This window comes from Schistocerca americana, chromosome 2 (genome assembly GCF_021461395.2).
Source record: "Schistocerca americana isolate TAMUIC-IGC-003095 chromosome 2, iqSchAmer2.1, whole genome shotgun sequence".
NCBI lineage: Eukaryota > Metazoa > Arthropoda > Insecta > Orthoptera > Acrididae > Schistocerca > Schistocerca americana.
The window spans coordinates 83,915,352-84,059,530 of NC_060120.1; the positions used below are offsets into that span (position 1 = coordinate 83,915,352).

Here is a 144,179-nt window from a genome sequence, read left to right on the forward strand (position 1 = left end):
GCAAACGCCCTCTCTTTCGCTGGCCTTGCACGCTTCATCCATACCACCAAAGACATTCTGTGAAGGCAAATCAGTCAATGATCCCAGCGGAAACCCCGAACCACCTGACATTGTTCACCTAAATGACTGAAATTACGTATAACCTACGTTACAGTCGTGTGATGGAGTATTGAACTACCTGTTATTTCCGCTTGGATAATTTGAGGAAATTAAATAGGAAATTAAAAACCTTCTGAGAGGAGTGACAGTTGATATGTCACTTTAAATTTTAACATTTTCATACTTTACGGGTCACAAATTGAGAAATCTGGAATAAGCTACTTGAAGAAAGGTCAGTTTCTTATTGCCCATCGCCTGGGAGAGAGCGTTTATCAAATGACGAAGGTATTCGTCTGTTTCGCCTATTAACAAGCTACTGTCGTGAGCAACTCTGTAAGTGCTTAAAGGACTTTGAAGCGTCAGCTGGGTGACAAGGTACGTCCCCCTTGTCACACAAGGCCGAGGTCAGAGACTTGTCCGCTGTGTAAGCCTTTGGTGGCAGCGTAGTGGATGAGGTAGTCAGTGGAGTCTATTATCAATCGATTATCGATTGTCGACTTGAAGAAGTTCTACAAAAGGCCTATTCCTAAGCGTTGAAATGGCGCTGCTACAGGTGGGATTACTACCAGATATTCTAAAGGTAACAGCGACCCGTGCTTCCGTCGATGCCATTCGATACAGTTGCTCACATAGTGACTGACGGTTCGCTAGATTCTGTCAAGAGCCTGCACCGAGCCCACGTAGTTGTTCACTGAAGAGAAATGAAACTGCGACGCAAAGAAGGAATTGTGCAACATAAATGAAAGTTGTAGGCATGTGTCTACTTCTGAAAGTGATGTCTTTTCAAATTTATCTCCGATCACAACGAGTGAAACTAGTAGCGCCACTATGATGATGCAAATCACGTTTCCTTTAAATATGCGCTGTAAAGGTCATGAGCGTTATCTACCTTGAACATCGGACGTGGCGAGTTAATGTTTGTCGACATTGCCTTTAAGACGACAAAGATTCCATTAGCGATAGCTCACTGAGTGTGATCGAGGTCGTATTATAGGGATACGAGAAGATTTGTTCCTTCTGCGATAGTGCAGAAAGAATTGACTGGAACATCATTGCTGGCAGAGGTGGTCACGAGAATGTACTGTGGTGCTCCCGAGGGATAAGACCATCATGTTCGGTATATGGCTCTGGCGCATCGTACTGCATCTCGAGCAGCAATCTGAGCAGAAACTGACACACACAACGAACTGTTACGAACCAGTTACTTCCAACGCAGCCACGCGCCATGTAGTGTGCATTCCACTAATCCAAAATCACCGCCATTTGCGACTTCAATGGTGTCAAGCGAGAGCTCGTTGGAGAGCAGGATGAAGGTCTTTTGTGTGTGTGATGAAAGGTGGTTCTGCCTCCGAGAGTTATGGCATTATGATGGTTAGTAGGAGGCCAGTTGAGGGCTTGCACACAATCCGTCGGCGTGGTAGACACATTGGACGTACACCTGGAATTATCGTCTGGGGTGGATTTCGTATGACAACATGAACAATGTTACTTATAATCCGTCTTGATTGAACCATGTTTATTCATATGACCGGTTTCGGTTCCTCTAGAACCATCATCTGCAATTTCGGTTACAAGAGTAACCCGTCCACACCCAGCGACCTTCAGATGCTGCGTCACATCGGCATGATAAGGTTGTTGTGTGTGGACGGGTTACTCCTGTAACCGACATTGCAGATCTGAAGATGGTTCTAGAGGAACCGAAACCGGTCATATGAATAAACATTTTGCAATCAAGACGGATTATAAGTAACATTGTAAAACCACTGATTGCGGTTATCCCAACAGACATTATGACTGTTTTTGCCAAACAACATGAACACTCTAATGGTTATACCATGCACGCTGACTGATGACTCGACTTGTGCTGCAATTCATTAACAACGTTCAAGGGGATGTTCTACAACAGGTTAACGGTCGCCCGCGTACAGTTGTTGTAATGCAACATGCTCTAAAGAGTGACGACATGTTGTCTTGGCTTCTCTATCATCAGATCTATCTTCTGTCGAGCACATATGGGACATCAGTGCAAAACAACTTCACGTCATCCACAACCGGAATGACCGTCCAAGTGCAACAGGAATGGAAGTCCGTCCCATAAACTGACATCCGGCACCTGTTCAACACAACACATGCACGTTTGCATGCTTAGATTCAAAATCTGGCAATTAAACCGGTTATTAATGTAGCAGCATTTCACTTATGCAATGCCTTACCTCGTGCTTGCAATGTTAATCACTTAAATATAATACCCAGACTAACGTATTCCCTAAATTTCATTATTGTACATTAATTATTTTTTGGTATTGTGTTTTTTCTCCGTCAGTGTATGTTTGAGAAGATATATCGCAGTAATTGTGACGATAAACGTTTAGAATAGTCGCCGCCGTGCGCTCGCGTACTGCGTGTACTGTTTTGAAGTTAAGAGTAGGCGCGGCCGAGCCTGCGCAAAAGTTTGACGGCCAGGAGAGCGTGGAGGTTGAATCCAATAAAACCTGAACCCAACTAGTGACAGAAAAGCCAGTAACGTGGTTAAAATAACAACATGAAGACGAGTCCTTGGGTGAAAACACACCCTCAATAGTGAAATTAGCTTTTACGTTATTTCACGTTGAATGTTTAAAGTATGTAACGAATTTTAAAAATTAATATCTCGGTATGGTCTTAACCGATCTTTACGAACTAAGTACCTACGAATGGGTCCCATGCCACACTATCGGACTACCGTAGTAGATTTTCTACGAACTTAGCTATTTTGAATTACAGATTGGAATGCATATTATGCATAGAAATCCGAACTTTCGCATAAGTAAGACATGAAACATTGAAAATGCTGGCAGCATAAGTACACGTAGGTATGTATAAGTGTACTTAGACTTAGTTGTTTATAATTATTAGTAACAGAATAACACAAAGTAGTGTTTTCAAAGACAAAATCATTATTTCTCAACAAATTGTATACGTTAGGGAAAAACTAAGAACAGCACTAGAAAGCCGTGAAAATTTGCGTGCAAGTTCATATACACTGATACTCCAAAACACGCCCATGCCTGGCGCTACGCTGAATGCCACTTGACGGCGTTGCAGGTACGTGAAGCGGTAACAAAGGTATGTAAGCGGGGGATAACCCGAGCAAGGATATCGGCTGCAAATGGGGAAATCCATTGAGATAACCAACTATGACAGAGGGCAGATTATTATTAAGCACAATCGGTCAATGGGTAGCTCGAAAGCGGCGAAACTGGTCGAATGTTCACATGATACTGTCGTGAGCATCTACGGAAATAGGTAGAAGGTCAGTGAAACTACACTACTTGCTAAATGGTTGGGCGCCCACGACTCTTCACAGAACGTGGGGTTCGAAGGCTTGTTGCTGTGTAAAGCAGGATAGATGGAGATCTTTGGCCTCTCTGCCGAAAGAGCACAATGTCGGTGCACACGCAAGTGTTTGGGAGCGCACCATTCATCATACATTGTTGAACATAGACTTCTGCAGCAGATTGGCCTTACGTGTTCACATCTTGACACAACGACATCGCCAATTACGACAGCAGTGGGCACGGGACCTTCGATTCACGGGAAAGTGTCGACTCTTCGGGTGAATCACAGTTTTGCTGCACTGGGTTTACGGTCGTCTCCACAAACGTCGTCATAGTGCTGAACGGCGACTCTAAACGTGCAGTGTGCCACGGACGCAGGCCGGTGGGGGCAGTATTACATCTACATATACATCTACAGCCTTACTCCGCAAACCACCTGACGGTGTGTGGCGGAGGGTACTCTGAGTACCTCTATCGATTCTCCCTTCTATTCCAGTCTCGTATTGTTTGTGGAAAGAAAGATTGTCGGTATGCCTCTGTGTAGGCTCTAATCTCTCTGATTTTATCCTCATGGTCTCTTCGCGAGATATACGGAGGAGGGAGCAACATATTGCTTGACACCTCGGTGAAGTTATGTTCTCGAAACTTCAACAAAAGCCCGTACCGACGTACTGAGCGTCTCTCCTGCAGAGTCATCCACTGCGGTTTATCTATCATCTCCGTAACGCTTTCGCGATTAGTAACTGATCCTGTAACGAAGCGCGCTGCTCTCCGTTGGATCTTCTCTATCTCTTCTATCAACCCTATCTGGTACGGACCCCACACTGCTGAGCAGTATTCAAGCAGTGGGTGAACAAGCGTACTGTAACCTAGTTCCTTTGTTTTCAGATTGCATTTCCTTAGAATTCTTCCAATGAATCTCACTCTGGCATCTGCCTTATCGACGATCAACCTTATATGATAATACCATTTTAAATCACTCCTAATGCCAACTACCAGGTTGTTGTTGTTGTTGTGGTCTTCAGTCCTGAGACTGGTTTGATGCAGCTCTCCATGCTACTCTATCCTGTGCAAGCTTCTTCATCTCCCAGTACGTACTGCAACCTTCATCCTTCTGAATCTGCTTAGTGTATTCATCCCATGGTCTCCCTTTACGATTTTTACCCTTCACTCTGCCCTCCAATACTAAATTGGTGATCCCTTGATGCCTCAGAACATGTCCTACCAACCGATTCCTTCTTCTAGTCAAGTTATGCCACAAACTCCTCTTCTCCCCAATCCTATTCAGTACCTCCTCATTAGTTATGTGATCTACCCATCTAATCTTCAGCATTCTTCTGTAGCACCACATATGGAAAGCTTCTATTCTCTTCTTGTCCAAACTATTTATCGTCCATGTTTCACTTCCATACATGGCTACACTCCATACAAATACTTTCAGAAACGACTTACTGACGCTTAAATCTATACTTGACGTTAACATATTTCTCTTCTTCAGAAACGCTTTCCTTGCCATTGCCAGTCTACATTTTTTATCCTCTCTACTTCGACCATCATCAGTTATTTTGCTCCCCAATTAGCAAAACTCCTTTACTACTTTAAGTGTCTCATTTCCTAATCTAATTTCCTCAGCATCACCCGACTTAGTTCGACTACATTCCATTATCCTTGTTTTGGTTTTGTTGTTGTTCATCTTGTATCCTCCTTTCAAGACACTGTCCGTTTCGTTCAAGAGATCTTCTAAGTCCTTTGCTGTCTCTGACAGATTTACAATGTCATCGGCGAACCTCAAAGTTTTTATTTCTTCTCCACGGATTTTAATACCTACTCCAAATTTTTCTTTTCGTTCCTTTATTGCTTGCTCAATATACAGATTGAATAAAATCTCACTCCCTTCCCAACCACTGTTTCCCTTTCATGCCCCTCGACTCTTATAACTGCCATCTGGTTTCTGTACAAATTGTAAATAGCCTTTCGCTCCCTGTATTTTACACCTGCCACCTTCAGAATTTGAAAGACAGTATTCTAGTGAACATTGTCAAAACCTTTCTCTAAGTCTACAAATGCTAGAAGCCTAGGTTCACCTTTTCTTAATCTAGCTTCTAAAATCAATCGTAGGGTCAGTATTGCCTCATGTGTTCCGATATTTCTACGGAATCCAAACTGATCTTCCCCGAGGTCGGCTTCTACTAGTTTTTCCATTCGTCTGTAAAGAATTCGCGTTAGTATTTTCCAGCTGTGGCTTATTAAACTGATTGTTCGGTAATTTTCACATCTGTCAACACCCGCTTTATTTGGGATTGGAATTATTATGTTCTTCTTGAAGTCTGAGGGTATTTCACCTGTCTCATACATCTAGCTCACCAGATGGTAGAGTTCCGTCAGGACTGGCTCTCCCAAGGCCGTCAGAAGTTCTAATGGAATGTTCTCTACTCCCGGGGCCTTGTTTCGACTCAGATCTTTCAGCGCTCTGTCAAACTCTTCACACAGTATCGTAACTCCCATTTCATCTTCATCTTCTCCCAGGTAATTTATGGAATTAGCTGCTACGAGTTGCTGACCTGTTATACTGTAGCTAAATTGTAAAGGATCTTTCTTTCTATGTATTCGCTCCATATTACACTTGTCTACACTGAGATTCAATTGCCATTCCATGCACCATGCGGCAATTCGTTGCAGATCCTCCTGTATTTCAGTACAATTTTCCATTGTTGGAACCTCTCTATATACTACAGCATTTGCAAAAAGCCTCAGTGAACCTTTGATGTTATCCAGAAGGTCGTTTATGTATATTGTGAATAGCAACGGTTCTACGACACTCCCTTGCGGCACACCTGAAATCACTCTACTTCGGAAGTCTTCTCTCCATTGAGAATGACAAGCTGCGTTCTGTTATATAGGAACTCTTCAATCCAATCACACAATTGGTCTGATAGTCCATATGCTCTTAGTTTGTTCATTAAACGACTGTGGGGAACTGAATCAAACGCCTTGCGGAAGTCAAGAAACACGGCATCTACCTGGGAACCCGTGTCTATGGCCCTCTGAGTCCCATGAACGAATAGCGAGAGCTGGGTTTCACACGATCGTCTTTTTCGAAACCCATGCTGATTCCTGCAGAGTAGATTTCTAGTCTCCAGAAAATTCATTATACTCGAACATAATACGTGTTCCAGAATTCTACAACTGATCGACGTTAGAGATATGGGTCTATAGTTCTGAACATCTGATCGACGTCCCTTCTTGAAAACGGGGATGACCTGTGCCCTTTTCCAATCCTTTGGAACGCTACGCTCTCCTAGAGACCTACGGTATACCGCTGCAAGAAGGGGGGCAAGTTCCTTCGCGTACTCCGTGTAAAATCGAACTGGTATCACATGAGGTCCAGCGGTCTTTCCTCTTTTGAGCTATTTTAATTGTTTCTCTATCCCTCTGTCGTCTATTTCGATATCTACAATTATGATTATTATATGCGAGACATTCCCCTGCGATGACATGCGATCTGTGGTAGTAATCGAAGGCATAGTGACAGCTGCGAACCATTATGCTTGATGTCTTCCCCGACGGCCATGTCATCTTTCAGCAGTATAATAGTCCGTGTCTCGGAGCTAGAACCGTGCTCCAGTGGATTGGGGAGCATTATAGAGGACGTCTCGGCTACCAGATTCGCTTGATGTAAATTCTATGGAACACATCGAAGTCCCTATCCGGCGCCATCACAGCGTACGCAAATCAGCAGCCTGTTATTTGCGTGAATTACGTGATCTGTACCTAGACATCTAATTCCATATATCTCCACAAACTTACCAACAAACTGTCGGATCCCTCATAAGCAGATCTCTGAAAAGAACTGTGACTGACACCCGAACAACAGGGAACTCACATGCATCGAGATTAGAAAATAGTCCATTGATGATGGCTAGGCACTAGGCGACATCTGAATCTGCGTAATAAACACTGCAGAGAAAAAAGGACGACTGATTTCTGCGCTCTGTAATTGATAAATCACCTAAGAGTCGCTAAGTGCCTCCTTTATTCCGGATCCGCGCGACGGCTACGGTCGCAGGTTCGATTCCTGCCTCGGGCATGGATGTGTGTGATGTCCTTAGGTTAGTTGGGTTTAAGTCGTTCTAAGTTCTAGAGGTCTGATGACCTCCGATGTTAAGTCTCATAGTGTTCACAGTCATTTGAACTGTTTTCGCTGAATACATCCACTTTCCTAATGGAAGGTGTTCTGATGAAGTAGATGAAGTATGATTATGTTAAGCAGTTAATGGAGCAAACTGAGAGGGATATGGCATACTACGATGGTCTTACAGAAACATTTGATAGGAATATAGAATCTGATGTTAATAGAAGAGTGTGTGTTCATATGCGAAATGTTAGTAGGGGGATAATAATAATACAGTAAGTAACCGTTCAGTTAGTTGAAAAGGGTATGAATATAACGACATTCAGAACATCTTGATTCACAATAATGGACAGTAAATGGGTGTTAGTGTGATGAATTAAATTCAGAATGGATGGAAAAATATGAAAACAACAATGAGGCCAGTGATTGGGTAGGTTTTGAAAAATATACTCAGAAAGTGGGTCCAAATATATGAGAGAAACAAAATTTTTATTTAGCCACTAAATTAGGGAGGTGGAGTGTAGAGAATGCTTAATTTTAAAATGCAATTGAGTTAATATTTGCAGAAGATGATGAGATACAACCATGTAACTGTGTAGGGGGAGGGGGTTTAAGTGTGTCTTACGGTGAAAGATGGTACACAGGAAGTGGAGGTGGACCTTTTTGCTGAGGACAGTCGTAAGGCATGAATAAACTGAAAAGGTGCAGCCAATACTTAATGTTAAAGTTGGAAAAGTAAGCAATGCTACTCTGGTAGACACTGGATGTTCAAATGGTTCAAATGGCTCTAAGCGCTATGGGTCTCAACATCAGAGGTCATTAGTCTCCTAGACTTAGAACTATTTAAACCTACCTAACCTAAAGACATCACACACATCCATGCCTGAGGCAGGATTTGAACCTTAAACCGTAGCAGCAGTGCGGTTCCGGACTGAAGAGCCTAGAACAACTCGGCCACAGCGGCCGGCACTGGCAGTTCCATTAGTGAATAGCAGAAGATTTTTTTAATCATATCAGAAATGATAAGGCAATTGAATTTCCAGTCACAGGGGTGAGTATTAAAAATGTCTTTGGGAATTATAGCAAACCAGTGAGGAAGGATGTGTATTAGATATAAACATTTGGGGAGCACTGTTTAATCAGGCATTTCTGGTGATTGGAAACTTGAGCTTAAATGTGGTGTTTGGCATTGATTTGTTAAGTAAACATGAGGCTAACATTAATTGTGAAGATTGAGTACCTGTGCTAAATGTTGGAAGGGGTAGGAAGAAAGCAAAATTTATAAATGCACTATCTGGGAAGGACCTTGTGGCCAGTATCCTGGACTTTATGTACACCCTGTACATAAAGTCCAAGAACAGTTTCAATTATTTATTGCACGAGAACCAAACATTGTACAGATATCATACATATGTCAGTTTGAAGGGAAACCCTGAAAGTTTTTTTTTAATGTATACCGCCACAGCGTAGTTTGGTAATTTGCCGACCGTCAGCGCTAGGCGCAAACATGGCGAACACGGAGCTGCCCCTATCGATGGATCGGTTGTGCTACAGAAGGGGACACCTGTTTCATGAAATGGCCTCCCCTATCACCAGATCTCACTCTGTGTGACTTTTTCCGTGGGGGCACATTAAAGATCTGGTGTATGTACTGCCTGTACCACGTGATGTAGCAGAGCTCCGGAAGAGAATACGGGAAGCGACTGCCACAGTCGACGATGCCATGCTGGGACGGGTATGGCAAGAATTCGATTACTGTATTGACGTCTTCCCGGTCACTCATGGTTCACATATCGAATGTTTGTAAAAAACGTTCAGAGTTTCTCTTCAAAATGCAATATGTATAACATCTGTACAATGTTTAGTTCTTGTGCAATAAATAATTGAAAGTGATCCCAAACTTTATATATATATATATATATATATATATATATATATATATATATATATTAGTAGGAAAAGGAAGAGAAGGAAACGTAAACGTAGTAGATGAGTACGGATTGGGGGAAAGAAATGAAAGAGGCAACCGCCTGGAAGAGTTTTGCACGGAGCATAACTTAATCATAGCTAACACTTGGTTCAAGTGTTGGTTGTATACAGTAGAAGAAGAATGGGTAGCTTTGAGGGATGAAGTAGTGAAGGCAGCAGAGGATCAAGTAGGTAAAAAGACGAGGGCTAGTAGGAATCCTTGGGTAACAAAAAAAATATTGAATTTAATTGATGAAAGGAGAAAATATAAAAATGCAATAAATGAACAAAAAGGAATACAAATGTCACAAAAATGAGATCGACAGGAAGTGCAAAATGGCTAAGCAGGGATGGCGAGAGAACAAATGTAAGAATGTAGAGGCTTATCTCACTTGGGGTAAGATAGATACTGCCTACAGGAAAATTAAAGAGACCGTTGGAGAAAAGACAACCACTTGTATGAATATCAAGAACTCAGATGGAAACCCAGTTCTAAGCAAAGAAGAGAAAGCAGAAAGGTGGAAGGAGTATATAGAGGGTCTATACAAGGGCGATGTACATGATGATGGAAATGAAAGGGGATGTAGATGAAGATGAAATGGGAGATATGATACTACGTGAAGAGTTTGACAGAGCACTGGAAGACCTGAGTCGAAACAAGGACCCGGGAGTAGACAACATTCCATTAGAGCTACTGACAGCTTTGGCAGACCCAGTCTTAACAAAACTCTACCATCTGGTGAGCAAGATGTATGAGACCGGCGAAATACTGTCAGACGTCAAGAAGAATATAATAATTCCAATCCCAAAGGAATCAGGTGTTGACAGATGTGAAAAGTACCGGACTATCAGTTTAATATGTCACAGCTGTAAAATACTAATGCGAATCCTTTACAGGCGAATGGAAAAACTGGTAGAAGCAAACCCCGGGGAAGATCAGTTTGGATTCCGTAGAAACATTGGAACTCGTGAGGCAATACTGACCTTACGACTCACGTTACAAGAAAGGTTAAGGAAAGGCAAACCTACGTTCCTAGTACTTGTAGACTTAGAGAAAGTTTCTGACAGTGTTCACTGGAAAAATCTCTTTCAAATTCTAAAGGTGGCAGGAGTAAAATACGGGGAACGAAAAGCTATATACAGTTTGTACAGAAACCAGATGGCAGTTATAAGAGTCGAGGGGCATGAAAGGGAAACAGTGGTTGGGAAGGGAGTGAGATTTTATTCAATCTGTATATTGAGCAAGCAATAAAGGAACGAAAAGAAAAATTTGGAGTAGGTATTAAAATCCATGGAGAAGAAATTAAAACTTTGAGGTTCGCCGATGACATTGTAAATCTGTCAGAGACAGCAAAGGACTTGGAAGATCTCTTGAACGGAACGGACAGTGTCTTGAAAGGAGGATACAAGATGAACAACAACAAAACCAAAACGAGGATAATGGAATGTAGTTGAGTAAAGTCTGGTGATGCTGAAGGAATTAGATTAGGAAATGAGACACTTAAAGTAGTAAAGGAGTTTTGCTATTTGGGGAGCAAAATAACTGATGATGGTCGAAGTAGAGAGGATATAAAATGTAGACTGGCAATGGCAAGGAAAGCGTTTCGGAAGAAGAGGAATATGTTAACATCGAGTATAAATCTAAGTGTCAGGAAGTCGTTTCTGAAAGTATTTGTACGTAGTGTAGCCATGTATCGAAGTGAAACGTGGACGATAAATAGTTTGGACAAGAAGAGAATAGAAGCTTTCCATATGTGGTGCTACAGAAGAATGCAGAAGATTAAGTGGGTAGATCGCATAACTAATGAAGAGGTATTGAATAGGATTGGGGAGAACTGGAGTTTGTGTCACAACTTGACTAGAAGAAGGGATCGGTTGGTAGGACATGTTCTGAGGCATCATGGGATCATCTATTTAGTATTGGAGGGCAGCGTGGAGGGTAAAAATCGTAGAGGGAGTCCAAGAGATGAGTACATTAAGCAGATTCAGAAGGATGTAGGTTGCAGTAGGTATTGGGAGATGAATTGCACAGGATAGAGTAGCATGGAGAGCTGCATCAAACCAGTCTTAGGATTTAAGACCAGAATAACATATATATATGATGTGTTTACGTTTAAGATCCTCTAGGGGTAATTTTGATGTTGGATGGATTTGTGTGGTGGTAAGGTTATTTTGCCGATCACAAGTAAGATTTTTTTTTTTTTTTTTTTTTTGGTGGGGAGCGCAGCTGACTCAGGGCAAATATGTGCAATGGTGCTTAAATCCTGTGTATGAGTTAAATGAGTGGCAGTTAAGTGGCAACCTAGCAATTAATAAGTAAATGATTTCAAACTGGAAGGAAGGGTGTTAACTGAAGTGTAAAGCGAATTTTTTGTTTTTATTTTGATAATTGGCATGTGCTTTAGCACACATTCATGTATAGAGATTTTGTTTTGGACACACACAAAATAATTTTTAATGCATCGAGGTTCAGCTGCTGGCCAATTTTCTAGTAGCTAATGAAGAGTAGATTACTTTAATAATAATTTTAAGTCATTGTTATGATACTTACATTTCTGCATGGGTTAATATTTTGGTTTGGATTTCTGTAAAGAAATGGTGTTTTATTGGCTGTATATTCAGCATTGATTGTTGCTGTGCATTAGCTCGTAATTTTGAAAATCTGGCAATAAAATTAAGGCGTTAATGGGACTTTGCCTTTTTATTCAGGAGGGGCTAGTTTGTTTGCTAATGCTATTCCATGACACATTATCATTCCATTTCGATGGGAGAAACCTTCTCTCACTGTAGTACAGTCGCAAGAACTTGGACCTTTCTGTTTTTCTATGGAAGAAATTTTTCTGACGGAAATGAAATGTCTCTACTTAGCATAATTTTCTTGAAAACACTAGAATCTGTTCACTTGTATCAAGCCTCGCTCTGAAATTTACTGTTTTTGTGTCAAGTCTGAATGGCAGTAGAGGGTTGGTTTCGATCCGACGAGCCCCTGGTGTTCGGACAATTATCAGTCACAGGAAGATGACTGGGTGACTTTTGTTTCTTACCAGTGTCATGTCAGTTGGGTGGAGGCGGGCTTTAAATGGCGCCGATGACCAGAACTGCATTATTGTAGCGACTCTGGGTGTCTCGTCAGCTGACGACGAAAGGTGTGTGCTTCGCCAACATGCAAAGGAAAGTCCATCGCCAAAAATAGTAATTTTTTTTACAGTTAAAATGGCTGGGAATAAATTAATAACATGGTAGTGGAACTATGTCCACGGGAGTTTTAATTTCAATTGCCTTTTGTTTATTGTGTTTGACAGGCAAAACTATACATCACATGCGTGCAGAACAACGCATATTAGAGTCATTATTTTTAGGACCTATTTAATTGTTAGGTTTTTCTTTATGATTCAAAGAAAAATGGTTCAAATGGCTCTGAGCACTATGGGACTTAACATCTGAGGTCATCAGTCCCCTAGAACTTAGAACTACTTAAACCTAACTAATTTAAGGACATCACACACATCCATGCCCGAGGCAGGATTCGAACCTGCGATCGTAACAGTCGGGCGGTTCCGGACTCCAGCGCCTAGAACCACTCGGCCACCGTGGCCGGCCTTTATGATTGGTACTTGTTTCTCATATGCATAGTAATACTGATATTTAAATATGTGGTTAGGTCACGTTTAGGGCAGTAAAAGATGTCCATCACATAGTTTTAAGTTTGCTTTATGAGTTGGGGAGATACCATGAGGAATTGATACTGTACTTAGTGGTAATTGCGGCACCCGTCACTGAGTGAACTGGGTCGCAAATGGCGGTTTTGTGACGGTACACCTCCCAGAAAAGCGCCTTACAAACTTCGAGAGTGGACGTGAGCTAGCGTGCCGAGTTAAATGTACTCTGTATGACGGTTGTCGTCGCCGGAGCTAGCGTTTCACAGGAGGAGTGGGAACAGCAGCGAGTCATGTGGAGGCCGAGCGTGGCCTCCCCCAGCGGCAACCGCTTTATAGTTTCTCCGCTAGATGTCGGCGTCCTTTGAGGTTGAAACTTCCCCTTTGAACAATTATACAAGACTGTGCTTAACCTGACACACAATATTAATTAGCGCAACGCAATCTGACTTTCAAAAAGTCCCTACGAAAGAATGGCGCTGACTAACATTAACCTATACGTTTCACAAATCACTTACCTCACAAAAATCTTCGCTACTCAAGCTACTGCAATACAGCGAGCGCCACTACTGCCAGCTTGATATCATCGTATATAAATATAGCAGTTCATGACAAATTTCAAAACTCCGCCATCTCTCTCCCCACATCCACCACTGCTGGCGGCTCACCTCCAACTGCGCAACGCTACGCGCTGTTCACAGCCAGCTGCCGCTGCCCAACACTACAATGGCAGACAGCAATGCAAACTAGCCACAGACTGCACACAGCACAGCCAGTGATTTTCATATTGAGCGCTACGTAACGTTGCCAATAAGAAAACATAAAGAGCCTACTTACATAGAGAAAACATAAACTGCCTACTTACATAGCCCCCATGCTCCCCACAAAAAATTTTACAAATCTTTTTTGGGCAGTGGCCAATAATGATTTGGTAAAATTTTTCATAATTACAATAACAAAGAAATCAAATGCACACACTTATTGATACAATGTTGGTCAAAAGCTCAAATTTTCTCACAGTCCATAAAGACAGTCTTGATCGTTCATTACGGTAAAATAGTAGTGTTTTTCTCAAAGTCTGAGCAGTAGAAGAAAATGCACACGGAAGTAGTGGATTTCCATGCAGTCTTGAAGAAGTAGTGTTGTCCTTCCAACGGAAAGACAGTGCTGACTCTTGACATGCATACAGGTAATGGGCCACAACAGAGCAAACCCACAGCAGAGTCAGTCGAAATTTTGAAGAGTATTGGTAGGTAGGTCATCACAGAGCAGACCCACTGTAGTCCTGGTAGAGATTACGGTATTGGTGGGCCACCAGAGGTGCAGACTCACTGTAGTCCTTGTAGAGACGGCCAGCAGCCATCTGTTGCGACTGTGCAGGTGCACAATCACCATTGAAGAGTCTTGCGGATAATACAGCAAGTCCATAACCACCACTTGTGCACTCACAAAGTTTTTGGAATTGTCCTTAGAACCAGCAATTCTGTTATCCCATCCCTTGCTGAATTATTAACACAAGTGCAAACACTAACAGTCCCTACTTCTCACATATTGTCCATATACTATGACCAACAGAAACGTGTGCAGTGAAATCTAACTTAATTTGAAGAACTGGTGTCTATACGATTATAAATTTACAACATAAGAATACAATTACAAAGGTACAAAATACATCATTAAAGAACATAACAATACAGATAACATTTGTAGTAACACAGGCTTTACAAAAGAATAGAAATAAACGTATACATCAGTTTTACAAAAATAATGACAGAACTACATACATAAAGATCAGAATAACTTTTGAAACATCACTTTCACATATGAGCATTAAAACAGAACAGATAAATAATGTCTCAAATCTTTACAAAGTAAATAACATAGTATTAGAAGAATTCTACAACATAGCTCCCATCAGCTAAACACATAAAGACAGGAAAAAGACAAATACACAATGGTACATACATACATAGCCAAATAATACAAAAGGAAAGGACAGGGTTTGTTTTACTGCAGTATTTTGCAAACAAAACTTTCTTAACTTCTTGGAGATCTCCCTTCATTCATCATTATTCCCAAAAAGTCCTATCTATACCTGCTTTCTGTATTCTATTCATATTTATTTCAAAATAATTATTTCTCAGTGTACAATATTCATTTTGGCCCAAATATTTTTCATATAACTTCTCAATGCATTTTTTCCCTATTGTCCATAGTCAGTTGCTTATGTAGTCTACCCCCTCTTAAGCTAACTTAAATCTACTGAGCTCAGATACTGAACTAAGGAACGAGGCAATGCAGCAGCACAAAACAATTAACACAAACAGCAATGATAAAGAAATGGAAATTTGCAAAGCAAGCTACAGTAAATCTAAATTACCAAGCAATTCACATTACAACTAATATGAGGCAATGCGCAGCAAACAAGAAAAATAAATCTGGCTTAGCAGAGTAACACAAATTCAAATTCAGCAACACTATGCCTGGCAAACAGCAGCAGAAAATGAAATAACTTATACCTAAACATGACAAAGCTCAAGCAGAAAAAATAGTACACTAAAAATAACAATGCAGATAAGGGAAATGTATAATCACATCTTAATGTCTAAGTAATTAAAGTGGTGCACCACAACAACTTATTGTAAAAAAAATATTACCATGTACTTGAAAAGAATATTATGTATGCAGTTACTGTTACTAGTCCCTTCTTATTGTTCTTTCCTTTCCAAGTGCTCCTTTTTTGAAGAATGTGGATCACAAAATTATTATTTAATAGATCTGTTGACAGAAAGTGTTCACATTAGCAAATGCATTTAATTTTATTTTATGAAACCAATGCTGCAACACAGCTGGAAAACAGATGTCAAATGAAATAAGCAATTACGCAAACCAAAGCATAAAAATATCATTCAATAGTCATGTGACATTTCATAAGTTAGTAGAAATTCTCTCAACTCTCGTAGAAAGACGCTTGTCGTAATCAGGTGTGCAGATGTAAAAATATTTCTCGTCATTTCATTAGGCAATACAGTAAATATCATAAATTACGAGCTCCACAGTATGCTTTCAACAAGGAAATGTCAATAGCGAGGATAATGGCCTCCCTTTTTTTTTCTACCTGTGCCGCTGAAAGGCTAATGGCTTTTTTTTCGGGCGGCTGTCGCCCAGGTGGGTGCCCGCGACGCATTACGTGCAGGTGGTCACTTAACTTTCTTACGGAAATATTTACGACAGCAGTTTCCGCTACAGTGACAGTCTCACATAAAAATATTTCACAGGTCAAGAATTAGCGTTGCAAATCTGTAGAAACAAAATCCTATAAATATAAGTGTCCAAAAAAAAAAAATTCGCTAGCATTGTGATACAGTCACGCATTTACGCACATTTCATAACTCTTAAAGTACGAGTCTTGGTTTCCAACATACTTCTTATTCCTCATATACGGTACCATCATCTTATTGATCATAAACATATCTCAACAGCATAGCACACATCGTCATCGTAATAGTATCATAACATCCCAGTCAATTCTCAAAATCGTCGTAGCTTCCTCCAATAATTTCAAAACCTAAAAAAAATTCTCTGCTCATTTCAATAGTGTCATCTACCTCAAACGTACTTTAAAATCATGCTCTCTTACCAAATATATCATTCAAAGCTCTCATAGTATCACAATGGTTCCGAGAAAATATGAGCATTTTACAAAGTACAGACAAAATACAATTTCATAAGTGTGAAGTTATCCAACTGTGTAATTGCGTAAACATCTGTCACTGATGTAATAAAAAAAAGTTTATCTCTCAGTTACATGATCAGATAGCTGTGTAATTTGTGTGTTAGAGAAATATGGTACCGATGTGTAAAGTTGTATAGGCAAATACCATATTAGCTAGGGTTCCTTGTGGTTGCCACACACATGGTACACAAAGTAAGCGTGTACCCCCCTGATACTAAGTCATCTTTAATCTCACAGAAAGTACTTTAAATCCCAAATGTATTTTCAAGTAAACCAAAATGTTGCATTAAAATCTCATTAGCAGTACTGGTAAATGTTCTAATCGTGCAACTAACAAGCAAGAATGTACACACACAATTACACTGTGTCATCTGTTCGCAATAACAATGCATTCGTAATTTCTGTTTAAATAAGTTCTCTTGGTTCTTGACTGGATATTTAACTTCAAACATTGTTGCATGGTAACAGTTTCTGAAGCATACTAGTAACGTGAAGTGAAACGTTTTATGGCAAAGACAAAGTTAAAAAGCAGATTATCTCTCAGTAAGCGGTTTTACATGTGAAGTGTGGTGCAATCCTTTACTCTTCATAGTACTCAGAGTTTGAACTTGAATGCAATTGTCAGGCGGTATACGTCAGTAAAGAATACTGGAATTTTTATCAAGGTTAGCGTCTATGTTATTTTTCTCTGAGCCACCTGGCGCACGCGGCTGCCTGCTGTGCAAGTCATTGTCTGTCTCTTTGTTGGCGCGCGTCGTTATTGGGATTAGGAGACCTAACTTCTACAAATTCGCCTTGCCGAGAGGGCCCAGCCGTGTTAGAATCCCGCCAGTTCTGATGAAATTGACGTCTGTCGTTATGATCATATCGTCTGTCGTCATTTCGGTAGATTCCGTAGTTTCTTCCTTGTCGGTCACGTGGTGGAGAATTTCTCCCTGAATCGTAACTCCGCGCTGAACTGTTGCATCTGAAGTTATTCTGTCTCCCCTGGTAATAATTGTTTTGGTTCCCATATTGTCTGTTTCTGTGGTTATCTCTGTCATATTCATTACTACGGAAATGCGATCTTTCTCTGTAACTATTATTACTCTGCCAGTGGTTGTCATATGGGTGGTGTCTGTTTTGGTCACGATTTGCGTTGTAAGAATAGCCTTGTCGTGTCCAGTTATTGTTTCTGTCGTCACGGAATTGTGACGTATGTGACCTGTAGTGATTGTTTTCCTGTTTTTGCATCTGGCGATTGTCAGTGTCAATTTCCAATTCTTGTAACAGTCCCTGAAAAGCTTCAATGTCGTCTTTGCAACGTCCTGCCAAAATAATGTGTCGTAAATGTTCAGGCAATTTGATTAAGCAAATGCGGATAAGTTCTGAGGGGCTGTATGGGTTTGAAAGATACTGATTCTTGTGCAACATGTCTTCAAAATATTTCACAAGACTGGAAAATTCAGATTGTTCGAAATGTTTCATCATTATGATGCTACGTTTTACTCGGTCTTGTGTGGCTTGAGACCAATATGCTGAGAGGAAGGCATGGTAAAACTCTCCTTCACTGTGGCAATCGTGAATGACCGATCGCATTCTTACAACTGGTTAATTCTCCAAGTAGCCACACATAAATTCTAATCTGTGTTCTAATGACCAGTTGGGAGGAAAGCAATGAGAGAATTGATAGAGTCACACTTGTGGATGAATGTCGTTGGCAGAATTCTTTAATGTTTTGAATTTACGTGTAGTAATGAACAGCTTATAGTCAAAGTCATCGTGTCGGCGAGTAGCATATCGGTCATAGTTACGTCGTGTCAGCGGTTCCATCTCAAAATTCGGTCCACCTTGCCAATTTCTTTCATAATTACCGAAATGCCCTGTGTTATTATTTTGTGGCTTTTCCGTATTTCTAAGTTCCTCTTCCCGTGTTGGAGTGCGAGTGTCCTCTGAAATACGTAATTCTTGTATCACCTGTGTCAACTGATCTTGTACTTCCCGGATTTCTCTTTTGTACTGTGTATTGATTTGATTTTGATTTTGTTTGAATTTTCTTATTTGTTCATACTCTTCTGCGTCAGTGAAGGCTATGGGTCTTGTGTCATTCAGATCATCATCTACCTTTGTAGATAAGTTAGTGACCTGATCCGAAAGTTCGGCTACTTTCTCCGATAGTGAACACATTTCCTGTTTTTCTGAACCAAGTTTCAGAGTGTCCATTTGTGTTGAGATCGAATCTACTGTGTCCTTTAAGTTTTCCTGAGTTTTTGCAAGTTGCGTAACCGAATCGGTAGATGCAACTGAGTCAATTTTAGCCTACAAGGTCTCATGATTTTCATGATCAATGGTTTGCAGTTCTTTTATGGCTGCTTCGTGGTTCTGTAATGCATTTTCATGCCGCGAAAAAATAGGTTGAAAATGCTCACAAATTTGTGTTTTTACGTCATTACAGACTTTTTGACATTTCGATTCAATGTTATGTAACTCAGTAGTTAAATCTTCACGTGTTTGTTCAAGCGTGGTGTGAATATTTTGTTCCATTGCGTCTAACTGTTGCTGTGTTTGTCTCTGGTGTTGTTCCATTGTGTCTAACTTTTGAAGATTTTGTTCCACTGTGTCCAACTTTTGCTGTGTTTGTCTCTGATTTTGTTCCATTTTGTCCCATTTGTTGCATTAATTGTAATAACAATTCACTGGTGTCTGAAACATGTTCCTCAGTGCTTTTCGGCAGTGAATTTGCACCGGCAACATTCACATTTTGACAAGCGGAAAATGTGTCTTGACTCATTTGAGAAAACGGTGAGGACGCAAAACCTGTATCTACAGTATTTGCAAAATTGTGTCCTGTCATTTCGGATTCCTGAGGCGAGCTGTTGCCGACCGATCGATCGATAATGCTTCCCTGTTCACTAATTGTCTCACTGTCTACACCATTGTTTGCAGCCCGCTCCATTTCCCTATGTACAATTACCAAATTACTACTTTGAACATCAGTTAATTCATTACTCGGTGGCGCTAACACACTGCTTTCATTTTCACTGTCATTTCTCAGTTTACTTTGGAGCCTAGTATTACGTTTTTCACACGCCATTATTGTCACAGTATTTCACACGACAACACAGAAAAGCACAATTTTAAGAGCAAAAATAAGAGAACACATTAACATAGAACTGAAAATAATATCTAGTTAATTGGAGCTGCGAAATACTTGGTGCAAATCTACATGCATGCCACAACTGTTTTACTGTGCAACAATGAAAAACCACAACTACCAAGGAGATTCTCTCTACAATTACGCAATAGCAATAAACAAAATCTACACTAATTACACAAACTACAAGAAAAAATCAGAAGATTTCAGTGAGGTATCCTCGGCTAAGGGTCGACATATGAAACTTCCCCTTTGAACAATTATACAAGACTGTGCTTAACCTGACACACAATATCTTTTAGCGCAACGCAATCTGACTTTCAAAAAATCCCTACGAAAGAATGGCCCTGACTAACATTATCTTATACGTTTCACAAATCACTTACCTCACAAAAATCGTCGCTACTCAAGCTACTGCAATACAGCGAGCGCCACTACTGCCAGCTTGATATCATCATATATAAATATAGCAGTTCATGACAAATTTCAAAACTCCGCCATCTCTCTCCCCACATCCACCACTGCTGGCGGCTCACCTCCAACTGCGAAACGCTACGCGCTGTTCACAGCCAGCTGCCGCTGCCCAACACTACAATGGCAGACAACAATGCAAACTAGCCACAGACTGCACACAGCACAGCCAGTGGTTTTCATATTGAGCGCTACGTAACGTTGCCAATAAGAAAACATAAAGAGCCTACTTACATAGAGAAAACATAAACAGCCTACTTACAAGGTCTACCATTGAAGCAGTCACCTTGTATGAGAAATTCTGATGCTTGCCCGCCGATAAAATTTGCTCTGAAAGCACGTGGTTACCTTTCCCAGTGTCGGGCCGCCTTTGGGGAGAGAAATGATGGAAAGGGCTGCCATGACAAATTAAAGGAACGTTTTAAAGACGGAAAATCGGGTATATTCTAATAAAATGTCCGTGCTGAAAAACCGAGAAATTTTGCTACAAAATTAATTTATATTGTAAAAACATAGCGGCAGCATTAAAGAATCACCATAGTTAGGCAAGCTGAAATAGGTTCATAATTAATTGTTTATACTTGTTTATACTTATTTACAATAACATCACCAAAGTAACGTTTTTCATGTTAAAAGTCTCGTATGCGAAAATCAATATGTATGCTCAAAAACTTTCATTTCAGCATTGAAAAGCTGATAAAATTTGGAAGCTATTTCATATACAGTATTTGCATATATCAATAAATTTATATTTTTACATGATCAGTAAGATTGCAATAAGAGAAGAACAATAAATGAGTAGCAATTGGGTGTACTTTGGCAACATCGGAAGACGCTACGAAGTGCGCTGATGACAGATTTTTTCACAACCGGTTTCCATTCAAATGGTTTGCATTCCGACCGGTTTTTCTCAAGACTATTTGTTTTTATTTCCTTAAACATGGAGGGGTTTTCTCGAGAGAAAGAAGTTTTATAGCAAATGTATGTCAAAAATATACATGTGACATTCTGTTAATCCAGGAAACACACAGGGGAAGTACTATAAACCGTCCAAGAATTGATGGTATGGAATTAATATTGGGAAGGCCTCACGACAAATTCGGCAGTGCCATCTTTGCCAGACCTAACTTGAATATCACATCAGCCTCACTGACTGAAGACGACAACATCGAGCTCCTCACAGTGCGAAGTCGTCTTGTGTGTAACATCAGTCTACAAACCACCCGATGCCAATTTCAGCATTAAAGCACTAGCCAACTTCAGCGATCAGGACGTGAACTTTGTCATATTCGATTTCAATTGCACAAACACATCATGAGGAAACCCAAATACCGACACAAACGAAACGAGTCTGGAAACATGGGCTGAGGCTCATGACCTACATCTGATCCATGATCCGATGCTCCCACCTTCTTTTAACAGTGGCAGGTAGAAAAGAGGGTACAACCCAAACAACGTCTTTGTTTTGTCAAAGGTAGCTGTACAATGTATGAAGACTGTAGGAGAGCCCATCCCCTGTACTCATCATAGACCTGTCATATGCACTGTGAATCCTGCAGTAGCTCCTGAAGAGCCATAACTTCAAGAAGGCTCACTGGCAGAAGTTCAGTGCAGAGCTTGATTCGAAAGTGATAAACATTCCACCGCAGCCTGAAATGTACGAAACCTCAAACAAATGCGTCCAACAAGTTTCGAGGAAAGCTATTCCGAGAAGATGCAGAACTCAGTATGTTCCAGGCATGTCCAGTGACGACAAACTGTTGTTAGGAAGACACCAAACTCTCTATGAAGAGGATCCATTTGCAGAAGAAACAATTCTAAATGGTGAAATATTGCTGCAAGCCATTCCAGCAACTCACAAGGCCAAGGGGAATAACCTGGTAGAGAACCTCGACATGAAGCTGAACAGTAGACAAGCCTGGAAACTGCTTACTAACCTGAGTGGCGACCCTGTAAAATCACAAGACAATTTTACGAATGTGACTCCTGATAAAGTGGCAACCGAGATCCTGCAGAACGGCAAAATAAAAGGAAAGATGCCCAAAGAAGCTGTTCAGTACGACCCAGTAACAGAGCATTATTTTATTATGGATCCCATCTCCATGGCTAAACCCGAAGCTGCCTTCTCCAGTTTGAAGATAAATAAGGCTGCAGGTGTCGATGACCCTAGAGTTGAACAGATAAAGAACTTAGACTGTAAAACGATGGAGTGACTACTAAACCTAATGAACATATGTCGCCAAGCTACACATTCCCGAAATATGGCGGAAGTCTCGAGTCATTGCAATACCAAACGATCCAAAAATTTTCGACCTATCCACATTTTATGCCACACTTTCAAGATATTAGAACGGCTGGTACTTAACCGAATCAGTACCACCCTCGAAGTGAAGTTTATCCCACAACAAGCAGGCTTTCGTGCCGGCAAATCGTGCTGTACTCAGACCTTGAAGTTAATCCCGCACATCGACGAAGGTTTTGAGCGCGGTGAGATTACTGGAGTCGCTTTTGTTGCTCAAGCACGTGCATACTACACTGTGTATCATAGGAAACTGTTGAAGAAAGTGTATGACCTTAATAAGGACTACCAACTAACATCCTTTATTAGCGTCTTTCTTCAGAACAGAAGATTCCAAATTTTATTACAGGGTAAGAGGAGTAGATGGCGAACGCACAAGAACGGTCTCCCCCACGGCAGTGTGCTTGCTCTAGCTCTGTACAATATCTACACAAATGATCAGCCAATACCAAGAAGTACTAGGCCCTTCATCTATGCCGATGACACAGCAGTAGTTGTTCAGGCGTCAACCTACAGAGGGAAAACTGTCTCTAGTTATGGATGAACTCTCGAAGTACTATGATGCCACCCCCTGAAGCTCAGTCCCAGTAAAACTCAAATGAGCGCCTTCAACTTACAAAACGGGGAAGTTCAGCAAACCCTGGACATAACAAACGCGAGGAGTGCAACTGAAACATTGTCCAACACCAGTCTACCTAGGTGTTACACTGGACAGGGCTCTAATGTCCAGGCAGCATTGTCTAAACGTGAAACAGAAAGCCATTGCTTACAATGGGATACTTAAGAAGCTGATTGGCAGCAGCTGGGGAGCCAACCCGCACCTCCTAAGGACTTCTGCTCTTGCGCTTTGTCTGTCACCAGCTGAGTGTGCTGCTCCTGTGTGGAATGCTTTAGCACATGGTGAGTAAGTCGATACTGCGGCCAACGATACTGCGAGGATCATCTCAAGATGCTTGAAGCCAACACCAGTGTAGTTCAGAAATTGTACCCGATTGTTGGAACAGCCCCACCCAATATTCGGAGGGCCACTGCAGCAGACAATGAGAGAACAAAGCAGAAGGATTACCGCCGACATCCTCCGTATGGTCATCAAGGAGCGAGATACCGCCTTAAATCCCGCAAGTTTCCTTGCTAGGACTGCGCCACTGGAGGGAGTACCAGAGGCAATTCGTCTTGCAACATGGAAGAGCTCACAGCCCGTAGACGCATCATCAAAGGAGAACTAGCTCCTGGCGCAAACCTACCATACCCTGTATGGAGGTCCCTTGATGCAAGACCAACCTGAGCAAATGGGGAATCCTTCCAGTGAGCGCAGACACCTCTTGCGACTGCGGGGCTGAAGAAGATCCAGGCCATCAACCTGTGTGCCCCTCCTGGAAAACCCCTGCACAATACAAGATGTTTATGAAGGAAATGACAAAGCTATCGCAGCTGCCATTTTTTGAAAATGCTGACCGGACACAGAAATGAAATGAATGATCAGGAAGCAAATATACTTGATTTGAGTCATGTGACCTATGCGAAAATATAACAACTATGCCGTCTTCTAGGCTCAGGCAGACTGGTTCAGGCAGTATTCGCGAGTAGTCTCTGTGTGAGTTGGATGGGCGGCAAGTCATTCACTTCGTGACAGCGTTTAGAGTTTTCTAAATGTCGAGCTGTGGACATTCACGTTTGCCAGTTGAAGGAAGACATCGACGCTATTCGGAGTTGGGCTGACAGATTTCTTACCAGCAGTTTCTAAAAACACACAAGTGTTATGGAGATGCTTTGGAAACTCAAATTGGAAGCCCAGGAGGGAAGGCTACGTCCTATCCAGCAACACTATTGAGAAAATAAAGCATCATGTCATCCAATTGTTGTATTTGGTGACTCAGAGGAAACCTTTCAGCCATTTCGCCGGGTGCTGACCAGTGTGCGCAGAAAACAATGAGGTCTGTCTGATGTGCAGTTGACTTACTGCTAATTTGGAATCCGCATGTCTCCTGAATACAGGGAAGGCAGGAATGATGTACTGTTTGTGTTCAGGTTCCTGTCTGTGTGGGTGACGGCTTGTACGTTACCTAAATGGTACCATGGTGATTCAGAAGTTTCGAAGTACCCGGCATCTCCACCAAACAATGTCTCATCGAATCCATAATCAAGTCCATATTCGAAGGCATAGGTCGTTAGTTAAGTACAACTCTTATAACTAAAAGCACTATTGTGACTGACACTAACAGCTAGACAAAACAGAACTGACCTCCTGCACGGATAGTGCGGCTGTTTGTAAAAACTTCAAAAATTCGACAATGTTTATATTTATACAGACACAGTGTATCCTATGTTATACTACCATTACAAATATCGGGTATATCTAGAACATTTCAGAACCGATAATTACTTAATAAAAAGTATTGTTGCTTTTCGGGTTTGAACTGGCGACGGTAGTCCGCCAGAACGCTATCTACATCTCACCACAACTGGCACCAGTATTAATAAAACTTCCTGGCAGATTAAAACTGTGTGCCCGACCGAGACTCGAACTCGGAACCTTTGCCTTTCGCGGGCAAGTGCTCTACCAACTGAGCTACCGAAGCACGACTCACGCCCGGTACTCACAGCTTTACTTCTGCCAGTACCTCGTCTCCTACCTTCCAAACTTTACAGAAGCTCTCCTGCGAACCTTGCTCTCCTGCGACTCATGCGTGAGTCGTGCTTCGGTAGCTCAGTTGGTAGAGCACTTGCCTGCGAAAGGCAAAGGTCCCGAGTTCGAGTCTCGGTCGGGCACACAGTTTTAATCTGCCAGGAAGTTTCATATCAGCGCACACTCCGCTGCAGAGTGAAAATCTCATTCTGGAAACAGTATTAATATTTTGCAAGCCTGGGGTAACATCGATACTTCTCTATAACTTGTGTAGTCAACTGCCTTTTCTATTTTAGATTTGATAATGCTTCTGAATTTTATGATGCGTTCTGGCATGGTTCCAATCTCGTAGCAGCCTTTTATTACTCTGAATAATTGGTCTTTCGTGCTGTTACCTACATTTTTCATCAATTTTGCACGAATGTTATTAACATCGGTTGCTCTTCTGTTCTTGAGACGCTGAAAGGCAAGTTAAAACTCACTTCTTATCATTGGAGGACTCTGCATTTCTGTTTCAAACTAGGTGATGACTTCAATCACATTATTTTCATTCTTGAGTACATATCATCGTACAGTTCTTGTGTGCATTCTTTCGAACGAGCGCATGTCTCATCACAGTCTGTCAGTAATATTCCCTCTACTAAGGTTTTACTTCCCGGGATTATCCTTATCCTGATTCAGGTTTAGTATATCTTTTGTCATTGAATATTTTTTCAGCTCCGCTTTCCTTTTTGGTGGAACCTCATTTCTTGCTTATCCCCATCTTTATATTATTGTAATGCATTGGCTCAGCGTCTCCAATAGCAATTGTATTGGATCCTACCTGTTATCTACATTCAGATGATTACTCTGCACTGCACAAGTAAGTGCCTTGCAGAGGGTTTATCGAACGACATTTAAGCTACTTCTCTATGGTTCCACTCTGAAATATTGCGCGGGAAACATCGATCACTTAAATCTAACCGTGTGAGTTCTGATTTTGCATATTTTACTATGATGATCACATCTCCCTATGTTGGTGAGCGCCAGCAAAATATTTTCACGCTCTGAGGAGGGAGTTGGTGATTGAAATATGATGAGAAGGTCCTACCGCAGCCATAAACGCCTTTGCTTTAATGACTGCCACCCCAGTTCCTGTACCATACCCGTGGTACACTCTCCATCATTTCACCATCTTCCTAAACGAGCAGCCCTTCTTTGAACTTTTTCGATGTCCTCCTCCAGTCCTATTAGTTGAGGATCCCACACCAGACGTAATACTCTGGATGTTGGCGGACAAGCGAAGTGTAAGCCATCACTTTCGTATATCTATTACATTTTCTAATTGTTTTGCCATTGTTTAAGTTATTCATAATTGTAATCCTTAAGTATGTAGCTCAATTTTCAGCCTTTAGATTGGCTTGATTTATCGTCTAACTGAAATTTAGAGGATTTCTTTAGTACTCGTGTGGATGACTTCACACTTTTCGGTATTCAGAATCAACTCCCACTTTTTGCAGCATACAAATATCTTGTCTACATAATATTGCAATTCGTTTTCATCACCTGATGACTTTCCAAGATGGTAAATGACAGCGTCTTGTGCACACAGTCTAAGAGGGCTGTTCAGATTGTCTCCTGAAGCGTTTATGTAGATTAGGAACAACAGAGGTCCTGCAAAACTTCTTTGCAGAACAACAGTTTTTACTTGTATTTTACTCTATGCCTTTCCGTCACTTATTATGAAGTGTGACCTTTCTGACAGGAAATCATGAATTCAGTCACACAATCAAGAATGGAACCGTCCAATAAGACATGTCGAAACTGTTCTGGCGTAACCACAAGCTCCAGAAGGAAGACGAAGAACGCAAGACTAGAGGAGGCGGTGATACGGCGTCGGTTAATGGTGTGCGGAATGGGGCCGCACCACGACAGGAGCGCCCTCAAGCCGAAGGGAATATAACCGCTGCTGCTGCCAGCCTCGGTGACCGGTTGACCGCTTGGTGTAACCAGTGGTTGCTCAAGGTCAATCCTTCCAACACCCAGGCAGTCATTGTAGGCAGAACCACCCCATCCTTCCGTCTCCTCGACATCAATCTCACCATTTATGGCCGTCCTATCGCCCTCACCCCCACCCTTAAGAACCTTGGTGTCACCCTTGACAGTCGCCTTTCCTGGACACCCCAGTCTCCGGACAATGCAAGCTAAGGCACGCTCCCGACTCCGTCTCCTCAAGCTCCTTTCTGGCTGCAGATGGGGTCTGGAACCGTCCACCATCCTCCACACCTACATGTCCCTTATCCGCCCTATCCTCTGCTATGCTCCTCCTGCCTGGATCTCCGCCTCTCCTACCTTTTACAAATCTCTTCAAATCCTAGAACGCCATGCGCTCCGCCTCACCTATCGCATCCATCTCCCCTCGCCCATGTGGATCCTCTATGACCTTATTATGCTCCCGCACCTCCTTCTTTTCCTCGAACGGGTACTGGTCCTCTACATACCCGCAAACTTCATCTCCCTCACCCACTTGTCTCTCCCACCCTCTCCAACCCCCGTCCGCTGCCGCGTGTGCATTCCCACATCCCACCTGCTCTCCATCTCTCCACTCTCCATACCCTCACCCAAGGTGGCTTCCACCAACTCCAACTCCCTGATGTTGCCCTCATCCCCTCCATCAACCCCTCCTACCAACTTTGATCCTCCTCTACCACACCCTGTGTTTTCTCCCAAGGGCACCCTTTCTCCCTTCTCTCCCTCCTCTCATCCTCCCTCCCTCCTCCCCCTGGGCTTACCATAGCCCCCTACCTTCTTTCCTCCCCCCTCCCATCTCCTCTGCCACTGGCATCTATATACTCCCCTCTTCCCCCTTTCCCCTCTTTTCCCCTTTTGGCAGGTCCCCGGACTCGCACACGTATAGTGAACTTTTGCGCGCCAGAGATCATCGCCTAGTGTTTGTGTGTGTCGTCGTGTTCGTGTCCAAGTGCTCCACTGTTACTGGTTTGTGCTCCACCGTTCGCGTGTGCCATCTGTCATCTCTGTGCATGTCCACTTGTCTGAACATTTTTATTTTGGACTCTGCGCCCATGAACGGCTCTGTGTGTTTTAATTTTGTATGTCCACGTTTGTATATCCACCCTGTCTGTTCTGCGATTGTCTTCTTTTGTATCATTAGTTTTATCTGTGGCCGAAGAGTGGCGTAATATGCCGCTGCTGGCCTACCTGTATCAGCTGTGAAATTAACAATAAAGGAAAAAAAAACGGCCTTGGTAGCTCAGATCGGTTCAGTATACAGACATTAGTGGAAAGTATTCGTGGAGTATTAGCACGGCCTAACAGAGAGTGATACGATATTAGGTTGCAGTCATCCATATCCATTGATAGTTTGAACATTGTGTATAGCAAGGACTCGGATTTATATTGCATGTCAAAGTTAAGTATTGGCAATTGCTTTATAGAAATAAAACTACTAATGTTATTTGCTGGAATTGTTATATAGCATTCCGAGAACGCAGCATCCCTTAGGCACCCTATACGAGACGGGTGGGCAAGAACCAACAGAAACCTACCCTGAAATTTTTTACACAGGAATAAGACAACGAAATAAATTTACTGCCAGACTTTTAGCTGCTAAGACGCACTGCTAGTATTTTATGATAAAATGTTGAAGTTAAACATTTTTGCCATCGAAGAACAGCTTATAACACGTGCGAATGAGCATTTACGGAAAATTCACAACCATTCGCTTGTATATGGTTAGAATCATTTATAGTAGACGGAACGAAAATAACACGATGTAGTGAACATTGACTATGAAAGCTGTGTTATTAATTTTTAGATTTTGGAGCTAATATTCGTCATACAGGATACTATTCCATTTTGCTGGTGCCACATTGCAAGACTTTGCTACTCAGTGAGGATTATTTTGCATGGTGAGCGCACTGTTCTTGACGGAGTATGCAGAATGGCGTAGGGGAGGAAGAATTTAAATGTCTCAATTTGTATGAAAGCATGACATGCGTGGAAATCGTGCAGTTTACACTGAATTGATTCTCCACCTCTCTTTAACACTGGTCCAAAATTTTCCTTGTAAGTAGGCTGCCATTTTTTTCCTGGCTTCTCAATACCATTAAGGGAAATTTATAAACAGAAGGCTAATTATCGACGTCGAGCATCATTTCAAGAGGTGACAGCCATCGTTTCCCCTACCCGTGTAAGGTCTAATGATCATATTGGTTATTGTTTTTTGATTTTTTTTCTAAAACCAAAATGGTCTAGTAGCAAAGCGTGCTCTTCGTGATCCAGAGAGCGTGGGATCATATCTGAGTCAGAGCACAACTTTTTCACTAAGCTTTTTCACCGAGAATTTACTTTCTTACAGATGTAGGAGTGGCCACGTAAAACATGGGTTCAGATTCCACGTTAAACTTCAGGTCTCCATTTTCCGATTAGGTAACTGGGGAAGGTTAGGGACACGTAAGTAGTTGCAGTGCCGTCCAGTTGAAAGACCCGCAAGTGGCCTACCGGCTACACCAGAGCAAATTCTCTTCTGCTAGTGCTTGTTAGCGTGTTTGCTCCGGTGAAAACCTGGCTGAAACTATACAAACATTCACTTGAATAACTTCATATAGACAGTTCAATTCTTGCACATGTAATTCTGGGAAAAGTGAATAGCAGCGGAAATAATATCATGGCAGTGTTTGATGTCACAGACGACTTCCATTAATGAGGGCTTGCAATGTGCTGAAATGAAATGTGCCTTGCACTACTACATTTGATAACAATCCCTGTAGGCCATTCCGTATAACAATGTTTGAATGTTGTACATTTGACTATCAGTGAAACAGTTCTTTGTTTATTTACTGCAGTTGTCACAAAAATGCGAAGTGTACATTGAAAGACAAAAACAAACATTTTTCCTGCACCAGGCACATAGGACAAAGGAAAAACTGACGCTGTCAGGCACTTCGCGGTAACCATTAGTTTTATTTAAACAGAACTGGGATGGAGTCAGAAATGGCCCCGGCCGTTCTTCTGAATATAGCGCTGCATACCGGGCATACTTAATTAAATTCGTAAAGCGTGGCGAAGAAAACTGGTAATGCACAAATGACTGGAGCTTAAGAATACTGTTCCGCTGATAAACGTGAAATGAGAGAGAGGTATCGGAAATTATATTGTCCTATAATTTCATGAGAAATGTTTTCGAATATCGAAAAAATTCTTTATCGAAATGTTGATTCGCAGTAGTAGTTCCAGGTGGAATCCACATTACATCTAAAGATTTTTTGTCGTCCTCCACAAAAACTGAGGCGTCGTTAGTCCAGATCATGAATCCAACAAAAGCAATAAATTAATTTCTGCAGCTGGTATGAACACGATTCGAACGAAACCTTGAAAATTATCCTTTCTCACTTTTCCAGATTTTTATGCGTCGATTACAAGATTATTGTAACTAAACAGCCCATTTTTTATTTTTGATGCTAATTGCCTTGCGGTTCTCGAAGACAGATATACAGCTACGGAAACAGAAAACCTTTCATACTTATCACTGGCATTATCGTGTGAGGATGTGTCACTGTATTCATTGATTGGGCAATCGACTCCGTCTTTTTTTTCACCCCGAAATGATAAAGTGCGGTGTGCAAGCAGTTCTTTCACGAAACCTGACTGATCTGCGCTATAAATAGCAGTTGCGGGGATAACAGGAACATTCATCTTTACGTCAGCTATGAACTTCTCTATAGCATTGTCTATCACTGGTAGCTGCTCTACACATTTACGTAACGTAAACTTGGTAATTTTGTAACTTCCTATTCTGTACGATGAAGCCAGGCGGACGAAGCCTGGAAATTAGCTACGTTCATGTCAGATACAATTCGGAGGGCCCAGTCTCGTAGATCTCCATCGATAACGGTGCGTAGCCTCCCAAGAGCAGTTTTTCATTCAGATGGTTTTAGATTTCCGTTTGGCGCATATATCTTACTTCACATAATTCATTCTTCCATTTGTACAGTTCATGCTCCGATTTTACGAAACGGAAACGCCTTTACACAGTGCGTAACTTCAAGCGTTTTTCCCCTCCTTTGTTTAACCAATATTTCACTGCCTTTTCTTTGCAGCTGAAAACTGTTACAGTACTTTTTTTTTTAAGTCTTCGAAGGTATTCTTCTTCAGAACTGTTACTGGCACAACCGACGTCATCCGTACTACAATTTATGGAATTGTTACAGTTAATTCCTATTTCTTCTAACGTATACACAATTTCAAACGAAATGTCGATATCATTCGAATGAAGGTAAAGGAAATAATGTAACAAATGATACACACGTAAGTCCTCAGGAGAAGTGGGTGGTTTCAACCGGAAACCATGTCCTTCATATTTCACCACCGCTCAATTGAGAACGTTGATAATTGGATTCCCTATTACTGTGGAACTGGAAGAAAAGAAAGGTAATTTAGCAGGCATGCCTAACGAAAGCACAATACATATTAATTCAGCTTTATCTGTATTGTTAGTACTTACGAATACCGCAAAAATCAATTGATAATTTGTAACAGATGTTACTTGAGTGGCTAACTGCCCACCAGGATAGCCGAGAGCGCTAATGCGCTGCTTCCTGGACTCGTGTAGGCGCACCGGCTTCGTTCGAATCCGCCCGGCAGATTAACATCGACGGCCGGTGTGCCAGCCAGCCTGGTTGTGGATTTTAGGCGGTTTTCCACATCCCCCTAGGTGAGTGCAGGGCTTGTCCCCACATCTCGCCTCAGTTTCACGGCTCGCAGACATTTGAACACTTTTGCACTATTCCATGGATTACCCTAGTCGCAGACAGTTGGGGTACACTAATTCCTCCCCGGCAGGTATGGGGTGGCGACAGGAAGGGCCTCTGGCCACACCTTCCACTAACATTGCCAAATCCGATCAACCATGCCAACCCATCCTAACTGCGGGAAAGGGCACAAGCGAAAGAAAGAAAGACGAAAGAAAGTTACTTGAGTGGCTAATTCGAGAGAACAGTAAATGTGTACTTTAGTGACAGAGAAAGTATCAACAAATGGTAACCTGAAACGTTCTTTACAAATTACGGTCGGGTGTGTCGTTGTAAGTAAGCTGTTTATGTTTTCTTATTGGCAACGTTACGTAGCGCTCTGTATGAAAATCACTGGCTGTGCTGTGTGCAGTCTGTGGCTAGTTTGCATTGTTGTCTGCCATTGTAGTGTTGGGCAGTTGGCTGTTAACAGCGCGTAGCGTGGTGCAGTTGGAGGTGAGCTGCCAGCAGTGGTGGATGTGGGGAGAGAGATGGCGGAGTTTTGAAATTTGTAAAATTGGATGTCATGTACTGCTATATATATTATGACTATTAAGGTAAATACATTGTTTGTTCTCTATTAAAATCTTTCATTTGCTAACTATGCCTATCAGTAGTTAGTGCCTTCCGTAGTTTGAATCTTTTATTTAGCTGGCAGTAGTGGCGCTCGCTGTATTGCAGTAGTTCGAGTAACGAAGATTTTTGTGAGGTAAGTGATTTGTGAAAGGTATAGGTTAATGTTAGTCAGGGCCATTCTCTTGTAGGGATTTTTGAAAGTCAGATTGCGTTGCGCTAAAAATACTGTGTGTCAGTTTAAGCCCAGTCTTGTATAATTTTTCTAAGGGGACATTTCATCGTATACAATGGTACCGTCGACCTCGGCTGTGTGTATGTGTGTGTGTGTATGTTTGTGTGTGTGTGTGTGTGTGTGTGTGCCTAGTTCCGCATGCGCAGTTGCTACAGCGCTAGTAGAACTGTACATTTCTACCGCTGCCTGGAGAGCTACGAATTTGCCAATTTTCGGCTTTTTTTAATACTTGCAGTGCCTCTTAGCAGCTAAAATTTTGATAGTGATTTTCTTCCGTTGTTTTCTTCTTGTGTTAAAAATTTCATGTTAGTTTTCGACATGTATTACTTGCGGCTATTCTTCACAGCATGCAGTTTAATTAGACGTTGCTTCCGAGGAACGTTGTCGAAATCCTTCGGGAAATCTAAAAACATGGAATCAATTTGACGTCCCCTGTCTACAGCATTCTTTACGTCGTGAGAATAAAGAGCTAGTAGTGTTTCAGAAGAACTATGTTTTCTGATAATGTACTGGCAATTTATCAAAGAAATCGTTTTCTTTGACGTGATTCACTTTCTTCAAACGCAGTATATGTTTCAAACTCCTACTGCTAATCAACGGTAATGATATAGATCTGTAATTCAGCGGATTACTCCCATTTCCTTTCTAGGATACTGGCGTGACCTATAAACATCCCAGTGTTTGAGTGCGGATCTTTCTACGAGAGTGCGGTTATAGAGGATTGTGAAGTATGGAGCTATTATATCAGCGTAGTCTCATTGGAATCTGTCTAGTATACAGTCGGGAATGGAAGACATGCCTCTCTTATGTGTTTGAATCCGCTTCGCTACACCGAGGCTGTCTACTTCTAAGTGTGCAGTTGTTCTGGATTCGAGTTCTGGAATATTTACTTCGCCTCCTCTTGTGAAGGAATTTCGCAAAACCGTGTTTAGTAACTCTGCTTTAGGGGCACGGTCGTCAATAAAGCAGCCGTTGTTGTCGCGCAGTGAGAGTATTGATTGCCTCTTGCCAAAAGAGCTCTTTCTCAAAAATCCGACGTCGTGGCTTTTTCTTTCAGTCTTTCATCTCTCTACGTAAAGGAAGTACACCTATTCACTTTCTATAGGCTTATTCGGCTGAATTTTTCAGTGGGCAGCGGATAACGAATTGAGACAGCATTCACTCGAAGAAGTCCGTGTTCCCTCGCATCAAACTCCCAATTTGACCTCTTGGAATTGGGGAAAACTAATTCTCGTGTAACTTGATTCGTTTATTTCAGTTTAAGTAAACTTTGCTTGGTTACTACATTGCTTTGTTATTTTAGGTTTGCTTAAAGCATGTTTGCTTATAGTCGCAAAATGTTACTTTTAAAATTTAAATACGGGGTTGCGCATATAAAACAATCTCATTTTCTTCTGAATTTTCTTTTTAGGTAGAATGGTTCATTGCGATCTAAATAAATTAAGTTGAATACTTTAATGTCTTCAATTTTCCGTGTTTTAATATGTTAATTCATTAAATCATGACATGTAAATAAAATTTTATGGAGTTCATTATTGAACGTTAAACCCTGTGTTATAGGCTTTTAATTAAAAAAATGACTTCACAATGGTTTTTTTACAGGTTATACTAGATTTATCCCCGGTAGCGCCGCACCAGATTCAGTCTCCGGATCTGTAGATCCTAATTATGGCCCTAATGACAGGTTCTTTAATAGAACACGTCAAAAGAAACCGGCAGTACACATTCTAGAGCATAAACCCTAAATAGTTCAAATTATCCTAAATGAAAAATTCGTACATACTTTTAAAGAAGAATATATCTACTTTTTTTTCTCTGGGTACTTTTGTTCGAGCATTACGACTACAAGAATATACGTGTTTTTCTCAAAAAATGTGTTTAGCTTTATTAAAGTAAAGCGTCATTACTGGTCTGTAATTAACAATATTTACAGTTTGATTCGTGATCGTGATCTAAAAACAGTTCTTTAACAAATTGTTGGCATTTACGTATGGTAATTCCTGCTTGGGTTTTCGCCTATATTTGGGAATGCCGTCTGCTAGCACACCTTCGGTTTCTTTCTTCGTTAGACACTGACAATCATGATGCCATTTTACGCTGCTTTGCAGAACTGTACATTATTCACCAATTAACGAAGCACAATTTGGCACACCACTGTTCAATGTTTATTTGTATACTTCTGTGTATTGTGTTTTGTAGTGTTGCCAACATTGCCATTAGTTTTTCTTTGATCTGTATTTCTTTCTTTCTCTGTGGGTCATTATACGTGTGCGATTCTGTTTAATTATGTCACTATGAATTTACGTGCTGTGTAAGAGAAATGAAGAAATATTGGTGGAGTTTTAGTTTTTTCCTGTTCTGAGTAGTGTGAGGAGGGAGGAGCAAATGTAAGTAGACATGAGCGCATAGTAGTGTAACAGAAAGCGAGTTGAAGGGAAAAGGTATGGAGCGAGAAGTGAAATGATATTCAATGATGGGGAGGGGGGGAGAGGGAAATTGAGCGAAAGAAGATGAAGAATGTAAAGGCCCTTTTCTGATTTCTTCACTTATTTTATATAGTGTCTGGTAACCAATATTTATTAGGTCACTGAGCAACAATTTTGTGCTAATGCTTTATGAATATGGCAATTTTCGTGGAAGGGAAGATGTCTGTCTTTTCAGATTTTTATGATATTCATATATTTCACAATAGAGCTTGCTCTGTGGTATTGCGGTTTTCTATGGTCTGCAAAATGTTGAATGTTTTGTACAGTATTTCGGTACCCTGATGCGTTCTTTACATCTTGCGTAAAATGTCCTGCCAGTCATCCCAGTGCATATTTTCTTCATAGTCTTCGGAACTGAGCAGAAAAAAAAATAGATGGTTGGCATTCCTCCGCTTTTGATTTCAGTTTTGAAATATGTTTTGTATTCAGTTGCTTTAATTTTAAACTGACGCTTATGTCTTGTTTGTTGAATACGTTACCTACTTTGTATGAATTTTTTATGGTAGGTCATTGTATGCAATTTTTTGTGGTTGTGCAGGTCGTATGTCTTCATATTGTTAGGTTAGTTTTTTCGTGATCGGTGCCTTTATTTGCCTGTTTAGTTTGTCTATCAGAGTTCCTTCGTTTGTGTTTTTAATGCTGTTTGTTTTATACTGGCCAGCTCCTTTTGATAGTCACAAGTGTTTAGGGAGAACCTGTTCAGTCTGTTTAACGTGTATCTTATTGCGGCCTGTTTATGATTCTGTGAGTCATTAGAGGTTGCATTTAAGACAGTGTTACTTGTTGTTGGTTTTCTGCAGTTGTCAAATGTGTGTTTGTGATTGACTTTTCTTATAATTATGTCTAGAACATTACATTTGTTTCCTTGTTCTTCTTCTATTCGAAACTTGATGTCCTTGTGTATAGTATTTATCTCTTTGGGCAGTTGTTATATTTTATTTTTAGATTAATGTACCAGATTAATGTATCAGTAGATCATTGTGTACCTTTTCGTTGTTATATGTCTTCAGATATTAGTGTTTCTATATGAGTCATTAAAATATTGATTAGTGTCCCTGAAATAGGGGAAATCGTGGGTAAACGTTCTTCTTATACATAGTATTCTTGATTGAATTGATAATACGTTTTTTAAGGAACACACCTCCATTTTACTGTGGTATTGTTTATTTATGTAAGGTTTCGGCCTTTTATGCCATTTTCAGGTATTTATTTTATGTCTTTAACGTATGTTGCAGGACAAGTAACATGTCGTCAAGCTGAAAGTTGGCCATAAATTAAGAAAAATATTGGCTCACCACAAAATGCCAGATGCAAAATACCATCCTGTAACAGATCAGTAAATAAAAATGGGAACACGTCATATTCAGTAAAAACAGGCTAACGTTGGTAAGTAAAAGACGAACACATGTGCTTGAAACGTACTTAAAGTGAAATCAGAAAGTTACAAGATGGCGACTTTAAATCTGACATTTGGTGGTGAGCCAATATTATTCTTAATTTATGGCCAACTTTGAGCTTGGCAACATGTTAAGAGTCCTGTAATATAAGTTTAAGTTATAAAATCAAATACTCGAAAATGGCATAGAATGCCGATACCTGGGTTGTACTTAAATAAACAATAAAACAGTCAAATGACGGTGCGTTCCTTTAAAAAATGTTGAATGACTGTTCAGCAACGTTAGAAAATAATTTTGTCGTGTTATTAAGTGAAAGAATTTTATGTTTCATCTGCATGCTCATGGGGTAGCTGGTTGTGTATCTTCAGGTTTTCTTCAATTAGTTTTATGGTTTAATTAACAGAGTTGCAACTGTACCTACTTTCTACATCAAAGAGGAGAGTGTTGCTGTGCGAGAGATTTTGATGTCTCTTATGTGTGCTGTTAGCTGACAGGTATTTCTTATTGTTCTAGAATTTTCAAGTTTATAGTATTGGGTGAACTGTGACTGTATTTGTTTCGCTAGCAGGGTCGTCGGAGCTGTTCTGAACTAACTGTTGGACAGACAAGGTTATTTTCTTTATGGACCTTTGGTTAGCACCTTTTTGTACAAGTCTCTGCATCTTTCTGCCAGTAAATATACACCTAATGTTTTGTGTGTATGACATGTATTGGAAATCTGTTGGTTGTGTTTGATATTTTCTTTGTGTTGCTTCCCGAGATGCATTCTTCTGTTCCTTCTTTGTATCGCCTTTCCTAGGTATTTATTTTGTCAGGTTTTGTTGTAATGGTATTTTGTGCTTGCAGGTTTTTCTTTAGATCTTAACGTTTCTCTTAGTCACAATTATTTTGGATTTTTATTGTTTTCTTTTTTAATCTACTATTTTTGTATGCAGCAAGACACAAAAATGAAATATTTACTCGTCTGCGTCCCCAATGAGGGTGTGGTTGACTCTGACGAAATTCTGATGTGTAGTGAAACATATTTCAATCCGCAGATGTAGAAAACCATATGACGAAATGGAATGTAAACATATACACACCAACATGAAATCTCTACTGTGAATACAGAGAGGAAGTTGCAACGCACGCCATGTTTTGATAATGTGACACAGTTCGTTGGCAGTGCACGTTGTTTGGACTCGTCCCTGTATGGCAGCGCGTAATAGAAGCGGACGCTGGCGAGATGGGCCGTGTGGAAGCGGGCTCGGACACGCCTGCGGGCTGCGGGCACTTTGCCGGCCGCAGGAGGCTCGCGTGCGGGAAAGAGCAGCGCGTGACATTTGTGACCACAGATGTCGATGGCATTTATCGCGTCGTAGCTCCTGCCACAAAGTTAACACCAAATGTCGGCTGAAATAATTCCGGATTTAATGTATGTCACATGTTAATTTCATACGTATGTGGTAACCCTTCTTGTAATGTCAGCTAATCTTGTCTGAGTTGCACTTGTGAGAAACATGTACCCAGGAAATTTCGAATGTTGCTCACAAATATTCTCTGAGCATTTTGGTACAAGGATGCGAGGGCCCGGTTGGCTAGTTACACAGTAATATGGTAATTATGATTCAATTCGTTCATTACTCCATTGATCTTAGTTTACGTGCAAATACTTTCCTAACAGTGATAAGGCATTTGTATGCATTCACAAAAATACAGGTACAAAATACTTAATTACCGAAAAAAATGCACTGTGATGTGGTTGCTGCCCTGCTCGAACAGGTCACAATAATATTGTTGTGCCACTCTTCCTCTGGATCCAGTGAGCACATACTCGATGTACGCATCGTCCATCTTTGTTAACGTACAAGTAACAGAGACAAAAGAAAGATAAAAAAATCCGAGATAGAACCGAGCAGTACTCAACTCAAGCTGCTCACACAAAGCATACCGTTGACACTTATACTGGAACTGCTAAGTTCAAAGGAAGGCAGCACGTTTTCTATTACCGCGAAATATGGGAGAGAGTGTTAAAGAAATTATACAGGATCAAGGTTGGACATCATTAAAAGAAAGGCGCTTTTCGTTGCGACGGAATCTTCTCACGAAATGCCAATCACCAACTTTGTCCTCCACATGGTCCGCAGCTCGTGGTCGTGCGGTAGCGTTCTCGCTTCCCACGCCCGGGTTCCTGGGTTCGATTTCCGGCGGGGTCAGGGATTTTCTCTGCCTCGTGATGACTGGGTGTTTTGTGATGTCCTTAGGTTAGTTAGGTTCAAGTAGCTCTAAGTTCTACGGGACTGATGACCATAGCTGTTAAGTCCCATAGTGCTCAGAGCCATTTGAACCATTCCTCCGAATGCGAAAATACTTTGTTGACACCGACGACATATGGAGGAACGATCACCACGAAAAATAAGGGAAATCAGAACTCGTACGGAAAGATACAGGTATTCGTTCTTTCCGCGCGCTACACGAGATTGGAATAATAGATAATTGTGAAGGTGGTTCGATGAACCCTCTGCGTGGCACTTGAATGTGATTTGCAGGGCATCCATGTAGATTTAGATGTACGCAAATATTTTCAGTGCAATACGTATTCAAAAATAAACGGAGTAATGAATCATACAGTATGACATCACCCAGTAATGAACCACTGGAGCCTGATAGTCTCTGAAACCAAAATACTCAGAAAACATCCTTGAACGAGCTCCTAAATTCTGTAGGTGGACTTCAAGATCACTCTGTATTTTATTACGAACTCTATCTAAAACGTGCCAATGTAACAAGACGTATGAGAGGCGTTCAGTAAGTTATGCAAACAAATTTTTTTTCCCGTCCAACTGCGGTTGATAAAAAGCGTAATTTTTTGTGCAACATCGTGGAATATTCCCTCTTCAGTTCGTGTAGTGGTACACGTGGTCTAGGGGGCCGGCATGGTAGCTCAACGTGTTCGGTCAGAGGGTTAGCTGCCCTCTGTAATAAAAAAAAAAACTGAGTTAATCGATCAACAACGAACTGAAACGGGTGTCTTAAGACGTCCGCCCTGAGCAGATGCAACGAACGAAAGCGAACAAAATGAGATTTTAAAAAAAAAGGGTAGCGTCTTTGATTCATTACCAAAAAACGTCTTCGGTCCCGGGTTCGATCCCCGCCACTGCCTAATTTTTGATAAATAATCAGCATTGGCGGCAGAAGACTTCCGGCATAAGAAGTCAGCCTCATTCTGCCAACGGCCTTGTCAAAGAGGGCGGAGGAGCGGATAGAGGTTCAGGGCACTCTCTTGTCCTAGGGGTGGGAAACTGCACCTAAAGGCGGAAGAATCAGCAAAGATCAACGACATGAGGATGCAGAAGGCAATGTAAACCACTGCATTAAAGACACCTAACGTGTATCCACAGGACATGTGGCCTGTATTTGAAGAAGTGTCATGATGATCTCTCCATTGGCAAAAGATTCCGGAATAGTCCCCCATTCGGATCTCCGGGAGGGGACTGCCAAGGGGGAGGTTACCATTAGAAAAAGATTGAATAATCAACGAAAAGATAACGTTCTACGAGTCGGGGCGTGGAATGTCAGAAGCTTGAACGTGGTAGGGCAACTAGAATATCTGAAAAGGGAAATGCAAAGGCTCAATCTAGATATAGTAGGGGTCAGTGAAGTGAAGTGGAAGGAAGACAAGGATTTCTGATCAGATGAGTATCGGGTAATATCAACAGCAGCAGAAAATGATATAACAGGTGTGGGATTCGATATGAGTAGGAAGGTAGGGCAGAGAGTGTGTTACTGTGAACAGTTCAGTGACCAGGTTGTTCTAATCAGAATCGACAGCAGACCAACACCGACAACGATAGTTCAGGTATACATGCCGACGTCGCAAGCTGTAGATGAACAGATAGAGAAAGTGTATGAGGATATTGAAAGGGTACTGCAGTATGTAAAGGGGGGCGATAATCTAATAGTCATGGGCGACTGGAATGCAGTTGTAGGGGAAGGAGTAGAAGAAAAGGTTACAGGAGAATATAGGCTTGGGACAAGGAATGAAAGAGGAGAAAGACTAATTGAGTTCTGTAACAAGTTTCAGCTAGTAATAGCGAATACCCTGTTCAAGAATCACAAGAGGAGGAGATACACTTGGAAAAGGCCGGGAGATACGGGAAGATTTCAATTAGATAACATCATGGTCAGACAGAGATTCCAAAATCAGATACTGGATTGTAAGGCGTACCCAGGAGCAGATATAGACTCAGATCACAATATAGTAGTGATGAAGAGTAGGCTGAAATTCGAGACATTGAAACACGTATGCAGCGTGTGCGAGGCATTGCAGAGTCTCTGATCAGAGAGCTATTTGTCGTTCCTAGTCTGCGCTTGACCGCGCGAGAGTTGCGAGCAGTAGTCTGTCGGTAGCAGTAGGCAGTGCAGTCTGTTAGCACTAGTAGTCGAGTACGGTCGCGAGACAGTCGCGAGCGGGATGCAGTCGCAGGCGTCGACATGGGTCTCTCTGGTCAAGATGCTGAATGAGGTATATTGCTAATTAAGGTAACAAAGCTGCATTGCGCACATCAGATAATGTAAAGTTTATTCATTGTAATTAATTTTCAACAACTGCCCCAATAATAATTTTGATTTCAAAGCAATTTTTTTTAACAAAAGAGCTATTTAATTGAACGAACGATTTCCTTCCATTTTCTTTAAAGAAAAGTTTCAGTTAAATTTCAAAAAAAAAAAAAAAATATTACTTGCGATGCATTTCCTCCAAGCCGTGGCCAACAATAAGAGCAGAAATTTGACATGCAGTTTCAATGAGGTACGAAATTAATTCTGATTTTTTGCACAGGGCCAAAGACCGATATTTCGGTTTAATTGAGTTTTCATTGTCACAGAAGTTTCATCAGCATTGAATTGTCTTTCATTACTTTTGTGAGAGCTTGCACGTTGAGTCAGATTGCGAGTCAAACATTTAATTGTCATAGTCAGTACATTTTATGCAGGGAGGTTACACTTGGCTCCATTTCTATTAAATATTGTCTTTTAAATTTTTGTGGGGAGGTTACAACATGTCAGGAAGAATCAATACGCAAAGAAGTGGGATACGGAAGTACTAAGGAATGACGAGATACGTTTGAAGTTCTCTAACGCTATAGATACAGCACCAAGGAATAGCGCAGTAGGCAGTACAGTTGAAGAGGAATGGACATCTCTAAAAAGGGCCATCACAGAAGTTGTGAAGGAAAACATAGGTACAAAGAAGGTAGCTGCGAAGAAACCAAGGGTAACAAAAGAAATACTTCAGTTGATTGATGAAAGGAGGAAGTACAAACATGTTCCGGAAAAATCAGGAATACAGAAATACAAGTCGCTGAGGAATGAAATAAATAGGAAGTGCAGGGAAGCTAAGACGAAATGGCGGCAGGAAGAATGTGAAGACATCGAAAAGGATATGATTGTCAGAAGGACAGACTCAGCATACAGGAAAGCCAAAACAACCTTTGGTGACATTAAAAGCAACGGTGGTAACATTAAGATTGCAACGGGAATTCCACTGTTAAATGCAGAGGAGAGAGCAGATAGGTGGAAAGAATACATTGAAAGCCGCTATGAGGGTGAAGTTTTGTCTGATGTGATAGAAGAAGAAACAGGAGTCGATTTAGAAGAGATAGGGGATCCAGTATTAGACTCGGAATTTAAAAGAGCTTTGGAGGACTTACGGTCAAATGAGGCAGAAGGGATAGATAACATTCCATCAGAATTTCTAAAATCATCGGGGGAAGTGGCAACAAAACGACTATTCACGTTGGTGTGTAGAATATATGAGTCTGGCGATATACCATCTGACTTTTGGAAAAGCATCATCCACACAATTCCGAAGACGGCAAGAGCTGACAAGTGCGAGAATTATCGCACAATCAGCTTAACAGCTCATGCATCGAAGCTGCTTACAAGAATAATATACAGAAGAATGGAAAAGAAAATTGAGAATGTGCTAGGTGACGATCAGTTTGGCTTTAGGAAAAGTAAAGGGACGAGAGAGGCAATTCTGACGTTACGGCTAATAATGGAGGCAAGGCTAAAGAAAAATCAAGACACTTTCATAGGATTTGTCGACCTGGAGAAAGCGTTCGACAATATAAAGTGGTGCAAGCTGTTCGAGATTCTGATAAAAGTAGGGGTAAGCTATAGGGAGAGACGGGTCGTATACAATATGTACAACAACCAAGAGGGAATAATAAGAGTGGACGATCAAGAACGAAGTGCTCGTATTAAGAAGTGTGTAAGACAAGGCTGTAGCCTTTCGCCCCTACTCTTCAATCTGTACATCGAGAAAGCAATGATGGAAATAAAAGAAAGGTTTAGGAGTGGAATTAAAATACAAGGTGAAAGGATATCAATGATACGATTCGCTGGTGACATTGCTATCCTGAGTGAAAGTGAAGAAGAATTAAATGATCTGCTGAACGGAATGAACAGTCTAATGAGTACACAGTAGGGTTTGAGAGTAAATCGGAGAAAGACGAAGGTAATGAGAAGTAGTAGAAATGAGAACAGTGAGAAACTCAACATCAGGATTGATGGTCACGAAGTCAATGAAGTTAAGGAATTCTGCTACCTAGGCAGTAAAATAACCAATGACGGACGGAGCAAGGAGGACATCAAAAGCAGACTCGCTATGGCAAAAAAGGCATTTCTGGCCAAGAGAAGTCTACTAATATCAAATACCGGCCTTAATTTGAGGAAGAAATTTCTGAGGACGTACATCTGGAGTACAGCATTGTATTGTAGTGAAACATGGACTGTGGGAAAACCGGAACAGAAGAGAATCGAAGCATTTGAGATGTGGTGCTACAGACGAATGTTGAAAATTAGGTGGACTGATAAGGTAAGGAATGAGGAGGCTCTACTCAGAATCGGTGAGGAAATGAATATGTGGAAAACACTGGTAAGGAGAAGGGACAGGATGATAGGACACCTGCTAAGACATGAGGGAATGACATCCATGGTACTAGAGGGAGCTGTAGAGGGCAATAACTGTAGAGGAAGACAGAGATTGTAATACGTCAAGCAAATAATTGAGGACGTAGGTTGCAAGTGCTACTCTGAGATGAAGAGGTTAGCACAGGAAAGGAATTCGTGGCGGGCCGCATCAAACCAATCAGTAGACTGATGACCAAAAAAAAAAAAAAAAGTTTCATTGAATTTCGATAGTGGCAGCAATTGACGTAGCCTTCAAAATGGTGTCTGTAACAGGTGTGTGTTTCAAGCAGAGAGCAGTCATTGAGCATCCTTTGGCGGAAAAACATAGCATCGAAGATGTTTATAAGTGCTTACAGAATATTTGACGAGACCTGTCAGTGAACGAAAGCACCGCGGGTCGTTGGGCGAGGCTTCACTCAGCGACTTACCTTTTGTTATAAATACCTTCGATGCTCTAGTTTTCCACCAATGGATGCTCAATGAAAACTCTCTGCTTGAAACGCACCTCCATTACTGACAACATTTTAGAGCCTACGTCAAGCGCTGCCATTTTCGGAATCTCATGAAACTATAGGAGCTGAAGAGGCAATATTCTACGATGTTCTATGAAAAATTACGCATTTTTTCAACGGCAGGTGGACGAGAAAAAACTGTATTGCATTAATTTCTGTTATACCGGAGCCAAGGTAGCCCCTGACGGCCGGCAACCCATATTAGACCACAGAGGACGAGGTTGTCTATGCCCAAGGCGTACCAGATGCACCATGGTAAACACCGGCTATTTACATACAAAATAATGGAAACAGACATTCCGATCAGTACTTTCTCCTGGGGGAGCTGGGGCCACGGCCTGCAGGAAGTATCACTACGCCAAAACCTGATTGGCTGAAGACAGCTATTTAGGGGCTAGAACGAGCCCCGAGGTTCAGTTCACGCCGGATGCCGACCTCCTGTACAGCGACCTTTGAAGATTACGTCTTCGTCTCTGAATTGGACTGTCACTAGTGTGTGTGTGTGTGTGTGTGTGTGTGCGTGTGTGTATGTTATCACGAACCTTTGTGGTTAATTAGAAGTGTACTTTTGTTTGCCTAAATTAGGAGGCTTTTACTGGCATCGTTATTGTTACCTTTCGTTTGATGTTCAGTCATCAACCTTGTGTTTGTGAAATATTGTGAATTGACAGTCACAACACTTACTGAACACTCATCATATGTCTTACCACATCACAACAAGGTCGCGCAAACCCAACCGATCTCCCGCCTACCAGCCGGCCGCATACTGCTGTGAATCTTGCAGTGATGGAACGTGTGGATACTCTCATTCGAGTAGACCGACGGTCACAATAAACCATCTCACTGCTCAACTTGATGTCCCTCTTGGTAGCACCGACGCACTCGTCCACCGCTGGGTTTCTCGCCTCCTAACAGATGGCCATAAAGGGCAACGAAGAACCATCTACGCCGAATTCCTGATCGTGACAATCTTTTGTCAAATAACGTCACAAGCTTTGAAACATGGGTTCATCACTTCGAATGCGAAGCGAAATGGCAGTCCAAGGAATGGCGCCACGCTGCGTCTCCTGCGAAGAAAATGATCAGAGCCGACCCTCAGCCGATAAAATCATCGCGACGATCTCCTGGGCCCCTGAACGGATATTTGTGTTTGACTTCCTCCCTCACGGTCCAGCGTTCAACTCTGAAGCGTACTGTGCTATCCTCAGGAAACTGATGAAACAATTTCAGCATTTTCGTTACAAGACGAATTCAAAGGAGCTTCTCCTGTTCCATGACACCGCCAAGCCTTACACAAGTCTGTGCACCCTACAGCAGACTTCAAAGCTTCACTACACTGTTGTACCCTTCTACCCTACAGTCCTGATCTCTCACGTTCCTACTTTCATCTGTTTGGGCTTACTATTCGCAGTAGGCAGTACGTACGTGTCGGGAAGGTTATTGATGCATCATGACGTTGGCTCCGCCGTCGACCTGTAGAGTGGTACGAGTAAGGTGGCGTAGGGCCGTCGCATTGAACGGAGATGAAAAATAGGACTGTGTAGTCAAAAGAGGGGAGAATAATACGATTAACCTGCTTTCAGGAAAAGAAATTGTTGCATTACTTACTGAACGTCCCTCGTATATGGGTCAGATGTCGAAGATCGTTGCCACGAGTGTCAGTGACACATCAGATTGCAGCAGCCTACAAGTCGCCAGGCGCCATACATTGCTTGTCGAAATCACATGGAATGGATTGCGATCGTACAAAGATTCTGAAATAGAAGTAAAACTTTCGATACCGTGTCACTAATGAATCTAGGGACATTCGAGTAAGGAAACCGTTCATCAGTCGCGATATTGGCTACACTCTTAGTAAGGCTTGGGAACCCGCGAATAGTCTGATTAAAAAGATGAAGAAGACATCCCACAAGGAAATGACTTCAGGGGCATGTAGAGGGAGGGCTAGCAGAGAAGTGCCGCCAGCAGGCATACCTGGACGCGAACGTAGCACGGAGCAATGTGTCAGTGGGAGGAGTGGGGGAGATGAAGCTCGGCGCGGAGTGCTGAAGGGGGACAGGGGGAGATAAAAGCGCCGCGCCGCCCCTTCAACGGTTACGAGTATCACGAGTGCGGCACAACAGCAGAGAGGTGAATCGGTGCGACTTCCTCCCCCCCTCCCGCCCCTTCCCCAACACACTCCAGTGAGAGTGGTGGAGAGGACGGCAGGCGATCGGTGAAAGGCGGAAGAGACATCTAACAGACAGCAAACCAAAAATGATCACACCTGCTCGTAACTGGAGGAAGCGGAAGCTAGATTCTGGATGGCACTTCACACAGAACAGCCATGCAGGTGGCCTGGAACTACTGTTGGCTACATACCACCGGCAGAATCACGAGCAGCACAAGCCGATGTGCGCATCAACACTGCATCCAAGTCTTCCATGTCAGAGTGTCAGCTACAATATCAGACAACCTAGGGAGAAGAGCGCTGAGCTGGACGGTGTCCAAAGCAGTACAGACAACACCAGAATTAACTAGAGAATTAAGACTGACGACACCTGCGGGAGAAGACATTCGACCAATTGACTACGACAGCATCAAATTGGTGAAGTTCGCTCCGCCCAAAGGAGGACTGGCAGACTAAGCGCTAAGACCAAACAGTCGCGCCTAAACACACGAATGCAACAAAACACCAAGGTGGAAACTTCCAAAACAGCTCTCCACGCTACCCCATCCTCTGCCAGCCTCTTCATCTCCCAGTACTTACTGCAACCCACATCCTTCTGAATCAGCTTTAGTGTATTCATCTCTTGGTCTCCCTCTATGAATTTTACCCTTCACGCTGCCCTCCAATGCTAAATTTGTAATCCTTTGATGCCTCAGAACATGTACCACCAACCGGTCCCTTCTCCTTGTCAAGTTGCGCCACAAACACCTCTTCTCCACTATTCTATTCAATACCTCATCATTAGTTATGTGATCTACCCATCTAATCTTCAGAATTCTTCTGTAGCACCACACTTCGAAAGCTTCTATTCTCTTCTTGTCCAAACTATTTGTCGTCCATGTTTCACTTCCATACATGCCTACACTCCTTACAAATACTTTCAGAAACGACTTCCTGTCACTTAAATCTATACTCGATCTTAACAAATTTCTCTTCTTCAGAAACGTTTTTCCTTGCAATTGCCAGTCTACATTTTATATCCACTCTACTTCGACCATCATCAGTTATTTTGCTCCCCAAATTGCAAAACTCCTTTACTGCTTTAAGTGTCTCATTTCCTAATCTAATTCCCTCAGCATCACCCGACTTAATTCGACTACATTCCATTATCCTCGTTTTGCTTTTGTTGATGTTCATCTTATATCCTCCTATCAAGACACTGTCCATTCCGTTCCGTTCAACTGCTCTTTCAAGTCCTTTGCTGTCTCTGACAGAATTACAATGTCATCGGCGAACCTCAAAGATTTTACTTCTTCTCCATGGATTTTAATACCTACTCCGAATTTTTCTTTTGTTTCCTTTACTGCTTGCTCAATATACAGATTGAATAACATTGGGGAGAGGCTACAACCCTGTCTCACTCCCTTCCCAACCACTGCTTCCCTTTCATGCCCCTCGAATCTTCTAACTGCCGTCTGGTTTCTGTACTAATTGTAAGTAGCCCTTCCCTCCCTGTATTTTACCCCTGCCACCTTTAGAAATTGAAAGGGAGTATTCCTGTCAACATTGTCAAAAGCTTTCTCTAAGACTACAAATGCTAGAAACGTAGGTTTGCCTTTCCTTAATCTTTCTTCTAAGGTAAGTCGTAAGGTCAGTATTGCCTCACGTGTTGCAATATTTCTACGGAATCCAAACTGATTTTCCCCAAGGTCGGCTTCTACCAGTTTTTCCATTCGTCTGTAAGGAGTTAGCGTTAGTATTTTGCAGCTGTGACTTATTAAACTGATAGTTCGTTAATTTTCACATCTGTCAATACCTGCTTTCTTTGGGGTTGGAATTATTGTGTTCATCTTGAAGTCGATTATTATATTCTTCTTGAATATAGTAACAGTAAATAACCTGAACCGATATGTCTTCTTCTACGCTAGACCCAATAGCGCTGAATGCTGTCGAATGGCTATCCAAGTCCTATTCGGAACAGAAATCACAATATATTAAAAACTAATAAAAAATTTGAGCGATTAGTTTATCAGCGCACCTTACGGTGGCATCACGGTCGTTTACCAAAATAATGTGGACGTTAGACATTGACATCCAGTTATTCACCCCTAAGAACTATTTCTCTGCAGTGTAATGTATTGCACAAGTAAGTTTTAATTCATACAGTCTTCTTTAACGGTGTCCAAGGCTTTCACACGTTGTATTAAATAATTTTTTACACTACTAGAATCTACTGTTAAAGAACGAGGTCTTCTCCTTCAATTAATTTTGGTGTAGCTTCTTCATCCCGCAGAGTTTGTGTGCTGGACGATGTCGTACCACACTTTAAACCCACCTGTTTAGACTGGGTTCAACGTCAAGTACACTCTAATCATAGGCGTGTGGTTTATACTACTTTCAGCTGTTAATTCTGTGAGAAGATGACTCCATGTCGAAACTAGCTGTAGTAGAATGACATATACTAAAATGTATCACCTCAAATGTGCTGCCTGCACCCTTTTTTCAGCAGCTAACCATCCAGAAGACAATCTTTGTGTTGAATTCCCTCTTCCCCAAGCGAATAGTCCATTCGTAGGAACAGATTACGCTTGCTGTACCCCAGACCACTTCGAAGAAAACAGAAAAGCTGGAGTATGATGACAGTCTATAGGCAAATTATTAGAAATGTAAGTAGTGTCTCCTATAGAAGAAACGTCCTGGCTTTTGCATTGAGTGTTATTCTGGAAAACACGGTGTGTCTAGGGAGAGATGACTCACCTTTTCCATGTATGAGTCAAATGTCTTAATACTGAGTGTCTACTTGGAAACTAGAGGCGAATGGAATGATTTTACCAAAGGTGCTTCTCGTAGTTTCTTACATCTGAAACAGTGAAGAGAGAGGTTCCGTCATCTGTCTTCCTACTACTGTTAAATCTTTACGAAATGCCTTCACTTTCAGCAGTCTTTTACGTATATCTTATGTGTGTAACTAATCGAAATTTCTCAGGTAACCTGGAGAACTTTACTATTAAATGAGCAGGCACAGACTTCATAACTATGCCAGGAGCCTATACACATTTATTGGACGTTTCCATAAGAATGTTCCTGAAACATGTAATATCATTGTATTCCGCTTTTCATCAGCTCCCCAATACTGTTAAAATGTGTAGTAAATGTCTAGTTGTTATATGCCTGTTAAATATAAATAAAAATCGTTCGCTTTCGTCTGCTGCAACTTAACAAGAAGCCTTGAACGACTTTTGAAATATTACGGCTTACACATCAGTCGATACGCAAAGAATACTTACGAAGGTTATGATACAAAACTGTGTAGATTTCCTAGAAATACTGATGAAGAAAACTTACTTATCCACAAATGTTCTGAAACAATACAGTTAGACACATAATGCAAGCGAATATCTGTGAGCTCAGTAAACGGTCCAATGATATTTACGTCTACAACCAATAAAATCCAAAGGTTCAGGTAACATAAGCGGCCCACACCTATTGAGGAAACAAAAATACACTGAAAATTTTGAGGAAAGTTTCAAGTGTACGTCGCCTCATTACACTGGCGCTCTTATTGAAAGTACAATTGGCAATATCAACAAAATTCTTTATTTATTTGTTTTGGATTACAAATGCAGCACCATTTTATAACAGAAGTTCAACATTTTCCATATTGACAAAATAATAAAAACAGTTCTCAGGTAATACTTATACTGACACATGCTTGCAACATACGAACACACTGATGGTAAATAGGTGTTGTACTAATGACAAGGCACTATGAATATCCTCGCTGGTGATGAATTGCGCAAAGAGTTACCTTATTAGTAGCACACAGATCTGCAGTCCAATTTACTTCACAAGTGTCTCATCGTTTTAAACTTCCTAAACTTAGGTCCACAATCATATTTCCTAAACATAGTTGTAATCTCTTACTTTTATCATTCTTAAGACCAGCATTTTTTAAGTCTTTATTCACATTTCACTCTGAATTTTCTGCATTTACTGGTGAATGGAAGCAGCGACACCGTCGCAGCCTGTGCAACCTACGCTCCACTGAACTGTCAGCCGGTACTACATTGATTCTCGTACCAGTCTTCGCTCTGGGCAGAGATCCCATACAACCGAACACTGGAGAAATGTCGAAATCCTGTACAGATATTCGTCCTTCAGATCACTTTGAAACCTAATGTGCCACACTGCTCATGTAGTTTCCCACAGACACGTGACAGAATTACGCAAACACGAGACAAATATTTGAAATGAGGGTATCACTGAGGTAGTGACTTTACTGGGTTAAAATCCACTTTGAAAACGACACGATGACCCGGGAGCTTTACGTGTACTCCTAGTTAGGGATCCAGAAGAGGAGTCCTCAGCTTGCTGGGGATATATCGTCTCGGAATTAAGAGGTTGAGCGGGGAGCAGCGCTCGGTTTTGCGTGTCGCGACAGCTTGGTACAATTTGCGAACTGCCACGGCCCATCAGTGCGTTGCCTGTTCTGCAAGGCAGCTTTGGAACTTGCCGTAGAGTCAAGTCTTCTCTTGCTGGCAGCCTTGGTGTTGCAAAGGAGTTCGTCCACTGAAATTGCTGGTATGTATCTACTACGGTATTGTGATTCTGCGCTGGCGTTAAACTGGTGGTTTGAATGCGCCCGCGATCTCGGAACCCATACCTGCCGCTTAACAAGCCTGTGTCAAACATTAAGTTATTGGTAGCATTACTGTCATCGTCGGTGAACGGAGTAGCTTCAGAAATGAACTTCAGTGTCAGCGATTGCATGGGCTGGTGTTGAAGGCGTTGCAATCTCCAATCTTGCGGTCCAGGAATCCGACCGATGTGTCTAGCGAATTTTCTGCAGCCATCACGACGCACCAGTTTTTGAGGGGGGCCCAGTAAATTCTGATGCACTGTACCTCCGCTAAGACCTGCAGTGTTCACACTTACGCGTCCTGCAGAAGCGTTGCTCCTGATTCCGTCTGCTTCTCGCTGGGGCTGGGACCAAAGTGTATGAGTTTGCTCGTTCCTAACGCTTTCTCTGGCCGCTAATGGTTTCATGAAATTAGAGTGCGCGCAGCTATACGCCAGCGCAGTATTGTGGTCATTGTTCTGTGCACTCCCGGCGCTTCCAAGGATGGCATTCTGATCAGAATTGCCATAACACTTGACGTTCTTAGGTGTGGACTTCAACGGAGTCTTTCCTTCTCTACGACATAACTCGATTGCTTTACCCCTGTCGGAGATTCCTGGTCCTTTACGTAGTGTGAGGAAGTGATTCGGATAGCTGACGTCATTGGACCCTAAACGAGAGTTCTCCACGCCGCTTATTGCGTAATTTACGGCGAGGACGAACTTCTTCCTCGTTGTGCTTGCAGCGTGAACTAGAGAGAAATAGCTCTGCATCCATATCCAGCCACCTGATCGAACTATAAGACGATAGTAGCCTGTTACAGAATGGCCTTTAGCCAGAACATCGTTGTGGGACCGGCGAACACTCTCGATGTCACACGGATGAACGAAATGGTACAACGAGCTACGTGAAAAAGTAAACGTCTCGTACCCTGTAAGCTCTTTTACGGCAGCCTCGACGTAGAAAGGGGTCAAACCCAAGCTGGAACGAAACATGAAACACCTCTGTCCCAAAAATGTCAGGGAACTGCGAACAGGCATCCCGCTTCCCGTTTCCAGTTCGCACTGCGGAAGGTAGGAGTGCGGCAAAGTATAACCGGTAGCAAGGAGGAGGATGTTGCTGCTGCGATTGTCCTCAGAGATGGGCGTCTCGGTCAGCTGACAGAACCGCCGGTAGCCGCAGCACAGCACCACAGCGTAGCGGCCGCAGCCCGACTTGCAGCTGGGCCGCCATTTGCGGAGGGAGTTGGTCACCCGCAGAAGCATCTGGCACGGTTCGCCCCGATCCGTTAAGCCGCGCACCGGCAGTCTGAGAAGGTTGGAGAGAACTGCCATATCGTCGTCGTGCAGGTAGTTCCGTATGTTGTTGCCCATCATTTCGACCGCAGAATGGCCGAGATGTTTGGATACCGAGTTTGACATGTACAGGATCCACCCGTTGCCGTCCAACATGAAGACGAACCCCGACAGTGCATCCGTCAATGTTTCAGTTGTTTCCCACTGCGAAGCACCACATGATCTGCAACAGGAACAGTAACACAGCTTTCTGTAACCTCTTTACTAATCCACTGCCCATGTAAAAAAGTAAAAAAAGACTTTTCTTCCAAAGCCTGCAACTGATTCTTTAATTTTTTTGTGTAGGCGGTTCTGAACAGCTTTTGGGGGAGTTAATGAGGCAAGTGATAGGAAAACAGCTGAATGAGATCAAGAGTACATTCCCAACATTTGTATATCTTGACTGTGAGTCTGGCGATACACTACCTGACTTTCGGAAAAATATCATCCACACAATTCCGAAACCTGCAAGGGCTGAAAAGTGCGAGAATTGCCGCACAATCAGCTTAACAGTTCATCCATCCAAGTGGCTGACAAGAATAATATATAGAAGAACAGGAAAAAAAAAACTGAAGTTGTATTTAATGAAGGTCTGTTGGGCTCTGGGAAAGGTAAAGGCACGAGAGGGGCAAATCTGAGGTCGAGATTGACAATGGAAGCAATAATGAAGAAAAATTAAGACATGTGCAAAGGATTTTTCGACAGGGAGAAAGTGTTCGACAGTGTCAAATAGTGCAAGATGTTCGAAATTTTGAGAAAAACCGGTTTAAGTATGGGGAAAGACGGGTAATGAAGACCATCTAGGAGAACCAAGAGGGAATAGTAAGAGTCTAAGACCAAGCACGAAACGCTCGCATTAAACAGCGTGTATGACAGGGATGTAGTCTTTCGCCCCTACTGTTCAATCTACACAGCGAAGAAGCACTGCTGGAAATTAGAGAAAGGACCAATAGCGGAATTAAAATCAAGGGGCAAAGGATTTCAATGATTAGATTCGCTGATGACGTTGCTGTCCTTAGTGAAAATGCAGAGGAATTGCAGGATCTGTCGAATGAAATGAACAGTCTATGTTGATGTTGTGGTCTTCAGTCCTGAGACTGGTCTGATGCAGCTCTCCATGCTACTCTACCCTGTGCAAGCTTACTCATCTCCCAGTACCTACTGCAGCCTACATCCTTCTGAATCTGCTTAGTGTATTCATCTCTTGGTCTCCCTCTACGATTTTTACCCTCCACGCTGCCCTCCAATACTTAATTGGTGATCCCTCGATGTCTCAGAACATGTCCTACCAACCGGTCCCTTCTTCTAGTCAAGTTGTGCTACAAGCTTCTCTTCTCCCCAATTCTATTCAATACCTCCTCATTAGTTATGTGATCTACCCATATAATCTTCAGCATTCATCTGTAGCACCACATTTCGAAAGCTTCTATTCTCTTCTTGTCCAAACTATTTACCGTCCACGTTTCACTTCGATACATGGCTACACTTTATACAAATACTTTCAGAAACGACTTCCTGACACTTAGATTTATACTCGATGTTAACATATTCCTCTTCTTCCGAAACGCTTTCCTTGCCATTGCCAGTCTACATTTTATATCCTCTCTACTTCGACCATCATCAGTTATTTTGCTCCCCAAATTGCAAAACTCCTTTACTGCTTTAAGTGTCTCATTTCCTAATCTAATTCCCTCAGCATCACCCGACTTAATTCGACTACATTCCATTATCCTCGTTTTCCTTTTATTGATGTTCATCTTATGCTCTCCTTTCAAAACACAGTCTAATGAGTACAGAATATGGATTGAGAGTAAATCGAAGAGAAGCGAAAGTAAAGAGAAACAGTAGAAAAGAGAACAGCGAGAAACTTAACAGCAGTAATGGTGATCAAACTAAATGAAGTCAAGAGGAATTCTGCTACGTAAAAAGCAAAATAAGGCATGACGGACGGAGCAAGAGGGACTTAAAAATAGACTAGCAATGTCAAAAATGCATTCAAGAGAAGTGTACCGGTATCAAACATTGGTCGTAAATCGAGGAAGAAATTTCTGAGAACGTGCGCTTGGAGCACAGCATTGCATGGTAGTGAAACATGGACTGTAGGAAAACTGGATAAAAAGAGAATCGAAGCGTTTGAGATGTGGTGCTACAGAAGAATGATGAAAATTATGTGGAGTCATAAGGTATGCAGTGAAGTTCTCCGCAGAATCGGCGAGGAAATGAATAGATGAAAAACATTGACAAGAAGAAGGGTCAGGATGATAGGATATTTGTTAAGGCATCACGGAATGACTTCCATGATAACAAAGGGAGCTCTAGAGGGTAAAATCTGTTGAGCAAAACAGAGTTTGTAACACATCCAGCAAAGAACTGCGGACGTAGGTTGCAAGTGCTACTCTGAGATGAAGAGGTTAGCACAGGAGAGAGATTAGGTGGGCCGCTTCAAACCAGCCACTACAATGATGACTCAAAAATAGAAAATAAATAAAAAATAAACAAAACTTTATTGACAAAGCATTTGACGACGTCAATTGGAACGTATTATTTAATAACCTTGCCGTTAAAAAATCAGCCTTAGAGAGAGAGAGAACTGATACAAGATGTTTGGAAAATCCCGTTACAAATGTCTAGTTCAAGTAGAGGGGAGTGGGCACACAATGTTTTGAACAGGAAACCATGTTTGGAAACATACACTTTCCACTCTACGACGGTTTCAGTTTAGATGTGTAACAGTCGGTGTCTGCTGAGGGAAAGGGAAAAGTCTCAGAGTTGCTTTTCCTGATATACAACGGGGTAGACAGGATGACGTGAACAATTTCCCGTGGGTTCTCGGAGAATGCTTAATTTGCGTTACTCGTACGGAATAAGTTCAGGCCACTGCGGTACTGCAGGGGGGATGGCGAGTGTGTACCAGAACATGCTTCATAGGTGCAATATCTGTAACAACGTTGGTAGTCACCACATTGAGCCGCTATTGTAATGCATCAGTGATGTTCTGTACGTACAGTATTCTGGGTTCATTTTCTATTTGGAAAAACACAAACAAGTAATGTTTAAGTGTTAATAGTAACAATTGTGCTTAAGTGAGAAATGGTTGGTTCTTGATGTTTCCTTTTGAATTTTTGCCTAGTGATTGTACTTAGTCACGCCAATTCAATTTCTCAAGAAGAAGTGGAAGAGTTAAATATTTGAATTAAACCGTTGTAGAACTCAAATGGTACGTTTCCGGCCATGAAATCCTATTCATAATATTATGTAGGTGTACTCAGTGCCCTCCGTAAACCCTAGAAGTCCGCAATGGGAATTTCCGAACATGCTGCATATAACGCCTACAAATGTGAAATCGGAATAATTTGCTGTGGTAATAAAGAGGAACCACCTAACATTGAAAATGAAGCACAGAAAGTTTGCCCCCTGTCCCCATACTTATTTAATCTGTACGAACAGAAGGCAATCGACAGAGTGAGACAAGCAGTAAACGTAGGAGTAACAATTTAGAGAGTTACGGTAACACGTTGAGATTTATCAATGATACGGCAGTAACTACAGAAAGTTAAGGAGACCTAAAAAAAATTCCTGAATACAGTGGACAGAGTAGCGGAGAAGGAATCCCATATGACAATAAACACACACAAAACAAAAGGTGTAGTCTGCAGTAGAAACAAAGAAAGTCTGCGGTGAAGTTGAAAAATGAAACAATTGAGGAAGCGAAAGAGGTTAATTATCTGGGAAGTAAAATCACGAGTGATGGAAGAAGCTACAAGGAGGTAGTATGCAGAATTTCACAGGCCAAGAATGTTTTAATGAGAAGAAAAACATATTCACTGCAAAGAATATAATCCTTGACAAGTGGAAACAAATGTTGAAGACCTACGTGTGGAATATTGAAACATACGGCAACGAAGCTTCGACGATAGGAGAGAGAGAGGAGAAGAGACTCGCTGCGCTCGAGACATGGTGTTATAGAAGAATGATGAAAATAAACCAGAGAGAAATGATCACGAACGAGGTGATTTCCATTAGAGCAAGAGAGAAAACATGCTTCATGAAACACCTAAAAAGAAGAAGAGCGTAGTTGACAGGCCATACACTCCAACACAATGGTCTGTTGAAAAGAAAAATTGGGGGAACAGTAGAAGTCAGAAATTATGGAGGAAGAACCAGTTTCTACCATCCACCTTAGCGGCTGCTGACTAGGGTGAAAGAAAAAAAGAGAGAGAGAGAGAGAGAGAGAGAGAGAGAAGAAGAAGTGCATTGTATGCATTGTGAAATATACGGCTACATTACTATTTTTATTGAATGTAATCGATTTCCGTCCAACATCAGACCAAGTTCGGGTCTCAAAAAGCAACTCAGCTATGCATTTTCTCAGTAGCAATGCCAGATGGCTCAAATGCGACTCATAGAACGTTCCATTATTATTATTATTAACTGTTTATGAGTAACAGCTATGTCCTGGATTCATCACAGCGTTTATGGCCACCCGGTTCACACTTTTTTTTCTCTTCAAAATGTGAGAACAGGAAAATGGGGAGGGGGTTTAACGTCTCTGGTGTTGTCAGGACATAACTTTTACGCACAGACGGTTAATACTAGTACTGGAACATTCTATAACCTACGATTGGCATTGTAGCTGTGACAAAGCATAGCTGAGTTGCTTTTTGAGACACGAAGATGGTCTGATGTTGAGCCGAAATCGACTGTCCTCAGTAAAAATAATAGTGCAGCCGTGTAGTTTTCAAAGCGTCAATAGTGATTTAAACAATAAAAAACTGCACCGCTTACGTTTTTATGTGCATAATACGAGTCGTTTCAGGCATTCGTTCAAATTTGCAAGTGCTATATGGTGTTTCCACGTGTGTTTTTGTGCTTCTCTAGCCCTGAAATCGACTTTTTTTTTTAAGTGTTACAGCAGTCTGAAAATATGAATATAGGGATTTTTAGAAGCTACTTTTAGGAAATACTATTTTTTGTGTATCTATGTACAGGTATTGTGCATACTTCGTGATACTGAAATTCACACACGTGCAAACCATCACTCACCTTGTCAGCTTTAAATAAATCATAACTTGGAACAAAGATTTTCGCCTGTATTGCTTCCATAGGATTTTGCATACAGTGCAAAATGTTTTATAGCAATGAGTGCGCGTCTCGATGTATACACGATCAGCGCAGACAAGTTGTTTACTTGACTTTAGACGGAAGGCACCGTGCTCTGTCTTACTGGATGTCGGATATTAGTCACGAGCGTACAGAGCATTTACGTTTGTGAACCAATAAGACGTGTAGAAATTGTCTACCATGACGATGTTAGAAGGTCATTGTTTTCAGGTACTGTGTAATGATAGTTGTGTCTCAGGTAATAGCTTCCTATTGCCAAGTACTGTAGTAGTTCTTGAAGCAGTTGCTAGATTTGGGTAAACACCTGGATTGCAACGCATTCTTTTACTTATTGTACTCTAGTCATAACCGCTTCCAGCGCGTGTTACTAATCTGAAAGGAAGTTGATATACGCTGCATTAACTACTATTTGCACACGTGACATTAGGCTATCTTTCATTACTGTGACATTTGTTTTTTTCTGTTTATTCAGTGGTAGCCATTGCTGGTATTGCATTAAAAACGTGTACAATGTACTTGCTTGATTTTGCTTGCGCTGGGTGCATACATTAGTGACATATTGTAGCACCTTTTCTAATACTGAATTGTACAGGTATACTACGAGATATTTTGCACACTGTATGAAAGACCTGGAAACCGATCTGCGTGTAACGAATCGCTCTGGAAATTGAACGAGCATTGCAAAAGGGAAGGAATCCTTTCTGATGAAATTGGTCAATAATAAAAATTTTTGTGTTGATCTGGCTGCCAGATGATATAGGCAAAATTCGCGCTATATACGACTGCGCCGATTACTAGTTGGTGTTCTGAGTATCACCGGTATAATATGCTGACGTGTTAAAATTTATTTGGTGGTATCATTACTTACGTTTATGGCGCAGTTTTCTTTTAAAAACAGCGGCCGGCTCATTCACCTGAGTTTTTAATTCGGTCACCTGCTTCGCTGTTGGATCAACAAATGCTTTAAGAGGAGTTTAATAACATTGAGATAAAGGTGTTTGGATAATTATCATGTTGAAGCATAGTAATTTGTTCTTATGGGCTGTCTGATGGTGAAAGGCAATTTTTCTACAGACCATACAATTGTAATTTACTGAGCTGTAAAAGTTTTATTTTTTAGTAAAACTGTTTCATGTAACGCATCTATCACACAATAAATTTTCTAAATGATCACTGGCAGCAACATGATCACTGGAGCCAATGACTCATGCATTTATCTTGACACTGAAGTGCAAAATCTCAGTGGGCAGCGAGAAATCGAGTGCGAAAACTCCTGTGAAGCAGACATCTTTGGCGGAATCTCAGGCAGGAAGTAAGCAACTGTACATAAATTTTTGCTTAATACTTGGGGTAAAATAGAACTGTTAGACAGTGGCTAAAAGAGGTTATGTTTTAATATTCATTTGCATAATTTTATGTTTGATTTGACACAGCGTCCTCTGAATATATTTGTGTATTGCATGATTTCATTTGTTGTGTATGTACATGAAATTTAGCATTTCTTATGTAAATCCCCCAATTCTGGCATACTGCGTTCGACCGTTCCTCACTGCGTTTCCGATTGAAAGTTTAGTTACTTACCCTATTTGAGTGTTAATCAGTCTCAGTCCCATGTGAGTGGTTCTGGCGACATCTCCCGACTTCTACGACTTCACAACAATAACGACACGTGGTAAGTGCAGTTTATATTAAATTCTTCAGTCAGAAAGTTAGTCATATTATAGCAGTATATAATGGATTTTTGCCACCAGGTTCTGAAGCATTGTTATGTGTGTTGGGATTATGTGGGTTGTCTTTGTTAATTCGCACGTTGTCGCCTAGCAGTGCCAAAGGTCAAAGCACTCACCAAATGGTTGATCATATCTAGATTTAGGCTGCTGTTTGCCTGGAGGTCAAAGTAAGCTACATTGCGCTGCTTTTCAAGGATACTCTCTATTGGTTTATTAAACAGTATGGAATATGAATTTCCCTAGATTTTTAATAGCCAGTGGGAGGTTTTGAATTCCGTGACATGAAATTTGTCATGACACATGACAGCGGTAGTATATATTGTCTAAATGCTGCGTGATTTATATGATTTTCTTGATGACAAATCCCAAAATTCCTCTAGTTTGTAACACTCCACGAAAGAAACTTCTTGGTACGTTACAAATGTGTTACTTAGAATGTTACATTTTGCTGATAACAGTAAGGACCCTGGAGATGACAAAATCTGGAAACTACATCGAATTGTGGATCACTTTAGAAAAGTATTTCCATGTGCTTTCTATCGTTTTAAAAATTTGTGCATTGACGAAAGTATAGTTCTCTTCAAAGGTCGTGTCTTCTTCAAGCAGTACATTCCTTCCAAAAGCCACAGATTTGATGTAAAATTTTTTGTCTTATTTGATTGTGAAACTGGTTATATTCTTGACTTTATTATTTATGTGGGTGCAGTAACAGACGTTAAAAAAGAAACTAACTTTGGTGTAAATGTTGGAATACCTGGAAGCATTGTTCTCACTTTTCCTGAACGTTACCTTGGTAACGGTCACATATTATATGTTGACAATTGGTACACTAACCCAACGTTATTTTCTTATTTGCACGACAGAGTGACTAATGCCTGTGGAACTGTGAGAACAAACAGCAAAGATGTGCCTGCTTTATCAAAAAAACTTAGAAAAGGCGAGATCGAGTTTATGTCAACAGATAAACTTCTTGCTCTGATGTGGCAGGACAAGCGGGAAGTGAGGATGCGTTCAACTCTTCAAACAAACGAAATCACAGCTACTGACAAAATTGACAGAACCACGAATGAACCAAAAAAAAAAAAAAAAAACCAGCTTGCATCGTAAGCTACACTGAAAATATGGGGGCCGTCGACAGGAGTGACATGATGCTAAGTTCAGTAGAATGTGTACGAAAAACTGTAAAATCGTATAAAAAAGTATTTTTTCATTTGGTGGATCGGTCTCTGCTCAGTGCGCATGCATTATATAAAACTCAAACGGGACGAAATATTTCAGTATCTGATTTTCAACAGAAACTTATCAAGGAGATCCTAGAGATTCACCACCAACCGCAAACAGGGGGACGTCGTGGAAGGAGATCGGTTGATGGTGACAATCCCTTACGCCTAACCGAACGCCACTTTATCTCGCTAATCCCAGGAAGTTCAAAGAAGAAGGCCGCGCCACAGAAGGTGTATTATATGTGCAGAACATGATAAACGAAGTGACACAAGATACATCTGTGTAAAATGTAATGTGCATTTACGTTTGAATTTTTGTTTCGAGAGATATCACACTTTGAAGTATTACTAATCTAATGTTGTTGTTGTTGTGGTCTTCAGTCCTGAGACTGGTTTGATGCAGCTCTCCATGCTACTCTATCCTGTGCAAGCTTTTTCATCTCCCAGTACCTAAAGCAACCTACATCCTTCTGAATCTGCTTAGTGTATTCATCTCTTGGTCTCCCTCTACGATTTTTACCCTCCACGCTGCCCTCCAATACTAAATTGGTGATCCCTTGATGCCTCAGAACATGTCCTACCAACCGATCCCTTCTTCTGGTCAAGTTGTGCCACAAACTTCTCTTCTCCCCAATCCTATTCAATACTTCCTCATTAGTTACGTGATCTACCCATCTAATCTTCAGCATTCTTCTGTAGCACCACATTTCGAAAGCTTCTACTTTCTTCTTGTCCAAACTATTTATCGTCCATGTTTCACTTCCATACATGGCTACACTCCATACGAATACTTTCAGAAATGACTTCCTGACACTTAAATCAATACTGGATGTTAACAAATTTCTCTTCTTCAGAAACGCTTTCCTTGTCATTGCCAGCCTACATTTTATATCCTCTCTACTTCGACCATCATCAGTTATTTTGCTCCCCAAATAGCAAAACTCCTTTACTACTTTAAGTGCCTCATTTCCTAATCTAATTCCCTCAGCATCCCCCGAATTAATTAGACTACATTCCATTATCCTTGTTTTGCTTTTGTTGATGTTCATCTTATATCCTCCTTTCAAGACACTGTCCATTCCATTCAACTGCTCTTCCAAGTCCTTTGCTGTCTCTGACAGAATTACAATGTCATCAGCAAACCTCAAAGTTTTTATTTCTTCTCCATGAATTTTAATACCTACTCCGAATTTTTCTTTTGTTTCCTTTACTGCTTGCTCAATATACAGATTGAACAACATCGGGGAGAGGCTACAACCCTCTCTTACTCCCTTCCTAACCACTGCTTCCCTTTCATGTCCCTCGACTCTTATAACTGCCATCTGGTTTCTGTACAAATTGTAAATAACTAATCTAATATGCTTTGTATTTTTTCTCCTAATAAAGTACCTTTTTTGAACAAAATAAGACTTTCTGAACAAATATTTAAAAAAAGGAAACGATTTACACCGACAATACTGGATTTTGCGTCTCATTTTTATCTCAATAACAACGGTAGACTGCTACAGTCGTATATATACGCACCGGATGAAAATACCGCGCACAAGGCGGGAGCGGCTGAGAGTAAATGCGCAGTGAAAGGGTTAATGCTCAATAATTACGACGATTTAGGAAAACGAAAATCTTCTCTGTAAAAATCAACACTGGTTCCGCAAATAGAGATCTTGCGAAACTCAGCTCGCTCTGTTCTTCCAAGAGATTCCTAGCGCTATAGATAACGGATCTCCTGTTGGTGCTGCGTCCCAAAAATACAGCAAGGCGTTTGACACCGACCCTTACTGCCGATTAGTGAAAAAAAGCGAGGTTACTGAGTATAGGACCAGATTTGCGATAGGATTTAAGACTCGCTTTCAGGCAGGATTCGACACGTAGTGTGATAGGGCAGTTACGGTTTACAAATTTATGTAAAGGATCTAGTAGAAAGCGTCGGAAGATCTTCCAGTCTGATTGCAGATGATATGTTTGTCTATAAAACCACGGGAATTCCAGAAGATAGTAGTATCATTTGCAGAATGGCCTACAGAGGGTTGAGGAATGGTATTGGCTCTGGCAGCTGACGCTGGAACGTAAATACAGTAAATGCAACACATGGCGCATATATAGGAAAATAAATCCACAACTGTACAACTACACTATTTTTGACAAATTGCTGTTTACCATAATCAGCTATCCAGAGTGATCTTAAGTGGAATGGTCACTTGAACCAGATAGTAGGAAAAGCAGATGCCAGATGGACATTCATAGAAAGAATTTTAAAGAAATGTAACATATCTACGCAGAAAGTGGTTTGCAAGGCACCAGTTGACCGATTATTGAGTATTGTTCATTAGTCTTGGATTCGTAACAGATAGGACGGATAGACTAGAGAGAGAAAGAGAGAGAGAGAGAGAGAGAGAGAGAGAGAGAGAGAGAGAGAGAGAGAAGATCCAAAGAAGAGAGGTGCGTTTCGTCATGGGATCGTTTAGTCGACGCGAGAGCATTACAGAGATACTCAATAAATTCCACTGGCAGACATTACAAGAGAGGCGTTGTGCATCAAGCGGAGGTTTATTTTTGAAATTTAAGTGAGCACCTTCCGGGAAGAGTCATAAAACATATTATTTCCTCCAACATACATCTTTCTAAATGACTACGATGAGAACACTCGAGAAATTAGGGCTAATACATAAGCTCAACGACTCATTTTGCCCACGTACCACTCCCGGTTGGAGAACTGAATGGGAGATCAGTTAGTGGCATCAGAAGAATCCTCGGCTACACACTGTTAGGTAGCTTGCGGAATATGATGTAGATGTAGGTTTACTGATTTTACCCAAACATTACTTGTAAGGTATGTTGAACAAGTATAGCGGAGAAGAGAAATTTGGTTATAGAGAAGGCAAAGAGAAGCAATTTTGGCAAAGCCTAACATGCTACATGAGAGTAAGATGGATATGAATAAAAGTCCTTACCTTACCTTCATTTCGTCAACGCTCTGGATCGTGTGAACTGGGAACTACTCCTTATAATAACGGTGAATATAGGACTGGGCTAGAAGGACAGAAGAATGATTAATCAACTGTGTCACAATGAAACAACATCAATAATGTAGTGGAAGAGGCCAGGATTAGAAAATAAGTTAGACAAGGACGTTCTCTTTCTCCCTATTTAGTTAATATCTGGTGATTGAGGAAGGAGAAGACAAAAGGAATGAAAGCCATTGGTGAAAGGATACACTGTCAGATTTGCTATTGACGTTGTAGTAGTTGAATACTTCGAAAAAAGAAAGAATAAAATTCTCCCTGTCGTACCTGATATTCTTAAATAGACGGAAAGCGAAAGTAATGGTAGTAGAGAATGATGTGGGAGGAATTGAAACCAATATAAAAACTGATGATATCAAAATTGGACTTGTGGATCAATTTTTTATCACGGTAACATAAATACGGAGGACAAGATATGCTTAATGGAAGTGAGGAAAAGGACTGCTTTATCATACATATTTAGTCAAGTGTCAGAAAATCCTTCGCAAAATCGTTTGTATGGTACACACAGCTCTGCTGAGGTGATCGTTAAATTCTGGGTGAACTGGAAAGGAATCGACTTGAAGCTACTCTAACGAGAAAATGGCGGTAAATGACAAGAAAGAGCCGAACTGAAAGAATAACCAAACTGAAAGTCTCAAGGAAAGTCAACGAAGAAAGAATATTACTAAAGAAAATGGAGAAGAGAAAAATAAAATTTGTTTGCCAAGTCATCAGAGACAATACTGCATCATTAACCGTGTTGAAAGGAAACACTGCATCATTAACATTTTTGAAAGGAAAGTGCTGGGAAAGAAAGGAAGTGGAAGGCCTAGGAGGAAGTATCTGGAAAACATAGGATGCGTCAGTTGAATGGAATTGAAACGCGCAGCCAATAACAGAAAAGAGTGGTTTATCGATAAGACATTAATATTTTAGAAAATGTACGTATGACTGTGTGTATGTGATACCCAAATAGGAGTCAGACCGGACGCGAAGGTTCCCACGAATGGAGTCTCTTAGAAAGGCCGTCAAGTGGGTTTGTGACAGTTTCCCTTAATTCCACAAGCGGTCTCTGTTACAGCAAACGATACAGGAATGACTCGTACGCTCCGCAACAGCTAGTACGGCAGAAGGAGGATATATATTTGCAATTGTAAGAAGAAGAAGGAAGAAGGGTAGGTCGCCTTCTATAGCTCTTGTAGATGTCAACAATGCATCTGCCTTTCCTAGAACAATGAGAAAATAAGTCAATAAAATGGAAGTCGGTTCCCAATGGCCACTACCACTGACATACAAAATAATTTTTGCTGTTATATCACCGGATAAGACAAGCTGTCCCTCTGTTAAACCAGAAGTTAACTCACCTGTCTTCTCCCATAGCGATTTCTCCCCTTTTCAGTTCTCAATCAGTCACCCCACATTTTGTTCCCTTATTTCATTAACTCCCTCCTTCTTCCAGGCTTCTCCCTTGATCATCTCCACTAGACCTCACAGTTTAAAACTACTTTCTTGTAACTTGACGAAGGTAAACAAAGTTTTTTTTTTTTTTTTTTAAGAACGGAAGCCTTCGACGAAAGTGCAAAACTGCTAAGAAGGAGTGGCTAGAGGATGAATGCAAGTCATGAAAGTCTATAGAAGTATGTATAACTAACGCAAAGATAGATACTGGCTACAGGAAATTTAATGAGACTTTTCTAGGAAAGGGAAGCAGCTCTACTAATATGAAGAACACAAATGGGAAACCAGTACTAAACAAGGATGGAAAAGCTGGAAGATGGAATTAATAAGGTAGGGTCTATACAAGGATAATGAAACTGAATGCAGTGTTATGGAAAGGAAGGAGGAAGTAGGTGAAGATGAATTGAGATATATGATCCTCCGAAAAGGATTTGACAGAGTGCTGTAACACCTAAATCGAAAGAAGACCGCTGCAATAGTCCTCAGAACTACTGATATACCTGGGAGAGCTATCCACGGCGAAACTATTCCACCTGGTGTGCAAGATGTATGAGACGTGGAAAATACCCTCAGACTTAAAGAAGAATGTAACAATTCCAAAGAAAACAGGTACTGACAAGTGTGGATATTAACAAACTATCAGTTTAACAAGTCATGGTTGCAAAACATTGACTCAAATTATTTAAAGAACAGTGGAAAAACTTGTAGAAGCTGTAATCGGGGAAGATCAATAAGGATTGCGGAGAAATGCAGGAACACGCGAGACAATATTAATACTACGACTTAACGTAGAAGGCAGGTTAAAGAAAGGAAAACATACGTTTATAATATTTGCAGATTTAAAGAAAACTTTTGACACTTGACTGGAACACGCTATGAAATTCTGAAGGTGAAATACACGGGGCGAAAGGTTATACACGGTCGTCAGAAACAGTCTGAGAAGCTCGTAAGGGTGCTGCAGGGGACATTGTGCTAAAAGATAATTGTTAAGAAGAAAAGATCTATACCTGGAGCTGTTTCCGAATTACGAGTATTTAACACTGAAACGTCACGCATTCAAATTCCACCAGTTTGTCAGAGACAGTGTCACCAGCCTTGTTGTTCATTTAGTTTCCGCAAATAGAACAAACGTAGCTGTTGCTCAGCTAGCTTAACTTTTCAATTCCGAAAAAAAAATATTTTTAACTGGTATTGAGCATTTTAACAAGTGGTAACTCATGGATCAGCAGATATCTGTGCGTCACCGCATTTTAGTGACAGCAAGTGCTTGAATTTACGCACCCAACGACGAGAACCACCAACTTCAGTACTGAATAGCTCGGAAACGACGCAACGTGTCGTTTTTTTGAAAATTATTTCTCAGTGCAACCTCCAGTGCAACACAGTCAGAAGCTTTTCAGACTGTTTCTGACCACCCAGTGTAGAACGTGTATAGAAAGCAGACGGCAGCTATAAGAGTCGAAGGTAATGATTTAACGAAAGGGAAGCCATAGCTGAGAAGGAAGAGGGACAGGGCTGTAGCCTATCTCCGATGTTATCCAATCCGTTCACTGAGCAAAAAGTAAGTAAACGCAAATATGGAGGGAGTATTACAGGTCGGGGAGATGAAATAAAACTTTGAGGTTTACCGCTGACATTCTAATCTCGTCAGAGACAGATAAGGACTTGGAAGAGCAGATGGACGGTATGGACAGTGTCTTGAATGGAGAATATAAGATCAACACCACCAAAAGCAAAACAAGCATCTGGAGTGCACTCGTAGTCCCGCGCCTGAACGATAAGCAGGTAAGATAAGAATAGAATAGAAACCTTTGAAAAACGGCGCTACAGAAGAATTCTGAAGATTGGATGGATAGATCGTGTAACTAAAGCAGAAGAACTGAATGGAGTTGGGGAGGAAAGATATTTGTGGCGTAACTAAACGAAGTCTTCCGCTGATGGGAAGATCAAGGCATCATCACTTTAGTATTGGGGACAAATATGGGGGATAAAAATGCTAGAGAGGGATCAAGAGACGAATACAGTTGGATGTAGGTTACAGCTGTTATTCAGAGATGAAAAGGCTTGCCCAGGACAGTGTGAAAGACGTGCACGAAATCAGTCTTCAGAATAAAGACTACATCGTAACACCTTAAATTTATAACATGCCTGTCGTAATGAACAGACTGCGGAGAGCCAGATGAGAGGTAAAAGAGGGCGTGATCCTCCTAATGCTAAGCATCTGCTTAGCCTGCTAACCGTAATACCTTTTAGACGTCGAAGTTTATAGGCATTTCTCGGGATGTCAATTGTAGCTCTGGTACATTCTTAACACTAGAACCGCGGCTGGGTCACTCGCGACCCACTTGATAATTCTTTTGTTTGTCACTCTTTTGTATTATTGCCTAGAGTGTTACATTTCTGTGACTTTTTATGAAATAAGGTAATTAGTGATTGTACTTCATTTCCACATTTTATGGCGAAAACATAAAAGAGAAATACGAAGATTTACCCAGAACTGCGGGAGGGTCAGTTCTGACCCGCCCGGCGCAGTCGCTGTAACAATCGCATTTTTCAAGTAGCTTCACGCCTATTGTTAGTGTGTGTTTGGTCAACAATCGCAAAACTCGTTTTTACTTCACTTCCGGCTGACGCTCCAGTTTTCAGCAGGGGACGAGAGGGAGAGAGGGTCAAACAAGTCTGACCTTGTACGCAGATGTTGCGCACCCAGAGTTTTGTACCACGAAAACGGGTTTAGTAGTGCATTCTATCTGTGTACGTAGTGCTTGTAACTTAACAAATATATTATGGCCAAATTTCTTTGGACAGAAGAGGACATTATAAATGCTCTAAATGAGATTTTAGATAATGAATCGGAGGGCGAACCACTAGATTCTTTATCTGAGGAAGAACTAGTTCCGGATTCTTCTTCAGAAGACGATGTTACTCCTGAAAAGGTTCTACTGAACGCTGATGAGGAAGGTGTGCTTGTTTATGTGTTTGTTTCATAATAATTTTTGTTTATGCATATGTTGCGTAGACACTAATTTCAATTGCCACACTTATGTTTATACTTTGTTCCGTGTTGAAATTTTACAAGCTATATATTACATTTATGACGGTGTTCTTTTGTTCTAAAATACACAATATATTCAATATTAAATCGCGTTCTGATACGTATAACTAATATTACAGGAACAGCTGCCACAAAGACTAAGTCAACTCGAGGAAGTGGACGTCCTCAAGGTCGGCGTGGACAACAAAATGCCCAGGGTTCTGGACTACTTCAGTTTCCTTCAGGTATCGATATTGTAGCACCCGATGGAACAATCTGGAAAGTTGGAGTAATAGGTGACTGATACATATGGACAACAGAATGTTTTCAAAGATAGGACAGGACCATCTCCGCATGCAAAACGAAACGTGAATGAGGCCTGTTATAGTCCATGGCATCTAATGATAACGGACAAAATTTTGGAACATATTGTAAAATGTACAGAAACTGAAGTACGTCGTGTACTGAGCTCAGATGAGTGGACTATAAAAACTGAAGAACTGGAACCTTTTATAGCTATATTGTATGCCTGTGGTGCTATTGGAGCTAAGAGCTTAGAACTAGACACATTGTGGTGAGTGAAGTGGGGAAATAATTTTGTGAAATCAACAAAGGCTCGTGACAGATTCAGAGAGATAATGCGTTATCTCACATTTGACTATAGATCCGCAAGATTAGAACGACTAATAGAAGACAAGTTTGCTTTGGTATCAGATATCTGGAATGAGTTCATTGCGAATGAACAGTCCAGCTACATACCGGGTCCGTATATAACAATCGACGAACAGCTTTTTCCTTGAAAGTGCCGTTGCAGATTCACGCAGTTTGTGGCCTCAAAATCGGACAAATACGGGCAAAAGTATTGGCTGGCGATAGATAAAGACTCAAAATATATTGTGAATGCTATCCCTTATCTAAGAAAGGATGACACTAGGCGGAGTGATGAGCGTCTTGGTGACATTGTTGTAAAAAAATTGATGCAAGCTTACCTCAACAAGAGAATAAATGTCACATGTGATATTTTTTTCACCTCCTTAGCGCTCTCTGAGACTCTGAAAGCTAATTCTACGAGTCTTGTGGGCACAATAAATCGATCTCGCAGGGAAATACCAGTCTGTATCGAGAAGGCAAGAGAACAGTTATACAGCACAGTATTGTTGGAAAAAGATGATACCACACTGACTGTTTATCAGGGTAAGAGCAACAAGAATATCCTAGTTCTGAGCACTATTCATCCATACGTGACGATTGAGGATGGTATAAAAAAAGAAGCCAGATACAGTTACGTTTTATAACTGCTCTAAATATCGAGTGGACGTGGTCAACCAAATGGCTCGCAAATACTCTGTCAAAGCACCATCGAGACGTTGGCCTGTTCACACATTTTACAACTTACTGGATTTGGCTGGGATAGATGCGTGGGTATTGTTCAATTCTCTAAATGATAAAAAATTGAAACGCACGGATTTCATCCTGCAGCTGGGGGAGGAGCTTGCTGAGAGGTACGCAGCGACTAGAAAGACTAGCGTCCCTGTCAGACCTGAAGATATTTCTGACAGACAAAAAAAGCGAACATGTTGCCTTGTAAAGTCTAACTGTGAAGGAAACAAATCGTGATTTCAGATGTGCTGCATGGGAGTGTAGTAGGACCGTTGCTATTCACAATACACATAAATGACCTTGTAGATGACATCGGAAGTTCACTGAGGCTTTTTGCGGATGATGCTGTGGTATATCGAGAGGTTGTAACAATGGAAAATAGTACTGAAATGCAGGAGGTTCTGCAGCGAATTGACGCATGGTGCAGGGAATGGCAATTGAATCTCAATGTAGACAAGTTTAATGTGCTGCGAATACATAGAAAGATAGATCCCTTATCATTCAGTTACAAAACAGCAGGTCAGCAAATGGAAGCAGTTAATTCCGTAAATTATCTGGGAGTACGCATTAGGAGTAATTTAAAATGGAATGATCATATAAAGTTGATCGTTGGTAAAGCAGATGCCAGACTGAGATTCATTGGAAGAATCCTACGGAAATGCAATCCGAAAACAAAGGAAGTAGGTTATAGTACGCTTGTTCACCCACTGCTTGAATACTGCTCAGCAGTGTGGGATCCGTACCAGATAGGGTTGATAAAAGAGATAGAGAAGATGCAACGGAGAGCAGCGCGCTTCGTTGCAGGATCATTTAGTAATCGCGAAAGCGTTACGGAGATGATAGATAAACTGCAGTGGAAGACTCTGCAGGAGAGACGCTCAGTAGCTCGGTACGGGCTTTTGTTGAAGTTTCGAGAACATACCTTCACCGAAGAGTCAAGCAGTATATTGCTCCCTCCTACGTATATCTCGCGAAGAGACCATGAGGATAAAATCAGAGACATTAGAGCCCACACAGAAGCATACCTACAATCCTTCTTTCCACGAACAATACGAGACTAGAATAGAAGGGAGAACCGATAGAGGTACTCAAGGTACCCTCCGCCACACACCGTTAGGTGGCTTGCGGAGTATGGATGTAGATGTAGATGTAGATTTGTAAAGTGTCACATCTGCAATAAAACTGTGTGCAACAAATGTACATCAAAAGACTATTATTTGTGTTCATTATGTAACGGTAGCCAGTAAAAACACTCAGCAAATATATGTAAGTTTTAAAATATAAAATTATAATTTGTGTAAAAGTTGTTTAGTTTTGTTAATTTCATTCTAAATTTCCTGGTGCTTCTAACAATAGATTCATTGGCAGTAATAATAACCCACTGACATAGGGGAAATAAAGGAAATGATCGCGGGTCATTAGTGACGCAGCCGCGGTTCTAGGTATGTCCAAATATCAGCGGTTCTAGTGTCAAAAACCTGGGGCAGTTTATGAACTAGATACCAAGTTTCTGCAGTTGTTTTCTCGACTTACGCCACGACGGTGACCTCTGTGTCACAAGACCGTACCTCGGAGGCTGCGGGAGATCTCGCCGGTAGAACCGGGAAATTTTCATTAAGGCGATGGCGTGACGCAGTACGGTGGGCTTGTCGACGAAGCCGCTGGTGGAGCTGCGGACCGGCAGCATCTCGGCCAGCTCCAGGAAGGCGGCGTTCTCGACGGCCAGCCGCCTCTTGTGGGCCTTCACCCTGTCATCGCGCTGCACCTGCTGCACGCCGTCCTCCGCGGAGCCTCTCGGCCCGTTACCGCCGTCACGTCCGGTGGTCGCAGACGGTAGCGCGCGGTCCGGCTCCAAGGCCATGGCTGCACTCAATGGTGGGGTGACAAATGCCTGCGGAACCGCTCGAGACAGCCGGACGCGTTATCAGCCGCCGCGACTGTTTCTCCGCAACTACTGGGCCGTCCCTCCCCGTGACACATTCTTACGAGCCGAGGAGGGTCTGGTGGGGGGCGTGCTGCTACAACGTTCTCACGCTATTGGCTGCGTCGAATCCCAACGGCACACTGCCGACTTACATTCACGTATTCCGACTGTGCAAGCATTTCAACAGGCTTCTAAATTATTAATATACTGTTTGCGGGACATGCTCAATGTTGCTAAAATCTTTCTTGACGAATAAATTCGTTCCACTCGTACTTGAAAAATCCTTTATTAGGGTAAAATCGCACACACGATCTGGGTTTCAGGATGTAAATCCCATCTTCAGGTGCTACCAAAAAAAAAAAAAAAAAAAAAAAAAAAAAAAAAAAAAAAAAAAAAAAGGATAAAGGATGACTAAGAGGGATTCTTCATAAAATTAATTAACATTAAAAGGGCACATACTGTTGTGTACATAGTTCCGTGTAGTCAGCGCGCACACAACTTTCCCACTAGAGCTGGCCCCGCTAAGCACAACAGCGCAGGCGCAGCGCTCGTCCGTCTCCGCACTACGAGATGGCGCTATCTTAGAGACGGACCAAATTCTACTTCCGCCGATCCGCATATTGATATGTAACGCAGCCAGTGAGATTGCTGCTAACGTAGAACCTTTTCTCCTCGCGGATCACACTCCCGTAGTGATACCTGAACGCTCGAGGCATTATAAAGAATGTACAGACCACCGATTAGTCAGTCTGCATTAGTCTGCATTAGTCTGCATCAGTCTGCATTAGTCTGTACCAGTCTATAATCAAGTTTCAGTCTGCGCCTAATAAGATTATCACATTCCTGTACATAACCATGAAGTACATAACCATGAAGATAAATGAATAGACACTTTGTCAAATATCAGAGACATGTGAGAATAAGATTAACGTACCAAGACCAAAGGAACTTCAGACCGTCAATTGTAAATAGCATCCACAACCAAGTTGAGTTACTTTTATGCTTGTTAATATTTTAGTAAATGAGTGTGAAAATTAACCAAGTTCTGTTTAAAGATGGTCACCGTCGATCTGCTACTCTAAGCGTGCAAGTGGCATTTCTATCGTCTGACCTAACGGCAGAAGATAAACGCGCCACGGTAAGACCAGGAGCCATATTGCTGACACTCGCCTACTTCGTTAGAGCGACAAGTCAAATAATCTGATGGTGTGTGTACCGAAGGTCTTACAGTACGCACACCACACATACAAACGCGAATATCACGTTATACCCTGATTTCGTACGAGAAATTCGTACTATTCATTTAAAAAAATCAGGCAAATTTATCGAGTAGCGGGTGAGGCATGAAAAGTTCTCTGACTCAACCAGTACCACAATGGATCAACGAAGCCTAGCCGGAAAAGACATCGTGATATCGGCTATTGTACCACTGAAGGAACAGGCTGTAATAACATTAACTGCTAGAGGACCAATTTAGTTCCACGGAAAGATTCTCTTTCAAAACAGTAAAAAAGCCGACCTATTACATAAAAAAATACAGGCTTCAAAAGATCTTCGAGAATAAAGTGTTTCCCGAAACTTGAGTTGTCTCTTAGCACTTTCTCTTCCTGGGGATGGCAGAGTGACATAGTTGCCTAAATTGCAATGGTAAATAAATTTAATGAAAACAAGGTGGTAAAAATCGTAATTTCTGAAAAAATAAATTCAAGATGTAAGACTTCGTAATTCATTTATTTATATTAAACAGTGCTTGGCCCGGATGTTATCAAAGAATGTGAGCAGATTCTTTTCGTATGGTTCCAACGTATTGTTTGAGAGGCAATCATTACGGCTTTATAGCAACATTGCACTGAGAACGAACGTAAGATAATATTTAGAACAAGACGGATGTGTGGCATCATGGATACGTAATACGTGTAGCTTAATCAATGGTACCAACAACCAAAGGCCCTCAAGGCAGGGGAACATTAGAATGTAGGTAACATCATAGTCAGTGCAGGTCATTTTATAACAATAAAGGTCAGATATACAGGGTATTCAGAAAATGTGTGAAACGTTTGTAGGGATGTTACAGGGGCCGGCCGGAGTGGCCAAGCGGTTCTAGGCGCTACAGTCCGGAACCGCGCGACTGCTACGGTCGCAGGTTCGAATCCTGCCTCGGGCATGGATGTGTGTGATATCATTAGGTTAGTTAGGTTTAAGTATTTCTAAGTTCTAGGGGATTGATGACCTCAGAAGTTAAGTCCCATAGTGCTCAGAGCCATTTGAACCATTTTTTTGTTACAGAGCAGGTTGTACTGAGGCATAAATTTCAAGAAAAAAATTCGATACGTTGCTCCGTTTCCGATTTATTTAGCATAGAATTTAGCCAATCGGGTCGTCGTGCGCTCACTCAAGCGGCCTGCCAGGGGCGGTGTTGTCCAACGAGTGCTTTGTCTCGTTAGCTGAAACTTGAATTTACGCGCGCGAAGATCTGATTGGCTAACTTCAATGCCAAATAACTCGAAAACCGCGAAAAGTATCGAATTTTTTTCTTACCATTTATGCCTCAGTACAACCTCCCCTGTAACATCCCTACAAGCATTTCACACATTTTCTGACCACCCTGTATATCCTACCTGCTAAGGAGAGAGGAAACATTGAAAAGTGGTTCTATAAATAGGTGTTAGCTAGTGAGTAACGTGTCATAAACTGATCGGTCATTATCAGTAATTATGATCTACACATTTTTAAACGATATAATTGTTTAACTTGACTTAATGAATGCAATGTTTATATTGACTGTTTTATTACAGATATTACTGATAAGACCTACACTAGCTGGCGCTCGTAGCAACACCATGTTTACTTGCCCACACTTTCTAAAGTGGGCGCCTCAGTTTCGTTGCAACCCTTGTTCACGCACGAGGAGCCCTTAGCGGCTCGCCATCTCACAACTGTTCATGACGTCGCCTTTCCGGCTTAGATCTTTTTCAATATGTGATTTGTAAGTACTGCATCTTTTCCAGTCTGTACGAACTTTAATTTTATTAATGTACTATATACCTAATATGTTTTAGAACAATTAGTCTAATTCTGAAGACGACGCTCATAGAAGCGTCGAAACCAGGTCAATTTTGACTTAATATTTGTGACCGAGGGCTTATTTGTTCCAATATATTTCTGACACGGTCACTGAACCTTAGCAGATATGTTCAAAGCTTTACGTTTCTTACCTGCCCGGGTATCTAAGGCTGCTTCTAAATATAAAGAATTAAAAAAGAAAATTTTAAATACAAGTATGGCTATCTATTTTAACATGCAGTGTGAAAAAAGGGGACTTGTCCCGACTTATACAAAAACCAACATCAATTTTTCTGTATGTAAGAACAATCCAAAGTCATTTAGACCTATCATTAAGAACATTATTTGTAATATGATAAAAGAGCAGTACGCCAAAAAAGATCGTCTTAACGAAGAAGCATACCGTTTGTACTTAAACTGACGACATGTGGACGCAAATTAACGAACATCTAGAGATTTGTAAAATAGGTATAACGCAGAAACACAAGAAGAAGCTCAGCAATCTTTTTTGTCTGCTTTCTAATGAAAAATGCCCTCAGAATACATTTCAAAAAAGTAGTCACGTCTTTCATGAAAGAATTTTAAATAAAACCAACATCGTCTTTACTTAGAATAAAAAGTCCTGTTAGGAAAAAGACTAAAATACAATGTCAGACCTAACCTGTCAAACAGAAATGTAAGAGAAAATATGCTTGTTGATTTAAAAATCGGTCTCGATTATAATAAGATAGATAATGCTTCTCAAGCCGGAATGCTAGAGAAAAATGCAGTTACTTTGTCTAATGCTACGCATAACGACAGAATTTTAGTAACTTCCATTAATAATAAACTTAAAACAGCAAATGCTTTAATAACTAAATCCGATAAAGGTTGTTGTCTAGTCATTGCTTATATTTCTGAGTATGTTTCTAAAACTGAAAATTTCTTCAGTGAAAACAACATATCGGAGCTGCATGATGATCCGACTCCTAAATTACAGAAAGAAGTAAGGTCAGCCATTAACAGTGCAAAATTTCTTATAAAACCTTTCTAAAAGAAACTACTCCTCAATATGAACCCTCAGACCCACAAACGTCGGTCCCAGTTCAAAATTCATAAACCTAATCATCCAACACGTCCAAGTTCCAATAGCATGAATAGCGCATATCACGATTTGGCCCGATTACTACACGAAACTTTGTAAAAATCCTCCGTTTTCTAAAATAATTATTACGTTCCTAACAGCCACGTTTTGGTCCAAAATATTAAAAACTTAGTATGCAGTTCAGACACCAAGCTTTTCTCCTTAGATATTGAAAATCTTTATACCAATGTCCCGGTACATGAGACGCTCATTATTGTGGAAGAAAACTTACATCAATTTAAAACAGATCTATCACATGAACAGATTACCGACTTTATGAATCTCATTAATGTCGTTGCCAAGCACAAATACTTTGAATTCAGCGGACGACTGTACCAGCAGTCTGATGGGCTCACTATGGGCAACCCTTTAGCCGGCATCCTTGCCGACATCTTTATCAATTCTTAGGGGAAAAAAGCTGTTTAACCGTGTCTCAGCCGCTTCACTAGGTATCGTTTCTTACACAAGATACGTTGATGATATTCTAGTCATCTATAACGGACCTGCCGATAGAATTGATCATATATTTAAACTTTTTAACGACCTCCATGAAAAAATTTCTTTCACTATTGAACTCGAAAACGAAAACCGCCAATTACATTATTTAGACTTGACGCTTACAATAGAAGACAATAACATCACTTTCAATATTTTTCGAAAAGAAACGTATACTGACCAAATCGTGTCTGCTTCCTCTTTTCATCCACAGTCTCAAAAAATTGCATTTTTTCACTCTGCCGTCCACCGAGCCACCTCCATACCACTTTCAACAGAAATGTTTAATGAGGAGATTAGTTTACTTAAAACCATAGCAGTCAATAACGAATACACGCCTAACATAGTGGACGATATCCTAAAAAAGAAAACTGCAAAAACTACCACGCTCAACACCTGATGCACTGAAATTAACCCAAAAAAACGTTTTTCTATTCCTTTCATAGGACCCATTTCCTATCAGATTCAGCGCATACTTCGCAACAAGTACAACTGCAATGTTGCCTTCTGTACTAATAATAATCTTAAGAGAAACTTCATTCATAATTTGAAATCCATTCGCTCCCCTACAGAACGTTCTGGCGTTTATAAGATCATCTGTGATACCTGCTCCTCCTATTATGTAGGGCAAACTGGACGTGCTTTCACCATCAGATGTAAAGAACATCTTTTGAGAAAGAACGGCACCAGTCCCCCCAATTCATCCTTTGGCCATCATCTCTTAATTACTTTACACGTGCCTAAATCCATAGGCGATAACAATATTCTGCATACCGAAAAGAAGGGGCGTAGGTTAGATGTCTTAGAGGAATTAGAGATTTTCAAACATCTCACTCGTCATGATGGCCTCATTCTCTACGAACAGCTGCAGCTGCGAAATAAAAAACCGTTTTTGACTGTATAAAGCCATTGCTTGATCTTTGATTCAGATTTCCTCATGCAGTTTACCGAAATGTTGTGTTCCTGTCACATCTCTGCTGTTTTCTTGTATGTCATAACTAACGTTTCTTACGTTAAACATGTATTTCTGTTTAAAGCAGATAAATATGTAACTACATCCTGTTACTATTAATGCTTACGTTATGCCTTAATCAGCTGCATCACAATTTCATGTGTCTAATTTTGAATGCACAGTAGCCTAGTTGTTTCTGCGGCTACTAGATGGCGCTCGTAGCAACACCATGTTTACTTGCCCACACTTTCTAAAGTGGGCACCTCAGTCTCGTTGCAACCCTTGTTCACGTACGAGGAGCCCTTAGCGGCTCGCCATCTCACAACTGTTCATGACGTCGCCATTCCGGCTTAGATCTTTTTTAATATGTGGCTTGTAAGTACTGCATCTTTTCCAGTCTGTACAAACTTTAATTTTATTAATGTACTATATACCTACTATGTATTAGAACAGTTAGTCTAAGTCTGAAGACGACACTCATAGTAGCGTCGAAACCAGGTCAATTTTGACTTGGCCGGACGAAGTGGCCGTACGGTTAAAGGCGCTGCAGTCTGGAACCGCAAGACCGCTACGGTCGCAGGTTCGAATCCTGCCTCGGGCATGGATGTGTGTGATGTCCTTAGGTTAGGTTTAACTAATTCTAAGTTCTAGGGGACTAATGACCTCAGCAGTTGAGTCCCATAGTGCTCAGAGCCATTTGAAGCAATTTTGACTTAATATTTGTGACCGAGGGCTTATTTGTTCCAATATAATATCAAATGTGATTTCTTTAACATTGTTGTGCAAATTAGATCGAATAAATTATATGATGTGACGTTGTAGTTGTAATACGAGGGCGTGCTGAAAGGCGATGCCTCCGAATTTGTTATGTGAAAACTCAAAGATTTTTATGTAAAATAAACATAATCACACTGCATCTTCATTCTTCTTGGTTCATCGTTATCGATCGTCCTTCCACACAGTCCCAACTTGACCCCACCCGATTTTCGTCTGTTTCCAAAACGTAAAGAACACCTTCGAGAAGTTTAATTTGATGGTGATGGAGCACAGCAAGCAGAAGTGAGGCTGTGAGTCCGTAAGTGAAGTCAAATATTCTACGGTAACGATATCAATAAACTGGTCTCCCGTTGGGCGAAACGTATTCGCAGCCAGGGTGAAAATTTGGCGAAAGAAATATATAGACGTGAAGAATAAAATGCAGAATGTTAATAAGTTTTTTAATAGCTGAGAGAGTTTTCATTTTAAAAATTCGGAGGCATTGATTTTCAGCAAGCCCTCGTGTATATCAGACAAGTAATTGTCGAACTGTTTCGAGCTTAAAGCATTTTCTATACGAATATTAGAATTTTAGCACTAAAATGATATTCTGTTTATAGCTATATCACAGTCAATGATTTTGCAAAAAGAATTTCACATTAATTATACTCTAAATATAAAAAGGTACTTAGTATCAGAATTACTTTTACGAGATGCTTAGACTACTGCCGCCGTTAACTGTTCCATTTTATTCGTAACTCATTTTAACAACTCGGGTCTCAGCTTACATACCACTGACAAAATCAAAGTGACTATAGGGTCTACTGTACAATATTATTGCCACTAAGCTTCACAAAGGATGATTAGTACGTTCGGAGGGCCTACTTTTCACTAGTTGAATTTTGTTTTGTTGCACAGTGGATACAAAAATAGAGAAGGAACTCTATGGCAAAAGAAGTACTTGGAGAAGCGAATAACACATGGCGAATATCTGTTCCCTGATCGAGTGTTCAGGTAAAGATTCCCACTAAACAAACGGCAGTTCGATGAGGTTTGCACATTGACATAGGACCACATAAGAGGAAAATCGAATCAAATGCGGAAGTCCATACCTACAAAAGAAAATTTGGCCGCATACTTCAGGAGTTCACGTAAACAATTTCCATCTGTAAATGTTTTAAAATAATAAAAATTGTTTATAACGAATGCGGTGCTGAAGGTACAAACTCGTTATTGGGAGAGCAAGATATTGAAGTGGTAGATGAACTATTTGCTGTGGTGCTGGACTATGTCGATGAATGATGTTGCACCACCGGTTTATTTAAATTTTCCTCTTCCGTTTCAGATACTATATTTACCGCCTCTTGGTAGGCCTTTAGCCACTTCATAGACCTTTGGCACCTCTTTTGTAGGTATGTACATTGACATGAAGAACTGGTGTAAGGTATCGTTTTCTAGATGCAGTGATTCCTTGTGTAAAGTATTTCTTTTGTTAGCTCTCTCCTCGTAGCTGTCAAAATACCGCTGTTAATATTTTCAAGAATGATTTTATTCGCGTGTACATTCTTCTTCTTTTTCTTCTTCAACAACGGCGTCCCCAGTTCGTGTTGTGTTTTGTTCCTCTGTGCGTCTGTCACGTCTCTCCTCCGCCAACATATGCAACGCACATTGTACCATTTCCGTCTTCTCACATATTTTTACTGTACTTCTACTGGACATACATGGAATTAAAAATTCCGCCTGGTTTTGGTATTTCCGTGGGGGGATTGAGATTGCTGCTTGGCCACTCTTCATCTTCTGCCTACGGAGTGCACCTCACTGACATTCCTTAAGTGTTCTCAAATTACCCTGCAACATTTCCCCAGCATAAAGGAATTCCTGTATTTAGTTTCTCGTTGCTTGGAGCAATGCATGGTAAACGCTGTGATGTTTCACAATATATTTATTCACATACAACCAGTTTAGATCACTGATCGTCTTACTAGTGGAAAAATATTGTGACAACTTGACACGTCATACATGCTATTTAACCAGAAAAGATGCCACAACTGACCTGCAGACATCAGAAAAAGGTACTTCAAGCCATAATACCGATTTTGAAACCATTAGATTCTCGTTAATTTTGGTATGAAACGACATAATAAATATTGTAAAATAGTTTTGTCTCTGTTCTAGTGTCAGATACAATCTTTGGATTAGTGTAGACATACCAGTACTGAGAAAACACTTTGTAATTTGTTGTTCCTTGTAATTATGTGATATAAAATGATTGTCGTATGCGTTTTTTAATTCTAGGTATTTAGTAACGGGGGACATGTTTGAAACCATCTTTAGAATCTTAGACATGGCTAAAAAGACAGTATAGTAAATAGTTTGTGACGTATGTGGAGCGGTATGGAAGCACCAACAACCCATTTTTCTGCCTGAGTCTCCAACAGCTATGTGGGAAAGTACTGAGTCTGACTCGAAAGGGAATGGTAATTTTACGTTTTTCTTGGAGCTGTTGCGGGAAATATGTCTACTCACGAAAACCTCTGTTATGTGGTTCGTCATTTTATGATTATGAATAGCAATGTTCCGTAATATTAGTGGCTACTGTCGATGCTCATTACACATTTACTTCTATATAGATATACTGCTGCAAATAGTTTTTCAAATTCGGTGTCAGAGTGGAAGCTGACTCATGGAACTTTAAATACCAAGAGATAAATCGCTTCCTGGAAAAGAAAACAGTGCTGCTTACGTATTCGTAGGTGATGATACCACTCCGTCTACAGGCTACAAGTGACCCATCGGGACCATCCGACCCGCCGTGTCATCCTCAGGGGAGGATGCGGATAGGAGGGGCGTGGGGTCAGCACACCGCTCTCCCGGTCGTTATGATGTTGTTCTTGACCGAAGCCGCTACTATTCGGTCGAGTAGCTCCTCAATAGGCATCACGAGGCTGAGTGCACCGCGAAAAATGGCAACAGCGCATGGCGGCCTTGATGGTCACCCATCCAAGTCCCGACCACGCCAAATGCGCTTAACGCCGGTGATCTCACGGGAACCGGTGTATCCATTGCGGCAAGGCCGTTGCCCTAGGTGATGATACATTTTTGTTATTAAAAAACTTAATGTGACGCTACTGTACGTGTAGAGTTACTGAAGGTGACTGAACTACAAACTTTCTCGCCCTTGTCAAACTGTAGAATGTTCATTTGATGCATTTACTAGCAGGTTCCATGTGTTTAAAGGGCTGTTTGAATGTAATCTGGAGACTGTAAATAGATCAGTAACGGCCACACGCGTGCTGAATAATTACTGAAAACATTACGTGAAGTGATCTCGTCGAGGAGAAGGACATGGCGCCACTGAGAACTATCACATTTGTCACCTGCTGCAAGTAGGTGCAGAAATGCTTCTCCTAGGAGAGAAAGATATAACGTGAGTTTTAATTCAACTGAAAGACTGTTCAGTTGCAGTATACAGCTATAAAAAGAGGCCAATACAAAAGTGAAGAACTTACGTCTTTAATATTAAATGTTTATTCAAAAATTCTTACAGCTGCTACAATATCGCAACATTCTTCCATATTAAATCGTTCAGTTTATTCTTCGCGTGGTCTGGATGACTGATATCGTACAGCACTGGGTTGTCTAGAATTAACTGAATGTGGTGTTCCATAACTAAAGGATTTCAATAAGAACGAATGTGAACTACGGACGCAGACGCACTCACTGCTGCTGAAGAGTCAGTACCGGCTGAGCGCAGCCTGGTGCGAACTACTGACAGAGACGGGATTAGTGGTACGGCTCCCGGGGTACGATGCAGGCGGGCGCAGGTAGAGGAGAACTGTGCGGCTCGGACAGCCGAACAGAAGGCCATCCCAGCTAATGTCCTACCCTGCGACTCGGCTGCGTCCTTATACAGTGGCTCGGTCCAAAGCCGGCTTTACAAACGCTGCATCGCCTATACCGATCCTTTGCTGCGTGCATTGTGCATTGGGGGTAAGTTACAGACCGGTGGATTGTGGTAGAGGAGATGGCACCTGCTTGTGTCCCATATGTGTTCCATGGGATCTAGATTAGACGAATTACATGGTCAAGACATCAACGTGCCTTTAATATCGACTTATTCAAACTACTGTGCGAAAGGCGTTTGGTAAGCAGTGCAACACGTTTTTTCTCCTTCAGTTTCGGTTGAACTAATGCACAAATGCTGTGGGAAATCGAGGAATGTTTCCGCTTCTGCCCCTGCAGTTTCCGATGGGTGGTGTTGCTACAAGTAGCCTTCTAAATGTCGACTGTAATGCGGGTGCTTTCCAAGCAGAGAGCCGTCATTGAGTTCCTTTTTGGAGAGAACTAGGGTATCGCAGATATTCACAGGCTCTTGCATAATGCCTACGGAAATCTGGTAGTGAACAAAAGCACGGTGAGTCGTTGGGAGAGATGTCTGTCATTATGGTAACAAGGTCTCGCAGACCTTTCCGATGTGCCGTGTGCCCATCGATCGCACAAAGCCGTCACTCCTGCAGTGTTGGAACCTGCAGACACTCTCATTCGCAGGATCGACGAATCACAATCGAACACCTTACTGCTAAACTGGACGTCTTTTGGTAGTGCTGATATCCACTAGCTGGGATACTCAAAGGTATGTGCCCGCTGGACTGCTCGCCGCCTAACACAAGGTCATGAAGAGAAACGAAGAGCCATCAGTGCGCGCGCATTATGAGGCTGATCGTGAAAAAATTTTTGCGGTAAAACATGGATTCATCACTTCGAATCGGAACAAATGGCGATCCATATACACTACTGGCCATTAAAATTGCTACACCACGAAGATGACGTGCTACAAGACGCGAAATTTGACCTACAGGAAGAAATTGCTGTGATATGCAAATGATAAGCTTTTCAGAACATTCATACTAGGTTGGCGCCGGTGGCGACACCTTCAACGTGCTGACATGACCAAAGTTTCCAACCGATTTCTCATACACAAACAACAGTTGACCGGCGTTGCCTGGTGAAACGTTGTTGTGATGCCACGTGTAAGGAGGAGAAACGCGTACCGTCACGTTTCCAACTTTGATAAAGATCGGATTGTAGACTATCGCAATTGTCGTTTATCGGATCCCGACATTGCTGCTCGCGTTGGTCGAGATCCAATGACTGTTAGCAGAATATGGAATCGGTGGGTTCAGGAGGGTAATACGTAACGCCATGCTGTATCCCAACGGCCTCGTATCACTAGCAGTCGAGATGACAGGCATCTTATCCGCATGGCTGTAACGAATCGTGCAGCTACGTGTCGATCCCTGAGTCAACAGAGGGGGACGTTTGCAAGACAACAACCACCTTCACGAATAGTTCGATGACGTTTGCAGCAGCATGGACTATCAGCTCGGAGACCATGGCTACAGTTACCCTTGACGCTGCATCACATACAAAAGCGCCTGCGATGGTGTAAACGACGAACCTGGGTGCACGAATGGCAAATCGTCATTTTCTCGGATGAATCCAGGTTCTGTTTACAGCATCATGATGGTGGCATCCGTGTTTGGCGACATCGCGGTGAATGCACATTGGAAGCGAGTATTCGTCATCGCCATCATCCGGCGTGATGGTATGGGGTGCCATTGGTTACACGTCTCGGTCACCTCTTGTTCGCATTGACGGCACTTTGAACAGTGGACGTTACATTTCAGATGTGTTACGACCCGTGGCTCTACCCTTCATTCTATCTCTGCGAAACCCTACATTTCAGCAGGATAACGCACGACCGCATGTTGCAGGTCCTGTACGGGCCTTTCTGATGCTGAAAATGTTCGACTGCTGCCCTGGCCAGCACATTCTCAAGATCTCTCACCAATTGAAAACATCTGGTCAATGGTGGCCGAGCAACTGGCTCGTTACAGTACGCCTGTCACTACTCTTGATGAACTGTGGTATCGTGATGATGCTGCATGGGCAGCTGTACCTGTACACGCCATCCAAGCTCTGTTTGACTCAATGCACAGGTGTATCAAGGCCGTTATTACGGTCAGAGGTGGTTGTTCTGGGTACTGATTTCTCAGGATCTATGCACCCAAATTGCGTGAAAATGTAATCACATGTGAGTTCTAGTATAATATATTCGTCCATTCAATACCTATTTATCATCTGCATTTGTTCTTGTTGTAGCAATTTTAATGGCCAGTAGTGTAGTGGTGCCACACCGCCTCTCCTCCGAAGAAAAGTTCACAGCCCGTAAAGTCTTGGTGACGGTCTTCTGGCACTGTGAAGGGATTTTTCTGATTTTGTCCTCCATCGTGGGGCAAGGAGCAACTCTGGGGTGTACTGTGCTACCCTAGGGCATTGGAAAAAAAAGAAAAAACAAGAGTTCAAAGTATTTATCACCACAAAAATGCGAACAAACCCTCTCTCCTCCATGACAACGCAAGTCCTCACTTAAATCTAAACGTCCGAGGGTAGCTCAAAAAATCTTCATTGGACTGCTCCTCCTCTCCATTCTATAGTACGAATCTCACACCTTCTGTCATTCATCTGCTAGGCGTAATGAAGAATGTGCTCCGCAGGATTCAATACGTGGATGATGGGGAGGTTATTCATGCAACAAGACGTTGATTCCGATGTCGACCAGTAAAGTGGAGACATGAGAGCATACAGGCTCTCCCAGTAAGGCGGCGTAAGACCGTCGCATTGAATGCTGATTATGTTGAAAAATAGGGTTCTGTACCTAAAATTATGGGGGAGAATATGAACAAAATAAGCATGATTTCAGAAAAAAAGTGTTGCATTACTATACACAGCAAGGTCTTTGCGTTGTCGAATGAACAGTTATCATCCGGGAAGACATCGCTATCAGGAAAGACAACAAGTTTCGTCTGCAATGCAGTTAATGTATTCCACAGCTGTTTTGTTGCTTCCGATTGTGGGCTACAGGTGCCACGGATAGCAAAGTGAAAGTCCCCTATATGATAATACTGCCACCAGGGACCTGTGCCTAAGGTGGGATATATGTTTGGAGCACCCGTTCACTTGGTTAGCGTCATATCTGGACATGACCATCGACGTTGTGTAACAAGAAACATGTTTCATCCGACGTGGCGACAATGACGCACGGCGCTCGGTGGTCTGTAGGCTGGAAATTCTTGGTGTCCTGCTAAAATGGAAGTATTAACCTACTGGCTTCGCCTTCGTCCTTGGGTTGGACTGTGATTATGTGTGGCATGTCTGTTCTGGTTGTCATGTCTATTATCTGCAGTAATAGCGGTTCTGTGATCCACGGTCTAATTTCGATGATCCCATGTCGTTACAATCGTAGTAGTTGACAATGTCGTTGGTTCAAAACAGGAACAGCGAGAGTTCGCCCGCCGCTAAGCCCCACGTTAAACAATGCGCGGTCAACGTTGTGCTCACCAGCATTGTAGTCAACATAGGTTAGTGATGGCGGCTATCGCTGAAACAACCAGTTTTCGGTTACATGGTTCTTTTCGTCTCCAGTTTAACCTGACTGTTAACACCGCTCAAAATAACCGATTTTTGGGTTTTTATCGCCATTACAAACATAGCCTTCGAAAAAAGACTGGAAAATTCAAATGAAGGCGAAGGAGTAGGAAACCATCTTCGATATGGGGTTGAGGCTACAGCAGAAATCAGTCTCATAATCTCCAGCAAAACTGCAGAAGGCAAAGGGGACAGGTGCAGCGACATCGAGAGCGACATGTCAAAAGAAGACTACCTCTCCGTACAGTCACATTGGATGGTACCTGTTTTTCAGCCTCAAGCTACCACAAAATTAAGTGTACATTTTATGACACGTCAATAAAATTATAGGCATACCAATCAAATTTCCTTCTTTTCCAAGGAACACTCTGGATGTTTTCTCCTTACGTGACAGCGTAAGTTTGTTGTGCATCCTCTCGGTTTTAATCTTTTAAAGCAAATGAAGCATTGCACTTCACTGCTACAGTACTTCGTAGAATACTTGAGCAAACTGGAGATTGTACCATTCTGCAATGCAACTGATGTCCGAGGACGGCAGGGAGAAAATACCGATAGCCCGTTTTGGGGGAAAGTCTTGCACACTGGACAAAACGCGTATCATGTAGTCTGCCAGGCCGCACTACACGGGAAACAATACATGGATGATATGGAAGTTACTGATGCAGCAAGACGTTGACTCCGATGTCGACCAGTGGAGTGGTACCGTGCTGGCATACTGGCCCGCCCACTAAGGCGGCTTAAGGCCGTCACACTGAATGCAGATTATGCTGAAAAATAGTACGTTACTGTAACTGCAATGGTGTACCGATTGTTATGTCATGTGTTTGTTGCTAGTTTTTACTGTAGGTGTTGTTATTAAAGTAGTGGTGCTATTTTTCCCATTTCGTATAATAATCTATTATATCAAAGCAATGGAGTTTTTACGATTAAACATTACCCACTTTTAGAAACGTTTTATTTTACAGCTAAAAATTGTAGCTCTACTCCTATGGCGAGGTGAGATGCTGTTTTTTACCATTTTATTAGTAAAAAATGAGAAAAACCTGTTATAGCTGAGACCAAACAGACAATGTAATGTACTGGTTATTCAGAACTAAAATACCGGTATGGGATTTAACCAGTCGGTTATCCCCATGCCTACCACAGATCGGCACCTGTACAGCTGCACAGAATGGGCAAGTGTCTGACCTTCACATCAGAGGTGAGGCATGGGCGCATAACTCCTTGTCGCCTACTTGAGGTTACACCGTACTTCACATACTTTCCATAGATGCTCACGACATTAATATGCGAACGTTCGAGCAGATTCGCTGTATTCTAGTTGCTCGTTGGCAGCCGCTGGGCCATAACAATCTGTCCCTTGTGGAAACTGCTTATGTATATCGATGTCTGAATTTGTGGCCAGTAATGCAGTTACAGTGATACCCCATTCGCCTCTTCTCCGACTATATACCTTCCTTAGAGCATTCTATGCCCGCGCTGACTGAATGCAGCATTCAGTCTTGTGAAGGAGCAGTGGTCACAATGTTTTGACATTATAGGGTACTTATGTTCGGTCGGTAACAGTAAAATTTCGTGTTTATTTTTCGCTCGGGAACATAGATTTGAACTAGCAGAAAGGTATTCACGCAACTTCATAGCAATAAATGACGTCCCAGAAGAAGAATGTGTGAAGCAGGAATGGGCAATGCACATCGTTCGTTGTCAACCTAGCATATTCTAATTATGGGAGGTGTTTCACTGCTCATCACCCAAGAAACGAAGAGGAAGCGTTATTGTTCAAAGCAGCAACAGCATGCATTATACAAACCGGTTAGCTACCTTCCCGAGCACTGCAAGGCCGTTATAAACCTTGTGTAACGCATCAATCAAACATAAATCATAACATTCTTAAGTTTTGCTACTTTTCAGCAGAAACGTAAAATAACATTTTATGTGGAGAAATTATAGCTTCAGATTCCTTTATTTTTATTTTTACATTTATTTACATTTAGCATGTAACTGTCTTTTTTACACGTGAAATTTGGCGTATGTTTGATCATTCCACTTGTAACTGTGCAGTTATCCAACATGAAGCCGACACGAAATGTTTTCCGCGTAATGCATCACACTACGTCACGTTGGTTAATTGATATATTACGTTTATGGTAAAATACACTGTATTATGTACACTATATATATTAGTAAGAGTTTACTTTATTAAATACAATGACGGAGATAAATCGCAACACGAAAAAATAATTAAGGAAATTTCGGGAATACATTGGTCTATGTAACATATTTTAGTTGGTCAGTGATGTAACCAGCCACAAATACTTTTTAGATGTTTTATTTTAGTGTCGCGATCGGTTTCGGGTTGCCACACCCATCTTCAGATGCCTAATATTTTTGGTTATACAGATGTCTTCACTTATACAGATGTTTTGACCAACAGCATTTCGTGTGTTCCACAGTAAGTTCTATCTAGTAAATGTCGATTTGTTTTGTTGTTGTCCATGTCATTTTTCAGCTCTTGAATTCAAGAACTGGAACTTTTTGTGAAACAGACGACATACGCTTGGTCAGAACGAAAAGTATTAGCCATTTGAAGATGTGCATGGTAGCCTGAAGCCGGTTTTCATACTAAAATAAAACATTTAATAAGAGTTGGTGGCTGGTTACGTCATTCACCAAATATTATTAACGGACAGGAGTTCACAACATCAAACTTGGTTAAAATAATATTTAAGTGATTAACATTGCAAGATCCAGGTTAACGTCAGCAGAGATAAGCCATTGGAAAAATGAATCCTGGTACGTTAACAATCACTGTAACCGCCAGAATGTTGAATGCAAGTGCACAAACGGCCATGCACTGTGTTGTACACTTGCTGAAGGTCAGTCTGTGGGATGGAGTGCCATTCCTGTTGCAATTGGCCGATCACTACAGGACGCATAAAGATGTTTGTGGTGAAGCTGGAGTTGTCGTCCGCTCGGCTGGAGACAGATCTCGTGAGCGAGCAGGTCAAAGCAACATGTCGACACTTTGTACAGCGTGTTTGATTACAATAGAGGTACGTGGGTGAGCGTGATCTCGTTGAAAAGTACTCTCGCGAAAGGCGTTCAGAAATGGCAGCACAACAACACAATTCGCCAGACTGACGCACAAAGTAGCATCCAGGATGCGCGGGATAACAACAAGAACGTTTCTCCTGTCAAAAAATTGCACCCCAGACCACAACACCAGATTTAGGCCCAGTGTGCCTAGCACGCAGACAAGTTGGGTGAAGGTCCTGAGTTGATCTCCTTCTAACCCATGGCCATCACTGAGACAGAACCAGCTTTCATCAGAAAATACAACAGACCACACTGGCCTCCAACGAGCTCTCGTTTGATACCACGGAAGACGAAACTGGCGGTGGTGTGGGGTCAGTGGAGCGCACGTTGCAGGGCGTCTGGCTCGGAGCTGTCGTTGAAGTAACCGATTTGTAACAATTTTTTGTGTGAGTGTGATGCCCACTGTTGCTCAAATTGCAACTGCAGGTGTAGGAAGATGTACCAGAGTCATACGCCAAACACGACGGTCTACCCTCTCAGTAGCGTTGCGTGGGCGTTCGGAGTCCCACCTTCTTGCTACCGTACATTCTCGTGATCACCGCTACCAGCAGTCATGTACACTGGTTACGTTAATCCCAAGACATTCGGCAGTATTGCAGAAGGAACGTCCAGCTTCTCGTAGCCCAATTAAACGACCTCGTCATCGTCACCGTAGAGCCGGCCGGAGTGGCCGAGCGGTTCTAGGCGCTTCAGTCTGGAACCGCGCGACCACTACGGTCGCAGGTTCGAATCCTGCCTCGGGTATGGATGTGTGCGATGTCCTTAGGTTAGTTAGGTTTAAATAGTTCTAAGTTGTAGGGGACTGATGACCTCAGAAGTTAAGTCCCATCGTGCTCAGAGCCATTTGAGCCTTTTTTTTTTTTTTTTTTTTTTACCGTAGAGACGTTCTTGACTAACATCAGTTCACCACGCCCAACCTCAAAGGCAACTAATGCTCACGACCGTTACAGGGTGCATTTAAAGCAAACGTGATTTGGATCCTCATAGTGAGGCTACAGCGCCACCCGTAAACGACTGGTGCCAAAAATTTGAAAAGACTGGTTTCATATGTAGAAACACAGTCAACAATCGTTTATGTTGACCCAATCCTCCTTGCTGTTGCCATTTTTTCCCGTCAGTGTATATGCTACGTATAGTCTCTGGATCTAGTGCTTTAGTTTTGGTACCACCAAACACTGTTATTACTGATATAGTAACATAACTACTGGAGGCAATTCTACTGCTGCTCCTACTGCTGCCACTGGAGAAGCTGTAGACACTGACCTCTTGTGGGTTGTGTTCAGTGATGAGTAATACACTTTTAATGTATGTCCGATATTCACACGGGCGTCTTCACACTGTTTGTTGAAAGAGAACGTGTGTACATTGTTGCACATCCTCTAGTCCAGTTGCGGCGTCAAACTAGATGTCTGGCGCAAATCCAACATTGATGCCTTCCTGTCCACAAGCTGTCAAGTAAAACTATTGGACAGCAGCATTGTTTTGACAGGAAACTAGGTGACTGAATTGGTGGGTTCGCACACTCACTCAAAACCTCAACCGCTCCCCACCCAAGGTGCTGTATACATTACGATAACCCAATAGGGCTGATTTGCCTGACTATTTTACTTTGCAAGGAACTCGTCTACAGATGATATTGAGCTGTGTACTGCTACCCTAAGTGTCTTAATAATATTACTCCGCAGGGAATGAAGACGCAGATAGTTAAAGCTTTTTTTTTTAATTTTATTAAGGGGGGTGGAAGACTGTCTATGTATATTGAACGCCAGCAAGCAATGGTATTTCGTTGAAGTATCTCCAGTGGTAATTGTCATCATCTATCTAATAATTCCATTTTCTCATACGTTTTGGTAGTCAAATATTAGTTCTAACACCTGAAGTCAACGTCACCCTCTTTCTTTAAATAAGTGTCGTCATTACCGCATATACTGGCAAGGGAATCAACGGCTGGGTGGCAGTGCACCAAAAATAATAAAGTGAACGTGGTTAACTTCATTCCTGGTAATGATAGGGCATTCTACATAGCACTTTAAAAAAAAAAAATTGCTACGTAGTCCAAAACATGGATTTGTGACACAAAACTCTACTCAGTGAGCATTTTGTAATGACTACAATATTATGGAAACGCATCGCCTCTAAGACAACAATTCCTGTGTGGGATACACAAGTTCTGTAATAGTTCGTAATTACACTTGGTTATTTCAGCCAGCAGTTATAGAGTGTGCAGCGCTAAAATAGACTGGTAGAATTACTCTACGGCTCACAAATGTACTGTGTAATATTATATCACCTTCATATGTCCAGGGTGCTGCGCTTGAATCGGGACCAATTTCAATTTGAATTTCCCGCCATATCGTAGTTCCGCCGGAGGCCTCGATTGGCGTTCTTGAAAGCCACAGGCATCTAGTAAATAGAATCTCAAAATGGTGAAGATGTTACCGACAAGTGCGAAGTACAACCGAAGAGCCGCGGTTATCGGAAGTCTTCGATCTGGGCGTTCGCCCACTGAAACAGTTCGATTTTTCGGGTGCCCGAGTTCAACTGTTTACGATATTGTGGCCAAGTATGATACTATGGAGATGTCTGGGGAAGGTTTTGCTAACCCGGCGAGGAAACGTCATTCGAGGAAACGAGTGTCACGAAGTGTGGCAGTAATCGATAACGCTCAGATGCTGATTTCTGAGGATCCAGGGCATTCGCTGAGGAAAATGGCGTCAGTATTGAATGTCAGCTAGCGAACAATGCGTCGGATGGTAGAGGAGGACCTCATACGAGCCATTTAGTCAAAAACTTGCTCCCGGAAAACGTCGACATGTTCTGGTCAAAGGAGGTCTAACCCCCAAATAGCCCGGACTTGAATACCTCGATCACCATGCTTGGAGCATAGTCGAAGGAGTTACCAATAAGACGAGGCACCCTAATTTCAACCTCTATGCACCGCTGTTGAAGCAGCATTCGCGAATATGGACAGCGCTGTTTTAAAGAGTGCGTGCGGTCACTTCAGGACAACATTCGAGGCGGTCATTGCTGCTGTAGTAGTAGTACTAGTAGTAGTAGTAGCTTTGTTCATCTGTAGATCTCTTTTTACAAGGATATAGGACATGTCGAAGTATTTACAAGTTTAAACCAATTTAGAATAACCTAATTCGTATACGGATACATTTACAGACTTCTAGTTAGAGACAGTCATTATATTTACTCCTGGTATTCAATACTTTAAAAAAAAATTACTTATCAAATAATGTAATGCCACACTGTTTACTCATATTTTCTCACTATCAGCCTTTGCACACACTATACACACATTGTTTCATAACACTTCACACACCAACATACACACACACACACACACACACACACACACACACACACATACTGGTGATTTCTGGACCATTTTCTGTACCGCAACTTCCCCTTGGCTATCCTGAAAAACTGAGTCATCATTCCTCTATAATGAGTGAGATGTTGAGCTCAGAAAGAGGAAGAGGTGTTAATATTGTGCAAAACGTAGCTTGGGGGTATTTCAAGAAAAGAAAAAATTCTGGAGAAAATGACAGTTTGAAGTTGTTACGTGGGAAGTTGGATGTTTTATAATCATTATTATTAGTTAATTGTATAACACTTTTTTTAACAAACCTCTACTCTATTTTATCTAAGTAATCCTTCAATGTATGGAATGCATTGCATAACAGTTACTTTTTAGCTGCCTTTTTAAATAAGTGTATTTTTGCAATTTCTTTAATCTCCTTTCGTAATTTATTGTACAGTTTTATTCCTTGGTAGAAAATGCTGTTTTGATTTTTGTGTACATTTTTTCTTGGTAACTGTAAGTTGAGTCTAGCTCTTGTTCCATGGTCAGGAACAGAGCTCTTTGTGCAGCAATTACCAATGTTATTTTTGATGTGTACAACTGACTGGTAAACGTATTCACATGGGGCAGTTAAAATCCCCAGTGTTCTGAACAGATCTTTACACTGAGCGCAACTGCTATTTCTGGTTATTATTCTTATGGCTCTTTTCTGGAGTTTGAAAATTGTTTTCTTATTTTGTCCACTTGTTCCCAAAACAAGAATGCCATAGCTAAGAACTGAGTGTACATATGAATAATATGTAACTAAAAGACACAGCATGTCAAACTCTGATGATAGGATTCCAATGACATTCTGTTTGCATGTACCTTTGTGTGGTCACACCACTTCAGCTGGGAATCAATATTTATTCCTAGAAATTTTGCATTTGATACACAGTCTATAGAGGTTCCATCTACATTTACTTTAGCATTGTCATATTTCCTCTTCAAACTGAAATTCATGGCGTTAGTTTTCTTTACATTCAAAGTCACTTTATTGCTCATTGACCAATAATAAACTTCCTTGAGAGTTTATTTGCTTTCTCTGCAAGGAGTTCTCTTTTTTTTTCAGTCACTATAATATTGCTGTCATCAGCGATGGGAGTTTTTTGACCATGAGTAACATTGCTAGAAAAGTCATTGATGTACATCAGGAATAGCACTGGTCCTAATATGCTACCTTGCGGAACCCCTATGTTAATGTATTTTGGTTGTGATAAGTGTTTTTCTAAATGTTTAGCTCTATTTGAAGTATGAGTTATCTCTACTCTGGGACCCTATCTGCTAGGAATAATCGAAACTAGGCATTAGCTGCCCCTCTTATGCCTAATTCTTCTAATTTATTTAACAGAATCTTGTGGTCGACTATATCAAAGGCCTTTGAAAGATCAAAAAAAAATAAAAAAAAAATGCCTGGGACACACTCATCCTTATCAAGTACAACTGTTTTAATTCTACTATGGTTGAATCCATATTTTTGCCACATTAGAAACCAAACTGTGATTCACTTAATAGATTGTATTTATTCAGGTAATTCATTAATCTATCTTTCATAATTGCTTCTATTATTTTTGTGAATGGTGACAGCAGGGAAATGGGTTGGTAATTTTCTGTCTTCTGCATTAGCTTTCTTAAGCAAAGGTAAAATTCATGCCTATTTTAACTGCTCTGAAAATATCCCTGATGTGAAGGATTCATTTATGATATTTGTTAAGGGGCATTGTATAATCTCTATAAATTGTTTCAGTCACACATTGGTACTTCATCCTAAGCCTACTGATTTTTTAGTTTTTCGTTTATTGGGTACTTTTAATGACTTCATCCTCTGTGGTTGGGAGTAACATCATTGTAATTAGTGCAGCATTACTTACAGATGTTATATTTGTTTTGGAGAATTTTTGCTGTAAATTCTCTGTGATACTTGAAAACTGCTCGTTTACATAGTTTGCTAAGTGTTGTGCATCATTTATTACCTTATCCCACTCCCCTGGCAGTATGATATGCTGCGCTTGTTTGTCTCTCCCCATTTCCTTTTTCATAACATACCGAACTGCTTTGCTTTTATTCTCTGCATTATATATTATTTTGTCATTTAATTACGTTTTTCCACCACCAGCACCTTCCTATAGATCTTTGTGTATCTATGATAGAAATTTAAGAATTCTGGTTCATTGCGACTCTTTTTCATGAAACTGAGGTATTTAAGTTTTTGGGAAGACTTCTTAAAACCTGCTGTAACCATCTGTTTTTGTGAGGTGTTGATACAGACATGCATACTTTTGGATATGCCTTTTCAAAGTTCAATTTAAATAATGTGGAGAATTTAGAGAATTTCATATTCACATTAGTTTCCTTATACATTTTATCCCAGCTTTGTTTTGCTAGTTCTTTTGAAATGTCTTTTATTTTGATTTCTGATAGATGCCTTTCATAGGCTTGTAGTTTAGGGAATGATTCGATGCCTGATTTTACTGTTGTTATTTCACAGAGATAGTCTGATAGTCCAAGATCTTTTACAGCTACATCACATTTTTCCCTGTCAATATTTGTGTCGACATGGTCAATTACTGATGCAGTCGTGGTAGCAACCCTTTCTGCACTATTAACCAATAGGGACATGCCAAAACTTTGAAGGATATTTATGCGTGTGCTGCTGGATTCAGTTGTACAGGATGGGCATATGGGCAGGCGGTGGGCGTTATGGAATAATAGGGTAATTTTTAGAGAAAGGCCATTTATTGGCTAAAGCATGTTGAAAGGGGCTACATAGGACTAGGGAGGTGAGGGCGAGCCAGAGCTTAGAATTTGGCGAACATTGTTCGCGAAGCTACCGAAAGTTGTTGTCTGCCTAAACTAAGCCCACAGTGCCGCAGCACCGGGAGAAGCGGGAGATGTTCAATGCTAAAGGGCGCGCATCCGACTCGCGGGTGAGCAAGGATACAAGAGAGTGAGCCCGGCGACGGGCGGCCGGGTATATTCGACGCACCACGCGGCTTCCTCCGCACCGTTTGGGTGCTCATATAATAAAGTAAAATCCCCTATTGTCTGGCTCATCCTTTACACATTTCTGATATTGGTGTTGATGTTAATGTCCCCATACAGAATAATTTTGACCTTTGTACTTGAGACCTTATGTAGAACTTCTGTTAGTTTATTGAAAAAGGTGTCCACACTACCACTAGGAGGTCTATACACATACAAAATGATTAACTGCTTGGTGATATCAAGCCCTATTAATTCAATAGCTGATATTTCAAAGTGTTTTTCTTCACTGATTGTAATGAGGTCATGTCTTGATTTGAACTGTGTTCCTTTTCTGATATAAATGCATGATCCTCCACCCATTGAAGCAGTTCTAAAGCAGGAGTTTGATCTTCCATACAATGGTAATACTACATGTTGGATTTCTTTATCTCAACACCAGTGCTCAGTTACACAAACTAATGTGCAGTTCAAAGATTTTTTATTGATTGCATGTTTTGATGGAGGATTGTTAAGTCTGCGAAATGCCCCATGTTACTCTTTCCAATGGTTTGTTTTTCTATGTAACATCTGATATATGTGATATTTGAAGTGTTAAAATCTGCCTTGTTAGTGATTGCAACTGCTGGAGATACTCTTTAGGCAGTGGAACCTGTTGACTGGATTTATTCTAAGAAGACCTACTTTTCCTACCCATGAGAATAGGTATTTGACGATGTGTGGCCCGAGATCCACCTGCTATACTTTCATGAATAAGCTGCACCAATCTTCCCTTCCCAGTCCTGTTTAGGAGTAGGCCATACCTAGTGAAACCCCATCTGTTGATAGTCGCGACGGGCACCAGAGAAACATGAACCAAGTTGGCTGTCCTCAGAGCCATCCATAACCCCATATGATTCGCCTCACAGCTCCATCAAGTTGTGGTCGATCATGACGCCAGAACAGCTCAACGAAGTGTACGTTGGTGCCATGAGTCAGGGAAGCTATCTTGTCCAGGTCACCACCTATGTCATATGCCCCATCACTGTCTGCATCTACATCTGCATGGATACTCTGCAAATCACATTTAAATTCCTGGCAGAGGCTTCATCGAACCACCTTCACAATTTTCTATTATTTCAATCTCGTATAGAGCTCGGAAAGAATGAACACCTATTTCTTTCCGTACGAGCTCGGATTTCCCTTATTTTATCGTGGTGATCGTTCCTGCCTATGTAGGTCGGCATCAACAAAATATTTTCGAAAAGTTAGTGACAGGAATTTTGTATGAAGATTCCGTCGCAACGGCAAAACGCCTTTCTTTTAATGATGTCCAGCCCAAATCTTGTATCTTTTCTGTGACAATCTCTCCCATATTTCGCGACTATACAAAACGTGCTGCCTTCTTTTGAACTTTTTCCATGTACTCCGTCAGTCCCATCTGGTAAGGATCCCACAGTGCGCACCAGTATTCTAAAAGAGGACGGCCAAGCTTATTGTAGGCAGTCTCCTTAGTAGGTCTGTTACATTTTCTAAGTGTCCTGCCAATAAAACGCAGTCTTTGGTTAGCATTCCCCACAACATATTCAATGTGTTCCGTCCAATTTAAGTTGTTCTTAATGGTAATACCTAGGTATTTAGTTAAATTTACGGCTTTTAGATTGGGCTGATTTATCGTGTAATCGAAGTTTAACGATTTCCTTTTAGCACTCATCTGGATGACCTCACACTTTTCGTTATTTAGGGTCAACTGCCACTTTTCGCACCATTCAGATATTTTTTCTAAATCGTTTTGCAGTTTGTCTTCATCTTCTGATGACTTTATTAACCGATAAACGACAGCGTCATCTGCAAACAACCGAAGACGGCTCCTCAGATTGTCTCCCATATCGTTTAAATAGATAAGGAACAGCAAAGGGCCTGTAACACTACCTTGGGGAACGCCAGAAATCACTTCTGTTTCACTCGATGACTTTCCGTCAGTTACTACCAACTGTAACCTCTCTGACACGAAATCACAAATCCAGTCACATAACTGAGACGATATTCCATAAGCACGCAATTTCACTACGAGTCGCTTGTGTGGTACAGCGTCAAAAGCCTTTCGGAAACCCACAATTACGGAATCGATCTGAAATCCCTTGTCAATAGCACTCAACACTTCTTGTGAATAAAGAGCTAGTTGTGTTTCACAGGAACGATGTTTTCTAAACCCATGTCGACTACGTGTCAATAGACCGTTTTCTTCGAGGTAATTGCCGCGCGGGATTAGCCGAGCGGTCTAGGCGCTGCAGTCATGGACAGTGCGGCTGGTCCCGGCGGATGTTCGAGTCCTCCCTCAGGCATGGGTGTGTGTGTTTGACCTTAGGATAATTTAGGTTAAGTAGTGTGTAAGCTTAGGGACTGATGACCTTAGCAGTTAAGTCCCATAAGATTTCACACACATTTTCTTCGAGGTAATTCATAATGTTCGAACACAACAATTGTTCTAAAATCCTGCTGCATATCGACGTTAACGATATGGGTCTGTAATTTAGTGCATTACTCCTACGACCTTTTTTGAATATTGGTGTGACCTGTGCAACTTTCCAGTCTTTCGGTATGAATCTTTCGTTGAGCGAATGGTTGTATATGATTGTTAAGTATGGAGCTAATGCATCAGCATACTCTGAAAGGAACCTAATTGGTATACACTCTGGACCAAAATACTTGCTTTTATTAAGTGATTTAAGTTGCTTCACTACTCCGAGGATATTTACTTCTACATTACTCATGTTGGCAGCTGTTCTCGATTCGCGTTCTGGAATATTTACTTCGTCTTCTTTTGTGAAGGCATTTCGGAAGGCTGTGTTTAGTAAGTCTGCTTTGGCAGCACTGTGTTCGATAGTATCTCCATTGCTATTGTGCAGAGAAGGCACCGATTGTTTCGTGTCGCTAACATACTTCATATACGACCAGAATCGCTTTGGATTTTCTGCCAGCTTTCGAGACAAAGTTTCATTGTGGAAACTGTTATAAGCATCTCGCATTGAAGTCCGCGCTAAATTTCGAGCTACTGTAAATATCGCCAATTTGGGGATTTGGCGTCTGTTTGGATTTGTGCATGTTTGTTTCCTGTTTGTGCAACAGTGTTCTAACCCGTTTTGTGTACCAAGGAGGATCAGCTCTGCCGTTTGTTAATTTATTTGGCATAAATGTCTCAATCACTGCCGATACTTTTTCTTTGAATTTAAGCCACATCTGGTCTACAATTTTATCATTAATTTGGAATGAGTGGAGAATGTCTCACGGGAAGGTGTCAAGTGAATTTTTATCTTCTCTTTTGAATAGGTATATTTTCCGTTTATTTTTCGCGGATTTTTGCATTACAATATTCAGTCTCGCTACGACAACCCTGTGTTCATTAATCCCTGTGTCCGTTTTGATGCTCGTTATTAACTCCGGATTATTTGTTGCTAAGACGTCAAGTGCGTTTTCACAACCGTTTACTAGTCGCGTGGGCTCATGAACTAATTGCTCGAAATAATTTTCAAAGAATGCGTTTAGCCCAATTTCGGACGATATTTCATGCGTACCTCCGGAATTAAACATGAATTTTTGCCAACATATCGAGGTTAAATTAAAATCACCACCATCTGTAATCGTATGAGTCGAGTACGTGTTTGAAATCAAACTCAGGTTTTCTTTGAATCTTTCAGAATCTGTATCATCTCAGTTGGGAGGTCGGTAAAAGGATCCAAGTATTACTTTATCCCGGTTGCCAACAATGACCTCTGCCCATGCTAACTCACAGGAAGTATCTACTTCAATTTGGCGACAAGTTAAACAACTTCTGACAGCGACAAACACGCTACCGCAAACCGTGTTTAGCCTATCCTTTCGGAACACTGTCAGGTTCTCCGCAAAAATTTCGGCTGCACTTATATCCGGCTTTAGCCAGGTTTCAGTGGCTATAACGATTTGAGCGTCAGTGCTTTCTATTAGCGCATTGAGCTCTGGTACTTTTGCAACACAGCTACGGCTATTTACATCTGTTAGAACAATGGTTTCTGTATCTACGTTCTTTCTGTGTTTAGCCTGCACCCTTTGTGACTTAAGCTCTTCTTGTGTTTTCCCAAGACCCTCTAACCTAAAAAGCCGCCCAGTCCACGCCACAGAGCCCCTGCTACCCGTGTAGCCACCTCCTGAATATACTGGACATCTGACCTATTCAACGGAACCCGAAATCCAACCACCCTTTGACACAAGTCGAGGAATCTGCAGCCTTTCTTTGAGATTTTGCGTTCGTCTAAATTACACTTGCCTTTTTCGGTACTCCTGCAGCAGCTTTCTGTCGTGTTTTGTGTACCACGGAGGATCAGTTCCGTCTCTTATTAATTTATTTGGTATGAATCTCTCGAGTGCTGTTGATACTATTTCTTTGAACTTTAAAGCCACATATGGTGTTCACTTACATAGTTTGGAAGGATTGGAGACTGTCTCTTAGAAAGACGTCAACCGAATTTTTAGTTGCTTTTATAAATAGATATATTTCGCGTTCAGTTTTGGTGAATTTCTTTGTTACGGAAATGAGCCTCGCTACGATTGTGAGTTCACTAATCCCTGCATCCGTCGTGATGCTCAGGATTATTTGTGGCTAAGAGGTCAAGTGTGTTTCCGTAACCATTTACAATTTGAATGGCTTCGTGAACTAATTGTTCAAAATAGTGTGATCATTACAATTATTAGTTTTCCCTCCAAAACCTAGGATGCTTTCTCTGTGACCCTGCAAATACCAGAGCTAAACAATGTAGAACAACAACGTATGTTAAAAGCATCGCATTCTGTATTACTTCATTTCCTTATTTTTAACATTTTAAAATTGTGCGTCGACTTCAGATGACATGTCAATCATAGATGTTCTTATCTCTATTTAGTGAACGTATTTTCAGTCATCTTTTGAGCATTGTCCCGCTACACTTTATTAACCAAAGTTTCGCTGCAAGGGATATAGCATTTTAGAGAGTAAAATGGAGTATGTAGTTCTTCTTTTCAAACATTCACATACCCACTTCTTCTTTCCTTATTTCCTTTTGCGCATGCAGTTGTAGTAATTAAAGTAGGCTCAAATGCAGTGATCAAAAAGATCACATCGTTCATTTCTTGTTGCTCCTATGGCGATGGACTGTTTTTATCGGAATGAGTAAGCGTGGAAGGAAGCTACCGTACAGACAGAGGGATCTATATTTATACTTGGCAGAACTAATTACATACTGACATATTCGTTGGTATTGCTTTCGCTTCCCAAAAGTTATAAATATTTCGACTTCGGAAAAGAAGCTCTGTATTTGGCAAAGATGTCGAAGAAGAAGGTCCCTTACGTACTCGTTGTATTGAGTAAGAGGTGGAGAAGGCGATTTGAAACCGGACAGAAGTAGTACAAGGAAGGACGTCCCTTACCTGAGGGATCGCTACCTGGCGAAGAGGCAAGTGTAGCAAATGTCCGGCGTGGCAGATGTCCGGCATTCGTGGGATCTTAGCTGTCAATCTCAGTCAGTTAACTTTGTGTACTCACTGATATACTATCCGGAAGTGATGGATAATCGCCCTGAATTGCAAGAAAATGTGCAGAATACGAAGAAGAGGAGATATTTGCGAGAACGAGCGTTCGATCGTCTCTAACGTAATTACAGCGTGTGTTAAGGAGGCTAAACAAAAACAACTGTTGGCTAATATTACCAGTCCCAATCAGAGGGCTGCAGTTTATGCAAACATCAGCCTCGCCACAGTGGGACGCATAAGGAAGGAACGCGAAAACAAGGCGTATGGTTTACTGGAGTCGTCACGAAGGGAAACTGATAATTTAGGGAGGAAACCCATCGTTATAGACAGTGTCACAAAATCGGGCATTCGACAAACGATGGAGGACTCTTACATAAACCAAAAAATAGTGCTCACATTGCTGAAATTACTTACTGGCGTGAGACAAAAAATACATATCCTTGCACAAAGATGTTTTACACAAGACATTGCGTGAAATGAGATTTACCTGGAAATGCTTTTCAGACATGTTTACGAAGACAGTGACAAAAAAAGCAGTGCGAATTGAGCTAATACAACACACGAAATTATAAATTTCTAGTTACTTTTTAAACACTCTTCCTGTTGCAAGAATTGTTAAGTTTCAATGCAGCCCTTCAAAGACAACTTCTACCTTTTAGTAGAAACACAGAATAAGAACAAGCCTTAAATTATACACACTGATTGCACTATATCTGGTTCGTCTTACGAATAGAGGAACATACATTCATATGAACAGGCATTTGGTTCTATGTTTGTAGTAAAATCCTGACTTCCGTTCTTATGTTAATATTATTTACTCTAGAAAGTTTTGTTTCGAAGAAGCTATCCTCTTTTGTTTTCCTTATACTCTTAACGCATTTGTCTAAAAATAAACGCGGCCGGGACGTATCTGTACACGGCGTCGCCACAGATTTAAAGCGCGCGCCGCGGCAGGGACGGTGCTACGATGTGAAACAGCCTGTAGAAGCGCCCTGTGACGTAGCAGGGTAGGCAGAGTGGGGACTCACGCGCTCGCTCTTCAGTTTACCGACAGACTATATGCACACGGAGTGCACATTGGTTTTCTTACCCTTATTGTCAGCCAATTCCCTAAGAAGCCTAACGTTTCAGCTTCCAACTACCAATAATCCCACTCTCTGAAATTGCCCGGATCTTGCAGGCTGAGTCGTTTCCTCCGAAACAGGACAGGCGACAGCATCCGGCTCAGCGGCAGTGTCAGCCACAGACAGCACCTGGAACCTGTATGTCAGACAAACCGGGGAGGCCTTCCGTGCGGCCGCCTGGGAAGTCTTTCGCTGCCTGCCTCGCCCCGGGGCGACCTCCCACTCGACCACAGATGAGGGGTCAGCCTCAGCGAGAGCACTAACTGAGTTACCCACCGGTGAGGACCGATCGGATGACTTTGACGTGCTGGACGGCCCTTGGATCCCCATGGCCAGCTCACAACAGTGGTGCCCATCCACTGCAGCCTCAAGCTGTGTAACCGAAGCCAAGACAGCCTGAAGCCGAGAGCGAAGTGTCACCAACTCGGCTCGCATCCGCATACAACAATCGCAGTCCATGTCCATACTAAAGACCGTGGAAAACTAAACTATGCAGATAAATGGACTATCCGCACGCGTTGCGCAACTCTACTGTAGACCCTGAGAAAAACGCAGGGACTGTGTCTAATAATACGCAGAAATTCAAAAACCTGACTACCAAAGCACTCAGGAGAGACTAAATTATTTTCCCCTGATTTTTAACTTGTAATATGTCACAAAATCGGTTTACTTTCCGACGCAAACAAAAACGCGACAACTGTAGCTATTAGATACGGAATTTACACGAAGAAACTTCTTAACTAAACTATTAAAGTACACAGATGATATAATAAAATTCGCTCCTCGTTGGGAACTCGTAAATGTCACAAAAGTGGCTACTTCCCTGTTGCTGCGTCTGTCTCGGTCGGCTACTGCTGCCTGACAGCTTCCCGCCCCACCCAATATCACTACATGGTCCTCTTTTGTAAAGTCCTTACATAAAGACCCTAGGTCCTCTTTCACATGATTTAGCCCTGTATTTGGCTTGAAGATACTAGTGGCCTGGTACGCTGCCCCTAAACTTTACTGTAATTGAGGGCCTACACCTCGCCCATGGCTACTACCTAGCAGCAGCACTTTCTTCTTCCTAATACTTTGTACATTCCTAGGCTTCTCGGCATCCGTTGAAGTGTGCTGCACATTTCCTGCTCCTCGTTCTACCTGAGGCTCTTGTTCACTTAACTCTGGCAGTGTTAGATATCTGTTTTTGGTGTTTATGATAAAACTGTCAGATCGTGTTCTCTTTCTTCGTAACCTTCCACCAGCTGCCCGTTACCAACCACCCTCCTCCCCCCCTGTCTCCCTTGATCCTTATCAGTTCCTTCCTTGCTTCCTCCAATTGTGCCTGAAGGGTGCAGCTTTTCCTTTCCCGTTCCACAGTCAAAATGTTCCTACTGCATACTCTGCAGTTCCAGGAGAGAGAGCCTCTTCTGTCCTCCCAACATTCTTCCCACTGCATACCCCCCCCCCCCCCCCCCCAGTGAAAATATTTCCTCCAAGACTGGCAACAAATCCCTCTACTCACTATCCTATAACAGCTCCCATATTTCTCACTCATCGTCAGTTTAGAAAGAATAATTAAGTTTAAAGAATTTGTCAAGGACTAGAGATTGGCTGTGTGTAAACAAAAAACGACATAAAGGTCTTATGTGAGGTTGTTGTTTTCGTACTGATTTAGAGACACAATGACAGAAGAATGAATTAGTAATTGCTTTGTTTTTTAGAGAATTTACGTTATCAAGCGTGTTTGGTCAGGTTTTTAAACGTTTATAACTCGGAAAATTTAGGCCTAGATAGCGTCTACCTAACTAGTAAACAATAGGAATGTGTTATTCAAACACGATTTAGAAAAGTTTAATTGTACTTTTATTGCGACAATAGATACTGATGAAACTAGTAGCTGACTTTTTTAAACGAATTTTGCACCATCAAGAAAACTTGAGTAGAATTTTTTGTGTTTATGTCACGCAAAATTTCGTATTATGTCACGATTATCGGGACTTTAGGTAACACGAAGTTTTTTCAAGAACAAGCTCTGCTGGGAGGCTAATATTCAGTTGTGTGACAAGAACGGGCACTACAGCAAGTACACGAAACAAAGAAAATTTAAATTCTATTTCCACTTAAATAAGTTCTTTTAGAGGGCGAGGAAATATGCCTGTGATCTCTCTCGGCGGCCATCTGTAGGAGGTTAAATCGAGCAATGTTACTCTTGAAAGATACCACTACTTATTTGTAATAGGATTTTCATTTTCATTTGTGTTTTGTTTTAATACATGTGCTTTTTTTAAAAAAAAGTTTTATGTGGTCGGATTTAAGCGCCGCACCCTGTGGTACCCAACAGATGTTTGAGGGAAGATGAATTTTAAGAGTTTTGCATATGATAGCGATCTAAGCCAGAACCTCCCTGATTGCATGCACTCCGCAGCCATGATGCCATTGGAAGAGCCAGCTTTTCTAATTCTTCGTTTCATCATAATAATATTTTGAAGGCGACTTACAAGACTCAGTCTCGCACTAAGTGTTTATTTTGTTTTGTGTTAGGGCACAAAAACAACTAGGGTCATACGCGCCCACTATGTGGCTGTACTCCAGACTTCCTCACATGATGGGAGCAAGAAAATCCTATCCTTTCCCAGGACAAGAGAAAGACGTTAAAAAAGGTAAGGTAGACAACATGTGTCTTTGGTTTGACTGGTGGCGACCTAATCCCTGTGGAATAATCAATGGCCAATAGCATGGGAAGGCGAGTGCAGTGACGAATACACCCTGTGGGCTTCACACAGGTTACAGAAGAGGGCCTCTTGCATTTTATTTGTTTTAATTAAAGATGTTATTGTTCCCCTACATACTCTTACATTTGGTGGTTCAGCGTGACTGAATAAGGAGACCCTGATGTAATTGTTAAACATGGAACCAGGGGCTATCACTATAATTTTTTTACGCATGTTCACAGCATAACTCCTACATTGAGTGCAGTTTGCTGTAAATATGAACAGTGCACCTCTACAGTGTGAATGTTACACAACAAGAGTATACTTTGTTTAAAGCACGAATCTCAGCACCTCTACAGTGCAAGTGTTACTTAGCAAGAGTTTAATTTCTTTTTAAAAAAAGATGGCTACAGTCATACATTTAAGAGGTATTACGTGTTACATTTCACCAAAATGTCCCAAAAACTTAATGCAATTACATCATGTAATATATAACCGCCAAACAAGCTATGTTACCTGGATATTGTAATTTTCCACTAAGCATAGTGCTAGTGATAGTGATACGACCAGTAACGTGTTTTTAACATAATACTGCAACACATGTCTGTGAGGGATCCTTTCACATTCAGCCTTTTTGGGCAGCCACATTCGATAGCTCAGCAATAACATCATTCTAGACCACAAAAGGTTTTTATTTTTCCAGAAATCAGTCGCAGTCATACAAATATCATCTTTAGACCAGTACGTAAACCCACTGCTAAGGTGTGTAGCCAATATGCAGAGTTATTATTACGCTAAGTGGCATATGTAACCGAAAGGTGCCCTTCATATCGGCTCTGCGTGTCACCAGTGGAGATCTTTACTAGTCTGAAGATGGTCCTTCTGTGGCTGAAACTGGTTACTGGAAAAATAGACACAATTTGTGGTGTCTCAAAATGGTCTTTTTGTGACTGAAACCGGTTACCAGAAACATAGACACTTTTGGAATCTAGACTATTTTTATTCAATTACAATATTTGACAGTGACTTTATAATGCTGTCCTTATTGTGCCAAAATTACAATAATGAGATAATAAGTTCAGCAATAAGGATAACAATTTATGACAATAAGGAACGGCGTAGCCCCAATTGGGTAATAAATTTCATCCTAAATAAACACTGGACAACAGTCCAAGTGGTCAAGAGGATCGGGGAAAAGGAGGGGGAAGTAATAAATTCTAGTGCAAAGGAAAAGTGTAGCCTTAATTGGCTAATAAATTAGATCGTAAATAAACACAGCCAAAGCGGCCAACTGGGGGAGAGAAGAGGGGTGGGGAAGAGGGAAAGTAATCGTGGAAGGTTAGCAACCCAACCAATGTTGCTTTAGGTAGCACATCTACCCCTATTGCAACAAAGTTGAATATCGGGAGCAAATTTGAATATTTGGAACAGTAGTTCATCATCAAATATAAACAGCCCCTTATAATTTACTCAGCTGGTCGAGAAGGAGATGGCAGTCAGGGAGAAGGGTGGGGATGGCGTCATAAATTATTCTGGATCCTCACCACAATGACATATGTGGGGTGAAAACTGTGCTCATATCCGCTCTACCCCACTACTTATTGCGTAGAAAAACAGTGTCCCTCCTAAAGTACGTACACACGACGTAGGTTCTACTGAAGATAAGGAATGATGGTGCTCATGCAATGGAGAGGAAACAGTTTTCTTTCTTATTTGGTGCAAATTTGTTATTCTAAAAATAATCCTTGGTGTAGCGGTACTGCTATTCAGAACTCTTACTGCACTTTTTACAATTAGTTTTAGGCTCGAAATTTCCATTTATCTTCTTTAAATGTTCCATGTGCCCTTCACGTGATGCACGATGAACAGCGATCGGTGTAAAATATTAAAATTCAGTAAAGCAGATGACGTCCATGTTCTTAAGGATCTTGTTCTAGCCACCGCCTCCAGCCGCAATAATGGTGCTTATGACCTGAAGACGGTCTTAATTATAGATCGACACCTGTTGACGAGCAGAATAAAGATCTGCGGCGATCAAGTCTGTTTTATTGAAATTTAACAAAAAAGTCACCCGCAAAATGTGAACTATGTCCAGGAAAGGATACTGAAGTGAAAAATTGTAGAATCGTCTCACTAGCTATTGCTTGCATAGCTTGCTAGGCTAAAACAGGATTCCCGACAGTATTTGTCGCAGAATAAATCGAAACACATACTCGTAGACCACCATGCACACTTAATGAAAGCCGTTGCTTTGTATGCACGTGGAGTTTGTAGAAGCTTGTCTCCATTCCATTCTTCTACGAACTCTCAGTTGACATTACTGAAGACGTAAATGGCGGTGGTTTGGGGTGAATGGAATGCACGCTAGAGGTTGTCTGGTTCGGAGCTGTCTTTGAAATGACCATTTTGTAAGAGTTTGTTGTGTCACTGTGGTGCCAACTGCTCCTCAGACTGCTACTGCAGATGCAGTACGATGCGCCCGCTCCGTACTCCGAAACGGTGGTCTTCCCTCTGGGTAGTACCACGTGGTCGTACTCCGTACGGTTTTCTTACGAACTTACATTCTCGTGGCCACCGCTGGCAGCAGTCATGTACAATGGCTGCATGCTTGCCAAATCTTTCTGCAGTTTCTCTTAGCCCTCTTACACGATCTCGTTGAAACTCAGTGAGGTTCTGATGATGGCGTCTTTTTCACTGTAAAGGCATTCTTGACTAACGTAAGCTCACCACGTCGATACTCAAAGGTAACTAACGCTCACTACCCTTACAGCGTTTATGTAAAGCAAACGTGATTTGCTTCATCATAGTGGCGCTGTTTACAATTTGTAGAGATACCAGACGGCAGTTACAAGGGTCGAGGGGCATGAAAGGGAAGCAGTGATTGAGAAGGGTGTGAGATAGGGTTGTAGCCTATCCCCATATTATTCGATATGTATATTGAGCAATCGAAGCATTTGAGATGTGGTGCTATAGACGAATGTTGAAAATTAGGTGGACTGATAAGGTAAGGAATGAGGAGGTTCTACACAGAATCGGAGAGGAAAGGAATATGTGGAAAACACTGATAAGGAGAAGGGACAGGATGATAAGACATGGTACTAGAGGGAGCTGTAGAGGGCAAAAACTGTAGAGGAAGACAGAAGACATGAGGGGATGACTTCCATGGTACTAGAGGGAGCTGTAGAGGGCAAAAACTGCAGAGGAAGACAGAGATTGGAATACGTCAAGCAAATAATAGAGGACATAGCTTGCAAGTGCTACTCTGAGATGAAGAGGTTAGCACAGAAAAGGAATTCGTGGCGGGCCGCATCAAACCAGTCAGTAGACTGATTAAAAAAAAAAAAAAATATTGAGCAAGCAGTGAAGGAAAACTAACGCGAATGGAAAGACTGGTAGAAGATCGGGGAAGATCAGTTTGGATTCCGTAGAAATATTGCAACACATGAGGCAATACTGACCTTACCACTTATCTTAAAAGAAAGATTAAGGAAAGGCAAACCTACGTTTCTAGCATTTGTAGTCTTAGAGAAAGCTTTTGACAATGTTGACAGGAATACTCTCTTTCAAATTCTAAAGGTGGCAGGGCTAAAATATAGGGAGCGAAAGGCTATTTACAATTTGTACAGAAACCAGACGGCAGTTAGAAGAGTCGAGGGGCATGAAAGGGAACCAGTGGTTGGAAAGGGAGTGAGACAGGGTTGTAGCCTCTCCCCAATGTTATTCAATCTGTATATTGAGCAAGCAGTAAAGGAAACAAAAGAAAAATTCGGAGAAGGTATTAAAATCCATGGAGAGGAAATAAAACCTTTGAGGTTTGCCGATGATATTGTGGTTCTGTCAGAGACAGCAAGGGACCTGGAAGGGCAGTTGAACGAAATAGACAGTGTCTAGAATGTAGGATATAAGATGAACATCAACAGAAACGAAACGAGAATAATAATAGAATGTAGTCGCATTAAATCGGATGATGCTGAGGGAATTAGATTAGGAAATGAGACAGTTAAAGTAGTAAATGAATTTTGCTATTTGGGAGCAAAATAACGAATGATTATCGAAGTAGAGAGGATACAAAATGTAGACTGGCAATGGCAAGGAAAGCGTTTCTGAAGAAGAGAAATTTGTTAACATCGAGCATAGATTTAAGTGTCAGGAAGTCCTTTCTAAAAGTATTTGTACGGTGTGTAGCCATGTAGGGAAGTGAAACGTGGACGATAAATTGTTTAGACAAGAAGGGAATAGAAGCTTTCGAAATGAGGTGCTACAGAAGAATGCTGAAGATTAGATGAATAGATCACGGAGTTATTGAGGAGGTACTGAACAGAACTGGGGAGAAGAGGAATTTATGGCACAACTTGACTAGAAGAAGGGATCGGATGGTAGGACACGTTTTGAGGCATCAATGGCAGAGCAGAGGAAAAAAAATCATAGAGGAAGACCAAGAGATGAATACACTAAGCAAATTCCGAAGGATGTAGGTTGCAGTAGTTACTCAGAGATGAATAACTTTGCACAGGATAGGGTAGCATGGACAGCTGCATCAAACCAGTCTGTGGACTGAAGACCGTAACATCAACAACAACATTGGCGCTACTGGCGCCAGTGTTATGCGAGTAGCACGAAATTAGAAAATAAGTAATCTTTCTGGTGTAGAAACATGCTTACCAAATGTGGTTCGTACAATTCTCTCTTGACATTACGATACTTTTTCCCGTCAGCATATGATTAACGTCCCAGGTGTACAGGTGATCCCATAAAATTTCAACATAAATTTTGTAGGAAACTAGGAGCCATCGCAAGAAAAGGCGCTAGCTAGAAACTGAGGACAGATCTATCTACAAAATATCTAAGAGTCTTCAAGATCCGTGATGAACAGGTCTGATGGTATCTGAAGCCTTTACGGGTGGTCAGCCGAGTTGCATCGTGGTCTCGTAGCAACGTTTCGATGAAGATGATGGAGACGCCTTCCATCAAAACGTTGCTACGAGACATCGACGCTACTCGGCTGACAACCGGTGAAGACTTCATATATGAAATTCGCCGAGAAAGCCTGCACTCACATATAGGTTTGATGGTCTCCTTGTTAGACGAAGAGATTAGGATGATATAGGAAGAAATGGAGAATAGGATCTGAACAGTTGAGTGGATATGACTTATGAAAGAAGAGGAATAAAAAAGTATTCATAAAAGAAATGAAAATAATTTTCTAAAGTACGAATCGATAAAGAGATAAAATAATTATTTTATAAAAACAATTAGGTTGCTTGTCGTTGGGCAGCAACTGACAAGAAATGAAAATAGCAAAAGTGACAGGGGTTGGAATATTTATAGCCGACCGTCTCGTGACCCTGGGAAACAAGGCCCGCCGGTAGCTGATAACTACTTTCAGAGATCCTCTGCGGTTAACCACTTGGCTCTCGGAATGTCACTCACTGCGTCTTTTCTCAGAAGAGAGCTCGCCGGCTGGAAAGGGGAAGACGTCGGCTGCCTCGGCAGCTCTGTGACGGCCACCGTGTCAGTCGCGTCGCCACTGACTGTGACGCCACCGGAAGCGTCTCTCCACGACACTCCACTCTTATTTATAGCGAGCAGATCGCAGAAATTTCAGTAGCTTCACAGACAATTTCGCCTGTTTCTCACTTACCTCCCCTCAAGCTTTCTGAGAATACAGTTCCTGTAAGAGACATTCGTTTTACGATATATTTTTCTTAGCAAATAAAAGATAACTGTTCGATAAATTTATATTCTTCTCCAGTCTGCCAGCTATATCCCCCTACATCGCTGTTTGAGGTTATAGGCATGTTTTATTCAATAAGCCTTTCGTATATATCGAGTATCCCGCCTTGACATGCGCATCACCTCACTACGATTCAAATGAATGGTTATGACATAAGCGCAAGGAAACGGATGGGAAAGATGGACCTGACCCATGATACAAGCAAGTGGCTGGGGTGGGCAACCACAGCTCAGAGACATTGAAAAAAAAAAAAAAAAAAAAGCGCTCAACACTCTGTAACCATTCAAATGATTATAAAAATTATAGCAAAAAGTCAAGAATGATGAGGTGTTTCCAAAAGCCGCATAGCTATATGAAGGTGCTTTATTCGCAACTACCAGTTTCAAGTGAGTACAGACGCATCTTCATATTTATCTGGCAAGGGTGCAAATCATTGTGTGAAACTTTATGAAATGGTTGAAATATAGACGCATTGTTAATCATATTACAAAGTTTCACACGGTGGTTTGTATTCTTGGCAGGTAAACCTGAAACTGCCTCTGTCCTGACATGAAACTGTTAGTACGAATAAAGAACCTTCATACAGGTAGACAGCTTTTGGAAACACTTCATCATTCTTGACCTTTTTAATTGTTGTAATTTGTATGATAATTTGAATGGTTATTGAGAGTTGAGTGTTTTTTATTGTTACTCACCTGACATATAAACCATAGCTGTGAGTCTTACAAGAAATTAATAAATATGAGAGTACAGCTGGGAACAAATTCGTACTGAAACGAGCTAAAATTCAGAACCGTTATGATTTATTGACAATTTAGTTGAATGCAGTTCATCACCGGACAAAATCAAGTAAACAAATTGTCTCTCTTGGAAGAAATGCCTGTAGAACCTGAGTCCACGGAAGTAAGCACGTGAAACTGTTAGGGGGAGCAGTACGGATGATAAAAGAATGGAGGCTAGTCCGATGACAAAGCTTTCCATGGAGTCTTATTGAATTTATTGTGGGGTCGGTCTGATCGTGATGACTGCATCGATTTGGTAAGTATGGTGGATAAGCATGCAAGAAAACCCAATAGCAAAGTGATGGCCAAGAGGCAGAGAACGAAGCGTGGCTGATTAATGTCAAGTGAGAATGAGACACGGCTCTACCTTCACGACTATTGCTCATCAGTCACGTTGCTGCGTAAACTTACACCATTTAAGCGGTACGGTGGCACAGAATGAGGGTCCACCCAGTACGTGTGGCATCAGCTTCTTCCCTTCTGCTGTTTACTCCTCAAGTCTCTCTGAAAACGACTCTGTCTGTTCTGTAAAGACGATTGCGTACTTAATGTCTCTCGAAACTCGCCCTCTCCTGCTCTTGCCATGCTGCCAAAATTGCTGCTACCTAAGCCAATATAAATGAACGTCTCAAGCTGTGGCTGTGGAGAATCTCGTCTCAAAACTGGCGTGCTCGTTATGCAAAATAGTCTGATCTTTATTTGGAAAGTTGTGAACACCGACGAATGGTAAACTACCATTCCCGTAGTTCGTGAACGCAGACTAACCGTAAGTCAGCGTTACTTACCTCCTATACTCCAAGTGGACCGTACTTTTAACAGCGGCTCCACGAGATGATTGCGAGGTCCATAACTGGTCTTAAGGCCGTCGGCACACGGACCGCACTGTCTAAGTCAGCGTTGAGCGTGCCGTGTTGAACGTGCTGTTGACCGCTGAGAAAGGACGCGTCTTTTGCGTATGGTACGTTTGTGCCTTAATGTGGTACACGCGATCGCAGCGCTCTCCAGTCGCAGTTGTCGGATGTGACTGGATCGCAAATCATACTGTTCACGAAGTGGGTTGGACAAAACATTTCTACGTTAGCTGCACAAAAACTCAAATTTCCTCTACAGTCGGCATGCTAGCCATTTTATTCTGCCTGTCAGTGAAAACTTAAGTGCCCATGGACATCTTATGAGAAAAGGGGAGGTACAATGTCCAGTCAGTAAGGATATCGGCTTTTTAAAAGTGCCATAACCAATAATCCGATACAGATTTACAATAGAACTGCATAAAATATAAAACTGATTTCATCACTCTCAGCCGCCTGGGATAGCCGAGCGGTCTGAGGTGCCTTGCTACGGTTCACGGGGGTCCCCCCGTCGGAGGTTTGAGTCCTCCTTCTGACACGGGTGTGTGTGTTGTCCTTAGCGTAAGTAACGTAAGTTGGTTTAAGTTAGATTAAGTGGTGTGTAAGCTTAGGGACCGATGACCTCAGTAGTTTGGTCCCATAAGGCCTTACCACAAATTTCCAAATTTTTTCATCATTCTCACTTTTTAGTAAAATTCTAAAGTCAGTATTTCTTGTTCACCATTCCTATTTAGCAGCAGAATCTTATCAACATGTGAAATACAATACTTAAAACACGGAAGGGTAAAATCTCTTACTACAAGTAGTGCAAGTTCTGTTGCAGGTGAAGCCACTCGAACAAACTCACTTCTCAGAAAGAGCGCACTTACGTTTACATAACATTGAATATTATAGAACATACTTTAGTTACACTAATAAGAAAGTAGCAGAACCTATTAGAAAACATGGGGACTAGTAAAAAATTTGTCGGTGCAATGAGACGTGAACCAGCAATAGATTACAGCGATATTTTACAGTTCTACGTCTCAACTCATTGTGATATACCGACCATGTCTCTTGTGCGACTATACTTTGCAAACTGCCGTCCCCTGACAACTTTTATCGCAAATATATTAACTGAAAGCTCTAATCGTATTTATGTTATTAACTAATATTTAATTATGACAAATTTTACGAAGAACATTGTACTTCTTATTGAGGCTCAGAGTGCCTTCGCCTTGAAACAGCATACTTTCATAACACGCACGTTACAGTAATTTTTAATCACCCATTCCGTCACCTGATTAGAACAAATCATACAATTTACGACGGATTTTTGAGAGATCATCAATATGAGCCCATATGGGGTTCAACTGAAAGCCAATATGGTTCGCGTCCCGCGATTCTGTACCGAAGAGAGATGACGTGCATGTTTCATCCCACCGATCTAAGTTCAATCGCACGTTCAGAAGATCTGTCATGCTAGATATTGCCCTGCACGTTCGGAAAGTTATGACGCCACAAACTCGGTACGCTCAATGCTCAATGTTCGAATGCCAGGTCTCTGTGCGGATGGCTTAACGGTGAAGTTTTCCTCTTCCCGTGTTACGAAGCGATCTTTTCTTGCCGAGGCACCCGGAGTCGCACGCTTTTGCTGTCTGCAGACCGCAGGCCCCCGCCCACTACGTCGGTGGTCAATAGCAGTTTGGAGACGCTGTATTGAAAATGTCCCATCCTCCCGGAAGTTGTGGGTGGGCGGCCTACAACGTCCGCACAGGCGCCGTCAGTTCGAAGAAACGCTAAACCACTCAAACAAAACGCCGGCGAAACGCGTCGTGGGCCTCGCCTACACAATGACGTGCGGTCTGCCAGTTCCGCGGGAGCTGAATTCAAAATGGTTCAAATGGCTCTGAGCACTATGGGACTCAACTGCTGTGGTCATTAGTCCCCTAGAACTTAGAACTAGTTAAACCTAACTAACCTAAGGACATCACAAACATCCATGCCCGAGGCAGGATTCGAACCTGCGACCGTAGCGGTCTTGCGGTTCCAGACTGCAGCGCCTTTAACCGCACGGCCACTTCGGCCGGCTCCGCGGGAGCTGACCTACTCCCACAGCGCTGTCCTATGCTGAGGCATGCTGAGGCCTCTGCTCTGCTGTTCAGCCCTCTAACTACTCAGATATGCCGAACAACAAGGTGTATTAAATCTGCGAATGGGTAGTCTCAGCACTCGACACATACGCCTCTTGAGAAGTAAGGCCTACAGTACGCATGCCTTACATTCTCGTGCCAAAATGTGTCTGTCATTTTACTGATTCAATAAATGTGCATAATTAAATGAAGTTTGAGGTTGGATACAGTCCGAAGTACGTAGAAGTACGTAGAAGTTTGGCTGAAATATATGGAGATAAAAATTATTTCGAATTCAGACATGACACTGTTCCACGTTACCATATATTTGCAGCTGTCAGATTAAGCTCTCAACACAAATAAAAATAGATCACCACTATATTTATCAGCTTAGAACTTTGCGGAAGTAATGTAATGTAGGTGCATTAATTTGAGGTGTAAGCGGTGCTGATATTCAAGACCATAAAAGTGGGTTAAAAGCTGTGAGCTGTCTGGGGGAGTTTACCTTGCATTACTGAGCAACTGTTTCGCCAGGTATCCAGTCTAGCTTACCAAATTCCCAACCAGACTAACATTAATTATAATCTTTTAATAGTCATACGACAACCGGTATATATATATATATATATATATATATATATATATATATATATATATATATATATATAAGAGAATTTAAATAAAAAGAAATAAATCAGTTTGTATTTGGAAATTTATTTTAACATTGGTCATTGAAATTTCAGCATATTAAACTTGATTCATAACTAAACTGGTGCCTTATTTAGGATTGTGAAAATGTGAGATGGTAATCGTATGGAACACATCAAATATGGAGCCAAGATTGGGAGACTGCATACAACACTGCATTCATAAAATGACACATGAAGAACGTTGAAACATATGCAAGAGGAAATTATCCACAACCAACCGATTCAATTTTCACCCAAAGAAGTTACATTCGTAGCGCAATCCTGTCCGTCATATAATTACCACACACTGGTATACTAAATTCATAGTAACTCTCTGTGAAATCTTCCCAAAAAGAATAGCTGAGGGCAACTTTGATGCTTACACCACATGCTTCACGTGGTCAACTTGGTTTCCACAAAGAGTGTAACTCCACAGTAATTTTGATAATTAACGTACATTACATCGAAAAGCAATTTACAAAAGAAAAACCACGAACTGGTTACTATCGTCTTACTATTAACCTGATGGGTCAAACAATTGTATAAGCACGTGGTACTGGTCTCACAAAGTACACCCCACGTGGGTTGAACATAAAGTAAAGTTGCTATATTGAAAAATATTGTCAAGACGAGACGTTATAATCTCACGCACATTCGCATTTAAGATTGATGATCTTAGTTAGAGTTACTGATCAACATGTGGTTCCACTTTACTCACAAAGTAGTGACAAAGCAACTACCGGAAGATATTCTGAACCTCACACTCGAATTACACTGCGTTGCAATTTAAGATACCATTAGATATTTTAGAGCTAAACCTGAAATAAAGGTGATTAAAATTTCAGTTAGGCTGAACTTAAGAAAGCCATTGTCCTACAGACTTAGCAGACACGCGCTTAGCCAGAGATCTTACCACATCAGACGCTCGCCGCGGACAGACTGACCTGGGCTCCTACCGAGCGCGCTTCACAAATACAAACGGAAGTGACCGGAGAGGCAGCTCCCTATTCCAACATGACAAAGAACGGACAGGACCATACTAAGAATAGAAACCTCTCTGCTTTTAGAAAGCATAGCTACCTGATCCGACGTTGGTCCTACTGTTCTCTAGCAGACAGGCTTGTCTGCTACCCTCAAGCATGAAACTAGAAATACATTTGCTCATTCATCCTCTCACACAGAAGGGAAGGGGGATAACAGTATCTTATCATATACAGTACATAAAAGAAAGCGGATGTAGGTTCCGTATGAGACTGTGTGACATGAATTACATATAAACTGTGTTTTAAAGTGTAGTGGTGTGACAGATCGTTCTTGTTTATGTGTTAAAGTGACACGTTCCACTACTCAGTCTCCTCCCAGATAGTCAGAAACGCCACAGTAAATTTAGAAGAGGAATTTATGCCGTAAATGACAACAGATTTAAGAAATTAACATGAAAGGAATCCAGCAGATACTTTTCAGTAATTACCAAATCGGTGTTAAATGTAAATAGTTACAGTCAGGAAATTACTCTGAAAGTAATTACGTGACGCTTTTCACGTGGAAAAGCTAAACAAGAATTTCCCATGCTTTTCCAATTACTATCCCTCTGAACTGAAGAACGAAATCATCATGCCCGGTAGTAGGTACCACATTGGTCGATGCAGCTTTCAGTATTCGCTAACAGAAATAAATAAGTTGAAATAGTGATACTTTAAATATTTTGTGGCTGTGTGCTTAGCAACTATGAACGCAATTACATAAAATGTAAAAGTCAGCCAATTGGTTGCACAAAACTTAAAAAAGAAAAAAAAACACACAGACATTAACCAGGTTTCGATAGCTGTAAGACTATCTTCACCAGAATGGTAAAGTTACATGAACTCAAATGACAACATTGCTGAAAAATTTAAAAGTTGTGATGTGCTTTCATGAAACTTTTCTCATTCTCATGAAGACAGTCTTAGAGCTATCGAAACCTGGTTAATGTGTTTTAAAAACAGTTGTTCAAAAATGGTTCAAATGGCTCCAAGCACTATGGGACTTAACATCTGAGGTCATCAGTCCCCTTGAACTTAGAACTACTTAAACCTAACTATCCTAAAGACATCACAGACATCCATGTCCGAGGCAGGATTCGAACCTGCGACCGTAGCAGCAGCGTAGTTCCGGACTGAAGCGCCTAGAACTGCTCGACTACAGCGGCCGGCCATTCAAAGGTCAGAAAATTGGCACAAACAACTGTGAAATGGTGTTTCTAATGCGGTTGCAGGCTGTCGTGGATGCAGAGCATCGTCACAAAAATATGGTTCAAATGGCTCTGAGCACTATGGCACTTAACATCTATAGTCATCAGTCCCCTAGAACTTAGAACTACTTAAACCTAACCAACCTAAGCACATCACACACATCCATGCCCGAGGCAGGATTCGAACCTGCGACCGTAGCCGTCACGCGGTTCCAGACTGAAGCGCCTAGAACCGCACGGTCACACCGGCCGGCGAGCATCGTCACATTGAGCAACTTTTGTGACCTGGAGCTTAAACATAGTAGGCAATTAACAAATGTAGCCCCTCTCTCCCTGATGTGGAATTTAAAATGGGTTTCTCTCAGTGATTTATTCTTTATTTCTCTTCCGCATGTCGTTACAGATGTTTCCAGAAAGTTTCATTGACTTACGATAACTCGTTTTTCGTGAGTCTTCCCTCAAGTAGCACAAGTTTAATAATGACCACCCTGTATACTGGAAAAATAGGCTGAACGCCCATAGTGGAGGTGTGTTTCTACCTGTAATAAATACACTAATTCATAGTGAGGTTGGTACAGATCCCGTAACTGAATTAATTTGCGTGAAAAAAAGTTTAAAGGAGGACGAAACATAGTCATCGGATGATTTTGTAGACCCCTTTCCCTCAGGAGTAGCAATGGCAGAATGCATAAGGGTAAATTTGCAGGCCGCGTTACTGTATCGGGTGGAGATTTCCACTTACCAGCTACAGAGCTTCTGTAAAGTTTGGAAGGTAGGAGACCAAATACTGGCAGAAGGAAAGCTGTGAGGACGAGGCGTGAGTCGTGCTGGGGTAGCTCAGTTGGTAGAGCACTTGCCCGCGAAAGGCAAAGGTCCCGAGTTCGAGTCTCGGTCCGGCACACAGTTTTAATCCGCCAGGAAGTTTCATATCAGAGCGCACACTCCGCAACAGAGTGAAAATCTCATTCAGGAAGTTTAATTTGTCTAAGGTGGGTGGTAGGGACAGAAATTATTCAAAATTGGTCTAATTGCTTATCCGAAAATCTTAGTGAGCAGCTAATCAGAGAAACTAGTAGTGAAGGCATCGTGTGTAGTAGATATCCTGTTGTCACTAGGCCGAACTTTTCTACTCAGCGTAAAAGAGGGTATCAGTATTCGTAAGGCCGTTAGAGTGTCACTGAGTACGGGTTCAAGAAGGAATTGCAGGAATGATGCGAAGACACTTCTGTTTATCAAGAGAGAAAAAATAAACAGATATCAGATTATCTGGGCGGTCAATATGAAGTAACTGCCTCTTTGACAGAAAATATTGAGCATCAGTGGGAAATGTATGTGCTGAGAATTTTTGACAGTTGCACGGAGTGACGCTTGTATGGGCACTGAATGGGTTTACCCTTCTGTGGAGGCCAGGTCACTTCAGGTATAGAGCCTAGGAACAAGGTTTTCCATAAGTGGGATACACCGGAACCCAGTCTGAACACAAGATCATTGACAGAGGGGTGCGATGCATGGCCTGCTGCTAGAGCTCAGTACTGCAGTTGATCTCTGACCGGCGAGTAGTGTGCAGAGTGCAGATGTAGTTAACCGAGGCCACCAAAGGAAAGTCTGTAATGGCATTCAATGGGCGTCAGTACACAGTGGAATATACCAACATCGAAGTTTTTACTTACTGGCGTTGTCTGCAAAGGAATACTATCCACTAAAAATAACGCAGTTCTAAGCGAAGGTAATCTTGTTTGTATTGCAGATGAAGCAGCAAATGAAGTGCGAAAACATTCTGTAGGAGCCAAGTAGTATGCAAAAGAAACGGACACAACAAATTCATCAGTTTAAAAAAATGGTTCAAAAGGCGCTGAGCACTATGGGACTTAACATCTGAGGTTGCCGGCCATGGTGGCCGAGCGGTTCTAGGCGCTACAGTCTGGAACCGGGCGACCGCTAAGGTCGCAGGTTCGAATCCTGCCTCGGGCATGGATGTGTGTGATGTCCTTAGGTTAGTTAGGTTTAAGTAGTTCTAAATTCTAGGGGACTGATGACCACTGCAGTTGAGTCCCATAGTGCTCATAGCCATTTGAACCATTTGAACCATCTGAGGTCATCAGGCCCCTAGACTTAGAACTACTTAAACCTAAGGACATCACACACATCCATGCCCGAGGCAGGAGTGAAACCTGCGACCGTAGCAGCAGCCCGGTTCCGGACTGAAACGCCTAGAACCGCTCGGTCACAGCGGCCGGCTCATCAGTTTAAGTTGAAGAAATAAGGCAACATCGTTACCAACAGGTAGAATTGCGAAATAATAGCTGCATCGCTTTAGGCGAAAATACATGGGGCCTACGCAAGATCCGACCGATTTTGGAGTAACATTGCACCTAATGACGGCAGGAGACCTACTACAAACGTTGCCTTCACTACTTTCAAGAAAACAATGATGCATTGAAGATTAATTTCCCATGGTCGGGTTTCACAGTCATGTAGAATCTTTTAAAAGGACATTATATTCGCCGTTGACTGTACTTTACAGTTGCTATTTCGTTCTTGGGCCATTTCCAAGTGGTACTGATAAAGTCAAAAGAATACAAATAGGAAGCACGTATTGCATACACGGAACTGCACAGACATGTCGTGTGGACAGTAGCACACTACAAAAATGGTGAAAATAATACTGTTGCAACTTCTTTTGCAGCTTTTTGATTCTTTAGTACCTATAGGTGTGAGGAACGGATGCGGTTCGTGGACAAAGTATTCAGTTGGGGGATAGTTGTGCAGTATCGGCCAGCTTAAGCTTCTTGACCCTACTGTGTGACTGTGGTGATTAATCGGAATATTAATATACTATTCTCCTACCTCATGACTTGTTCTATGAATAGCACAGTGTAACGACCTTTATTTTTTTAGAGTATTTAATTACATCGAAAGTGAAAAACTACAATTAGCGGGCTTCTAGAGAGTTTGTTTTAGTATCGGCCATTGTCTTTTCTGTTAACATCAGTTGTTAGTCATAGACTGCATTGAGACTTACTGCTTAGTAATAGAACATATAAACGCGGGAACTAATATTTACTATTTCAGCTTAGATAAAAAATGTTGTAACGTTGCTGCAACGAATATTCCTATGTTCGTCTGTGAAAATGGACTCGGTAAGCAACCCAACCGAAACTATCAGTAATCGGAATCTAACCTGCATAACACTGTGTGAGTGTTGTATGAGTGTCAGTTTCACGGTCATTTAAGCCCTCAACAGATCGTTACACGAAAAACTTATACCAAAATTTGGATAAACTATCTGACTGCGTATTTAAAAAAAAGAATTTACACGTAATACAGAATCTGGCTTGTGCAACGGAATTTACTGGATTAGAGTGCATGACATGTTGTGGAATGTCAGTGTCTCTGTATTTGCTCTAAGATCTGCACTGACCTCTTTAGATAACTGCCTTTTTTCATGGGGTTTACAGGATGCAGCAGCAGCGGCTAAAGCTCATTGTAACTAAAAATGAATTTAATAAAGAAGAGTTTGTTTTGATCCTGTTAACTACTAAATAATTTAAGAAGAGATTTCATAAATTAACTGTATTTAAAAACTCCACAAATAATCATGATCAATAATATACAATGACAGTTACATAAGTGTCAATAATGGCTGAGCGCCAGATTAACAAATTACTTCAATTTCAAAGTTATATTAATATTTAAAAACCACAGCATATTATTTTGATATGGAGAATGATCATTATTATTTGGAGGATAAGGAGGCTTCTTTAACCGACAAGAAAACCATGGGATTATTGCAAACTCGGACTAACAATCACGAGCCCAACACTGCAATTGCTTTTGCACTATGCTTGCGAATTTCACCGTGAATTCCATCTTAAAGCGTAGTGAAGCCATCTAAATCTCTCCTGGCTATGTAAATGAAATCAGGGCTTGAGTGTGGTAAGATCTGCCACCACCGACGTGAGGGCAGTGTGACACGTCTTCTGTCTTCGAGCTCTCGACCGACAATATTACTTCCACTCTCGCAGACAGACCTCGTCTCACAACAATACTTAGAATCGCTCTCCCATCTTTCTCCCTCTGATTGTTTCTGTCGATATCTGAGTGCTTACACAATGTAAAGAATAGCGTTGACTATACTCTTTTCAATGTAGTAGAGAATTCAGACACACTCCTTACAGTGTTTAGCTCACTGTTTTACAGAAATCGCAAATAAAATACAGCGTATTCTCCTGATCCACACATCCAACGTGTACCTAGCCTGTACACTTGCTACACAGTCCTCAGTTTTCTTCACATGACTCCATGCACATAATGCCATTCTATTGACCCATTATGTGCAGTAAATTCCAGTTTTCTTCGCTGTATTCTAACTTGCTTTCCAGGGCCACCCTATGGGTGTTTATTTTATTCTGGAACACCCAACTTAAATTCAGCTTCATTTTCACCGTTTTTAATCTCGTGTCTTCGGTGGAGATCTTTTTCTTTTCTGATTGTTGAAAACGCTTGAGTTGTCTCCCCCGCGATTATTTTGTTAGACATAACCTTGCACACAGCTGTTTTCATGCAATCTGAATTCAATTTTCCTCTTACTTTTTCTTACTTCTCACCATTTTGGCCTAAAAAGAAGCAAGAAAAACAAAAGAAAATTTTAAGACTGAAATTACTTCTGGCCGATACTGAAAGATAATAAGGTGGCCGACAGAGCAAGACAAACATGCAGTGACATCTTGTCATATTGTACGTTCCTTTATAGAAATTATCATAGAACATTTGTTAGATGTCATTCCTTGAATGGCACAGATAACCGAAATAGAGCAACGAAATTACTCACTTATCTTAAAAACGGGTACCCATGGTCCTCAAAATATCTGCCTTGCGCAAAGAGCTCCAGCAACACGATCAAGCACTCATGGCAGACAAAGCACTGTAAACAGGAGGAAGTTATTCGAATCTGTGCACATGGATACACAAGCTTGCTTCTGTTTACTGTACATTTCTTCTGCCATTTGGAGGTGGAAAGGGAAATCACAGCAGTGGCCGGTACTGCATGAATCTCCCCTATTAATTTATCTACGTATAATATAAAATAGTAAAAGCAATACATAACTTTGTTGCCGAGTTATTTGCCAGCAGTAGGTTTCAGTGTTGAGATATATACACATACAGAGGTTTACAATGCGGTCAGTCTTCAGTACAATGACTATTCCACAGATGACGAGCCCTGACCGTTATGGAAATCTGTAAATGTTACTAAACTGCTAACACACGGAATGGGGTCGGTGGATCGAAGTTTGAACGTAAGTATGCCCGCAGCTGCAGCTCTGGAAAGGGATGCTTTCATATTTTTGGCAGCGGCGTAAGCGTTCATGGCAGCTCCTTCATACTGCGATGGCGGTTTTGGCAAACACTGCGTTGTGACTTGCGGCGCGCTTGTTTTAAGATGCGGACGACCGGATGGCGGCCGCTGTCGCAAATACACTCCTGGAAATTGAAATAAGAACACCGTGAATTCATTGTCCCAGGAAGGGGAAACTTTATTGACACATTCCTGGGGTCAGATACATCACATGATCACACTGACAGAACCACAGGCACATAGACACAGGCAACAGAGCATGCACAATGTCGGCACTAGTACAGTGTATATCCACCTTTCGCAGCAATGCAGGCTGCTATTCTCCCATGGAGACGATCGTAGAGATGCTGGATGTAGTCCTGTGGAACGGCTTGCCATGCCATTTCCACCTGGCGCATCAGTTGGACCAGCGTTCGTGCTGGACGTGCAGACCGCGTGAGACGACGCTTCATCCAGTCCCAAACATGCTCAATGGGGGACAGATCCGGAGATCTCGCTGGCCAGGGTAGTTGACTTATACCTTCTAGAGCACGTTGGGTGGCACGGGATACATGCGGACGTGCATTGTCCTGTTGGAACAGCAAGTTCCCTTGGCGGTCTGGGAATGGCAGAACGATGGGTTCGATGACGGTTTGGATGTACCGTGTACTATTCAGTGTCCCCTCGACAATCACCAGTGGTGTACGGCCAGTGTAGGAGATCGCTCCCCACACCATGATGCCGGGTGTTGGCCCTGTGTGCCTCGGTCGTATGCAGTCTTGATTGTGGCGCTCACCTGCACGGCGCCAAACACGCATACGACCATCATTGGCACCAAGGCAGAAGCGACTCTCATCGCTGAAGACGACACGTCTCCAATCGTCCCTCCATTCACGCCTGTCGCGACACCACTGGAGGAGGGCTGCACGATGTTGGGGCGTGAGCGGAAGACGGCCTAACGGTGTGCGGGACCGTAGCCCAGCTTCATGGAGACGGTTGCGAATGGTCCTCGCCGATACCCCAGTAGCAACAGTGTCCCTAATTTGTGGGAAGTGGCGGTGCGGTCCCCTACGGCACTGCGTAGGATCCTACGGTCTTGGTGTGCATCCGTGCGTCGCTGCGGTCCGGTCCCAGGTCGACGGGCACGTGCACCTTCCGCCGACCACTGGCGACAACATCGATGTACTGTGGAGACCTCACGCCCCACGTGTTGAGCAATTCGGCGGTACGTCCACCCGGCCTCCCGCATGCCCACTATACGCCCTCGCTCAAAGTCCGTCAACTGCACATACGGTTCACGTCCACGCTGTCGCGGCATGCTACCAGTGTTAAAGACTGCGATGGAGCTCCGTATGCCACGGCAAACTGGCTGACACTGACGGCGGCGGTGCACAAATGCTGCGCAGCTAGCGCCATTCTACGGCCAACACCGCGGTTCCTGGTGTGTCCGCTGTGCCATTCGTGTGATCATTGCTTGTACAGCCCTCTCGCAGTGTCCGGAGCAAGTATGGTGGGTCTGACACACCGGTGTCAATGTGTTCTTTTTTCCATTTCCAGGAGTGTATATCACTTACATTTTGATTCAGCACATCTCAGACTTTAAAATGATCTCACATGTGAGCATGTCATCGTCAATAACAGGCATTTTCGCTGTAGAAACACAGTAAAATCACATGACTGCAAAGGTCTTTAAACCCTGAAATGATGTAAATTGTGTTACCAGTGTCACATCCGTCTCACAGATGTCTACAAATTAACGTTTAACAAACTGTTTACATGTGAACTAAGGCAGTTGTCGCGAAAATACATTCTCAAGACTACTGTCTGCGCACAAATGAGAGATAGCACATTCCTTTGACAACGGTTCTAAGTTTTGTACTGTAACACCTTTTTACATCTGTTGACAACATACAGCTTTATGACATAGTGCAAGAGAGTAGCTTAAAAATACATATCTGCTCAACAGATCTCACACTGACTCGGGCACCCATACAGAATTGTGACATACTACTTTCATTGCGTATTCAATGAAGCTGATGAAAATACATAGAAATCACAAAATACTCGTCAATGATTCCGCCAACAGTGCAACAAAACAAATATGGACATACATCACAAGAAGCTACCTCGTAATTACAGGATACGTCTTCTTACCAAGTCCTAATGCGGGAAATGATATGTAAAAACGTATGTAGATGTAATAATAAATTTAAACAATGTTTAAATGCTTTCGATAAAAGTGTAAAATGTAGTTGTACAATAAAATGTGGTATTGCTAAAACGCATTACGTATGACAAGACATACTCTAAGGATAAAATGAAATGTAGATGATATAATTCATTAACAAACATTAAACTTATAAGGGTGCACTAGATCCTCCCTCGTTATCATGTATAAAACTTGCAATTCTTTAGAAAACAGTAGATGCACTGATAAAACATGTTATATAGCATTTATGAAGAGCTAGTAAACTACAACTTTTAGATAAGAGATTCTAAAATTTACTGAAGAATGGTGGCAGAAATTTTTTATTTTCAGGTGACTACAGTGAACGGAATGAGAGAATATTTGTGTCTGCCAGCGAAAAGGGAGAATCAATTTTTATTAAGCTATAAATCATCTTTGTGGATGGAATGTTCAAGAGTTCTAACAAACAGTTTGGGCTGTTATATACGCTTCACGCCGATCTTACAAGTTCTTGGGAGGAAACAAATACTATTTCAGCTGTCAACGTTTTGCTACCGAACGAAAAGAGATAAATTATTAAAATCAACTTGTCTGCATGGAACTCTGCGTCTTTCACGATGAATTTCGGAACTTGTACCATTTAATCTGCCGTATGTATGTTTCCCGTAACAGTATTTATGGGTTGCTAATATTCCAAACAATGTTTGCGGAAAAAAAATTCAGTGTTCCGAGCTTGGTCGGGCCTACAGGAAAAACGAAGAAATAGACTGATGCATAACGATGTGTTAAGCTCTTGCAATCTTACCCTGTAAATGTTGAATGACTGTTATCTATCTGTTCGGAAGAGCTTATCAAAAAAACAAAACCTAACAACTTTTCCGACTATTTCTGGACCATGACTCGAGAACGAGCATATGACAAATATATGGAATTGCAGTGGAAGGCATCATCGCGCAGAGAATGTCTGTGAAGGATAGCAAACAAGGATAAATACAATAATAACAAAAGTTCATCCAAATGTTTACTTATTAGTAAAAATTTCAGAGAAGGCTCACAGATTGACCAACTAATATTATATTAATATTAAGACTGGCGAGACTTCCGCAGAGGCTTTGACAAGACTCCAGACTGATGGCAAATTGAAATAATTTCTGACTTGTGTGGCCTGCGTACAGATATTAATGAAGAATGAAACGTCACAGGCTTTGTATTCTCTGTAAATGTTGAAAAGCAGTTTAGTGCACATCATACTCATTGGCAGTGTACTAAATATTGCATATAAGTTTACTGACGGACGAAATGAGACCACCTCTTCGTAGTGTTCCCTGGACATAAGGTCGTCTAAATGTCTATTGCAATTTATAAAATATTCGCTGATGCACACCGACAAGACTCTCTGAAAGGTCATGCCTCTTCTAATGAATCGTTGTGGCATTCTCTTTGAGAGATTCTTAAAATCAAAATTGGCATTGGTAGACACCAACACAAAGTATTTGCACCAAAAACACAGGCAAATTACATGCAACTACATCGACTGATTTGCCCTCCATCTGAAGACGAGTCGAAAACCACAGCACGCTATACCCCTCTACTAAAATTCTTAGTTTGACTGTCTGTACCTGTGAAAAGTCTCTTATTCCAGAAAGAGCCTCAAGCTGCGTAGAAATGTCACTACGTGCAAGTGCTCAGACAGCATGTGGCGAGCAAAGCTGTGAGGCTCAGAAAAGCCCCACCGTGGTTCGACAACCATGCTAGAAAGATGCTACGAAGGCACTGAGAGCTACGTTGTAAAATTAATCTAGTTAGAGCCCCACAGACAATAGATGAAGTTAACCAAAATTAACGCAAGGAGAGCCATTTGCGAGGAGTTCAACTAATTTGAAAGCAAACGGTGTTTACCAGCTTGACACAAATTCCCAAGAAATTTTGGCATTACGGTAAATCAGTTAAAGAACCGAATCCATCTGTCCAGACACTTCGTGACCATAATGGCATCGAAACAGATTACGAGATACTCAGAAATATCGCACTGTACTTTCTCCGTTGAAACGTCGCACGGCCCTCCACGTGACACGTAGGCCCTATCGAAATAAGTGACGATGGATAGAAAAGCGACTGAAATCGCTCAACAGATCAAAGGCCACTGGACCCGACAGAATACGACAACGATTCTACATAGAATACGCAAAAAAACTCCTCTAGCAACGGTGCATCATATGTAGCTAGAGGTGCGATGTGTTGACAATGACTGGAAAAAAGCGCAGGTCATTCCGTCTTCAAGAAGGTCGTCGAACATATGTACAAAAATCTAGCCCTATATCTCTTGTCGATGGTCTGTTGTAGAATACTGAAACATACTTTATGCTCTCATATTAAAGAATGACATCTGTGGACACTGAAGATCTCCTCTGTAGGAATCAATCTGGGTTACGGGAACAACGATAGTGTGAGACTTAGCTCACTCTGTGTGCCCTAGAGATACAGACATCTATAGATACCAGCGCCCATGTTGGTGCTGCGTCCCTTGACTTGAGACAGCGTGTGATACAGTTCCGCACTGTCATTTACAAGACAAGATAAAACGAGCGTACAGAGTATCAGGCCACCTGTGTAGCTGGGTTGAAAATTCTGTAGCGAACAGAACACGATACGTCACTCTCAACGGTGAGAAATGTACATATGTAACAGTAACTTTGGGTGTACTCTAAGAGAATTTTATGAGACAATTGCTGCTCACTATATGTAGTAATGACGCACTGGAAAACCTCTGAAGATCCATGAGGCTTTTCGCAGATAATGCAGTTGCATACAATCAAGTCGCGCCACTATAAAATTGTCTCTGAACGCAGGAATATCCCGAGAAGGTCAGCGCTGATGTAATGTTTGACAGTGAACACTCAACATAAACAAATGTATTGTACATCAGCAGGCAGAAAGAAAGAACCATCATTGTACGATTACGCTTCTGCGTGTGTTAACATTCATAAGCATACAAAGCTATTTAAATTGGAATTACCACAGAAAAATAATCTCAGAATAGTTAGGCTGAGAGTCATTGGAAGAATCCTTAGCAATAGTAGTCCACCCACAAACGGAGTAGTTTACAAAACTCTCGATCAATAAATATTTGAATTTTATTCTTCAGGCTGGGATCCGTACGGAAAGGGATTAATGAAGGAAATAACGAATACCCAAAGATGACCAGCACTTTTTCGTTACAGGTTCATTCAGCAAGCGCGAAAGCATCACTGAGATGCTCAGCCAACTCCAGTGAAAGACGCTCCAAGAGAGGTATTCTGCATCATTGTTTGATTCAGTGTTAAAATTCTTAGAGTTCACGTTCTGTACGTATAGTATGGTGGGTTCTTTTTGGTTTTGAATAATGTTCACATGTAAAGTTCAAGTGTTCACACAATAAATATGTGCTTAGGTTATAAATGGATGTTTCTTTATGTTTCCTTTCCAATTGTTACCTAATATTTGTACTGCGTGACGCCTAATTCAGTTCCTCAAGAAGAGGTGGATGAGTTAGACATCTGAAGTGAAAACGTCGTAGAGTTTCTATTACAAATGTTGTCTACTAACTCCCTCTACAAGTCCTAGAAATTTGTAGTGGGTATTTCCAAACATTCTGTAGACGTAAAAGTAGAAGCTTGAGAAATGTGATGCTGCAAAGAATACTGAAGATTGGATGGATATATCCTAAATGATGTAACTGGTTGGTTGTACACATCTTGGGACATCATGATATCATCAGTCTGCTAGTGTAAGGAAGTATGTGGGGTAAAACTATTGAGGAAGACAAAAGCTTGACTCCAATAAGCAGCTTCAATTAGATGTAGGTTGTAGTGGTTACACAAAGATCAACAGGCTTTCACAAGACACACTAACGTAGGAAGATCACAATAACAACAGCAACAGGTAAATAAGGAGGTCCAACATTTTCATAATAAATATAAACCTCAACTGAAACAGTCAGTATGTGCAACGATAAACAAAGCAGTTCCCATTGCAGCTTCTAACAAACTCTAGCATGAACTAAAACTGGATGAACTGATATAGCATACTTCATTGTGGTATCAGAGTACAGCATAGTTTACATACATTGTTCATATATATATATATATATATATATATATATATATATATATATATATATATGGTGTTACAAAAAGGTACGGCCAAACTTTCAGGAAACATTCCTCACACACAAAGAAAGAAAATATGTTATGTGGACATGTGTCCGGAAACGCTTACTTTCCATGTTAGAGCTCATTTTATTACTTCTCTTCAAATCACATTAATCATGGAATGGAAACACACAGCAACAGAACGTACCAGCGTGACTTCAAACACTTTGTTACAGGAAATGTTCAAAATGTCCTCCGTTAGCGAGGATACATGCATCCACCCTCCGTCGCATGGAACCCCTGATGCGCTGATGCAGCCCTGGAGAATGGCGTATTGTACCACAGCCGTCCACAATACGAGCACGAAGAGTCTCTACATTTGGTATCGGGGTTGCGTAGACAAGAGCTTTCAAATGCCCCCATAAATGTAAGTCAAGAGGGTTGAGGTCAGGAGAGCGTGGAGGCCATGGAATTGGTCCGCCTCTACCAATCCATTGGTCACCGAATCTGTTGTTGAGAAGCGTACAAACACTTCGACTGAAATGTGCAGGAGCTCCATCGTGCATGAACCACATGTTGTGTCGTACTTGTAAAGGCACATGTTCTAGCAGGACAGGTAGAGTATCCCGTATGAAATAATGATAAAGTGCTCCATTGAGCGTAGGTGGAAGAACATGGGACACAATCAAGACATCGCCAACAATGCCTGCCCAATCGTTCACAGAAAACCTGTGTTGAAGACGTGATTGCACAATTGCGTGCGGATTCTCGTCAGCCCACACATGTTGATTGTGAAAACTTACAATTTGATCACGTTGGAATGAAGCCTCATCCGTAAAGAGAGCATTTGCACTGAAATGAAGATTGAAACATTGTTGGATGAACCATTCGCAGAAGTGTACCCGTGGAGGCCAATCAGCTGCTGATAGTGCCTGCACACGCTGTACATATAGTACGGAAACAACTGGTTCTCCCGTAGCACTCTCCATACAGTGACGTGGTCAACGTTACCTTGTACAGCAGCAACTTCTCTGACGCTGACATTAGGGTTATCGTCAACTGCACGAAGAATTGCCTCGTCCATTGCAGGTGTCCTCGTCGTTCTAAGTCTTCCCAAGTCGCGAGTCATAGGCTGGAATGTTCCGTGCTCCCTAAGACGCCGATCAATTGCTTCGAACGTCTTCCTGTCAGGACACCTTCGTTCTGGAAATCTATCTGGATACAAACGCACCGCGCCACGGCTATTGCCCCGTGCTAATCCATACATCAAATGGGCATCTGCCAACTCCGCATTTGTAAACATTGCACTGACTGCAAAACCACGTTCGTGATGAACACTAACCTATTGATGCTACGTACAGATTTGCTTGATGCTAGTACTGTAGAGCAAAGAGTCGCATGTCAACACAAACACCGAAGCCAACATTACCTTCCGTCAATTGAGCCAACTTGGCGGTGAATCGAGGAAGTACAGTACATACTGACGAAACTAAAATGAGCTCTAACATGGTAATTAAGCGTTTCCGGACAATGTCCACATGGCATCTTTTCTTTATTTGTGTGTGAGGGATGTTTCCTAAGGGGGAACCAGATGGCGCTATGGTTGGCCCGCTAGATGGCGCTGCCATAGGTCAAACGGATATCAACTGCGATTTCTAAATAGGAACACCCATTTTTATTACATATTCGTGTGGTACGTAAAGAAATATAAATGTATTAGTTGGACCACTTTTTTCGCTTTGTGATGGATGGCACTGTAATAGTCACAAACGTGTAAGTGAAGTACGTGTTGTCACGTAACATTCCGCCAGTGCGGACGGTATTTGCTTCGTGATACATTACCCGTATTAAAATGGACCGTTTACCAATTGCGGAAAAGATCGATATCGTGTTAATGTATGGTTATTGCGATCAAAATGCCCAACGGGCGTGTGCTATGTTTGCTGCTCGGTATCCTGGACGACATCATCCAAGTGTCCGGACCGTTCACCGGATAGTTACGTTATTTAAGGAAACAGGAAGTGTTCAGCCACATGTGAAACGGCTACCACGACCTTTAACAAATGATGATGCCCAAGTAGGTGTTTTAGCTGCTTTCGCGGCCAGTCCGCACATCAGTAGCAGACAAATTGCGCGAGAATCGGAAGTCTTGAAAACAGCGGTGTTGAGAATGCTATATCAACATCGATTGCACCCGTACCATATTTCTATGTACCAGGAATTGCATGGCGACGACTTTGAATGTCCTGTACAGTTCTAACACTGGGCACAAGAGAAATTACAGGACGATGACAGATTTTTTGCACGCGTTCTGTTTAGCAACGAAGCGTCATTCACCAACAGCGGTAACGTAAACCGGCACAATATGCACTATTGGGCAACGGAAAATCCACGATGGCTGCGACAAGTGGAAGATCAGCGACCTTGGTGCGTTAATGTATCGTGCGGCATTATGGGAGGAATGATAATAGGCCCCCATTTTATCGATGGCAATCTAAATGGTGCAATGTATGCTGATTTCCTACTTAATGTTCTACCGAAGTTACTACAAGATGTTTCACTACATGACAGAATGGCGATGTACTTCGAACATGATGGATGTCCGGCACATAGCCAACGTCCTCGGATTTCTTTCTGTGGGGAAAGTTGAACGATATTTGCTATCCTGATCCACCGACAACGCCTGAAAATATGCGTCAGCGCATTGTCAGTGCATGTGCGAACATTACGGATGGTCAACTACTCGCTGTTGAGAGGAATGTCGTTACACGTATTGACAAATGCATTGAGGTTGACGGACATCATTTTAAACATTTATTGCATTAATGTGGTATTTACAGGTAATCACGCTGCAACAGCATGCGTTCTCAGAAATGATAAGTTCACAAAGGTACATGTATCACATTGGAACAACAGAAATAAAATGTTCAAAAGTTCCTGCGTTCTGTATTTTAATTTAAAAAGTTGTTCGTCTAAAATTGTGAGCCATATGTTTGTGACTATTACAGCGTCATCTATCACAAGGCGAAAAAGGTGGTGCAATTAAAAGTCATATTTCTTTACGTACTACAAAAATATGTAATAAAAATGGGGGTTCCTATTTAATAAACGCAGTTGATATCCGTTTGACCTATGGCAGCGCCATGTAGCGGGCCTACCATAGCGCCACCTGGTTTCTCACTTCATGCTAGACAAGTTTCGTCTTTGTAGTTTTTTCGTTTCACGCTTATTTCCTGAGATATTTGGCCCGGTCACGACCAATGGACCACCCTGCGTATTTGTAATTGTTATCATTGTACTAAGTACCTACTTTATATCTTAATTAGACATCTCGAAAGGTCTTAGTAAAGCAGTATGGGCAGTTTCAGGTAGACAGCACCCACTATATAAGCACCTGGCATTGTCTGGCATTCATAATATGCTAAGGAAGAAATTTCCAACATGACTATCGTGGTATGGGAACCTACCACACTGTAAATTTGGACGATGTTGCGAGAGAGATTTATAGTTGCAGTGTTTGAAAAATTATTCCGAGGTGGCTAAATTTCCGGCTTAAGGCAGCTTCGTCTCCTACCAGGAAACATTGCATAATTGTATTGTATACTGCCTATTGCCAGCGTTCTCCCTACCTATTTGTCAGTAACATTACTCATTTAATACGTCTTGTATCGCTATACTATTCGTTTCACGACCTATCGAATGTGGCTACAAGAACTACGCCACTCCATTTCAAAAGGAATTGGGACGACGTGTTTTCTAACAGAAAAGCAACAGTATCACAATTACACTTCATATATTTTCTTATAGATGCAGGCGCGCGGAGTAATATACGTAAAACTGGTTTAAGCTAATTAAAAAAGAGCTATGATTAGGAGGTAGTGATCCGTCGGCGACGAAGTCATTCGAGTTGTAACACGAGCTCATAATGAAGCAAGATGTCGCTTTTAAATGAGCCATTCCAGGATGTATCCTAATCGATTTGGGAAAACCGATATAGATGGATTGTGGCCATCTTCTGTGTGGCTATTCCAAATTAATGGTAATAACGCGATACCACAGTATATGACGAATAGCCTTGAAACTGTAAAGGGCCAAAATATACAACCTTACGAATCAAGTTAATTCATGTGAGTAGCTTGGAGCTGTAGCATCGCTTTGTCTGACAAAAGTTTTGACGATAGAAGTGATGCCAACTCTCTAAGAGGTTGATATGTAGCAACAGAAGAACGGCTTGGTAACAACAGAGAAATTGCTCTTTTTGTTATTGTTACTTCCACGTTTCCAAGTCACTAAACGGAAAGGTGATTTTTCCAATTCTAATAGGAAGATTTAATTAAACCATTATCGCACCTCTTGCAAATATTAAAATACAATAATGAAACCTAAGTGCAAAGTACTATGCGGTACCCAAGTGGTTACCATCGAAACTCCTTTAACACGAAAAAAGAGTTGCGACCTGGCGTATTTAAGTTGACTACGAACTAATTACGAGTGTACCTGTGTGCTTTCCACGTGCTTTCTGATGCCTTCTCTGACTACAGTACATTTCACGAGTTTCTTCGTACACTTCAGACTCATTTTAGTACGTTCAAAACTAGGCACAATTTTTACATTCTTGGATATAAACCGTTGTTTACATTTGCAAAAGGCCTTTCGGCCCTGTCCTTGCATCTGTACCTTGCGTGTATCACTGACATTTATCTACTCCGCTACCCAGGTATCAATGTATATCTCAGATTCTGTTTCCAGGTTGTAACACTATTACTCTATTTACAGGTTATATTTTTGATTTCTGCTACAGTTTATAGCTCCACAATAATCTCCGAGAAAATACATTATTTGCATTTCGAATAGGCTTCTCCACTGCTTATAAACAATACACAGACGCTTTGCAGTGTGTTGTATACGTCAGCAGCTTGATGGCGCTTCAGTAGCTAATCTCCACCAGAAAAAGGAGTTTCACGACTGTTTGTCGTAGGATGTGGTGATATGATAAAAAAAGAAACATCATAATATACTGCACACTTTGATGTATATGAGACATACAACTGCAGCATAACTGTTACTGATTTACATTAAGTTGTAATGATACGAACCAGTGATAAACTGACATGCAAAAACGCATGGAGGTAAGAATAGAGGGAGACGCCGTGACGTCACAGCTGTGAAGCTCAATCCGACCAAAACATTACTGCTGTAAGCTTGTGTGCATAGGCTTGTCACTCGCTTTTGGAAGGATTTTGCGCTATTATGGTGACTTGTGTGGTGTTCGGATGTACGAATCGTTCTGATTGTGATGCGAAATCGAAGGGAATAACATTTCATGTGTAAGTTGTCCCGTTAAGTGTGATTTTACAGCTTCATTGTGAATGAACGTGTGCTACATCGGTACTTGTACTATAGCGTGTTTTTCTCCTGTATGATTTTAGATTTCCTAAAAATGAAAGTCGGAATGCTCTGTGGGACAATGCCGTGAGGAGGAAGAATTGGCGTGCGTCTAAATGGAGCACTATATGTTCTCAGCATTTCCGAGAAGAGGACATAGACCGAACTTCCCTTTCAACAGTAAGGCTCCGAGAAAATGCTGTACCATCGGTTTTCCCTAGACACCCAAAACATTTGCAAAAGGTATGTTAATTCAAATAATTAAATTCTTAGTTTTCAAGTTCACGTTTCAGTACAATACGTAGGTATCGTCGATAATCGAAGTGTTGAGTAACTCACTTTGTCTTCATAATGTACCAAATTAAAAGCTAACACTACATTAACTGGCGTAAAGTATAGGCCTAAACAGGACACTGTGTAGATTTGCCATTCTATGTACCGTATTTCAGTAAATATTGGTGGCAATGAACAGTGTTTCCCAGTAGTGCAACGTAACTGAAATGTCCCAGTACGTATTACAAACAAGATGTATTTATGGGGCTTTGGAGGGAGGGTATAGCTAACTTAGTTTTCAGTTTCTATTATTTAGTTTGTGATACACGTTTATTACTGAATTAACAAAATTGTATCGTTTACATTGAAGGCTAGCTATTCGTAATATTACATTAAAAACTATTTTTAATCAGAAGAAACGCGGAATTTCGCCTTTACGAGATTTTACTTTAAACAAAAACTTTGAAACAACCAATCTGATGACGTTACATGCGTATATGGTGCAATTAGCGACTGTAATACACGCAGCGCTATAGCACACTGGCAATGTTTTGGTCAGAGTGTCATGGCAGCGAGCCGCGCCCCCATGGCTTCAAAACGTAGTACGGCTGGGATACGTAGCGCCATCTCCCCTTATTCTTACCTCCATGCAAAAACGATGAGCCACAAAATTGTGACCACTGGCTATCACGATACTGAATGCCACCTGAAGGCGTTGCGGGCACAGGACATGGTAAGGGAAGCATATAAGCATAGCATAGACGAATGGGCAATCAGTCTGCCGGCGATACGGGCTGCACGTGGGTAAATACACTGAAGTAAACGGCTCTAGCAGAGCATTACGCCCCGGTGCCTCGGAAACGGTGAAGCTGGGTGGCTACTCGCGTGATGCTGTCGCGAGGAGCTGCGGCAAGTGTTGGAGGACGGTAAAGCCACGGGTACGCAACAAATTGTTGGACATCCACGCCTCACCACAGAACGCGAAGTTTCCTCCTACGTAACGCAAGACAGGGGGCGATCTGTGACGGGTCGGGCAGCAGAGTATAACGCTGTTACAGCTGCATGTCTTGTGGAGCTCATCTTTCAGTGCACTTTGTTGGACGTGATCTTTTGCAGCAGACGTCGGCTAGGTGCTCCCAAGTTGTCTCAACAACATCGTCAGTTACGATAGCAGTGGGTACGGTGTAGCACCTCAAATGTCGAAAGTTTTCCATCTGACAATAGTATCAGCTAGTTAATAAAACTTACAAGGAGGTAGTAATGCAATTTAAATTTTCAAATGCTATTTAGATTAGATTAAAGGAAATTTTATGGTCAAATTTTTTATGTTTCTTTTTTCTGTGTAACTCGGAGACTTTCGAGACACAATGACACACTTGGAAAAGTCACATCTGTCCAATCCAAGCCAGTTACAAAGAAAAGGAGTGTAATTAAAATGATTTCACCAATTGTGGACTTACACTGCTTAAGTAACCGTAAGTTCACTTCACTGATGGAAAGCATGAGCTTATAAATCAGTTAATTAAAAGTCGAAATTAATCAGTCAATTTATACACTAAAAGCAATTTTCCTCGGCCACTGAAACCACACATGGCTCATCTAGGTAAAGAACCATCGAATCGTAAGGGGCGGAATGATTTTCGTGTACACCAATCCGTTAGTTCAGAAGACGTACAAGAAGGTTAAAATCTGTAGAAGTTAGGGGCCGTTGCTTTCAAATTCAGGCTGCAGCTATGCCGATATGTAAGAATACCAGTTCCACGCACATTCGGAGAATTACCTCCGCTACGGGTACCCAAACCTGAACACCAGGAGACCAGACTGCCCCACCATCGAAAGCAGCAAGAGCAGCTTTACTGCCACCTCCCAGCCAGGGTGACTACAGGGACATTTTCTGTCAGAGTGCGCACACTAGCGGAGGAATTCAGACATGTTCCTACTCATTAAGCCACTATCCATTAAACCATGATTCACGGAACCTTAAATTTACCAGCTGCGTCGCGATTTTATTAGTAATTCACCTCTTTCGTAGCTACCGTACTGCTAAATGCTGTCTCCTACTCTACGGGCTTCGCAGCCAATACAGGTAAAGAATCTATTACGATATGAGTCATACAATATATAACAATATGATGTTGTACTGCATGGTAAATGTGCATACATGTAAATGAATGTTGACTGTGTAAATGTTGATTGAAATACCAGTGAACCGTTAATTTTGATCTCTACCTAAGGCTTCGAAAATATACTGCAGGTTCGTTAAATCATATTACCAATAACCTTGCTGACAAAATAGTATGAATAATATTACGTTAGTATGAAGTCGTTTCATCTTTCCACTCTATAATTGGGATTAACCAACTCAAACTCCACCAAACAGGGTTTATGTCAATAAGAACACTGAAGTCGAACGTAAATAGACTTCACCAACTTATTTATTAAATCATCATAAGACACAGAAGAATATGCCTCTGTTACACAGACGCTGATCAGCCTCGCTATCAGTCAGAGTATAATTGTAAGCAGTAAGAAGGTACATAGTGGACAGCTACTTTGAAACTCATCTGTACTGCTCTTCGGAAAGTACCGGTATCAGCGATTCCAGTTACGTGAGTTTTCGATTTTATTATTTGCATGCAGGTGTTGACAGATGTGAAAATTACCGAACTATCAGTTTAATAAGTCACAGCTGCAAAATACTAACGCGAATTCTTTACAGACGAATGGAAAAACTGGTAGAAGCCGACAACGGGGAAGATCAGTTTGGATTCCGTAGAAATATTGGAACACGTGAGGCAATACTGACCTTACGACTTATCTTAGAAGAAAGATTAAGGAAAGGCAAACCTACGTTTCTAGCATTTGTAGACTTACAGAAAGCTTTTGACAATGTTGACTGGAATACTCTCTTCCAAATTCTAAAGGTGGCAGGGGTAAAATACAGGGAGCGAAAGGCTATTTACAGTTTGTGCAGAAACCGGATGGCAGTTATAAGAGTCGAAGGACATGAAAGGGAACCAGTGTTTGGGAAGGGAGTGAGACAGGGTTGTAGCCTCTCCCCAATGTTATTCAATCTGTATATTGTGCAAGAAGTAAAGGAAACAAAACAAAAATTCGTAGTAGGTATTAAAATCCATGGAGAAGAAATAAAAACTTTGAGGTTCGCCGATGACATTGTAATTCTGTCAGAGACAGCAAAGGACTTGGAGGAGCAGTTGAACGGAATGGACATTGTCTTGAAAGGAGGATATAAGATGAACATCAACAAAAGCAAAACGAGGATAATGGAATGTAGTCGAATTAAGTCCAGTGATGCTGAGGGAATTAGATTAGGAAATGAGACACTTAAAGTAGTAAAAGAATTTTGCTATTTCGGGAGCAAAATAACTGATGATGGTCGAAGTAGAGAAGATACAAAATGTAGACTGGCAATGGCAAGGAAAGAGCTTCTGAAGAAGAGAAATATGTTAACATCGAGTATAGATTTAAGTGTCAGGAAGTCGTTTCTCAAAGTATTTGTATGGCCTGTAGCCATGTATGGAAGTGAAACATGAACGATAAATAGTTTGCACAGGAAGAGAATAGAAGCTTTCGAAATGTGGTGCTACAGAAGAATGCTGAAGATTAGATGGGTAGATCACATAGCTAATGAGGAGGTATTGAATAGAATTGGGGAGAAGAGGAGTTTGTGGCACAACTTGATGAGAAGAAGGGACCGGTTGGTAGGACATGTTCTGAGGCATCAAGGGATCACAAATTTAGCATTGGAGGGCAGCGGGGAGGGTAAAAATCGTAGAGGGAGACCAAGAGATGAATACACTAAGCAGATTCAGAAGGATGTAGGTTGCAGTAGGTACTGGGAGATGAAGAAACTTGCTCAGGATAGGGTAGCATGGAATGCTGCATCAAACCAGTCTCAGGACTGAAGACCACCACAACAACACATATTTACATGATACTACGCTAGGTAAAGAACTCATTCCCCATTTCAAGTGTTTTTCGTGTCAGATATAGCCTATGGTCAGGAACGGTGACTGTCGTGCTAAAACATTTCTAGTGATGCGGACAGGCCCTGTTTTCTGTTAATGATTGTTTTGTTTCAAACGAATTGCATGAATTCTTAGGTTGTGATGTATGTATTGTGTAATAATCGGTACATCGATCAGTCTCATTGTTTATTGAAGAATACAGCTGTGTTGTGTGACATATGTCTGACTACTTACTGTGCTAGTGAACCCGCTAAGCTTGTCCTCCCTCCATTTCCGCTTTGAGTTTATCGTACCCATGGTCATATTCTGGAACAATACTCCTATGCCTCTCCGTCAGTGACGGATTGCCAGTTTGTAATCTGTTGCCGAGTTGTAGTCGGCATGTAGGAAGAGGTGCGCATATCGCGTGGCTGCGACGGTCCTCCGTTCGCTAGGAGAAACAAACATCACACGGCCACCAACCGACCAAGCATGTATATGGTAGTAAGTCATCAGTAATTCGTTGTAATTCAGCAACAAGATCACCGAGTTTCGATCCCGTGTAATGTTGATGCATTAATTTGTTCTGAAAGCGTTGCTGGTATTCAAGATAATAAAAGCGGGTTAAAAACCGTGAGCTATCTGGGAAAGTTATCCTTGCATTACTGAGCAACTGTTTCACCAGGTATCCAGTCTAGTTTACCAAACTGCCAACCAGACTAACATTAATTATAATCTTTTAATAGTCATCTTAACACAACCGATGACATACATACATAAAAAGAGAATTTAAATAAAAAGAAATAAATCAGTTTATATTTGGACATTTATTTTGACTTTGATCATTGTTCCGTTAATATTTCAGGATATTAAACTTGATTCATAACTAAACTGGTACCTTATTCAGGATTGTGAAAATGTGAGTTTGTAAACTTATAGATCTCATCAAATATAGAGCCAAGATTGGGAGACTGGATACAACACTGCATGAACGTTGAAACATATGCAAGAGGAAATTAACCACAACCAAGTGATTCAATTTTCACCCAAATAAGTTACGTTCGTAGCGCAATCCTGTCCGTCATGAAATTACCACACACTGGTATACTAAATTCATACTCACTATCTGTGAAATCTTCCCGAAAAGAATAGCTGAGGGCTACTTTGATGATTACACCACATGCTTCACGTGGTCAATTTGGTTTACACAAAGAGTGTAACTCCACAATAATTTTGATAATTAAAATAAATTACATCGAAACGCAATTTACAAAAGAAAAACCTCGAACTGGTTTTACTATCGTCTTACTATTAACCTGATGGGTCAAACAATTGTATAAGCACGTGGTACTGGTCTCACAAAGTACACCCCACATAAAGAGAAGTTGCTATACTGAAAAATATTGTCAAGACGAGACGTTATAATCTCACGCACATTCGCATTTAAGATTGATGATCTTAGTTAGAGTTACGGATTATCCACACGTGGTTCCACTTCACTCACAAAGTAGTGACAAAGCAACTACTGGAAGATATTCTGAACTTCACACTCGAATTACACTGCGTTGCAATTTAAGATAACATTAGATATTTTAGATATAAACCTGAAATAAAGGCTGAACTTAAGAAATCCATTGTCCTACGAACTTAGCAGACACGCGCTTAGCCTGAGATCTTACTTCAGACGCTCGCCGTGGACAGACTGGCCTGGGCCCCTGCCGAGGGTGCTTAACAGATACAAACGGAAGTGACCAGAGAGGCAGCTTCCTATACCAACATGACAAGGGACGGACAGGACCATACTAAGAATAGAAACCTCTCTGCTTTTAGAAAGCGTAGCTACCTTTCAGTCATTGGTCCTACTGTTCTCTAGCAGACAGGCTTGTCTGCTACCATCAAGCATGCAACTAGAAATACATTTGCTCATTCATCCTCTCACACAGAAGGGAAGGGGGATGACAGTATCTTATCATATACAGTATATAAAAGAAAGCGGATGTGGTTCTGTATGAGACTGTGTGACATGAATTACATACAAACTGTGTTTTAAAGTGTAGTAGTGTGACAGATCGTTCTTGATTATGTGTAAAAGTAACACATTCCACTGCTCAGTCTCCTCCCAGATAGTCAGAAACACCACAGTAAATTTGGAAGTGGAATGTATGCAGTAAATGACAAAAGTTATAAAAAATTAACATGAAAGGAATCCAACAGACATCTTTCACCTGGATCGATTAAAACGTACCACCTGGTGACGGTAATCGCATTTTTTGTTACTTTGTTGATGGTCATTACAGGTTAAGCCATCATCGAGATGAACTTCACTTTGTAACATATACCGTGTCATGGATACAGGCCGATGCAACGGGGTGCATTCGCGGGGCTTACATGGAAAACTAAACCCGTCCGCCCAGGCAGTATGTTCCCAGTCGTTAACAGACCAATGTCTGTGTTGAAGGGCCCAGGCGAGGTGTAAAGCTTTGTGTCGTACAGTCATCAAGGGTACACGAGTGGGCCTTCGGCTCCGAAAGCCCATATCGATGATGTTTCGTTGAATGTTTCCCACGCTGACACTTGTTGATGACCCAGCATTGAAATCTGCGGAAGGGTTGCTTTCTGTCACGTTGAACGATTCTCTTCAGTCGTTGTTGGTCTCGTTCTTCCAGCATATTTACCCGGGCTCACTGATGTAAGAGTTTTGATGTTTTACGGTTTTCTGATAATTACGGTACACAGGTGAAATCGCCGTACGGGAAAATTCCCACGTCATCGCTACCTCGGAGATGCTGTGTCCCATCGCTCTTACGCCGACTATAACAGTACGTTCAAACTCACTTAAACCATGATAACCTGCCATAGTAGCAGCAGTAGCCGATCTGACAACTGCGCCAAACACTTGTTGTCTTATATGGGCGTTGCCGACTGCAGCGCCGTATTCTACCTGTTTGCACATCTCTGTATTTGAAAGCACATGCGTATACCAGTTTCTTTGGCGCTTCAATGTGGTTGCTAGACAGATGTAATAATAAGTACCTGCTTGGTGGTACTGTAACTTTTCCAGGGAAGAAAGCCAAATATTTTCGAAGCCATGAATCAAGTGCAAAGAAGAGAGGTTTAGCTAACACTTTACTACAACCCTTCACTGTCCTTTGTCTACATTTATAGGTATTATAAAAATGTATTCATATAAATATATAGGTGTGTAAGTTCCTTCCTGGTCCTAAAACACTGGGCCGATATGAATCAAACTTGGTATAAATGTGCCGTACTGACAGGGAATAAGGGCTGTGGGGGAACGACTCATCTGCCTATCACAGGAGACATGACGCCATAAACAAACGCATGAAAAACTGCCGCTTCATGCATGACGTTGAAATTTGTTATACTACTAACACTACTCGCAATAAGTTTCGCAGATAGTATCTGTTGTGACTTGGCGAGACAGCCAAGCCACTATGAGGTAGCCAAAAGGCACGCGTTTAAGCTCACGCAGGCTGGCGTGAGGTCTGAAACAGTTAAAGGAGTTGAGTCTAGTAAAAAAAGTACGTAGCTTTTGGAATACTTAACTTTAATTCATAATTGGTGAACATCGGTCTGACGGTACATGCATCACAAGATAAATAGCAAATGATAATGGCGCCTTGCTAGGTCGTAGCAAATGACGTAGCTGAAGGCTATGCTATCTATCGTCTCGGCAAATGAGAGCGTAATTTGTCAGTGAACCATCGCTAGCAAAGTCGGCTGTACAACTGGGGCGAGTGCTAGGAAGTCTCTAGACCTGCCGTGTGGCGGCGCTCGGTCTGCAATCACTGATAGTGGTGACACGCGGGTCCGACGTATACTAACGGACCGCGGCCGATTTAAAGGCTACCACCTAGCAAGTGCGGTGTCTGGCGGTGACACCACAGTATCCGTATATGTCGCTAAATGCACCATGATGCCACAAATAGCTCAGGAGATATGACGTCATAAACGCTGTGTGAAAGATTTCCGCATTATGCATGACGTTTAAATATATTACTTCTTTACTACTTACTCTATTCACTACATATTTCGCAGACAGTGTCCACGTATGGCGCTGAGTGTACCTACACAACTATATCATTGCACGGCACATAGTTCAAGACATATGCCGTCATAAACGTTGAAATGCTTGAAAAATGCAGCACCATGCATCAAGTTTCAACATATTTATTCTTTACTACTGAGACACTCCTACAGTCCAGCTACCTTAAGGAAATCCCTGACAACTGACAGTGCTTTCGACAGCTTTCAGCTGCGAGGCACAAACGACTGTAGGCGAAAACAGTAGCCGTCTATAGAGCTGTGAAGAGGCGTTGCTATACAGACGTTTACAAAATCTCGTTGTAGACACGCGAAGCAGCTGCATCCAGCGTACAGAAACTCCCTGCGATCACCACACACCGAGTCTACTGCTACCATTTCGAAGGTGTTGTCACGAATTCGAGAAAATGAGACTTTTAAATATTGCTCTACGATCACAATTAATTTTTCTTTTCGTTTGTAGTAGAAAATGGAAAAATTAGGACCTTGGCTATGCCGAGTTTGTCAACTAGTAGATTCTGTCTTTACGGTATTATGTTATTTTTTGCAAAAGGTACTGAGTTCTGTGCGCTGAAAAAACCGTATGTAGTAGGCGCTTGCTTCGTGGAAGTCATGAGATTAATTTAGCGAGGGAATAGATCTGTGAAGGATCTGTACCAAACACAGGCATAAAATTCTAACTGTGTCGGAGCACCCACTAATGGCACTGATTGGCTAAGCACACTGCTGAGGCAAAAGATTTCGGCCCCCTGCTTAATAGGGAGTTGGTTCACTTTTGGAACTCAGTACAGCAGTGATCCTGTGTGTCATGGATTCTATAACACATTGGTAGCTTTCCAAATGTACGTGGCACCAGTTGCGTGCTCACAGGTGACGCAGTTTCTTAAAATTATCCCCCGACGGTTTATGGGCGCGGATCTGGGGTTCGATGGGGTCCCTGACATGTTCCATTAAGATCAGATGTGTACGTTGGCCAAGGGATCGACGTGAGTCCACTATCATGCTCCTCAAATTGCTCTGCCACGATTATGGCCTTGTGATGGGCAATTACCCTGCTGGAATATGCCCCCGCCACAGGGGTGGCATCCCTCATGAAGGGATAACTGTGGTCCACAATAATGTTCACGGAGTCCACAACTGTCACGATGCCTTCGACTGTTACCTCGTTTCCCACGTAAGCCCAGGCGAATGCATCCCCTAGCATCGGCCTGTATCCATGACGCGGTATATGTTAAAACGTGAAGTTCATCTCGATGATGGCGTATCCAGTAATGACCATCAACAAAGTAACAAAAAATGCGATTACTCTCACCGGGTGGTACGTTTCAATTGATCCGGGGTCCAAACTCGGTGACCCCGTTGCTGAATTACAACGAATTATTGGTGACCTATTATCATATACGTGCTAGGTCGGTTGGTGGCCGTGTGGAGATGTTTGCTTGTCCTAGCGAAGAGAAGACCGTCGCGGCCAGGCGATATGCCTACCTGTTTCTACATGCCGACTACAACTCGGCAACAGACAACAAAATGGATATTTGCAAAAACTGCTGCCAACTGGCAATCCATCACTGCCGGAGGGGCATGGGGGTTTTGTTCCAGAATATGACCTTGGGTAGTAAAAGCTCACAGTGGAAATGGAGGGAGGATAAGCTCATCAGTTATCGATTGGATGGACGTGTACGGTTATGGAGACAACCTCATGAATCCATAGACCGTACATGTCAACAGGGAACTGTACATGCTGGTGGGGGCTCTGTAATATGGTGTGGAGCATGTGCAGTTTGAATGAAATGGGACCCCTGATACGTCTAGATACTACTCGACTGGTGGGACGTTCGTAACCAATCTGTCTGATCACCTGCATCCATTCATGTCCATGTGCACGCCGACGGACTTGGGCAATTCGAGCAGTACAATGCGATACCCCCCCCCCCCCCCCCCCTTGTCCATAATTACTACCGAGTGTCTCTTCTGAGTTTAAACACTTCCGATGGCCACGACACTCCCCAGACATGAAGACAACATTGTTGAGCATATCTGGGATGCATTGCAATGTGCTATTCAGAAGAGATCTCCTCCCCCTGGTACTCTTACGGAGTTATGGCCAGCCTTGCACGATTCATGGTGTGAATTCCCTCCAGCACTACTTCAGACGGTAGTCGAGTCTATGCCACGTCGTGTGGCGGCACTTCTGAGTGCTCGCTGGGGCCCTACACTATATTAGGCAGGTGTACCGGTTTCTTGGGATCTTCAGTTATGAAACGTCCCCTTTGAAAAATTATAAATGACTGTGCTTAAACTGACACACAATATTTTTAGCGCAACGCTTTCTTACTTTTAATAATCCCTACAGAAGAATGGCCCTGACTAACAATAACCTATACCTTTCATGAATCACTTACCTCACAAAAATCTTCGTTACCCAAATTACTGCAATACAGC

The 144,179-nt window shown here is 41.7% G+C and overlaps 1 protein-coding gene across 1 annotated transcript; it reads right to left on the reverse strand.

Annotated features, from left to right (window-relative positions):
- Positions 1-2,517: 2,517 nt before the first annotated feature.
- Positions 2,518-71,295, reverse strand: LOC124593798 (single-minded homolog 1-like). The gene is made up of 4 exons (XM_047132147.1): positions 71,003-71,295; positions 51,603-52,667; positions 38,046-38,280; positions 2,518-2,601 (listed from the first exon to the last, which is right to left on the reverse strand). Exons 1-4 carry the CDS (start codon positions 71,293-71,295, stop codon positions 2,518-2,520), a joined length of 1,677 nt encoding a protein of 558 aa, XP_046988103.1.
- Between the last annotated feature and the right edge of the window lie 72,884 nt (positions 71,296-144,179).

Coding starts and splice junctions, on each gene's coding strand:
- LOC124593798 (XM_047132147.1), bottom strand. CDS start 71,295: ATGGCCTTGGAGCCGGACCGCGCGCTACCGTCTGCGACCACCGGACGT. Junction 38,281..51,602: donor GACCACAATACTGCGCTGGC/GTATAGCTGCGC, acceptor ACTTTGTGGCAG/GAGCTACGACGCGATAAATG. Junction 2,602..38,045: donor TCACATTATCAAAACATGGC/GTGCGTTGCAAC, acceptor TTCTGTCACTAG/TTGGGTTCAGGTTTTATTGG.